The sequence below is a fragment of the Lepisosteus oculatus genome, chromosome 1 (assembly GCF_040954835.1).
Source record: "Lepisosteus oculatus isolate fLepOcu1 chromosome 1, fLepOcu1.hap2, whole genome shotgun sequence".
Classification (NCBI taxonomy): Eukaryota; Metazoa; Chordata; class Actinopteri; order Semionotiformes; family Lepisosteidae; genus Lepisosteus; species Lepisosteus oculatus.
The window spans coordinates 45,982,014-46,103,909 of NC_090696.1; the positions used below are offsets into that span (position 1 = coordinate 45,982,014).

Genomic DNA, 121,896 nt, shown 5'->3' on the forward strand with positions numbered 1-121,896 from the left:
ATGATTTCATAATAAAAAAACACCTGTTACTATGAGGTTCTTGGTCATGTAGTGAATTTTAAGTAAACACTTAACCTTCAAAAAGCTAAGAGGCTTTTAAAGCAAGGGAGAGATACAATTATTTAAAAGCATTGATCAGGAGAAGGGTGCAATAGTGAAGTCCATGAATATAATAGTGCCATAGTGCATTAGTATGCTCACAGATCAGCTGTCAGGGGGAGGAGAACAGAGTGATGAAGCCAATTCATAGATGCTGATTATTAGGAGGCCTTGAGTAGTAAAGGCCGATAGGAAATTTGGCCAGGAAAACACCCCTACTCTTTTCAAGAAACGCCCTGGGATTTTTATTGACCAAAGAGAGTCAGGCCCTTGGTTTTACATCTCATGCAAGGGACTGCACCTTCTTTATAGTATATTGTCCCCGTCATTTACTGGGGCATTAGGACCCAAACAGACTGCAGGGTGCACGCCTCCTACTGGCCCAACTAACACCACTTTCAGCAACAACCTTAGTTTTTCCCAGGAGGTCTCCCATCCACATACTGCCCAAGCTCACACCTGCTTAGCTTCAGGGGCTACCAGTTATAAGTTGCAGGATAATATTGCTACTGTCTTATATCCCTGGGCATTGTACTACCCAGACGCTGCTCTGACTATCCATTCCACCAAACTGAATAAACAGTTCTGAGCTCTGTTGTATAGTGGAAAACGGCCTTTTCATATCCTGCATCCCTGCAAAAAACTGTAAAAGATGTAGTGGTCGGACAAGCACAGATTTTTGGTCTAAATCCCAAATGTTGCATTTGGTACAGACCCAACACAGCACATCTCCAAGGCAACCCTACCCCTACAAAAGAACAAGATGGGGGAAGCATCATGCTCTTGGGATGTTTCTCCTTAGCAGGGAATGGCTTGTCAGGGCTGAAGGAGAAAGGGATAGAGCAAGGTTCTAGCAAATACAGATTTTGGCCTGCTAAAGACTTAAAACTGGGGTGAGACTGACCTTTCAGCAGATCCAAAGCACAAAACCAAAGCTACACTGGAATGGCTTAATAAGAAAGTGAATGTCTTTGTGTGGCCTAGTCAAAGTGCTGTCCTGAATCCAATGGAGAATTTGTGGACAGAATTGGAAAGATTTGAAAACCAACTTGAGAGAGCTTGAATAAATGTGTCACGAAGAAAGGGCAAAACTTGCACCAAGCTGGTATGCAAAGTTGTATACAGCAGTTACAATTTGCACTTGTAATTGCTGCCAAAGATGTTTCCACCAACTTTTGAGTTTGTGGCTCTGATTAGTTAAGTATCTACATATTGTAGCATGACTGACTGAGATCCGATACAGTGAATTACAAAGAAGAAGTTTTTAATGCCCTTTTAAATTTACAGACAAGGCTATTCCCAAACCAAACTTGTAAAGGAAAAAAAAAGAAGAAGGACCGACTTTCTAGCTGTCTCCCTGCCAAATGACTGCTTCAATATTATTTTTTTTCTTTAGTTTTTGCTGTCCTTTACTGCAACTCGTATTACCATCTTCAGTTTGAGCATTCAGGTTAACAAACTGAAGCATACATATTTTTCTAAAATTAATATCTTATTTTACAAAAATATGTATTTAAAAAAGGGAGGAACAATCTGAATACTTTAATTCACATATCAACTTTTTTAAAATAAGTTTTTTGATTGCTTAATAGTTATCATCTTTGTTGATTAAATCTACTCAACATCCGCAACCTCAAATTTCCCCAAACAATGGTCACAATTCTAAACTTCTACTTAAAGTGGTCAACAGTTGTACTGAAATGACCAAATGTGAGGTAGTTTAAAACCATTAATTAATCAACTCCCTCTCTTCAGCAGAATATTTCCACTAGGCTTCTACTGCTTGGTTTCACTAGTCTGCAAAAGTTTACTGTACATAAAATGTGCAATATGCGTGAATTCACCATAGACTAAATTTGCTTGGTCTCTTCACTTATGGTAACTTTTCCTTAGCATTAGCATTTATAGATTCCAGTACAAAGTTAACATTTATTTAAAAATTCTTATTAATCAGACAAAAGGTTCCTGAGGATCTGTCATTTTCAGGGTTTTATGCTGTACAGTGTGGCCACTACATCGTGTGACCCATCCATTTTTCTTTGAAAATAATTATATGATCATGCAAAATCCAATAAGGTAACCTTTGCTTACAACCCAATAACACCATTTTCACTCAGGAACAGGAACAGGTCTGAACAGGTCTTTACAAATATCTCATGTTTCATGAAATTTACTGCAGTTAGATTTTGATTGGTCCATGGTGATAAAGTGGTAAGATGGCACCCTGGGTTCAATTCCAGGGGTGGTATCTGTGTAGAGGTTTTTTGTTCTCCCTGTGTTCAGTGGATTTTCTCTGGGTGCTCCAGTCCCCTCGTACAGTCCAGAGACATGGTGGTAGGTTAACTGACTTCGGTAAAATTAGCCCTGGAGTGAGTGTGTGTGTTAGTGTCTGTACAGTATGTGACCTGCAATTGACTGGGGTCCCATCAGGGTGTATCCTGCCCTTGTATCCCCTCTTAGACTCTGGATTAATCAACAACTGGACAAAGCAGTTTAGGAAATGGATGGATGTTGGCCATCTTGGAATGATGAAAACACACACAATTAATACATTTGAATACACTCGTGTTTAATGAAAACCATATCTAACATTCTGTCCAGCTGTTATAGAAGACTTGCATTTTAAGGTAAAAAACATGTAATGCAAGATAATATCTACATACCTTGCACCACGACCCCAGAAAAGTAGTGTGTTTCGTCATAGTTAACAATTACATTCACTGTGAGGGCAATAATTGCAATTGGTCATCTTTGTGACATTGTGACTTGGTACAAGGCAACTTCTCATAATTGATAATAAATACCATAACCATCCATACAATGAGATTGTACCAGGTGATAGTCACTTCAAATAAGGTGAAAGGAAATACTGAGGTTAAAGCATTTTAAGGATATCTCACTTAAGAATTTCATAATAGATGACTACATTTGGGAAATAAAGGCTTGAAATGAAAGCAAAACATCATCACCAAACAGATGCAATGGAATATTTAGTAAAATAAAGACCAAATTGTCAATGTAATACAAACATTATTTGTTCACCTAATATAAAGATATTGCAATAATTACATTTATTATGTTAATGCACAGGTTTTTATAATGTATTCTAATATTCGATTAACTAAACCAAAGCAATTAAAAAAAATACAGGTTTATGTTTAATATAGGATAAAGATCCGTAAGATCTTTACACAACACAACAAATTCTTGCTGTTTTACTCTTTACAAAAAAGATATAACTGCTCTGGAGTCAATCCAAAGAAGTGCAACCAGATATATTCTTGGGCTTAAAGGAATGTCCTGCACTGACAGGCTTAAAGAACTAAATGTTTCTAGTCTTGAACAGAGACTAGACTCTAGGAGGGGAGCAGGACCTGATTCAAGTATTCACTGACAAAACCAAGCATATGGACTTTTTAAGAATCAACAGGAAAACACAATCCAGAAGTAAGAAGCTGAAACTGCGGAAGAGGTTTATTAGGAATTTTTTGCACAAAGGGCTGATAACCAACCATTTCTTAAAAAGAAATCCTTGGTAAAATCCTCAAATTAACTAGTTGCTAACAACCAAATGGATTAGATAAATCAGAAGTGGGAGGAAGTCATTTGGCCCTTCTAATGATCTTAGGCACACAATTAATCCTTCACAGAAGATACAACTTTATGAGATGTCCTTTTATATTGCGTGGAGAATTGTATTAGTAATCATCACAGCTATGTGAAATTCACAGGTGTACCATAAGAAAAATGACTGACTAGCAGTTCAGAAATTAATATGTTCATCAAGATACTGTAATGAAAGTCATCCACAGAACATTATTGGGCCAAATGACAACTCAGCAGAAATAATCTATCCATGTTCTAACTGCTTCTTCCAATTCAGGGTCGTGAGAGAGTCAGGCCCTGTCCCAGCAAGCTTCAGGGACAAGGCAGGGCAGCAGATCTACATTTTAATACCTTACACTGTGGAGCAGTGGCTCTGTAGCTAAGGATCTGCGCCTGTGGCTTGCTGGTTCAAATCCCACAGCCGGCAGAGGAATCCTACTCCTATGTGCCCCTCAGCAAGGCCATTAGCCCCAGCTGCTCCAGGGGTGCCGTATAAATGGCTGACCTTGCGCTCTGATCCCAAACTTCTCTCCTGTCTGTGTGTCTCATGGAGAGCAAAATGGGGTATGCGAAAAGACAAATTCCTAATGCAAGAAACTGTATATGGCTAAAGAAGTGATCTTATCTAACAAGAGCTTTTCCATATCCTATGCCACATTTAAAAAAATATTGTTACAGACTGAAAGTTTGAAAATATTATAAATGTGAAAATGTATCTGTCTTCAAAATTACTTTTAAGCATAGTGTTACAGGGAGACTCCAAAAGACCACCTTCACTCTTAAGCAGTTTAGAAATTCCAACTGCACACACAAATCACATGTACTGTATCACACCACTGGAAGCTCAAATTGACAGATTAAAAATGTAAATCCCTTTCTATCACATACATTAGCCGTACAATAGGTTATTCTTTAAACTTCAGAAGTAAAGTCAGATGTAGACTTGTTCTCCAGAAATAAAGATTAGAGCGGACTATAGGCCATCATCTCTGGAAGGGCTGATTAGTTCTAATTCTACATGAAATCCTTTGTGGTTTGTTGGCTTCATCCTGGCTGTAGAAATTTATGCATATGTGAACTGGTACCTTTAAGGAAGGAAACAGCAGAACTATGTAGACAACAATATCTAGCAAACACCTGCACCTCAAATATATTTTTGTCAGCAACGTGGTCTATTGTTGAAGGGTGTTTAAAAAGTGAAAATCGTGTTGTCTTCAGAGATGTACAGTATACAGTAGGTGTACTGGCATGAATTCCTAGCAGTGCTATCTCAATATGTTCTATCTAAATTGTGAACATAGATTGTGTGGTCTAAAGAGTTCTAATTCATTGTTAAATAGTGAAAATTGTTTGGAGGATTAGAAACATTCTCTGCTTACCAGACAGGGATGATGTGGCATTGACAAATTTCATACCCATGTGCAGGGCAGAAAGGTCTGAAAAATAAAACAGCAAATGAGTGAGTAACAGAAGTGATGTCAGAGTTATCAGCTGTCCCGAGAGAGGTGCTGTGCATGCACAGAGCCCATAGGCAACCAGGATCAAATCTGACAGGCTCAGGGAGAGCTGCACTTGTCACAGGTGCAAAATGAGGATATGTGAGATGTGTTATTCTGCAGATTCATTCATGTTTGTCTCAGTTATTTAGTTTAAGTAGCTTTACTTAGGTACTTTTATATAATTAATTCTGCTCAGACAGGGACAGGGACAAGCACAATTGAGTCACTAAGAACAAATGTGAGATACATACGTACTCTATATTTTCGACACTCCATGATGTCATATTTTCAGTGCTGCTAAAATTATAAATAGCAGTTACAAATATTGCTGTTTGTCTAGCATGACACTAGTTCATTTGGCAATATTCAAAATTTCTTTAACAAAGTTCAGGAGCTTTTTGAGAAAATTTAAAGTTTTTTTTTTCAGAAAACTGAAGATTATTCAAAAACACTTAAAGGTTAGAATATTTTACAAATGGCATTCTTTTTCCCCTTATTTAGCCCTGATGGTAAAAAACACTAAGACATGACCCTTGTCTTATTCTGGTGTTACCAGAAATGGGATAATTAGAGATATTAATTACTTTATCATTTAAAGCAGTATGGAAGACTCCTGTGGCATAATTTTGTATTCTCCACTTATTTATGCCCAGGTCAATGCTAATTCATTTAGACAGTACACACTTTGCATTCATAGGTACAACAGATCATTTTCATTACTCCACATTATACTATATCTATATTTCCACATTAGACAGAAGGTAAGACCCATTTTGCACTTACATAAAATAAGTCCTAGTTCTCTAGCGGAACTGTGAACAAATAATACAATTATTTATGCAGCAGAATCAGATCCCTTAATGTGACATTCTATTTGTGTTTTAGTAAGGATCCTATCTCCAGCTTGCATTTGCCCCCATTGTCCATCCATGAATAAAAATAAACCACATTTACAGTACTTTAGCAGCTAACTGGTTCCCCTTTTTTTCTAAGGAAATGAGAGGAACCCCGTTAGTCATAAAGACAAGAACTGTAAATCAACCTTGGGAAGGAACACAACCCATAAGCATCTTCTGTAAACTACAGCCTCTCTTCTTTCACTATGACTGTATGTACAGTATGACAGTTTATGAGTGGTTTATTTACACAGCGATGACTACAACAGAGCTGTTTGCAAAGGCTAACAGAAAGTGTAAGATTATGATACAAGAATGTTACCTATGAACTGCCAGAAATGTATAACATAACAGAAAAAAACATTAGTAGGACACGATAACAATGAAACATTCTCCATTTCGTTTTGTTTTCTTTTACCCAGCCAAGTGTTGCAGCAATTTAAAATTTTCTAATAAAAATTAAAGAAAGGCATGACCAAAGTTATTGTTGGGCAAGATAACAGCTTCCCCGTTAACAGTTTAATAATTCATTACAACTGCAGATTTTCCCTTTCTATGTTATTTAGACATCTGTTAAAACAAGTGGATGCTGTGATGTTATTTTAACAGCTTCAATTAAGAATGACTCAAGGAAATTATTTAAAGATGTAAAAATATAAAACGTTTTTAAATTTTCCGAAATTAAATGCAGCATTGTTGCTTTCTATGTTTCATGAAACAACTCGGTAGCACGAAAGGAAAACAAATCAGAAATCCAATTTTCTTGAGACATTACTTTTCTGTGGTTACATATTTAACTACAGAAAATCTAATACCCATACATTCAATCCATACTGTATACTCTCTCTCAAATACATAGCTGAAGGTTTCTGAAAACGCAGGATTTTCCCATATGCGAAGTGTTAATAGGAACTGCGATGGAACAAACTCAAATCCAAGTTTTATCCAGGTGTAAAATCAGGGTCTCAGAACGCTTACAGACTTCTACCTCTATTCGCATTTCTAAAGATATGCAGTCACCCCTGCTGTTCGTCTTGTTCTATATTACCAGTGAATTCTGCAACCATTATTAAGTCTCACCTAACTTAAAACTGGAAAACATCTGTTTCATTATGGGTTATTAACAAGCACACATATGGATTTAAATTAAATTATTACTTTCTTAAACAGATCAGTGAATCCATAAAAACTGAATGCAGTTATGATACCATCATCACAACTAATAATAATAATAGAAAGTTCTTTGGATATACGTTATCATTCTGATAACAGGCACCATTGTGCGAGTCTTGAACACTTTCGCACTTTGCTGTATTTTAGTTTGCCAGTCAGCACACAACCTACTGTATTATTTGCGTTTTTCATAATACAGTGAAAATCTCTTATTTTACTGTACCGTTTAGTACACAGTAGGGACATGTAGCGCTCCACGTTTTCTAAAACCCATGTGCAGAAGTGAATGGCACAGTTTGCAAGTTTGCAATACGCCATTGGGCAAAGGTTTTCGAGTAGTCTGTAAAAATTAACTTACTGGAAGGTTAAAGATGCTACTTCAATATATAAAACAGTCGGACAGTAAGGTGGCGTGGCGGATAGGGTTCTGGGTTCCGGGGCGTCTTCTGTGAGGAATTTACATGTTCACCCTGTAGCCGTGTGAGTTCTCGCCAGCCCACCCAGCTTCTTCACACAGTTTAGAGATGCTGTCTAGGATGACTGGCGTCTCTTACAGTAATTGTCCTGCAAATGTGTGTATCCTGCAATGCACCGGGCGATTCACCGCTAGTCTGTGTTGAACAAAACGCTCGTCGGGAATCGATGTATAATTAATTTTCATGAAATAGCGAATAATGCAACAAAAGCTGTTGTTTCCAGTACTAATGTGTTGTGTTTTTTTGTCTACTAATAATATTGCCCATTTGTTCTTATATTTGTTTTACGTATGAATGTATAGTCGCTCGAAAATAATACTTAATATTATTTTTTAAATGATTTAGTATCAGATATATGAAAACAAGAGACTAAGCTTCATGAAGGATTTTTAAAAATGACAATTTTTAAATAAGATAGTGCTATTATGAGTCCTAGCACAGATTAGAATTGCTCTAGGCAGGGCTAACATGGTATTTTGTCCTCTCACTTGCAACCTGTATGGCATCCACTCCCACGTTGCTTCCAAAAAGTAATTTAAGACAACCTTTAAACGTTAGAACAACTTCTAGTGATTCAAATATAACAATCTTAGATTTTTTTTACACTAAGAAACAATATTTCCTGCTTTTAGGAATACAAAGACTTATCCAGCTTTTAAGATTGTATTGGTTATTTCATTGCATAAAATAAGCAAAGATTATTAAGATTAAAGATTACAGATTTAATCTCAGCCTTAAGGATGCATCCAGGTTTGTTTAGGGAAATTAAAGGTTTTTGAAGAGCAAAAGAGGAGCTGAAAGCAAAGCAAAAACAATCAGCAAATATTCACAGATACTTAAAACAATGACCTAATATCATTATTTAATTTCCCAGCCAGACCATTAATTCTTCTGAATTAAGACAAATTGTTCTCAATTTATAGGCCTAATTTTAATTATCTGAAAATTAAATTTTCTCAGTCTCTTTATCTCAGGCTGTGACAGGAGATCAACTGGACTGCCAGATCTATTGAGGTTTCTCTCCATTTCACCCAGTACAGTTGAAAGATGTTCTGATTTTGGCACGTGTCTGGGACTTTTTAATAGCAGACACTGCTCACCTGAGACCCAAGTTGTTATCTATTCCTCCTCAAATAGATCAGTAAAGGATGTTGTATGCATACCACACCCCTCAGTCAACTGCCTATTAGCATGATAAAATGGAGGTGAAAGATGAGTCAAGCTGCACCGCCCAAGAACCTTGTTTTCTTTGACGTTAAAATACAGTCTGTTGACTCATGAACAAAAAAAAAACTCACATTTATAAAAACGTGTTATACTGTGCAGGATTATGATACACCCATACTCAAAATTATAGGGACACTTTTATCATCCTACTGAAATGTAACTCAAAATGGGAAAAACTATAAAATATTTTACAGAAAATTTAATTTGTCAAAAGAAGATCTTGCTAGCAATTAGGTCATGCAGTTTAATTCTGAGTACTGTGTTAATTTAGTACTTATCATTACACAGAGTACCTTTATGTTGGTAACACTGTTCTTTGTCACTTTCTTTATAAGTTAATTCCAATAAATTCAATCAATATTAAGGTCTGATGAAACGGCCCACTGAAATATAAAAAAAAAATGCACAAAGATCTTCCAGGATGCAGATGGATGAGATGCTTTGATGGATTATTTGCTTGCAATCAATGAAACTGCAGGGGCTGAACAGCCCCTCTCTTTTGTAACCTTTCTAATGATCTTAAAAATTTCAGATATTTATTCATGTCCCAATAACTCTTATCTTCTATATTTTGAGAATGGTTTGGTGTTTGGTCTTATCCCTTTTTCATAGTTTTTCCATCTTAGCAAAGTTTTTTTTTAGTACTATCACCTCTCCCAATCATATCTGCGTCTCAAAGCTCTGTCTTTTCTGATTGATTTGATTTGCACTATCATCCCATGCATTTCCTTAGTTTTAACTGAGTCACTGTTAATTGCAAAACCATAACCTGGTTCTACAGTTATTGACTGTGGCTTGCATTCCATTCATAAAATGTAAAATAAGGCTCCTTTCTCAAAAGTTAAAGTATTGCTGAAGTATGGACTTAAATTTTAATTGTTGCATATTTCAGGGTATATTAGATATAATGTAGGAAATAGTTCATTTTCATTATCGTACAAATTAGAAATTAGGGATATCCAATAATAACCCCTCTGAAAATTTGTGAACCAATATATGTAGAAGAGCGGTAAGCTCATTTCACTTAACCACTGTGAATTGATCAATATTTTTCACATGTAGTTTCTTCCAGTTAATTATTTGCCATTTTGTACCTACAATTTTTTTACCTGCATGAAATGCTCTGCACATCCGACTATATTTTATTTTAATCATTACAGGGTCATGGGGGAGCCAGAACCTAACCTGGCAAGTAACACTCAGAAGGTGGGATACACCCTAGATGGAACGCCAGTCAATCTTACTACTCTGCACATGTTTCCATTAAAGGGAAACTGCAGTCCCAATTTCTCCAACTGGTTATTAAATCTCAGTAACAAAATAAAATAATTGACATTATAGAAAAAAATACACATTTCAAATTCAGCAAAAAATCATTAACTTTGTGAAAATACTATGTCACATGAATTGCGACTTAATGCAGCCCTTACTGCTCTCGAGTCACTAATGTAATGTGATGCACAAGCAAATAAATACAGGTTGTGCAGCCGACATTTCACCGCAGAAGTGTTCCAATGTGATCTGTCAGGATTTGTCAGGAAAACTGTCTTCAAATCGAAAGCAGTATTTCTATTGGATAAAAAGGGATGTATTCACAAACCTGCTTGTTTACAAAATGATAAGTCCACACTGGTAGCTTTATTGCCTTGTTCTGAATCACAGAAAATAGTGCTGCATATACTTGAAACTTTTGTCTATTTTGTGATGTAAACTGGAGGTTTTATTAGTTACTGTGTACATTTTACTTTTATAGTGGTTTGAAATGAACACATCGATGCTGATTCTTTCTAACCCTGAAAATAGTGTTGCATTTCCCCTTTAAATGTCATCTATCAGGAATTTGTCCAGTCTGCAGTTTTGTCATAACCTTACTGTATTCCATTCACTGCTTCTACGATTTTTGATAAGTCTCATATTAATGTACCATCTAAGATAAGATCACTTATCTTATACAATTTCTTGCATTAGGAATTTTGTGTTTTCACATGCCCCAGCTTGCTCTCCATGAGATACACAGGCAGGGAGAGAGCAGTTTGGGGTCAGAGCACAGGGTTAGCCATTTATATGGCACCCCTGGAGCAGCTGGGGTTAAGGGCCTTGCTCAGGGGCCCAACAGAGTAAGATTTCTCTGCTGGCTGTGGGATTTGAACCTGCAACTCTCCAGCCACAAGTGCAGATCCTTAGCCACAAAGCCACTGCTCCACCCCATCTTGGTATAGTTTGTATATTTTACAAGATCTAATGTATGCCACACAAATTATGGATGCATTTTACACATTTGCTTAAACAAATTGACCAAAGGAGAATGGGAGTTGCGTGCATATTTGTTTGCTGTGCAATGGACTAGCATCTAGATAGGCTTTAGCTCCCCCGTGACCCTGTATTGGATAATGTGGTTAGAAAACCACATTAGATTGGATGGATGCAGAAGGGGAATGTTGACCAGAGCTCTGATGAGTCATGTCAATGCAACTGTGTTCAAGGCCGGTGTTGCTCAAGCTGTATTTGTACATGCAAGCTGTAAAAGATGATCCTATACCTCTGATCTGTCTTTAGATGATTGCTAAGGTGTTAGCCTTAAGAGTTCTGCTTTGCTGATATGAACGGTTTGAAGGAGAAGTGGACCAAGTGTACTGATGGAGGTATTTACTAAAAAGTCATTTTAGAAACATTGTAGATTTTATAGTTGAACATATTAATCAGTCTAAAAACTAAACAACCATTCATATCATGGGTCAAACGTGGAATTTTACAACAATCTTGTAAAGAAAGTATTCCTGTGCAAAAGAACACCTTATGTTGTAATGCTGATAAGATCCTGTGATAATTTAATTTATTTAGCCAGCAGGCATTTCACCCTGCAACTCACAACTGGTAACCAATGAAGTTAGGGAGGTGTGAGCATGGCCAGTACCTGGATGGGAGACCTAGGAAAGCTAAGGTTGCTGCTGAAAGAAGTGTTAGTGGGACCAGTAGGTAGTCTTCAGCCTGTGGACTGTGTGTCCTAATCCTACTGTAGTGACAAGGACAGTATACTGCCAAAAAGTGACTCTCTAAAGAGCTGCTAAGGAGTAGAAAATAATAATTTATCGCTATAAAGGGACATTTTTTCCTTCTTTTACTTTTTAATGTGTAGTTTACCTCAAATATAGAGTTCCCTTGAATTATTCTGTTTTGATATTCAGTAAGGTTTTTATACATTCTAAAGTCAGTTTTTTTAGATTTACAAAAAGGTTGAAATTATTAAGACTTTATTATAAAGCATTTAAAAGACACTATTAAATAACCAAACTCCAGGACACACTAGAAGGAAGGGATGATGATAATCGTGATAATCGTTAATAATACAGATGATGATAACGACATTAAATGTATTACTAATATGTGTATTAATATAGATAGTATAATTTCATGCGGTGTAACATTATGTGGGCCTGGGAAAATACAACATTTTCACGGCATTGTGTGACATTTCGTGGAAACCCATCCCGCTGACGGCTATAATTTATCGCCCTGTAAACACGTGGGAATACAATCACAGTACCATAAAACAAGCAAGCGGCTCAGACACAAGCGAGATCTCGCGATGGGATGGGTTCCCCTCCATTATTGTCTATTATGAGAGTTTTCCTAATCTCGCGACGTTTCTGAAGTTTCCCACGCCTGTTGTTGTGGCGTCTGCCCTTTTCTTTTCACTCTCTCTTCTTTCTCTCTCCTCCCTCCCTCTCTTCCTCACCCGCCCCCTTTCTCTCTCTCCCTCTGGCTCCTTCCTCTCCACTCCTCGGCTGTTGTCTCGGCGGCCCGTCAGGCGAGAGCGGGGATCTCGCGAGTGTTGGAGTTTGGGTGAGAGTTTGTGGAAGATGGCGCCTGTTGTGACAGGGTAAGTCTGAGATTCAGAGCTGATGGTGGTACAAGAGTTAAAGTGGAATTAACTAATTGGAGTTAAATTAGGTGTTTTTGCCGGAGCCCAGCCCGACGAGCAGCCCCTCTGCTCTCCAGCCTGTTTTTGTTTATAATGGGTCTTGGTCTTTCCCTCTTCTTTCAAAATGTATTGTGTGTATTCTCCCACTACTCCACACTCCTTTCTACTGACTGTTGCTGCACCGCCGTGTTGTGGGGCTTTGTACTGATCGAGCCCTGTGCTTCTAACTGGAGTTCAGGCTGCACTGAGGATCTTTTTCTTCTTTGGAAAACCCGGTAGCTCCACGAGTACAATCAATGGATCGAAAAGCAGAAAATATTTTCAGCGTTTTCCCCTCCCCATTGCTAGGCAGTCAGCGAGTTGTAACTTAAATCCACGATGCATTTTTCCCTGAATTCTGCTGCATTGTTTTGTGAAGCTTGCAATATCTGAGCCCATTTTCAACTCTCGTTTGTGTTTTTTTTAAACTTCGGCTGTTTTTTTGTTTGCGTGTTGCGGCCGTTCCTCACCGTCTTTGACAATAATCCCGCAAATCGTGTTTCGGGATCGCAGTTTTTGAACTGCGAGTGCTCGAGTGTTCATTTTAAGTGTTGTTTATGAGGGCAGCACCTTGCCTTGTTTCCAATCACATCTTTCCTGCTGCGCGATGCAGCTGAACCAACGCAAATGCGGAGTGCAACTCAGGACATACGAGGCAGAAGATGAGCACGAAAGAATGTGGTAGTTGCATTAAAACATTTCAATTTAATGTTTTAATGGAGCTATGGTTTGCTCAACGCTTTCTTTTAAATACGTTTCTTCACAATTTGCTTTGTTCCGGCGTCCCCGGTGGTGCCAGTTACAGCATATTGCTGATTGCATCTTTGTGGTTCACTTTATTGACAATGTTCTGAAGTTAGTGAACGTGGTTTATTGAACCATCAGTTACGGCGATCAACGATTTAGGATTTATGAAATGCAGACGGACCGATTTATTCTAATCCAGGGTACCATTTAATTTATAATGACTGAGTACTTTATATATTTTAAAGAAGCAGAACGTATACTTCTGCACATATGCAGAAACCAAACTAATCTCTGGTTTTAGAAGTCTGAGAGCGTTATTTCCGTTTTCTCAAAAATATGATCCATATAAATCTCCATGACACGAGCTCTCTTACTTTGCGCTTAAGACAAAAATGTTTGATATCAATATTTTAGTCTGGGAAACAAGTCATTACCTTGGGAGGGTGTGATCGTATTGCTGCTGGCTGTGTACAAGTGGGCAAGCTGTCTGGCCACCTGTCCAGACAGTATTTGGTGGTTTTAGAGAAAACTTGCCATAAGGGGCCCGATTCGCATCCTGACGGTTCTTCCCGAGATCAGTGTCAACAGTATTATCTTACCGATTCACATCTGTACTGTTAGAGCACTTCTACCGTAGTATTGTTGGCATAACAAGCTATTATTGATGCGCAAGCATTGTTTAGGCGGTAATACATATCATAGTGTACGTTTAATACGGTTTGATTTTTTATTTACATAGTCTGGTATCAAAGCCATATCGGTTTACTTTTCATTAGTGTATATTTTAGAATTGAGGTTTTCATTTTAAATCAATAACGTTTATATTTACAAAAGACTACCCAACTTTTGTAATAATATTATATGGATTGGCTGCAGTTGGAGTTGGGAATACGATTCAGTTTACAAATCCCTTTTAGATATGCCCATATTCTGAGGCCTTTACGGCTGCGTGGCATCTGGGCACAAGTGATGAGAACCAATGGCACTGTTGTCATGTTTGACTGGATATTGGGCAGGTGAAACAAAGGAGACATCACAGTTCTGAAAGTTGTGGTCTTTTGAGGATAAATGCAACCATTTCTCATGTCCAGGTTAGAATGTGTTTTTATGGTATCTGCATCAAGCAAGTTGTGCAAAGTGGTAGCAGATTGAGGAAATGTCTCACAGCATAACTTCATGCATTTGCTCAGTTTTAAAAATCATTTGATTTGGCTTATTTTTTTTAAGTTTGATATGTCCAATTCTTTTCTTTTTTTTCTGAATTCTTTTCTGAAAGTGTAGATTAAACAACTGGTTTTATGAAAGGTACGTTTTCACAGTGCTGTAGAATATATTGCAGCTCAGTGAGAATATGAGTAAAGTTTTTAAACTGATGTGTAACTACTTATGCAAACAACAGCTCAAGTAATAGCAGTATTTATTGTGTGTGATGCACCTACTGTAGTTTCATTGAGTCACTGGAGGGTAACAGGATGTTATTTGCTCGGACAAGACTGTCTTTGCTTAAAACCTTTGCAAAGATAGAGTTGATGTCATTTTCATTATTCATAGTAATTGAACAATACGAAGTATTAAACGTTTTACAGATTGAAGGGTTGCCTCAGCTTTAGTATTTTGATTAATCTAGTTAATGGTACAATGATAAAGAAGTAAAAGCACAAAACATTAAAAGTGTTGAAACATGAATAATAGGTTTATGTTTTTATCAAAACTGGTGAAAAGTGTTACCGGTGGAAATTTAGAAAAATCGTTTAGTTGCATTTTTCAAGTGTCTCCTTAAAAAATCCTAAACAGGAAACAGCTGTGACATACGTTTGTACTGTGTACAGTTGTTTCTGGAGGCTCGAAATTGGTGTGGCTTTAACATTGCTAGATTTTAATTTTCTCCCCCATTGTGGAATCACAGATTCTCTAAATGTTAAGTTTTCTTGTAAATTATTTCCCTCCTGCTATCCTAATAAGTTGTTTTGATTAAGAAAATAAAACGGGATCCAGATTGGATGAGATGTATGACATTTTCAAATTGTGACCACTGCCAGAAAGACAAAACGGTATTCATCTGGTAAAGTGTTAATGGGAAAAGTAGGGGGCATTTATTTTTAAAGGAACAAGTTAAAGGTTTATTCCATGCTGAAAAGAGATGTAAAGGAAACAACGTTTCGGCTGTGGAGCTTTCTTCGGGTGTAGAAGGCTCCACAGCCGAAATGTTCTTTCCTTTACTCCTCTTTTCAGCATGATATAAATGTTTACTTGTTTCTTTGCAGCCTACGCATGCTGACGCAGCTACCTGCTTGATTTATTTTGAAGGTGTGCTTAGCAGTTTTTGTTGTTTTTTATATTTTCTCTGTACAGTGTTTTCTGTGGCGTGTTCTTTTTATCGGCAGCAAGTAGCACAGTGTTTTTACCGGAGGAATCCTCCAGCTCATATAGAAACCGTCCCTTTTCTGATGCCTTAACAACTTAAATAAACAGTGATACACAATTCAGGTCACTTGTTGTTTCATTCTAACTTAAAAATAGTTTCTTTATTCATTGTATTGTGTATGCTGCAAGACATTACAAGGAGAACATCTTGTATTATTTTGCATTTTGTTAGTAGTTGCCTATTTTTGTAACCATGTTGGATGTGGAGGAAATATCCTTATGCTTATTTTTTAAAGATATATCTTAGTGAGGCCACCAGGATTATGATTTATGTCAATGTAATGCAAATTCTAAATTGATAAAAAGAGCCAAACAATAAGATTGTCATGAAGAATGCAAAGCTGTTTTGAGAAGAAATGTTGAGAATGTTTTGCATATATGTAATTTAATAATTAACAATGTATGTGTTGCATCTAAAATCATAGGTGCACAATGAATCAGACTTCTTTTCTCTGGCTTCTGTCATGTCCTTAAAAGGACCATTTAAAAAATTAAGACGACCACAAGGCTCTCAGTATCCCCCGAAGTCTTTCAATTCCATTATTATTCTGCACTCAGGAGTGAGAACCAGACTGAAACCCTGACTTTTCAGAACTTCTCTGTGATCAAAACGTTCTGCTACCTATGGAAAGTTTTCCTGTACAATTGTTGAAACCTCAGCAGTTGTATGAATATATAATTCAGTGCTTTTGCAATACAACCTACCCTTGCCTAAAGGTATTTTTTAAGTTGGTGATTCACAGACATAATATCAGAGTATCTCTGTATGCAGTATCTGTGTGTCTGAGCAAGCTCCATTCTTAAACTCTCTAACCTGTCACCGTCAGGGCAGGCCCCTGTTGTCTCCTTATTCAGATCTAAACTAAAGACAAATTTGTTACCATTGACTCTCCATTAACTGGTCATTTAATGGTAGTACATCTCCTGGCATGAAAGGGACGTTGAATGTTGCTGTGTTTTCAAAATCAGCAGCTTTTTGTAATTTGCTGAAACTCCTTAAATGCCATTGGGTTAGCACTGAGGATGGAGCATATGACATATATATCTATTTTGGTTTTTAGCATCTAATTTCTCTAAGTATGACTCATGTCCAAAAGGGAAGGAAATTGAATTGAATTGTTTTTGCCAGTTCAGGTAAATGTAAATGTTCTGTTTTCTTTAAATTAATTTAATTTAATTTTATTTTATTTTCTTGTAAACAGTTAGTTTCCCTCATCTGGATGATAAACTGATTAATCTTCATGTTTACTAAGTAACAGTTTAAGTGGCTTTCAATTAGTATTTAGTGTTTTATAAATATTGGCCTGAAGAGTGCTTTATATGTAATACTGGTCATCACATTTTCAAACTAATTGATTAAATAATTCCCTGGTAAAGCGATAATACACAGCTTATTTGTTAGTTTGACAGTCTAATAATTTAATTAATAATTAATGGTAATATACCTTATTTTTTGCTTTCTGAGTTTTATATGGAGGGGCTAGATTCCTAGGGTTGGTGAGAAGTACAGAAAAAACAAAGCCAAAGGTCACATTTGTAGGTATTATTTTCCCCATGTTATTGTTACTGCAAATTATCTTTTATCGAAGGACTTTTTGCATGTGCATTGGCGCTTTGACATGACTAGCAGCTTCTAGATATATAACTGGTTTCTGAGTACAGTGCAGAATAAACCACATTTCACTTACTAAGAATTTTAAGGTTAGTAGTATAGGGGCTGGGGTCGACGTAATGGGTAGCATGCTGCCTTGCAGCACTTGGGCCCCGGGTTCAGTTCCAAACCTGGGTTGCTGTCTGCATAGAGTTTTTATGTTTTCCCTGTGTTTGGATGGGTTTCCTCTGGGTGCTCCTGTTTCATTCCACAGTCCATAGACATACTGGTAGGTTAACTGGCAGATGCTAGTTTGAGAAAATTGGCCCTGGCATGTGGGTGCGTCTGTATCTGTGTGTACTCTGTGATGGACTGGCGTCCCATTCAGGATGTATTTTTCCTTTGTGCCTGTTGCAAATGCAGGTTGCTTGGGAGGCAACCATAATACCAAAAGCAGCATTGGAAGATCTTAAACACAAACAGGTTCCTTCAGAGTACATTGTTGAAAGCTACCATTTGATAGTGCCAGTGTGACTGTAGTATGCATGGTTGGGTTTCAAGGAAGAATACTTTTTTAAGTGTGAACAGCAAAAACAGGTGACTTGATATTCCCAGCTACATCAGAAACATTACATTTGCTTATAAACAGCTTAAAAAAGTTTAATTTGTATATAACTGAAGCTAAATTCAGTTCTAAACACCTGCCTGCGCAGGAGTGCTAAAAATATGTTTTATGTGCACTGCCAACTTATCTTGGTACAGTAAACCCGGTAGTCCTTTCTAAGAGCTGTTATTTTTAGTGCCGGAGAAGACAAACCAAAGAACTTTGCAGTCTGGATTAGATCTGTCATTTTCATCTATAATCAAATCAAGTCATCCTTCAGGTTGATCGCCTGTTGGATGTGTTGAAAACACAGCAGAGAAGAAAAAATGCTGAAGCTGTCTTCACCCAGCTCCAGCAGCAGTGATGAAGATGTACAACTGGAGCATAAGCCAAAAACACAAAAGAAGAAAGATGTATAAAAAGCTGAAGGGTGTATTAGTGACTGAGAGTGAATTGTTCCGAGTTCCTTTTAGGATATCAGTGTTTGAGTGAAGTATGAGGTCTGCCCAAGTTGTAATATATGAATCATTAAAAACAGTGGCTAAGTTTGTATTTATGTTTCTGTCTGTGTGCATTGTGTTTCCGTATGTACTGCACTTCTTAAATCTTCAAAATGTACAATGAAAATTTAAAAAGCCATTCACTGATTGACTGTCAGTGTTATTATAATCATTATTCTTAACATTTCTTTATACTTGTTAATACTGTTATAGACTCTAGAAAAAGTCTCTTGTCGTATGCAAGTTCTTATCTTTTTCCATCCAAAAGTGATAACGTCTGCTATTAGATTGTATCTTGTGATCCCACTTCTGAGAATAATTTATGTGCTCTCAGGTTAAGTGCATTTCTCTTTAGATAAATTTTTGCAAACCCTTGGCCCTTAGTGCTAACTTTGGCACTATTGATCATGCTTTCACAATATGGATTAGGGAGGGGTGTTTGGTTTTATGGGGAGTACTGACTGATAGAAAATAATCTGTGGGTTTGGTCCAACAATAGAGTGATCATTATGTCTGTCAGAAAAAGTTTGTAATGTCATTCAGGACACTTTGTCCTTTTTGTTCAGTTCTTCTGTTACCATTTGGTCAGTTTCTTCATTGGCACCAGCTTTCATTTTTGTGCTGATGACACCCACATTTGCACAAAACCTCTCATTAGACAAGCTCTTGATGCCTTGCCACACTGCTTTGATGATGTTAAAAATTGATGCAACAAAACCTTTGCATCTGAACTCTGACAAGACCAAAGATAGATTGATTGCCGGTCTGTATCAGCTCTGAAAATGTCAACTGTAGTTTGGCTATTGATGGTCCTGGAATCAGGCCATGAACTTATGTAAGGAATTTTGGAGTCAATTCTGACTTGAGCTGTGTGTATTCAAATACATCTCTCCCTTATGCAAGAAAAAAAGATATGTGGGTGCTTGCTGGTTAATGAAAACCTGTTCTTTCATTTCAAAGTTTAGCTGTTCAGATTTAACCAAAACTAAAATACAAGAGCATATTACCTGTTTTACACTGGACCGCTGTGGATTTCAGATTCTGATTTAAAATGCTTATGGTGATCTTTGAAGGCTTGAATGAAATCTCCTATATATCTACCCTTTATTTTTGCTGAGGTTGCTGTGCCCTTGTTTCAAGCTGGTGGGATGATGCCCAAGCCCATATCAGATCTTGGCCAGCACTGTTTAATTTGCTGCTTTAATTTGTGTGTTCCAGTGTCTTGTTTTGTTGTACACTGCCTTGAGAAAATGTTGCATGAAACGTACTTGATAAAATAGAAGTTTTTCCTGTAGTTGCAGAGAACTGGTCCCGTTTGAAATAACTTAAGCTGCTTTTGAACGGAAACGTTTGGCTTACTAATTAATAGGTATGTTTCAGCACATTTAGCACTTTTTTAAATAACGGTCATTTAGACTTGAAATTTGCTCTTCTGAATTTAATGGATACCAACAGAAAAATAAATGTATGCATGAGACTGTAGATTGTTATTGTAGTAAATGAAATCGAATCATTGGTTAATGTATTTTTTTTTGCAAATCAAATCAGATGAAATTGAAATTTTCACAGTGATTCCAAAATTGATGTATTAATATTGAATGACAATAATTTACCGACCTAGTATCAAAAGGGAACGTGCATGCTTTTTTTGTTGTCTAATAATCCATTCATCCATTTTCTAACCAATTAAGGTTTGTAGGGGAGTTGTAGTCTATCTCGGCAAGCATCGGGTGCAAGGCAGGGTACATCCTGGACTGGATGCAAGGCCATTGCAGGGCACACACAGACACACACATTCACACCAGGGCACCAGCAAACCAGGACCCCCATGATCAGAGGAGAACATACAAACTCCACACGGATAGCATCTCAGGTCTGAAATTGAACCCAGGACCCCAGTGCTGCAAGGTAGCAGTGTTAACCACTGTGGCATTGTGCTGCTTTTGTCCAGTAACTACTTCTTAAAATCGGAAGATGGACCAGAATCATTGAGCAAAGTCCTCCTGCATCGCTTCACAACCTGTGAGTGTTCTTCAGGACCAGCAGATGGACCTCGATAAAGCTGGTACAAACCAAAAGTCAAGTTGATAGCTGAAGTGCTTTCAAATCCTTTATGGTGTCAGCAGGGCAGAGTATGCTGTGTGTTGTAATCTTGGGGCATTGTGTGGTTTTGGGCAACATTTTATACACAACCACACAACATGCCAAAGTGTTTGCAGTGATCTTTAACCAGGTGATAAATTGAAAGTCTTTGTGACATTTAAAGGTATCTTAATGAAATTAATAATTAATTTCCTCAACAGGTGTGGTAGAGCAGCATGTCTGCAGTTTTTGTTGTGCCGTTTGTCTGTTGCTCATTTTTTTCACTTTCCAATTTACTCTTTTGAATTACTCATTTTCCTTTTCTTGTGACTCAAAACTACAAGATTATTTACATTCCTGAAAATCTTTAGCTAACAAGGTGAACAGTAAAATTAGGGAAACCTTCTTAACCTTTGTTTTTTTTTTCCCATTTAGTTTTACATGCGGTGAAATCATAAAATTGTGAACATTTAAGACCGTAATTAAATTACAGTTTGGCATCTTGTGCTGACTGCGTGTATGGCAGTTAAATATTTTTTTGATCGCTCAGACTGGTTTTGCATAAACAGTATTAAATGCACAGATCAAAAAGTTTGTTTTAAAATTTATTACATTTAGTGCTGTCATGCTCATTATTCCATAAGAGGAAGTTTGTATTATGTTTCATGCAGGTAGCATAAACCATGTGGTATGATGTTTGATTGAATTAAGTTACATTGCATCAGATACACTATTAACTGCATTTTAAAAACAGATTTTTTCCATTTCATTCTTCCAGTGTTATATTTAGTATGGTATCCATAAAAATACAAAGATCTGGTTCAGATTAACAACATATGCTCTTTTTTACCATTACCCCTAATGATTGTATTTCTAGGTATGCCATACTGTCTTGATTGATACCAGTCTTTATCTTAATTTATAATGTTATATAGTGTGTAAATGCTGATGCCAAACCAAATAGTTTCTAATAAATTGTATATTATTTGTTGTTTCATTTTTAATACTACAGAGAAATTAACAATAAATATTTAAGGAAAATATTTGTATCTTATAAAAATCCAAATATAAAATGTCTGTCTGTGATTCTAAAGTAATCCACAATTGAATAAATTATCCATGAAAGGAATGTTAGTGGTCATCTCCATTTCAGCTGTCACTTGTCAACATGTAATCACTTATGAGAATAGACTGTAATGTGATTTCCAGCTTTATTAAATAACCACAGTTTGACAAACCCGATGAACATCCTTTCAGGATTGGAGAGGTTTGATTTTAGCAGAGCCAAACAAACAGAAATAATATCATAACCAGAATAAAAATAAGTAGTAGAACTTGGGGTAACAAAAGTAGCATTTTTGCTATTATTGTAGCCTTAAGCCTTTAATGCAGATTCTTCAGTTCAGGGAGTTATTGTTTTTGGAGACAACCAGATAGCTTTAAATGCTATAAAACAATTAGCTAAAGACTACAGTATATCTTTCTTTTCATACATAACAGGCTTACTCTAAACATATTCATTAAAATACTTATTCATTAAAATACTGATTTCTGTTCCCTTCTATTTTGTATCAATATCTGTCTCTTTGTATCATCTCACCTCCACTGGTCTTGGCAGTGGTTACTTCTCATTTAGTAACACAACGGTTTTATTTTTACTTAGTTTAAGGTTGAATTGTCAAATTAATATTTTAGAGTGTATTTTGACTAATACAAGATATTAACAAATGTTTAACACAACAAAACAATGTAAAGAAAATGAATTTTCATAGCTTCAGCTGACTTTAACCTGAGGCACTATGGTACCTAGTTCTGCCACCATAGTTTTGTTATTCTGTAGTGTTGCACTGGACAGTCATACCAGGGGCAAAATGGAGCATTACTTTAGAATTGGAAAGAATATTACATTTAGCCATCGTGATAAATGTATCAGAATTCGTATCCAGGGGTGATGTTGATTATGTTTAGGCATATGTTCTATATTTTCTTCTACCAACATCTCTACTGATGCAATCGTATGAGGAAGAAATATTACCAACAGTCTTGTATTTTGTATCTGTTCCTCCCCCTAGATTTTGAACCCCTCCATTTACTCTGAGTGTGTGTTTCTGGAGTCTCTCCTGAATGCAAAAATGTAACTGAAGCCCTTAAAAAGTCATGTTGCAGCTCCCTCAGACAACCACAGAGATAGCAGCAGCTTGTCAGGATTCAATATCCCATGACACAATTTCAGTGCGAACCACAGCAGAGTTCATTACTGCCATGATGCAACAGTATCCCTATTCCCTGCATGGAGAGTTTCAGAATTTCCAGAATCTAAACAACCTAGTTTGCTTTGAACATTTTCCATTAATGTGTTTATTGTGCTCATTTTTGTGTGTGACCTTAGCTGTCGCACTGTCAAGTGTCTTATCAGCATCAAGTTTGGCCAAAACAGAAGTATGAGGAAGTGTGTCTGATGCTTTTCTTTTTTACTTTTTTTTGTCCTGTTGGTAAATCCCAGAATTAATTCTGTTCAAATTAGATGTTCTATGTTGTACAACATGTAAATGTTATATCACCAGTGAGATTCGAATGAAAAATGAAAGAAATGTTTAAAGACTCTTAAAGCTTTGTCTTCTGGTTTTACGTGGCTAGAAAATGGGGCCTATATTATTTAATTGTGAAGAAAGGATTCATTTGATCACCAGGATACATATTTTCTCAAATCTTATTATATATCTTTTCAGTGACAAAAACGGTGTACATTTTAGAGTGGTTAATTCTTAGCATTACATTTTCTTGTGTTGAAGTTCATTTGTTTAATGGAAAACAGGCATAGATGTGTCATTTTTCTTTATTTCTTCTTTTTGAATTCTAAAATCTGTTTGTCATCCTTTAAAATAGCCATGTTATAACTAATAATCATTTTTAATCTGCTATTTCAGGGAGATAAGTCAGTTTTTCTGTACTCTCCTGTTTGTGATGTCTTGTCAGTTTTGAGTAAAACTAAAAGGACTTTTGCTTAATAGTGCTTGTGCAGCCAAGAGCCCACTATGCCTCATAAACACAGCCATTGCCAGTTGAAATCCACATTCATATCAGCATCCACTTGCTGTGAGCAATTCCCGTAAAACTTTATCCCCCCTCATGGAATAACAAAAATCTGTTAAAAATGTATGTATTCATCAGATGCGTCAAACAAAAACAGATTAATTCTTTATGTGTTGAAGATGTTATTCATGCTCCGCTACACGTCTGGTTGGCTGATCTCCATGACCTCCTACAAATGCTGGTGGTTTGGTACAACAGCTTACTACAGTGTGCTTTCACTGTATTAAAATGTTGCTGTTGCTTTTAGTTCTAAGTACTTTTGTACTAAACAGGTTAGAATTTGATTAAAAGTCAGTTTTGATTCTATATATATTAATTACTTGTTCATCTTGGACAGTACCCCAAGTGGTCATAATAAAGCTCAAACCTTTTTAATCAAATGCCCAAAATACTATTCACATTTTAGTTTGATCCCTCATGTGACATTGTTGGACCTTAAGGTTAAGGATAAACATTTAATACTTCTTAACTGGACTTACTTGAAGTTCTATTATATTAAATGTAGCAGTGACTGTTTTAAGTGATATCATGTCATTGTCATTTCCTCTGATCTGTGTCGAGTTTTGTTTGCCTGAAATGAAAAGTAATGCACAGTGGTTTTGCAAGAGATAATATGCACTTTGAGGAAGAAGTTAGGTTTACATTAAGATCTGCAGTTTCATTTTAGTGGTAGTCTGTTCATATACCTCCTTTAACCGATGCGCCTTACATTTTTTGTATCACTTCACAGATTTATCTTATTTGACTTTTCATTGCTTAGACATGTCTTTTAAGGTAGTAATGATGCTGACATTTAAGATTGTGAATAACTTATGGATATCTTAACATAGTGACAAGCCTGGGCTTCATTATCATCTAGTAGATCAGGGATGTTTTCACTGTGAATTCAAGGTGATTGCCATTAAGCCATTAACCAAGGAAAGTTTTATTTTCTTGGCCACTAGCCTTTTTGACAAACACATACTTTAGCAGAAGACCATTGCTTAATATAATATTATTAAGATTATAAAGTAATCTTAAGCATTTTAATTAGAAAATATATATTTTGTATGAGTTCTCGGTTAAAGTAGAAATAGAAAACCTTACATTTAAAAAAAATAAAATATTATTTTAAAATGGAATCTTTTTCTTAACATATTTCAGAAACTAATAAGATTCTAATTCATTTCAACTGATTAAGTCTCTGAGAAAACTTTTGTTTTCTTCTTGATAATCTTTTATCATGTTACTGTTTAGACCAAAATTGAAAGTTGGAAGTTGCTGGCTTGGATCAGGAAATATGAAGTTGTGACATTTTGTGACTAATTCTTTTTAAGGTTGCTTTAAATCATCGTTTATAAAAGGGAAGTTTGTGGAATCTGGTTATGGAAAGTACAGAAGAGAATAAATTGTATGTGTTGTGTTAAAGTCTCATTGAGCAAATGTCCTGTGGGAGAAGCTTGATTATGTTTCTTTAGGCAGATATCATACTGCCATTCCAAATTCAACTGTAAGATCCACATAAAAAGGGTTACTTACAGCTTTCTTTCTGGACTATTTATTTGTTCCTTATTTTCTGACATTAAGTTATTAAACCATGTCAGTTTGGAACAGGTGTTTGAGAAAAATAATCTAATAATCTAATTTTGCCAATCTTACAACTTCCTTTTTAGACAAACATTTGTTTAAAACAATTTTGTTTGCTTGTGAGGATTAAGTCACTGAAAAGTGTTTTAATCATGAAATGTCTATCAATACCATTCAAGAAATATCCGTAATAAATAATTAAATGATTAGTACAGCCAAATACATTTTCATTGAAAAGAGTGATGTTTAAAATTGCAAATGAGTGATAAAGAATACAGAACTAGTCAGTCATCTCTAAGCTTTTTCTGTAAATCCCCTCCTGGAGTCAGAAGAAAGACTTGCTGAAGCCAGTCTCATTTTCAGTTGATTTATTCAAATTTTTTTAATTTTTATTTTACGTGGTACTAAAGGAGATAGTTAAAAGATAATGGTTTCTATGGGGATAAACGTTGAGAATAGATAATCACACTTAATATAGTTTTCAGTAGGATGACATTCTTTGTACAAGAGGCTACAATTTTAGCTTCCAAAACATGAAAATCATGGTTTGAATTGCAGTGGGTTGTGGAAATTGCAAATGTTCCAAGTTTTTCTCAAGATTTGCCACACAGTACTCTCAAGAAATGATTCTAAGAAAGAAATGCTTAAATAGTAGCAGTCTTGGCTTATCCTGGTGATGTAATAACAGTAATATGAGTGGTGGAGATGAAACATTAAAAACATTTTATATACCAAATAAACTGGTGATTACATTTGTTTTGACTAGGCTATTCCAAAAAATGAAAATAATTTATTTGCAGCTGTGTCAGGTTTTCGGAGTGTACTAAACAGTATGGAATTTTTACCATTTGCTCAAGCATGAGATGGACACTTCTTAATGAGCCATGACTTCTGCAGCTTTGATTCAGTGTTGTATCAAGATCAGATAGTTTATTGCAGCTACAGCTGAGGCAAATCTTGCAAGGTGTATCATCACTGTGTCGCATGCAATCATTCCAGCGAGTGGAAAAAGCGGTTAAGAAATGTTGATGCGTGCTACCAGTTGTTCCTCTTTTTGGAAATGTTTGGATATTTATGACTGAATGTGTAGCAGTCTATAAACTAGAAGAGAAAATCGTGTGAAATTACCAAGGACATTTGCAATATTTTCATATGTCCTCTACGGAGCAGAAAAAAGTGACAAGTTAACATTTGGAAACTGTAATAAAATATAAAGGAATATTTTATAAAAAAAAACTTAAGAAATATAAAGGATTGACGGCATGTTTGGCTCGAGGGATTGCTGAAAGTGCATTCTTACATTTATAACCATTTTTCTGGCATGTGAAAATAGAATTATTGCTACTTTTTCTATATACTTCTATATACTGGAGGCCCTGTGTAAGCAGCATTTGTGATAGGTGACAGAAATGTAAGGGAGGGAGGATCCAATGATCTTGCATTTTGTTATTTCTTTTTTATATGATGTATGATGTATAATGATGTATCTTACAGTTACTTGTAATTTCTTCTGCAGCTTTGTGGTTGGATAATATGTGGTTGTAATATATTTAGTAACATGAACATCAGATGGAATAAATCAAGCAAAAATTACTTATCATGATTATAATCCATAATATTTGTTAAAAGCTGCTTATTCTTCAAAAGTTAGACTGGGTGCCCCTATATATGTGGGATTTCCCCAATTACCAGGGTGTGGTGCCACAATCCAAACTGCATAGAAAAATTATGTTCAAGTTTTCATAATATGTGCCTTAGCAGCATGTAATATACTAATAACAATAGTGGATGCACAGCATTCCAAATAGAGAGAAAAGATGGAAGAGGAGGAGTAGTATCACAAATACTAATCGATACAGATAGATAACCTAGAGGAATCAAGGCTCTCCACATTTATCCAAGTTAAACTTATAAAAAGCATTTAAAGGGCATTGTGAAAGAGAATGCTACAGATCACTACATATATACATGAACAAGAGCTGCTCTGACTGCTGTACAGGCCGAACAAATAGATTTGGTGGGCCAGAGCAAGCCCACAGGCTGTTTATTGGACTACATATCCCAAGACAGCTGGCTATTAAGTTACCTGTGTCATATAGAGAACAGAGTAGCGTTTAGTATTTAAACAGTTGCAAATTAGTGAAATGCTAAACCATTTGGATATAGGCCATCTTGCCATTTCTTTGATGAAAATGCAAAAAAATTCTACATTAGTGTAACCTGAGGTTATTTAAGTGATGATTAATATTTTGGTCAACATATTTGATAAATTACATTAAGTTTCACAATAAATCCACGTTTCATTATAAAAAAAATGTTTTAGGACGTAATATTTAATGAATAATGCTGAATTGGGTAATGACTGTTAGGTTATGCTAAATATTTATATGGATTATTTTGATATTTCTCCAAGTTTTTATTTGTTTGAAAGCTTTACCTAGCCTGATGGCTGGATGATGTTTTCACAAATTCAGCACTTATTTCTTTAGCAGACACCATTATCCTGAAGCAATTTACAGTATCTGTAAAATTTATATTATGGTAAGTATACGTAATCCAAGTATCCAAGTACAGCAAGTACATCCATCCCATTTTTAGTGTCTGCCTCATCCTAAGAGGAATAATGAGAGCAAACTCCAGATCTGTTTATCTGAGAGCTGGTCACTATGATTAATTAGTCATAAAACTCTACGCACTGCTCAAATTGTGATAAAACTCAACTGTGAACTGTTTCAGCTTGATGGGATGAAAATACATCTATAAATTTAGTACAATTATATCTTACGTATAGGAGGCAAACTGCAAACATGATGTTTGTCAACCATTTGATTGTAGTGTTATTTCCTTATTCAACGTCGGCAACTCAAGAACACCAAGATTGAAGAGTAACATTCACAACCTAACCTCATTTGGGCTATGTCATAAATATTATTGAATAAAATAGTTTTGAGCAGTTTTCCACCTGCACTCCTCAAGAATTGAGGACAACATTTTTTTTACTACAGGTATGAAGTAATGCAGAAAAGGAGAATCACTTTCATTATGAATTCCAGTGTAGTATTGTTTATTGACTAAATATTGTTTAGTCATTCAACTTTTCTCTATTACATCAATCTCATCTTTAGAAAATATATGATAAACAGAATGTGAATAGGCATTTTGTAATGACCTGCCAGGTTGTTTTACATGCAGAGAGTGTGAAAATTTATCTTCCAATAACATTTTTTAAACATGAACAATGCTTCAGACCAGATCGTTACCAATGTTTTATCGGAAGCCTTGCTAAATTAAGTTATTTGGGATTTTGAAAACAGTGATTTAACACCATACATTATATAGCAGGTAGAACGTGCTGCCATACTGCTGTTTGTGAAACCTGTAAGTCTATATACAGGTTTCACATAACCTAAGGTTATCAGATGAATATCAAGAGATAGTCCAAAATGGTTTGGCTTCAGCACATAACCAAGATGCCAGCAGGGTTGTAACACAGGGTATATCCTGACCTTTGTTTTTTTGCAAACGCATTTTCCAATAAAGCTGTGAAACTGCCCTAACTGCTTTCCTCAACAGTTTTGCTCTGTGTTGTTCATATTTATCATATTTATTTTGTTCAGTTGAACTTTTTGTGCACACTTTGGAAATCTGATTAAACATGCAGAAAAGAATTTATTCTTAATGCTGTAGCAAAAAATGCAACAATGTTGAGTGACAGTAAAGTAAATGCGTAGTCTCTTATTTTTGCAATAAACTGACATTACGGTTGATTTAAAGTATTTACCTAATAACCAAAGACAGTAATGAAGATGCACTAAAACAGTGGATTAGGCACGAGAAAGTCTCGCCATATAATGCGGCAACTTATAAAGGGGATTTTTTTTTCCCACCAAAACAATGTAAATTTGTTGGGTTTGGAACCATAAGAGTAGAAACTTGAGTGTCTGTTTCACTTGTAACTAAATACAGTATAGAGGGTTCGATTGTTAAGTCCAGTTTGCATTCCTAAGTAATGCAACCCTGGAACACAATTATAGCGAAATGACTTGGGGAATTAATATCCTTTGGGAATAATGTAATTAGCTTCAGATAACATTGCCAACATACAGTTCAGACATGGGTATAGACAGTTAATGTACATATGTCCCATAAACAATAACAGATAGCATCACCAACTCCTTTTGAATTGTGGACATTATTATTACATTATTAGTGTTTTTAAGGATCATGAATTTGTTAGCCATTGATACATTCCTTGATGGTGCAAATTCTAATGTTGGTTGTAACGATTCATAATATGCACCAGCATTGTCTACAGGAATAAGAATTTGTAATGTTAGGTTTTGCTGTTCACAATATTTTTTAAAATGTAGTGAATAAAATAATTCGTAAACCATCTGCAGTGCTGGCATTTGGTGCTTTGAAAAATGAAGTGAGGGGAAGGGAATTTTTACATCAAGATTCTTGATTCATCAGCGACGCAAGTGCAAAATGTAGTGTAGCAGAGTGATTAGAACCGGGACTGCCTGTAATTGGCCTTTTGAAATGTAATCATTGGTAGAATACAAGTCTAGTAGGTGGGCAATAGAGGCAGACAATAGGGGATTCATATTTTTTTTTTAACATAGAAAATGCCAATTACACATCCCATGATATAAAATGTTCTCCAGCTGTGTTGAGAGCATAATTGTCACTGAGGTTTTACAGGTGAGGTTTCTAAATGATGTTATCTTTCCAGTCATACTCAAGAAAATTAGGCAAATAATTCATAGATCTCTAGGGTATTTCAAATCTCACTTAGAATGGGCACAGTATCTACAAATTGAAGAATTGCAAATGTAACCACAATTCATAAAAAGGGGACAGAACTGAACCAGAAAACTACAGAACAGTCATCCTTTATTGGTAAAGTTATGCTAATAATAAAGTTCCTAAATTAGAAGAATACTTGGACAGATGGCATTTTAATGGTCCTTTTTTACATACTAGAGTTCATCAAACAATAAAAAGGTAATTCAATACTGTTTTTTTGCTCAAATTCTACAAAAAGGTGGTTCCTGCAATTAAAATCCAGAGGAATCTGAGGTAATGCATGCATTTAGATTGAGAATTGATGAATAGGAAACAGTGCATCATCTTAATTAGACAACATCTGATTAGGCAGATGTAAACAGTGGTGTGCAACAGGGGTTTGTTTTAGGCCCATTGCCTGATCTTTGTATGTGGCTTCAGTTCTTATTTAGATAGTAATCCGGATAAATTTGTAGTTGACACAAATATAGGGGTAATGGCAAACAGTATCAAGTCAAGGGAAATAAAATGAGACTTATACACATTGCATGGATGATTTGAGAGGGAGGCAGCTACGTGTACATGCAAAGTATTGGTAACAGCTGGGTTAGAACATTCAATTATAAATTGGTTATACCTAATGCAAATCATGTGCAATTGTGTGCTTCAAATGAATGCTGACAGATTTTAGTTTCTCCACTTGATAAGAGATCAATACAAGGAAATAAAAGAAGAGTACTTAGTTATCTGAGTTGCAGCATACGTGTCATGGAATGATTACGAGTTCAGTATTCTCATGTGTTTAAATATAGATTTTGACAAAGTGGGCAGATAAAACACCTAGGAATATCTCTACAAACTGAATAATCCATTAACACTGTAGGATTTCAGTATGTACCAGTACTGATATATTGGAAAGCTGCAATAATTAGGCATTTTATAAGCCAAATTTACACCACCAGCTATTTGTGGTTTTTATTTTGACCGTTAGTGTTGAAATTATTAGTGTTGCTGTTTTATTTGATCCTCTCACTGTATGACACAAGACAAGAAGTAGACACAAGTATTTATTTCCTTACAAGTACTAGCATGTGGGATACACCTTCAGAATTCTGTCTCAAAAATCAGTTTGAAAATATTGCAAATATCATTATCAGGGAACATCAGTAGCAGTGAACCAACACAAATAAAATCATAGTTGTGTAGCTGCGTCAGCATGTGTAGGCTGCAAAGGAACAAGTAATAGGTTTATTACATGCTGAAAAAATGAAGAAAGAAAACACTGCCTTGTCTTTCTCACACCTGAAGAAGACTCCACGGCCGAAACGTTGTGTTTTCTTTCTTCTTTTTTTCAGCATGGAATAAACCTATTATAGGTATATGTAGGGAATTGTGTTTTTTGAAAGACATGCTTGCACTCAAACTACTTTGAGTGGGTTCTGTGAGTTGCTGTTAATTTATTAATACTGCTTATGAATAATATGCTCATTGGTGATTAATTATATTTGTGAAAAAACAGGACATTACATAGTACTTGTTTCACTTTACTAAACAAAAATTAAACTTTGAAATGCCATCCATAATAGTTTGGATTTGTTTTGAATATTTAGCATAATAAGTGAGCTCTTGTATACAGTACAGGCTTCAGAAAATGACACTTTATGTTTATTCTTTTAAGTAAACTAAGTAAACAATTTTTGTTGTTGCTAATGCAAAATAGATCTCTGTGTACAAAGCCATGTAAATGTCATTTTAATTTTTAAAACTATTTTAAATATTACCAATAGTGGTACTGGCCAGTATAAATAGACCAACCAGCATATTGGATTCACTTCAGAAGAACTTTAATGGAATGCTTGTAGGAGCACAGCAAGTGCTCATGTTTCCTGACCTCTTAAGTGACAGAAAAAATAAAAGTGAGAAATTGCTTTCTTATGAGGAAATACTCCATATTTTGTGATAAAGCAAATAGGCTAAGAGTGCGCTGACTAACAAGAATTATTGTTACTCATTTTTTCCTGTTTTGGTCACAAGCTCCCAAGTGCATTTAAGCTTGGCCTCAGCGGGCCCCACAACACTAGTGGCATCACATTCACCGGCCTTGTACACTTTTCTCTTCTGAATCAAGTTTTAAATCTCAGTTAGTAGCTCTGGGACATCACTGAGTGTCAGGTTTGTTTTTTGAATAAGCATATATCCAACCTATCTTAATTTTAAATTACGTTTTATATTTAGGTGCAGTATATGTGTGTGTCCTTTGTTTAAGTGTATAGTGCCTTGAGAAGCATCAGTGCATACAGTAATAAACTCAGGAGATATTGCAACTGTAAAAGACAATATTAATATAGGTATCATTTGCAAATTCTGTGCAGCCTTTAAGAAAACGTCAATGCTTCTTTCCTCACGTAATATTCCCTTTTTAAATTCTTCACAGTTATCACCTAAAACATACACATCTTTTTTTATAAAAATAAATTGGAGTTTTGACTTGTTTGTGCACTTTCCAATTTATAATTACTTATTCTTCAACAGTATGGCTCACCAATATGATGCACGCCCCAGTATTAGCAGGATACAGTTAGAGCACATGTCTGTAATGTGCAAGGCTTTTGGCACTTGGTTATTTTATCCACTTTTATTTACAGGAAATGATGTGCCGATGAGAGTGCTCACTCATGCACCCTGCAAGTCTAAGTGGTCATTTGTGCAGCAAGCCAGCTCAAACTCACCCAGGTGTGGGGCTGTTCTGCCAGTTGTACACTGCGTCTGGTGAATCCTGCTAGTCTGAGTTTGAATGGGTGATAGCTGACCTGTACAGTTCAGTTTGCTCTGCACAAGCTTAAGGTGTATTTAATCAGAATTTGAAATTCAGTAAAATTCATATTGTAGGACTGACTAATGTAGGAACTAAGGAGTTAGGATTGGGTGGCGAACAGGGTGGCAGAGAAGATGATCATTTTCAGTAAAGTTAGCAAAGGATATCTTCATCCTGAATCTAGCTTAATATGTTAGTGTTAGAAGGGATGTATTTCGGTTTTAAGGATTGAATTGTGATGCAGTTGGTCTTGCTTTGATCTTTCCAACACTTGGTCTCTGCCACAAAGGAAACTGCAGCAGATTGAAAGAGATACCTGTGAAGTTGGATACTTTTCGCCCTTGTTATAATAGGACAGAGTAGCAAGAAAATGGACTCTGCAGAATTTATGAGTAGTAGAATTGGGTGCATGCAAGAGTGCAAGCTGATGGAGAATGGGTTAATGTCATATAGAATTTAAAGAGGAATTGTCAAGTTGAAAGGAAATTTCACTTGTCCCACTTAAGTAGAAAAAATGGTACAAAACTTCAAACTGATTTTTGTTTCTACAAATATACATCATGTTTCTTCTTAGAACCGTTTGTGATAAAAGCAGGAAAAAATAAGTAACTGATTCTTGTAATTCAGTGTACCCTTAGCATATATGCTTTATTGTAAACTGTGCTTGAATAATACAGAAACATTAAACATTTTCAAGTAAATGAAAAGAGGTAGTTTGTATTACGTTACAGTTTCTCAATAAATAGTCATGGGTCAGCATGATAAAGGAGCTTCACTCTACCCCTCAAATTAAATAATAATAATAATAATAATAAAAAAAAAAACTTAAATCATACTTTGACAGCATACATGCCTAATTGCAAATGAGAATGTTAAAATGGAGACCTAAAACTAAAATGAAATAAATGTCCTTTTTAAATGCATTCCACATTTTATACTTTTTAGGCATGGTTTGAATTTTTATTATGTTTTAATGGCTGTTACCTTTCTAATATGTAAGGTACAAGTGCAGGAATTTACTTATTTTGATCAAGCTCAAAATAACATTTTTTTTAGTCTTAATTAAGACTCAATCTTTGCACCTGCCCTGTGATGCTGCAGGCAAAATGCGGACAAAAGGTTCTTCAAGATCCTTTCCTTTAGTCATTACAGCTGGTTGAGCAATTCCTCGTCTCTTTGACAAGTGGGCATAGTGGTTCTGTAACCGTTACCAACCACAGGCTGTCATCTGTTATGATATTGGATGTTTCCAGCAAAGGTTATAGAATATGTGGTGCTTGTGTTTTCTATTGTGCCTGTTTTCATAACTGAAAATACCTATTAATTGGTTAATATAATGTATAATACCTGTGGAAGAACCAGTCTAATGTGGTTCCTTTTAATGTATTTAAGGACAGAATCATATTTTTTCTGTGATATTTGCAAAAGGTAAATAATCCAAAATTCACAAGTATTGAACAAAGTTAGAAAATCACTGAAAGTGTTGACTTTAATCATGCAAAAGAGGATATTTGACATCTTCAACCCTTCTAGAACATCTGAGAAAACATCTTTCATTAGTGCAGAAATATAGTGTAGGAGTCAAGGTAATGCTCTCTGCACTAAACAAGACTGACGAAACCTGTTTCTTTTATCTGCTGAAATAAAATGTTAGCACTTTCATGATACTGGTTAGCAAGATGAGCAGCTCAAATCCTTTGTGTATATAATGACAATTGTACTACATGTAACCCTTTTAAGAATATATTTAGTATTTCTTATATTGATACTTGGTGATATGCAGTATGTCAGAGTTAAAAGAACTGCTTGAATTTATTTTGGAAATGAAAGGAGAGTATTGTTCTTGAGTAGATGAGTAGTGATTCTTTGCTAAGACTGGGTGTTATTTTTTATTGTAAAAATGGCAACAGACGTTAACTAGTTGTCATAATAAATGGTCTTCTTTAGTAATATTTTCTGGTTATTATAACCTACAAGTGACAGCATCAAAGTGCAAAGAGTAGAACATTTCTTTGATTAACAGGGAGAAACTTCCAGCCACTCATTAGCCCAACCAAAGCAAGTAATCCTATAATTTTCGACTAACATGCTGTGCACAGCACCATTTTCTGGAAGTCCCCAACCAATCTTTTGCCCCTTGGCAATGTGAAAGGGAGCTTTTCTTACCCTTAATAAGGGTGCAAAGAAAATTATTCACCTTCTTGATATGCAAGAAGCAGGTAACTTTGCTTTCAAGTATTTTATTTATTTTCCTTCTAGATTTGCTTTTCAAACAATTATGAACTTGATAGCCCTTTGTTCACTGGCTGAAAAAAAATGTAATTGCCATTTTTCATCAGAGAAATCCACAATAGGTTGATTAAAGTTATGGAAAAAGTTATGAAAAAGAAATAAACAGATGTGAGTGAGTCAGTTGAAGAATTATGTCAGAAAAATATATATGCATAATCAAGGTTCTTTCCTTAAGCCTTCTTAAGTCTTTGTGATTTTGTACTTCACTAAAGATGTGTGTAATTTGAGCTACTGTATCTAGACTACTTTTTGACACTTTCTTTTCCTTATTTCCTCTTTTTCTTATTTCAAATTCTGCTTTAAGAATTAAGCGTCTCATGTTGACATGACTGTTTTACACATGCTGATGGTCTCCAATGGCCTGTGTCTCAGCGATGCCCTTTTCTACCCAGATATTTCAAACGTGTTTTTATTACTGTTGATGTTTGCTATTATGCTGGTCTTTCCTATATGTTTTTTTCACTGCTTTCCTGCTTTTTCCCCCATCTCATACAACTCACAACTTTCTTGATTCTTAAATCCTATTATGTGTTCAGCGGTAAATTAAATACTGACAGGTCCTAAACAACTGGCTGTAGAGTTTTTACATGCTACCCTTGCAGCTGTTTAGTATATAATATATTTATTTATACTTTGTTTCCAACCTTCCAAAATTTTAGTAGAAAAATGATTGTAATATTACATCAATATTTAGTTTTGTGTGTTTGTGGTTTGTGACTAACAAAAATGTTTTTCTGCTAAAGCTGATGTCCAACGGGATCATACTTTTTTTGTGTAATTTTGTGTGTAATTTTCTAGGCTTGTGTCCAACAGTAAATTGTTTCTCCAAAAGCTACATGTGGAACAGCAGTGGCTCTGCTTAGTGTTGGAAGTGGTCAGAAAGTACAATTTCTTTGGCTTTTCCTCTTTCATTAAAGAACAGAATGTCAAAAAGCCTGGCACCAAGAGCCTACAAAAGCCATGTGTGGCTGCTTGTCCCGAAACAACCCATCCTGTCAATGTGCCATACTAGGCAGTTGTTGTATTGTTTGGAAAGGAACCTTCTGAGAGGGATCTTATTTCTGGCACTTTTGGAATTCTTCTTATTAAACATTATACCTTCTTTTGAAATCATCTTTTAGATCTAAGAAGGTGAAATACCCCAAACAGCTCATTCTAATAGCAGTGATACTGCTACTTAATCCATTTGGTGTTTTCTTAGGAAAGTGTTTAGAAGTTGTGAAACGTCAAGATTTTTTAGCTTTGAACGGAATGATTTTTTTTAATACAGGAAAAGTATGACCCTTCTGTAAAATCCCATTGAATCATTTTAAACAAGATGGTTTAAATATCTTCCTTGATTCTCAGTCTTAATTTGACAACTGTGGTCAATGAAGTGTGGCTTATTTATGGGAATATCACCAGATTGGTAGAATATAATGTATTATGAAATGACAAAATTAGTGTAGATTAGCTTTGGTAGATAAGTTATTTTAGACTGACCAGCCATTTCCATTACATCAGTGGTGTTTCTCTTGGCTAGTTGTAAAAATGTTTCATTCACTGTGAACAAAAGGCATTTTGGTTTGTTGTGATTTCGCTAGATAATAAGGAAACTAAACAGGTTATGCTACCATTGAATGAATTATGTAACGCAAAAAGATCTTGATGTTGTATTAAAACTAATGTACTATAGAGCTACATTAAACTTTTTTCTGAGGTTTAATGTTAATAGTATGATATTTACACTTATGCACTTTTAAGATGCCCAATCTTTCCCCTACTGCAACATAAGAGTCTATCTGTTAAACGTCACTTTTGTTTTAGAGGTGGACAACTTGAAGAATCTCCATCTCAGGTTGAGAAAAAAAGAAAATTCTCTTTTAATATAATAAGAATAGAATTGTAGTCCAAAACATGTTGGCAAAACAAAAATTATTCACCACAATGAAATTGAGATATTTAAAGTTGAATGTTGGGGGTTGTGCATCAGGAAGTTCCATACTGATGCATGGATTTTACACTTTTTGCAATTTTTGGAAAAAAAAAATGGAATTGGAAATGGATTTACTTCAAGATTGAGGTTGTAGTGTTTTTAAAACAAAGACTGTGTTTGGGTGTCTGATTTGTCATGGAAAAACCACTTGTCTTTGAAAAACACTGACGCACTGATAGTTTTTATGATAGGGTTCTGTGGTATTGACAAAAGTTATTTGTGGTACTGAACCTGCTCTCATAGATAAACCATACTGTAAAGGCCCATGTATTGACTATCTTGTTTGGAAATGTGCAAACATTTTTGGATTGTATTCAAGAGCAAGCTCAATTGTAGCTTGGGGTTTATCTTAATATTTTCAAAGATCCTAAACATTTCAGTCAAGATGTTAAAGTAAAAAATGCTAAAAATGCTACATAAAAAAAAGATATTCTATATGGTGAAACCTGTCAGGATAGTGACTTAGAATAACGTAAAACCTTCAATGTTGTTAAATTAAATCTGCAAAATATATTTTTTTAAAAAATAGAAATTGTTCTCTTCATACAGGACTTTGTTTTTGTTTGTTGCATTGTAGATGTCCAATGCCAGCAACCACAGTTTGCATTCTCTTCCGCTACCCTTTTTTTCTGTGTTGTTAGAGTTATCAGGAAGTCTTTATGCTGGGTGTTTTTTTGCACATAAAGAACAAGTCCTCACCCCAGAGATCACAAGCTAACTCCTTACTAATGTTGTTTTTCCACTTCATGTGATCCGCCCATGTTTATATTTTACTACTGAAATTGACCGCAGTGCTTCTGCTACTATTCTATAACTATTGTATTTGTTACCAAGTAATTTTCTGCATTGAAACTGAATAATAATTTCTTGCTTATACAAGACAAAGGTCTGAAGACCATCTAGTGTCAAGTAATTTTTCTGTGTTTTGGGGACAAAAATGTCAGAATTTAACTGTACACTGTACTGTACACATGGACTCTAAAATCCTAAACATATTATAAAGGAGGTGGCAGTTATAGTGTACAGTATATCAGGGAAAGTTCAGTTGCACTTAAGCAAATACAGTTTTGATTCATATTGGCAATCCTACCATTCCTATGGAATCATACTGCATTGTTTTGGAAAAAGGAAGCACTATCAAGACTATTGTAAGTGAAGACCCAAGTTACACCTATCAGAAAAGTCATTGTAAATGGCAGGCATTTATAAATGTTTAAATATATACAAGGTGGATTTCATTGCAGTGAGTTTGGGCTTCATAATGTGGGTTTCTTGATTAAGGGTTAGAACCATATTTTATATCTTGTAAATGTGTTTGACTTGTCATTCCTGTTTATGTTTAAGAATTAGAGTGGAATCATGACAAAACAAATGTCACATTTTGCAGTGTTTGAAGCACAAATTTGAAGTTTTCTACTCCTGTTAGTAGAAAGAAATTCTGTGCCAGTGGCATGAATAATGAGAAATACAGAACAAGAGTTTTAACATACCAAAAAGCAACTGAACATCCGTGCATGCTCATTAATAACATAGCTTAATGCATCTTTTATAATGAGAGTTATATAGTGGCGTTTCTTTTTGTTTTGGAAATTAAGAGCTATGGCTAATGATAAAGATTTGTTTCCACTGTTACAGATACATTTTATATGTTCAGATGAATCTAAGAAGAAACACTCAAAATCATTTTTTCCCCAAAAAACATTATTGTTTTGCTGGGATTTCTAGGTAGAGAGCAGTAATCATTTTTAGTTTCTGTTAAGTTGAAGTTTTTTTTTTTATCTTGATAAGCTTAGTGTATTGTGATATTTCAAGTATAGTGTGTTTTTCAAACATAAAGAAGATAACAGCATGGAGAAATTTCCAAATGCCATTTCTTAAGCGAAAGTTTGTTTTATAACAATTATTTTCACATGAAAATGTATCAACGTTTATGCTTCCCGAGATTCTTTTTTATGTTTCAGAATGTTTTGAAATACACAGTACAAAGACTTCTTGGTCTTAATATCACGTTTGGCAGACCTCTTTCCTCATCATGTACTGTCTTTAGCCATGTGGTTCACTTGTCATAGCTTAGCTTCAGCACTGGTTGGGCTTTATTGATCACTTGCTGTAGTTCTTGTCCTGTCAGGGCAGCATTTTGTGTTTGGATTAGTTATCTACATTAATGCTTGTTTGGCAGTACTGCAGTTTTCCATTCTTATAGTATGTCTAAAACTCTATATATTCTATATCTATATAGTCTGCTTCTTCAGACATTTGCTGACAAGTGTCTTGTTAGCATCTATGCGACCAACTTCTCTTATTCTTCAATTTTAAAGATCTTTTCATTTTAGTGGTAAGTTGTGCACATCTTGATGTTTCAAATATTAATTCTGTTTTCATGGTTTGCAGAGAACACTCTACATCGAACCTGAGTCCTTTCAACTTTGTCCAAAGCCCTTTCATCATGTTGATGATTGGATTCTAATTCACTATATACACTGAGCAGTCTGTTAAATTGCCAGTGATGCATGAGCTTTTATTGTTTGATTTTGTAGTTTGGTTGGGTTATAGGAGAGTGGATTATCGCTAACTCAAGATCAACCCTCCTCCTTTACCCAGGCTTGGAACTGGCACCTGAAGGTGATGAATGCCAAAAGAACACAACAGATAAAAGAGGAAAAAAAAGTTTGCATAGAAGAATGAAGAGACTACAGAGGTTTGTAGCTAGAGCTCTGACTAAGAATAAATCTTCACATATTAGACAACAGTGCTGTGCCTTTACTGTCACACTTAAAAGACCATAAACTGCCAAGTTTCCAAGCCAAATTCCATTTCTTGGGCGCATCTTCTTCCTTTTAAGGACTGAATTGGTGTGCAGACATTTTTAAGATAATTTTTTATTATTTTGGTTCATAATGTAATCATAATTATTATTATTTATACATACAGTGAAAATGTTTTCAGATCCTTAAACAATTCTTATGGTTATATAATGCTATATACACAACCTACTTTACATTTGACAAACAAACAAAAAGAGAACAGATAATACGAAATAAAATAAAAAAAAGTCATGCTTCATATGTACAGTATTGAACAATTTCACGTGGCAACCCTAAATTGAGGTCTGCAAAATTAGATGCATAGTTGAGTGGCCTCAGTTTGTCTGCAATAATATATGTTTTTATTCTTTCAAATTTCAAGCAAAGAATTAGGCACGAAGACTATGGTGCTTTCATAGCAGACCAGTAAAAGTCAAAAGCACAGATTGGGAAAAGGTACAAAAGTATTTTTGAATGTCCCTGTGAATTCAATCTACTCAGTTATCAATATAAGGAAGTTGCACTGTGCTATCCTGATAGTGCTTGGATCAGGTTGTCCCTCTAAATTTGAGCTGCCAGGCAAGAAGGAAGCTGATGAGAGATGCTACTCTGAAGCCAATGAAAACTTTGAAAGAGCCGCAGAGTTCAATGGCTGGAATGGGAGAAAATGTGTATCAGTCAACAGTTTCCAGCAAAGCTGACCAATAATGAAAAGAGGCAAACCCATCTTAAATCCCACATATAGCTAGCAAAAAAGCATTTTGATGATGAAAATATGTGGCAAAAAGTTTTGTGGTCATATGAGACGAAATTGGAACTTTTTTTTATAACTGTAAAGCGTTATATCTGGTACAAAACCAATACAGCTCCCACCCAGTCAAAACTATCCCTACAGTTTAGCATTGTGGTGGCGGCATCATGCTATAGCAATGGTTTTCCTCAGCTGGAACTGGAAAACGTGTCAGGACTGGAGGAAAACTGGAGCAACGTTAGGCGAGTACTACAGGAAAACTTGTTTCAGTCTGCTAAAAACTTGAAGCTAAGGCGAAAATTAGCATTTCTGCAGGCCTATAATGCAAAGCACAAGGTCAGAGATACACCTTAAGAATAAGAAAGTGATTGTCTTTGTGTGTCCTGGTCAAAGTCCTGACTTGAATCCTGTTGAGATCTATGGAAAGAGTTAAAAACTGTTGTCCGATAGTAGTCTCCAAACTGAGGCATTTTGAGTAACACTGCCAAGAAGAATTGGAAAAGTTTTCACCAAGTCGGTGTGCAAAATTAAAAATAAGACTTACCAAAAGATGCTTGCAGTTGTAATTGCTGCCAATGCTGCTTCCACCTTCAGTTCACTGGTCTGCTTACTAATACAATTAACATAAGTTAATATATTCCATCACCTTCTTATCAAGTATTGTTTGTCACAATTGTTACAATTATGTATAATTTTGTACAATTTAAAAGAAACCTATTATATATTTTTTTAATTCATCAGTTATATCAATAAGCTATTATTATGAAAAGCTGCAAGATTAAATTTGGTTCTTCTTGCTTCTGCAATCAATGCTATTATGGCAAAGTGTACACAGCTCTATAGAAACTTTAACAAACAGAAAAAACAATCATGCTATTGTGTAACTTGCGCGACCTGTAATGTTGTAACCAAAAACAGTTGGAGGAATCGATTTACTAGCATACAAAGTATGCACCAAATCATTTTCATTTATATTACTATGCTTTGACATACATGTTTAGGTGTATGTACTTGACTGTGCTGGAGTTTATCAGCTGGAAGCTTGCATACATTATGGTTTATAAAAGGTAACAGGTTGCCACTTAACTAAGAACTACCTACCTCCTCAGCATTACATTAATGCAAGAGTGGGATTGTAGGTTGTGAGGTACTGAGCTACAAATTGGTCCCATCAATATGACAGTACACTACGGTCTCGACATATAGTAATATTACATTCGCAAATTTGCTTATCCACCATTTCGTCTTTGGGGTCTTGGATGGAAGAAGAGCAGAGTGGAATAAAACCAAGCGATAGACTATTATATGCAACTTTCAGATGAACCATGCAAGAGACTAGGTTTGTGAGATGAATCTGCCTAGTGAGCAAGTCTCCCCTTGCCACCTGCCCAAGTACCAACTACTCAGCCGCTACTTCTCAGTGTGATTTCGTTTTTGCATTGTAACGAACGGTCCCAGTTTTTTGTCAGTTGCATATGGAATGAAAGGCTAGAGACGACTTTACAGGCTCAACATAGTTTTATTGGTTGACTTGTGTTTTCATTTTTAGATTGATTATAGTTTTTGCACATTCTACATTTACAAATATGGTGTTTTGTGATATGGCATTTGGCATAAAGCCCAGCTGGGAAAATTGCCCAGGCTTGTCAAGCTCAGTGAAAGTTTCAGTAACTACACAACACGTGTATGTGGTGTTTGCTATTACATTAATTTTGCATAATTACATAAGATCCAGCAAACATACAATATATCTATATGTTTTTTATTTCCTTTATCTAAGTGATAGATTTACAATATACCATTTTTTTGTGATATTTAGTTGTATTATCATGTACATTTGTAGTGTTGTTTTTGACCAGTTCCTGAATCATATATGCAGTATTCCTCAAATGCCATAAATTGGTGCAGAGTGGACAATTTTTTCCTTGGTTTCTCAGGGTTCATATTTTGGTTATGTGAAGTCCACCAGAGACGTTTTAATGCCTTTTTTCTTTTTCGAGTTTGTTGTTGTGGCAGGCAGTACCACTTTCCTGAAACATACAGGTGTGAGACACAAAATCAGTATTATGATGAAAGAATGGTAGGAGTTGTGTGCTCAGTTATATGATGTAACTGGCATTATTAAGCCTGAACAACTATCACAAAAATACTTTTTTAACCAACACAAATGCCAGCCAACACCACGAGACAGATGCTACATTGGACTGTCCTCTGCAGACATCACCTGTTTTTATCCACACATCTGCTGCTGCTGCAGTGCTAAAATCATGATTCATCAGAGCAAACTACTGTCCCGTCAAATACTAGAGAATAGTGACACATTTCTGTAGCTGTGGAAATTCCCCACCTTAAACTTGCTGTAGTGAATAAATTATTTCTTCTAACTGCTTTCCATAGGTTTTATCCGATGAACTGTATCTTTGCCTACCTGCTGTTACTGCAGCATCTAAAAGCTTTTCACACTTGCCTTATTTATGCCCTTCTGATATATGTGAAAATGTTTGATGTGTGTTTGGTGATGTTTGGCAGTTGTCATACTGTTAAAATTGAACTGGGTGACCATTATTTACATATCATTTTGACAAGCTAATATCTGCTCTAGTCACTCTAGTGTAGTCAAATTCAAACCAGTCTCCAGGAAATAGGAAAGTAGCTACACATGTGAGTAGTATTCTAATTACATCTTGTGTTTTAACAACATAGTATGTTTAGTGTGCAGATGTATAAAAGGTATTCAGATATGTGCTCAAGTAAAAGTACTGTTACTCCGACAAACATGTATTTAAGGAAAACACCCCTTTTCAAAAACTACTTGAAAGCTTAAGTGTGAATGTGTCTTAACATTAAATTAATCTCAGAATTAAAAGTAGGCATTGTTGAATTCTGCCTAAGAAAACATGCATTTCATGCCAGTTAAATTTATCAGCAGCACTACTTTTTTAAATGAAACCACATTTATGCATGTAAATCTTAAAGCAGAAATTGAAATTGTAGAACTTATGCTACACATGTGAAAGGGCTTGCCAGGGTATTGATTCTGACCTGTTTGCTTATAGACTCAAGAGTGTGGATTGACTCCCTTTTTTCCTTTTGCTAATTATTCACAGTAAAGTCAACACTGTGATCTTTTTCAGCTGGCGGGGGTGTTTTCTCTGCAGAGAAAATCATATTAAATGTATAGCAGTTTAAATGATCATATTTCAGTTTTTAGAATTAGTCATATCTGTATATGTATGTTCACATTAATTAATTCCATAACCTGTTTATTAATGAAAGGAAATTAAAAAACTGATGCAGATTTTTTACCTTTATGGTAAGTGAATATACAATACGTTGACAGTGTACTTGGTAAGCAAAGAAGGCATTTGCGGTGCAGAGGCAGATCAAAGTAGATCTTTAAGGTAAGACCATAGGTGATCCGTGTTCTTCTCTGCCATTTTCAATATGAGCTACAAACAGCACATTTATCTTCCCTTCTGGCAGTATTCTTGTGTTGACGGGCGACACGTGGTTAGCATTTCTGCCTCTCAGTTCCAGACCTGGGGTGCTTTCCCTGTGTTCAAATGGGTTTCCTCCTGGGTACTCCAGTTTCCTCCCATAGTCAAAAGACACAATGTCTTACTTGTTGCCCATGTATATTTGTGAAAGTGACATTTGATGTACTGTTGTCCTGTTCAGGGTTTAGTTCTCCACAGAGCCCGGTGCCTGCTTATTCAATGGATGAATTTTGATTATTATTCTTATTTGATTTATATTAAGCACAGATCAATATGGTGAAGATTTTTCTGCAGTGTTCTCAGCCAGTGGCTGTTATGAAACTTAAAACTTAACTTTTCACTTTATGTGATGCCTGAAGGGGCATAGACCCTTACTTAACTTTTGGAAAAAACATCTGTAGGGCTGGGGGTGTGGTGTGTTAATAGAAACTGATGGGTTGGTTTGGGGGTAAGACAAACATTTAGCATTACTGCATGAAATTGTAGCTTTGGAACTTAGAGCTTTAATTTGCATTAAAAAATATTTTGTCTCTCTGCCTGGGAATAGACTAATAGAATTTCAGGCAGTTCTTTGACTCGCATAAAAAAACTATGGTCACTTGTAAGGCTGGATAAATCTTCTATTCCTGTGAGATGTTCGGCACACATACATGTGGAATGCAGTCATTCTTCAGCTATCTGCTTCTGTAGGTTTCATCTCATGTCACCATCTGGTGGTTTGGGAATATTTTTTAGGACTAAAAAGGGTTTAATACAAAGAATACTGTGCTGTAGTTACAGATATTAATGGCATATGTTATTAAGCGAGAAAACCTTCCTTTGCTGTTTTAAACTCAGGGGGACCGTAATTGCATTTTCAATACTCAATGGTCTACTAACATTTTTGAGGTGAAGGTCAACACTAAAAGTAATTTATTGGCTGTCATGGGACAAAGAAATTAGGTTATCCCTCGGCATATCATAAATAGTGGCCAGACTCTCAACATACATTTAAAAAAAAAAGCGTAGAAAAATATTTTTGTCAACTACTGGCCAAGGAATATCTGTCAGGTCACACACTTGACCATACCATTTTTTTGAGGAAACACGTGTATTTCACAGTTTTCACAGTATTTTCTTCATCATCCTCAGTCCAAGTTTACCAGTAACAATTATTAAGAGAATTAATCCAGATCTTAAATATATGCCTTTTTGTTATCTGGAGTAATTTAGATATAAATACCTCTTGAATATGTTGCTGATGTTTTACATGTTTTAGAAGTTTGTTTATTCAAGGTAAATTCATTGTTTCTATACTTTAAAAAATATTCTGTATTGACAGTCTAATACTTCTGCAAGTAGCGAAGATATGAGAAACACCTCAACTTGAAAAAAGGTCTCTTGCAACCACAAGACCTCCCATATATTTAATTTGCACAGTGAGATTTTGTCCATGCATGCCCTTGCTAGCCTCTTTATCCAGATAAAGACATCGTGGGGGATGGCACAAGGCAGGGTGGACCCTGGACGGGACACTAGTCCATCTCTCAGGGCACACACACAATTAGGACATCACTGCAAGGAGGGTGAATACTTTTCAAGGCACCATTACCTTGAATAGGCCCTCAAGGAATTGCCAAGGTCAGCCCAATGGACGTCTACAAAGTCAACAGTGAAACAAAAACCAGAGGACAATTGGAAACCATGGGAAGCGCATTTCAAACTAAGAACAGGTATAACAGTTTTACACAAAGGCTTGTACACATTTTTAAACAGAGCGTTCTGCAAGTCTTTCCGGGGAAAGAACCCAGACAGTTGAACCTGATACAATGGCTTCTTTCATGAAGCAGCTGAATAAGAATTTTTGCTTCAGTTGCTACTAATTAAGTGAGCCATTTGTTGCATCATATTATATGCTTAATTCTGTGCATAAGCGTTATAACATCCAAGTCATAATATGATTCTAGAACAAGATGACATATCTGACAGGCCTCTTTGGAACAGGGCTGATCCCATTTACATCAAACCAGTGATTGGCTGTAGTAACATCAATGATGAGAGATCATGTGTAAAGCTGTTATTTCTCAGTATAATACCCTTTACACAGTCTTATGAATGTTTAAAGTAACCCGGTATTTTTATTTTAATAAAAATCCTTCATTCATAAATATGGGTTTCTAACATTTACATTTTAAGATTTTAATTATTTTAGGATTCATTATAGCTTTTGAATTGCTAGTAATTAGGCAAATGAGTAGAATAAAGCAGATTACTAAAATATTATAAATATTTAACGTGTTTATAAAACATTAATGGGGACATTTTTCTTCATTTGTTCTCTGCAGTTGCTTTCGATTTTAATTGTGTAATGTTTAAAGTGTGTTAATTTAAAGTGATTGCCTTTACTTGGTCAGATATGAACTATTTTTTTTGTCCATCCTTTCAGAGAAAAGATGTTAAGCTTCGTGTAATCTAAGGCTAGGACTATGAGTACACAACTTCCTGTTTGAGTCACTGATGTTTCTTCAGTTTGCTATGGATACATTTCTTGCCACAAATCAAACATTCAAACATGTAACACTGCAGAAAAAAGGGGGAAGCCCAAATGCTTCTAAAATAGAATTAAGAAGCTTAATAAACAATCTTTATTCCTGTTTATTCAGTTATTAGTCGTTTGTATTTTATAGGCTTATTAGTGTTACATAGAAAGTAGCAGTGAATGTGTATTTGTAATGTATTTGAAAATGTATCTTACTCTGCCCTTGTTTCAACTAGAGCAGTCACAAAGATAAAATTGTATTGTAAAACTTTGTAAAATAAGTAGGTCTTGGGTTTTATAAAATTGTGTGAAAAGTATAGGTACAGGCTCTAGGAAGTATGTCTTATGTCTGTTATTTGTGTTTTAATACAGCATGAATAGTACACTTATTATTAGCAATAGGTTCCAATCTGACACTGTTTTGATAGGCTGTGTATAACTTGGATCCATTTTGTTGAATGTCCTGTATGCTTTCGAAACGTTCAATCTGTCAAGCAGAAAAATTTTCGGTATTTACCTTATTTCGAAAGCCTGTCATTTGTTGTTTTGATCTAGCTATAAGGCTCATTGAAACACTGATGCGTTCTTTCCCCGTCCCTGTGTCGGTTGTAATTTAACTACTTTATCTTCAAGCTAATTTTTACATTTTTTGTATATTTGTATATCTGTTTATTACGAATGTTCAATTATTACCAGACTCACCGGTTCCACTCCAATCCAATAATTTATTTATTTGATTCAAATAAGACAACACATGTTTGTTCCAAAGCGCAAACTGTTGGCGCCATCGCTTCATTTCACACCATGAGGCCGTAATGCAAGCAGCAGTGCTTGATGGCTCAGTGAAGGACATGGGCAGTTCACAGACATCATCAGCAGCTCAAGGACAGATGACTTCACCATTCACCCAGTCTGTGCTTAGCGGTACTACTTACCTAGGGATGCCAAAGCTTGGATTTCAACTAGCAGCCTCCAGGCTTTAGGCTCATGTTTGCTCTCAGACCAGAGGAGACCTCCAGCATTTCTTTTTACCAAAGTAATGAAATGTCATGATCTGATTTTGCTTTTGTAATTTATAACAGTTATTTTAAGAAAATAAGGAAAATTTAAAATTTTCACTTCTAGTGTCTGATGTGCTCTGCTGATAAATTTAATATAATGCTTACAGCCTGTTATGTTACATATTTTCGCAGACATTTTTGCTGTTCGCAGTGATGTATTACACTGAAGTTGCAAATGCCTGCTAAACAAAGTCTTGGATTACTCATTTATTGTGGAATAATAGAAATGCTTTTATTCCTGTACATTGAAAAAAATAATTAATAAAATCATAAAAAATGCTGTGCTTGAAACACTAGCCATTTTAGGTTCGCTTGTTCAAAACAGATCTTTTGAACTGCAATACTGAGGTGTACTGTGAACAAAACTTGCCTACAACTATGCAGTCCTTCTGCATTTTAAGTCAATTTAGGTTTTCTTAATTATATTAATTATTATATTTGGGTGTGTAATGTTCAGTCCCTGCCTCTTTATTACAGATGAACTCACTTTGTCACATGACAGCCCCTGTATGTATTTTGTATGAGTTATAAGTCTGTTGAAATACAGTTCTCCAAATCCTATCTCAATAACTCCAAATTACAGTTGTCTTGCTGCTTTGGTATTGCATTTGCAACATATTGTTTTCTGAGGTAGGAGGGTTCCAGAATTGTCATCTTGTCTGGATTTGCAGATTTCTATAATGCCTGCAAATGTATGAAGTGCTTTAAAACAGGCTCCATCAAATTTTCCGTTCCTAGTAATTGTATAAAATTATATTTTATCTACTCTCATCTTTTTCAGAAAGCCCTGCATTATAAATTTATATTTTTCACTGAGCTTTATCTCTGGTATGAGGTATTGAAGCAGAACGTTTGATGGCATTTCCTCATTAAAGTGGTTTATCTGCAGTTTCTAAGAACTGAGAAAGAGTTAGCGGTTAGCTGTTTATTTTTGTAAAAGGGTCTCGCTCAGCTGTAGGATTACTGTCTGAAGTCAAGGGGGAAATTGAAATGTTGAACTTAGTTTTCTATGTTTAGTTTCTCGAATAGTAGACTTCAGATTTGCAAAGTTCCGTTCACTACATTACCAGCTGTTTAATACCAAGAAAAGGCATGATCTATAAAATGTGACTTTTATCTGTGACTGTTGCTATAGAAATGTTACGTAAGACAGCAATTGAATATTTAATCACAGAGTTAGTCATTGGCCAATGATTTCTGGACTTTCTATTAATTCAGGGGTGGGGAACCTTTTTTCTGCCAAGGGCCATTTGGATATTTATAACATCATTCGTGGGCCATACAATATTATCAATTTAAAATTAGCCTGCTATATTTGGTCAAACATTTAATTAACTCACCCCTAATGTGATGGCTAGAACTGCCTCTCTTTGGTGAGGCGTGTGATGTTAGCTTGTATTGATGATGTTGCTACTTGCAACTGCTTTTCCAGGTTTGCGTCAGTCAGTCTGGAGCGCAGTCGATCAAACAGCCACTTGCTATCATTGAGCTCCCTGACAGGTTTTCCCTTCATCTCCATGAACTGCTTGACTTCATCCCGCAGTTCGTAAAACACAGTGTGTTAACGCTTTCAGAACGTATACACTCCCAGCCTGCCTAGGACTGACTGTCCTCTGAGTCAGTGCAATACAGGCAGACGGGCCGCGGGCAGCTGACGAGAACAATGCGTGTCTGTCCCGTCATGTTATCACGATATCACATTAAAAATTGTCGTATTAGTAGATATCGATAATTATCCCGATAAATGTCAAATCATTATTTCTTTCAAGTTTAAAGGCAGATTTTTTCTCCTGAGTGAAAGTTGAAGAAACCAGACAGTTAATTGGTAAATTAAACAACTCTTTATTTTAAGAACATAACAGTTGCCAAACAGCAGAAAAATTAAACAAATCTGTTAGCTGCCTGGTCTGCAACACACACGTGCACTCGCGCAGTATTTTGTGCGCATGCGCAAACATGCAAACAGAAACATATATATCGAACTTTTGTTAAAATTGTATAGAGGAAAATTATATGGCGATAATGATCGTTATCGAATTATCGCCCATCTCTACGCCTGCGGTTGTCTTGGCAGGGCCAGACCAAATGATTTTGCGGGCCTTATATGGCCCGTGGGCTGGACGTTCCCCCCCTGTATTAATTGGCTGCAATTAGAGGCACAGCCATTGTATAAATGAACACTGAAGTTTTTTTCTTATCAATATTTTTCCATACATCCATTATAACATTATTCCTGTTATAGGTCACAAAAAACCAGAACATATCCAAACTCATGAGGTGCAGAGCACAACCACACACTTGACAGGACAACAGTCCATTTCAGACTGGCAGATGTAAGCACACAGGGACAATGTTGAGATGCCAATTAACATGGCCGGCACATCAGGAAACCAGAACACCCAATGAAAGGACACAACACAGGAGGTGTCCCAGTCTAGAATCTAACCCAGGACCTATCCCAAAACTGTGAAATTGTCTATTATTATTACTAACATTCCTGTTCTGGAAACTTTTCTTGTAATCTGTTCCTTAGTGTGTCACTAACTTTGTGTTCAAAGGGTTTTGTTGAGCCACTTACAGCAAAAGAAGTTTTGGTTTTCATTAATATTCTTGGCTAGAAAGGCCTAATGGCTTCCCCTCATGTTGAATTATTCTGTTCATAATTTATAATTTTAATGTTCCTAGATTAGTTTTAGTCACTATTAAATTAACCTAAATTACATGGTTTGTCATAGTCCCTTTTGAATGGTCATAAAATTTTCAAATGCTAAATAGGCGCTATTCTGTATTTTCAAATGGCCGTGCAGTCACATGGCCACTTCACAAATAACAATGATCTGATTTGACTTCAGATGCTGTCTACTTGCTTGCCTTTTCATTTTCTACAGCTCAGTTTTGGATGTTTGAAAGGCTACCTATCCTGTCAAGATAATTTCAGACTTGCTGATATACCCCTATCTGCATAATTACATTGACTGTAAACTTTGTTCTCAATATGATGTTTCCTATGCATTGGCTGTGATTAGGATATTTCCTCCTTGCATGGTATGTGTACAAAATAGTAATAGCTTTTTGAGCATGATGGGCAATTCTTTAGGTTTTCTTTAAGTATGGTTAGAGTTTTCTTTTTCCTACTTGATACCTCCTGGGTATGAAATGAAAAAAATAAACATGACACCTGTGGTTAGAAAAATGGGCTTGTTGGCACACTGACAACAAGTCTGTGAATTCATAAAAGGCACACAGGTTCACTGATTATTATCAGCTTATGTTCAGTTAAAGATAGGAAACATGATGGTAGAATTTATCAAGTTAGACCTTTTAAGTTTCATTTAGGATTCATCTGACCACAAATAGTAAGGAGCAGCAGTGCCACCAGCTGAGTGTCCATGATTGACCCAGATCCAATAAATTGTGAATACTGTGGATCGCTTCCACATAGCATCAACTTTGGATTTGAACAGAGTCAATGCCATTACTTAAAATCTGTGGGCTGAGTGATGCAGTGCAGTCTCATAGATACTGGTAAAGAAATGACCCTGACTAACAAAATTAGTGAAGATTTGCTGAGCTCTCTGTTGTGGAGCAAAATTGATAGCAGGTTTAGGGACAGGCCTTTTTGTTTTTGATGATGAGCTGACTACATTGCGCCATATCAACTCTAGGTGGCTAGGGAGGTTAGGGACCATCAAGTCAAGACGTATGGGGAAACAAAGTATATAGGGGAATTTTTATCCACAAGTGTAAATATGGAGGGTTCAGGAATATCTAAGAGTGTAAACTTTGCCCTCATGATTTAACTTGGGAGGCTTTCCTATATGAAATAATGGAATAGAGCACGATTAGGGACAAGATACGTTCCTAAATAATGCAATTTTTTGCAAAATTACTTAGAAAGGATAATTTATATCCATAAGGAATAATGTAATTAGGTTGAGATACATTATGGTATCGAATGGTATATACATTGCATGTCTATATATATACACGTTGTATTCTCGCCAAAACCAACAGTCATTAATTGGTTCAGGGTAGATTTTTTCCACATGCTGTTCATGCATATAAAGTTAGTAATCACACCTTGATCCATTGGTTGGATCAAAATTTTTTAATGTTAGGTTTTTTTTTGTCACTATTTTTTTTCATTTATGGAACACAATAGTCAGTGATTTACCAAAGGTTTCTGGCTTTGAAAAATGGCGTAGGTGCGGGGAGTTTTTATATCCAATTCCTCAGTTTATCAGCGATATAAGTGAGAAATAACATGTATGTTCCCCCACTGTAATGGGGACTACCTGTACATTTTGAAACCTGTGCTCTATCTCTTATTTGAACTAAACCCGGCTGTTAGCCTAATCCTTTATTCTCTTAGCACAATAATACTCATTCCACACAGCAAGGGGCACTCCAAACTGCTTCAGTGTGGAATCACTTTTATTGATGTCTCCAGATCAGTAAACCATCTTGGGTAAACGTGTAGGCCCTATATCAGCCAACACTAAACACTGCAAATTTGGCAGTTCATTTGCTGAATAAATACAGGAAAATCCCTATGTTCTGTGTCTCAGCCAGCTGGTTAGATTCAAGCAAAGTGGTAGTGGTCACTTGGGGTACCTTGTTTGAATATACCATATTTCATACCACTTGTGGTATATTTCCAGATATTTTTTTCAGAAACCTGATTACAACCAGTGAAATAATGTCACAGTCAAAAGTGTCAATGCAAACCGGTTCATGGATGATTAATGATTTTAATCCATAACATGAACTTTGGTATCCATATGTTGATGACGGAGAGTTCTGTACGCAGATAGGTTATGTGTCTTCTGAGAACAACAAAATAGGATTGAATACAGCCCATTTTGCTGTAGTATACAAGGTCCTTATATGTTTAGCTTGAAGAAAAGTGAGGTTTGTGTTAGCTCTCTTAAGTCTTGAAGAAGCTCTGTGGTTATGCATTCCATTTGTGGGTTAACCACTTGTGGATTTTCAGGAATAGGTTTCCCTTATGGATGAAGGCTTGCTTGATTAGGCTTTCACAATGCTCTTTTAAATTAGCTGCTTCCACAAAATTTGCAGGTTTGCAGATTTGAAGGTATCTTCAATAAAAATAAAACAGGTTTTAAGTTTATTTTTAAGCACCTGGTGTCCTGCGTTACCCCACTTTTAATCCTGAGGTCATGAATTAATTTTGCGGTATTATTCTGTCATCTTAGCCACGGGATACTGTGGGTGTTGGAGGGGGAGGAAGGAAGTGAAAGGGGATAATACTGAGAAAAACAGATAAAAATATTATTCAACAGAACTTCCTTTTCCTCTATGCACCCCTAGTACTAACACTAAAAGGGAAACAACAAAATTGCACTTTCTCTAATTTTCAAGTTATTGTTTTTTACTTTCTTTTGTGTAACACTTGCCCTTATGTGGAGATTATTTTTTGATGGACATGTTGAGAGCACAAATGCACAACTTCTCATTTTTTTTATTTGCTAGAGCATAACAGTGCCCTAGCTTTCAAGTCTCTGTTTCATCTGCAGATTTAACATCTTTCTCGGGTTTTAGGGCCATAGTACTGGAGCCTGTAGTAATGTATACAGATGTAAATTCCTATTGGCATTTTGAAGTAAAAAATAACAAGTATTGTCTTGACCTATTGGTGAGCAGTCAAAGCACTGCTAGCATAAATAGAACGGATACAACTGAGTAGCAGCATACAGTTATACTAATACTGCTAAATGAGACTAATATTTTGAAACTGTTTTGAAAGTTGCTAATATTTAGAAAGATCTGCATAGAGATATGTTTGGTGTCTAGCAAGAGGTTTTGGTAAACGCATATGGTTGTGGTACTACACTAAAAGGAAGGGTTATGTTTCCCTGTCAGTGGTCTGAATATCTTTCTGAATGAATTTGTGAGCTTTTGATAGAAACTTGAGTAACTTGTGATGTGCTAGCTAAAAACATATATTTGTTTTAAAGTTGTTATCCGGTTATTACTATAAATTGTTTTAAGCACTTTTTTTACAGAATAGTAATCATATTTCTGTATTGAAACAGATTTAGCTTGTGATATAACACATGAGCTGGGGAGAAATGTTTATTTGTATTGTGGACAAGGAAAAAAAATGCAGCAAATTTCAGTACAATAACATTTGAATTAATGCTTCCCTTAGTGTTTTTATTTCAGTTGAAATACCTCGGAAATGAATAAACAAGCTTTTTTGCAATTTTAGTTTTCTGACTGATAATAGCTTTATGAGTGTGGCTATTTTGACAAATTAGGTGTAGTATCCAAAAGCTAATTTAATCAGTAGTGACCATCAATCCTTTACTACACCCGATCAGAAAAACAAAGAGTTTATTATTCACAGAGAAACTGTATTCACACTTCCAGAGGTTACACAGTTACAACAAAGGTGTATGTTCTGACCAGTGGCACATTAATATATTTTAAACTTTTGGGGGGTGATGCTCAAATCCGGACTACCTTAAAGCAATTTTTTTTTGCACAGTGCCCAATGTCATCTTTATAGGAATGCAAATTTTTAACATGCACAGTTCAGGAGCTGCAAAAACAAAAACACAAATCACTGTGAAGATTAGGCTATTTAGCATCTGCATTTTAAGCCCAGAGATAAGGTGAGCCTGGAGAACATACCACTGGAACAGTGCAAAAGTGAAATTAAACTTGAAGTGACGTGGGAGGGAGAGAAAAGTCTTTGACACACCCAAAAACAAATGTTTGTTTGCTGAGGGTCCTCACAGCAGAGGAAAGTCAGCATGAAATTAGTGTGTGTAGATGACTCTTCCAACATAAGTGTAGCTTCCAAAGAAGCTAGATTAAGATGTTTTCCTTACTAGATGAAGTTCCTATCACATCAGGAAATAAATGCAGAACTTTACCTTTAAAACAATGCATCACTTAAATAATGTTCTTTCCCCTGGCTAGCCCTATTTCTAGAAGCTGAAGATTGGATGGTGGTTTGAAAAAAGCCAGTGTCTGATTGTCCCAATGGTCAGTGGTCAAAGATCTGGTAACCCTGAGCTGGTAACCCTCTGCTAATTGTCCCACACTTCTACTAAGTTATGTTCTGACAGCAGCTTGAGAAATATGTTTGTCTTGATTCATATAAACATAGGTATTTCAGAAAGGACACCTATAACGTTTATTTAAATATTCTGTGTGCCTTGTTTACAAACTTTTGATCCACAATCCTGTTTCACTTTTTCTAATCCTTAATAGAATTTTAACTGCCAGTGCAAGCCACTAGATGTCAGCAGTGGTAGAACCTCTTTGTGACATTTGATATCTCCAAGCCACAGAAAGCCTACCATAGTACAAACTTTAGCCTATGAAGTAGTAGGGAAATTTTATCTTCTCTACCTTGGATATCTTTTTTATTTCCACGAGTAGCTTAGATACATCTCCTGTCCTGTTTTAAATTGTGTTAAGTTTGACTTGGAATTGTGTAAGCTTAACTTTCAAATTGAATAGTCTATATTACAGTCTATAGAAAACTACATTCAGTACCATGCACTTTGTTTTTAAGTGCTTTCACAGGCTTTAAAATGTCATTTGTTGTTACAGATAATGCAGTAGACTTCTGTACATGATATTGGTGTAAGTTAATTGTGTAATTAAATTTAAAAAAATCATAGTTGATTTTATTTCAGTATGACTGGTACTGAAACTGATCAACTCTTCCTATGGCTGAATAATGGCACCCTTTGTGAATTCACTGCTGTTTTACAACTTGTGAAATTGATTTTAAAAGGAAATTAAGCGATTTTGCTAAAAACTGGATCTACTTATTAGTAAGGCAAAAGATATATAGCTGGAACACCCTTGTTTTATAAGTGAGAAAAAAAGTGTTTGCTTCAGGAAATTCAAGCAGAAGCAAAAATGAACAGGTTGTGCTAAGTGACAGAAACATGCATGCTACCCACATGCTTTAGTAGAGTCAAGATTAATAGTTTTTGAAAAATTGGAACACTGAGCCAAAAAAGATGGTCTTCACTGTGATTCATAGTGAGTTGTAAGTAATTTCAAGTTTGTAATGTGAGGTGTTTCAGTAGTTCATAATTGTTTTCTTTTTGTTTGTTTTATAGTAATATTTTTAACATGTACTGCTTTCATGTATTTTTTCTGTTTAATTTCTTTGTGTCACTAAAGGGATATTTGTTGGTCACATCAGAATTATTTTATTATAAGTCACAGTAGAAGCCGGTTCATTTATTAAAAATGTTTGTGTATATAGAGAGTAACCCTGTGTATTGTAAGTGCAGAGTATGAAAGATTTTATTCAAATCAGTTATGAGGACACAGTTTTTTTTTTTCATTTTAATGGTCCATTCTTGCTATAAGTAATTGAGTAACAAGTAACAGATTATTGTAAACTGGGAGCCTTTAATCATTTTTGGCATATATTAGAATCATTGGGATTAATGCAGTCAAACCTGTTAGATGGAAGTACCTTGTCCTGTTCTGAGCTACTGATTAGTCTTATTGTAATATATTATGTCAAAAACTAGATTGTCCTATTTAGTCAGATATTTGACAGTTAATGATACAGTACTTGAAATTAATCTACTTATGTAAAAATACATTTGTATACAACTATATACAAATATATATTATGTAGGTAGAATCAGATGTATAACATTAAAATGGCACATTCCATTCGATGTTTCTTTGCAGAATACACTTATGTGGTATATTGGTCTATTTGTCCCCCACACAATCACACTGTAGCAGTTAGTGAACTCTGGTGTCCTTTGAAGGAAAATGTCAAGGATGGAGAAAAAGTCACTGTCAGATTATGTGGCTTCATAATTACTTTTTGTTGAAATATCAGTGTTTGCCCATTACAAAAGCAGAACCAACAACTTTTGTTTAGTTTTTTTTATTTTTAACTCATTTTAACCTTTGATATTTTAAGTTTGTTTTCCAATTACTTGGAAAAACTGTCAAATTTGGAGCTGAATACTTGAATACTTTTCAGTATCAGTAATACCTGAGTGTATGTTGTGCCCCATGCAAACTGATCTAAATCTGAATACATCTGATTGAGAACATGTCTATATATTTTGAGTTTCTTTATGAAGTGATTAAATATAGTCATTTTATGTACTAGAAATGTAGCACCATAATTCTATTTATCTGAAAACATGCACCAAACCAAATTTCTTATTAAGGTTTTTTCCCATTCTTTTGTTTTTTAGTAAAAACAGCTGATTAAAATGTTTGTCTGGGTTTCTCACAGATGGAATAGTAGCAGGTCAATTACAGTCTTATCTTACATCTAATGAGCTGTTTGAACATTTTCAGTTGGAATTTAGGTAGAGACACAGCACTAAAACCAAAGCTGTCAGCAGATCATTACTTCCCCAAGGGTTGACTTTGGGTAATTTAATAATTTTCTCGTTCTGGATTGAAGTACACGTTTTGATACTGTCGAGTACAGCATCCTTCTGGATGGTAATTCAAGGACAAATGGGACTTGTCTTTATTTGTTTGGTTCATGTTTGGATACCAGAACCAAGTTAATCAAACTTGGCTGTCTAAAACTTCGTCACACTCAGGTGTTCCCCAGGTTTCAGTGCTTGGTTCATGTTTTATTATTGAGACAACATGTTGCGTCTTGCTCAGATTACCTGCATTTTTGTTTGTGTCCAGAATTCTACATCTTGTATGGTAAAAAATATAAGGTGTATTATGCATCATCCCAACGTCCATCCACTGTAGCAATGGCTCCCTGTAACTTCCCTGAAATGTCCCTTCTGTTCACATGCCTGGAGCTAGACCATTTAGTGCCATATAGTCTTAAGGACTTGTTGGATGAGTAAAGTTAAATTCTTAGTCTCCTGGCTCTATAGAGTGAGTAGAAGTTACACTTCTTGTGCAGCACAATATCTGTGGGTGCAACGCAGTGTTTAGTATAGACTTACTTTCATTTCTGTTCATCAAAGACTCTATGACTTCAAAAATTTAAAACAAATTTAAGGGCCCATCTTTTCATTATAGCTTTTAATGAATAATTTATTCTTTTTACTGGTTAATTATAATTATATAAAGATATCCTTCGTGTTCCAATCATATAAATATAAATGTATAAATGTCTGACTACTACATACAATTGACATATTCTGGACCCTTTTCAGTTAAAGAAAGTGAATGTGTATGTAACAGAAAAGAAATATACTCCAAAGTCAGCATCGTCCTCCTGTGACAGAACAACACAGTGTATTTTATATTTTTTACAATACAGTAGAAATATTTGAAGTGAAAATTGACTATGCCACTTCACCACCACAGCACAGTATGCAGTGAGTTACCCTTGCAAAGAGATTATATAAATCTGTTACATCTAATATGAAGATGGTTATTATAAACTGGTATGAAAAAGGTGAACGTGTTATGTTGAGAAGTGCTCATAAAATCATTACCTTGGCAAATCAGTATCAGCTGTGTAAGATGAAAACGGGTATTGCACTGTATAAACTGCTCCTTTTTTCTTAACTTTACAGGAAGTTTGGGGAGCGACCTCAGCCACAACGCCTAACAAGGTAATGGAATTTCTAATCATTCATGTGTAATAGTTTGTCTGACTTGTGATTCAGGGTCACTAGACATAGAGTAGTTGTAGTTTACCATGATAAATAGCTGCCGCTTTTAAGTAATATCTGAAATACCTGAGGATTTTCAGCATCCCAGGACTCATTAAGTTATTTTTGTAAATTATTGCTCATTTAAAAGCTCTTTCTTTTAAAAGGGCTCTGGGTAATTTTAAAATAACCCAATAAGAAATTCACATTAAGTGATATGCATCTAGGTCACATTACTTCATATTAGAAAATTATAATTCATTCAAAATATAAACATTTTGCATAGCAATAGTAATAAATTATTTAAAAAATAGATGGAAAAAAGTCTGAACAAATTGTTTGTCACTGAGTTTTGCTAATGTAAATGGGAAACAAATGTCTGCAAAGTCCTATTTTCAGGTCTGGACAGTATTTAGTTTGTGAGATTATTTCTTCTACAACTGTTGGAACTCCTAAGGTCATGGTTAATCCTTTAAGCAAATTATGCTTATGGTTTTAATTACATGATGTTTTCGCAGGCAGATTTCAAAAACCTCTCAAGCTATCCTACTGTGACTTACATAATGCATATTTGTATATACATGCATAATGCATGCTTTTAGATTTTTTTCTTTCATGTTCTAAGTATTACATTGTAGGATTAAGTTTCTACACGTTTTTTTCTAAAAAGGACAAATAATTTATTTGACACCAATGCAGAATAATTGTGTTCAACCAAAATAAACAAGTATCCAGAAGGAGAAGTAGAAAAAGTAAAGCACTTCTTTATTCCTTTCCACTGACATTGCTCAAACATACCAAGCATTAATGGATATTTCTGTTTGCAACATAAGACATCAGAAAGCGTTTGCATAGACATTGTTATTAGTCTCTGTTCAATGACTCATTTTAAATGATGTTATTCAAAAGTTGTGTTGCCATTTTAATATTTTAATCCTTCCTATCTCAAATACTTGAGATTTCTGTCTGTATAATAAAAATGAAAGCTTTTATATACTATTTTACACAAAGTCTGAGAAAAAAACACGATGGTTAACTTCTTGGAAATCTTCTCTAGTGTTTATGCATACTAATGTATGTGTTGACTGTTGTGCTATCCCAAGGATGCATCAGCAACCGTATCGCCCTGCAACTCACAACTGGCAACCCACTGAACCTAAGCAGGTGTGAGCCTGGTCAGTACCTGGATAGGAGACCTCCTGGGAAAAACTAAGGTTACTGCTGGAAGAGGTGTTAGTGGGACCAGCAGGGGGCGCTCACCCTATGGTCCATGTGGGTCCTAATGCCCCAGTATAATGACGGGGACATTATACTGTATACAGGTGCCGTCCTTCGGATGAGACGTAAAATCAAGATCCTGACTCTCTGTGGTCATTAAAAATCTCAGAGCGTTTCTTGAAAAGATTAGGGGTGATTTGATTTGAGAGGATTTGAGATCAAACCCTATCAACCTGTATAATTTTAGAAGAGAAAATATTTCTTCAAACTGTCTCCTAGCTCATATAGTTCTGTTTTTGATATAAGTGACTGGGAAAGGACTTATGCAGTACCTTGCAAAAGTATTCAGACCTTTTCACAGTTTTCAAATTGTTGCTTTAAAGGTTGCATTCATAACACTTTAAAATAGCTGTTGATATTTGTTGTACATACAACCTACTCCACATTTTTAAATAGAATGAATAGATCATGTGTAAGAAAAGTGGCAAACCACAAATGCATTCAGACTTTTAGCTGTAGAAAACTTAAATTAATTTCAGTGCACAGCATTACCTTAATGAGCCACACAATTAGTTGAGTGGCCTCTGTGTGCAGTATAGAGGTTTCTAGGTTTATAGATGAATTCATTAAGGGTATAGAATTTGTTTTACAAGTTTCGAATTAAAAAAAAAACATTAACTTTGTGAAAGTACTATAAGTCGCCATGATGTCGCAAAACTCTGGTCTCACCAGGGATGAGAGATAGAGTTCCCATGAATTGCGACTAGATGTGACCCTTCCTGCTCACTAGTAACTGTGATGATTAATGTATGAGATATACGAGTGAATAAATAAGGTTGTACAGCAGACATTTCACCGTAGAAATGTTCCAGCGTGATCTGCATGCAGTGTTCACAAGTAGTATTTGTTGGTATTTGTATTTGTTGGCAAAATGAAGTCGAGAGTAAGATAAGATCACTTTATTAGCCCTATACAATTTCTTGCATTAGGAATTTGTCTTTTCAAAGTAATAAGGCTGCAACACATCACTGGAAGTTAGTTGCCTTATTCAAACGCAGAATACAGTGCTGCGCATACCTGGAAATTTGGACATTTTGCAACTTACAATGAACTTTTATTGTGGTTTGAAGTGCACTCATCAATGCTGATTCTTTCTAACCCCAAAATATAAATTTAACATTGCAGTTCCCCTTTAATCTGTGGTATGAATACCTCTGGAGGGCTCTGTATATGAATATGACCTAACGTGATCCTTGAAGATGTCCAAAATATGAAGGTGGTCTATTGTAGAGCGTGGGAGTGTAGTAGAAAACTAGTAAAAACACTAGCAGTATCTTTTCAAATTTTACAACTCTGTTTTCTGTGGTATATGTACATGCAGTTTAGAAATGAACATCTTATTTACTTTTAGATGAAAATTGTATTTTGGAATCTCTGCCCATTTTCTGTTTATTAACTTGACACTTTAACAGTGTGCTGAGATAACTTCAGACCAATTTCAATATGAAATCAAGTACTTTTCATGCACTTCCATACTCTGTAACATTCTAAAATACATGCATAACACCCTGCTAGCTGCTTTGTCAGTCTTACAGAGATAGCACTTTAGTATGAATAGTTATGAATTGGTTACAAACCTGTAAGTGAAGAGTAAGTCTTCGATTTCTGCCTGGTTATTTATAAAGTTTGCTTTATAAAAGGTGATGATAATGCATCGCTACTCGGATGCTACCTTAATCTGTAGTTAAAATCTCTTCCTGAGTTTTGTGGCACAGGATCATTCAGTTTTGTCATTGGCAGGTGTTGTCATATCAAGCAAAAGCTCCAAAATATAAGGTTTTGATCATTTTGCATGTTATTCAGCACCACTGATCTTCTGGACAACATTCCAAAATCTCAGACTACAAAGGGGCAGCTATGAAATTTCTAGCATAGCTGGATTCTCCTGTTGTGCCTATGAATACATAATTCATTTAATTGTGGTCCGCAGAACTATAGTTTGGGTAGGTTGTACGTCTCACTAAGTTGTATGACACAGAGTATGTACTTTTTTGCAAAAGACTTGATAAGATTTACAAAAATCTTGATATATTACATCTGTTGCTTTACCACAAAACTAAGCAAATTTTATTTCTAAACCTGCATTCAGAAGAATGCTAATTGTATATATGCCATTTTACTGGAAATACTGGATTTACAGAATGAAGGTGATTGGGTTGGGGGTACTGTGGCTCTGGATGCTCGCTCACTCACTTTCCTGTTCGGTAATCAGTCTTTTTCCCATGCCTCCCCAAAAAATAAACTTTTAATTTTACATTTGCATCATTGCCTACAATAAAGAAATCGCTTTAACTTTGCAAAGGTATGATTTGGATGCAGGTGAAGAAGCAAGCAAACTCATCAGAATACTGCATCAAATTCACCTCTTTGTATGGCTAAAGCGTTCCCTTGCAGGAATTATTTTATTTTAACATTTTGTGATTTACTTGTTCCTCTGTTTTTTGACCCAAGTCTCTCATTTTCAACTGAATCACTGTTCTCCGATTCTTGTATGAAATCTATTATTGTGCTTGCGCAACCATATGCAGCAGGCTATGTATTTGTTAGCAAAGGAAACGCACAAACCTGAGGAATATGTGAAAGGGAGTCCACTTTTGCCTCCACCATGATGGTTAATAGGACGTTGGCACCCTTTATTTCCAGAGTGGGTTGGCTACTAAATTGCTGTGTGCAGCATAGAGCAATAAGGCATTCTGGAGATAATAGAGAAAAATATTAATGGAAATTCATTAATCACCATAAACCTATGCATCCATCTGTTAGTTTACATTCTGGAGTGGATGAGAAGTTGTTGTTCTTCCATCTGATACATACATCATTTCAAAAATATTTCAAATGTTTTTATTCATTTTTAAAAGCACGAACTACTGAAGGATGCATTTATCTTCTAGAATGATTAGAATTCTAGAATACCTAGACAGATTTTTCTCCACTAAGTTATATTATGAAGAAAACATTTAGTAAATGCTTATTATTAAATTAGGCACCAGCAATGTCACCCTGCAAATCACACCTGACAACCCACTGTAGCTAAGCAGGTGTTAGCCTGGCCAGTACCTAGATGGGAGGACAAAGGTTGCTGCTGGAAGAGGTGTTAATAGGGCCAGAAAGGGGGCGCTCACGAGTCTGTATGGGTTATAATGCCCCAGTATAGTGATGGGTCTTCTTGATAAGACATAATACTGAGGTCCTGACTCTCTCTGGTCATTAACAATCCCAGGGCATTTCTCAAAAAGAGTAGGGTTGTTACCCCGGTGTCCTGGCCAAATTTCCTATTGCCCTTTATTAATCATGACCTCTTTATAATCCCAATGTATGAACTGGCTTCATTACTCTGTTCTCCTCTCCACTGATAGCTGATGTGTGGTGAGAATACTGGTACACTTTGACTGCTCTAGGGGGCTGCACATTGGTGGTTGCGCAAAGGAGTCAAAATTACCTGTAAAGTGCTATGAGTGGAGTGTCCCGAGAAGCACTATATATAAGCACTATAAGTGTAAGGAGTTAATAAAAGCTAGTACCATAGTTGCTAGGAGTTGTTTTTTTTTAATTGTAGTGTGACTTTTGATTTCCTGATTTGATTTTTTTTGTACATACATATGTTAAGACCTGTTATATTAGTAAGTGGTTAAATGCTCAAATGAAACATCTAAATGTTAAAAATAACTAGTTCTTTGAAATTTCCTTGATTTAGGTCTTATATCTGACACAAATCCTACAAAACACACAAGACAGCAACTTGATCAGCAAATCCGATAATACTTCATTTTTTTCAGATTTCAGTCATCAGATATTTCAGCCACCTACTGTGGCTGCCTACATTGTTTATGATTAAATACTTTTGTGTAGATTCCTGAACTAGTGGTATCTAATGACTATGTGTGGGTTATAGTCTTTTATGCAATTTTATATTATTTTTAAAGTAATGATTACTTCTACTGTTTGTATGTTTGTTAAATTTCTGTGAACCTAGAACATATCACTTGGCTACAAAACAAATTTCTGAGAAATCAGACAATGTATTATCGTAGCTTATCGTATAATATTTTCAATGACTGGTTAGAAATGGCAAGTGCAGACTGTCAAGGCCGGAAGGGTGCTTTTGGGGTTAGTGAATGCTCACAGTTTGTTGAATTTGGCCAAAAACATTAGCATTCTGCATGAGGATCTCCTTCTAATTTCCTCTGAAAGGTATGAAGGAAGGCAGTGGCAGATCATAAAATATGCACAGTGGTTTTGTGCCACAAATTGCAGGTTATAAAGAACAGGTAAGTTTCACATGCAGATGAATAGCTTGACAGTGAACAAAAGGGAAAACACAACTGTTGGCAATTCGTAGCAAGCATTCAAAGGCCACTGTACAAATTTTGTGTCTTCAGAAAGAATGCATGTAACAGCCCTAGTCAATCAACATTTCAACTGGCATTTCAGACTTACTGTAAGTGTCCATCAAATAGTCAGGCAATAACTCTTCAGCATGGGCTTCAATGGAAGAGTTTCAACAAGGAACATTGCATAAATGAAGCAGCAGACACAGGTGCTGATCATATACTTGTTTTCTCAGATAAAAGTAGCCTTAGATTAATTTGCAAAAAAACATTGTGTGTGGATTCTTAAGTATATATGTACTGCGATTGAAAATGGTAGTATTTCTGACCTTATGTTGATTGCCCGTACCATTCCTGTGGTTTGTGATCTTGACCAAATACATAAGAATTCTATGGAAAGCTCATCTGCTCCTTTACACTAGTGGGCCAGCTGTCATTGGAAGACATTATTTGTATGTAACTCAGAGCATTGTCTCCCATGCCTGGGCCAATCATCTGATGTTAACCTTCTTTAGCACATGAGGTCCATTCCTAATCATACAGAACATCTAGACTGACTCTTATCTTAGGGTTGCCTTTATCCAAACTGAGATGAATAGGCTACAATATCAAAGGCTGCTATTTATTTACTCCTTACTTCTGACCTGTCATTGTATTTGTAGGTAGACCAAGGATATTGTAAACAAAGACTTTTTTAAAAAGCCAGTGTTTTCTAATGTGATTTAAGTGTTTTTCATGATACTGATACTGTTTACCATAAATGTCCAATTATACTTGCCCACAACCATGTGCATTTTCACACATCTGTTTCTCTTTGCCTTTTTATTTTGTTTTGTGTTTTGCCATGCAACTGCGAAGGTGTTTGAAATGAATGGCTAGTCTTTTGTGATTTTTTTCAGTCGCCTCATGTTAGATTTAAGCTGTTGAAACGAAAGCCTTTTCAGCTGCTGGTAATTATGTAAAATGAGTAGCGTGACCCCGCTCATGCACAGGAGCTGTGGGGGGTCCTGCAATACCAAGGCCTTATTGCTGAAGACGCTTAAACAGATATATTTGGCAGATGCGTCTGATTTGTCTCCATCTGCATGAGTTTATTTTGAATAATTATCTTTCCACTCCTTCGTGTGTTCAGTTTTATGAGGTTCAATGTTTCATGATCAGACTGTCCTTAGTATGGTTACCTTTTCATGCACAAATCAAAAGATTTTTGGCAAAAAACAGCAACAACACAGGGTTAAACCATTCTAATGTAAAGATTTGTGCATTTCAGTATTTGTTTTCTAATTAGTTTTACTCACGTGGAATAATGTTTTCATCCCTGCTATCTGAATGGTTTGTTCATTTAAGTTTCATTATTGTTTTTTTTTTCCATGTCAGCCTGCCATCCAGGTGGCAGTCAAGTCCACAAATAATCAACTGAAGGATTCAGTTAAATTGAAGTCTGGTGGTGCAGAAAATTTGAATTTAATTGTCAATATGGTGATTTGTGTTGGGTAGGCTTATGCAGCGTCTTTACCAGGCAGTGGGTTTTTCACTGGTACCCTTTTTAAGGGTTCCAATCTCTCCTAATACAAGAGGTGCTGTTCTTATTCCACATAATCCCGATTTCAAATTCTTTGTATATACTTTTTTTCTTCTTGGAGAATTAGATTAGCATCATCTGCAAGAGCGAAGTTGATGTTACAATCAGTTTTGAATTGGAATGGCCACATGATGTACAGTCGTGTTTATGACTTTATGACTTTTATGACTTATACCTGGGGTATGTTCATCTCTTAAATACTTGGAACCCCAATCAACCAGTATAAATAGTTGGCTGCTTTAAGTATTTTATTTTCTGGCTGACACATGTATCCAACGTAACTTGCATTTGTATCTAGTGATTCACTTGGCATTTTACTTCAAAAATCATGCTCAAGTATCATGCTTAAGGGTAAAATAGCAGTGTCCCCACCCAGATTTTTAAGTCAAAATTTTGTAGTTATGATTAAAGCCGCTGTTCTATACTGCTTCCTGTGCCACATAGATAATGATGAAAGTTTTTATATATTTTTAAAATCTAATATCAAGATATGTTTATTGTGGTTGGATTTGTCTGTGCATTTAAACTTTTGGGGGATTTCATTTTCTGTCAGACAAATGCATTACAAGGTATTCTTTGTATCTAGGTTTGGGGCATCATTTATTTGTACTGAATCTTGAAGGTGATTTCCCAAAGGGAAAAAATTATCAGGATATGTTTGAATCATCCTCACATTTGAGTTCCTCTTCTTTTTCTTTAAAATTGCCTCTGTGTCACTTTTTGGTTACACCACTGGACATTTATCTTATTTCTCTTAATCCCACTTGTTATTTACCTGTGCAAAGGTTTAAATGATACAGTACACTGTACTGTGTTTTGGGTTGTTTTGAAGTCTGAACCATACCGCCTTTTCTTCTTGCACTGCTTTTAGGTGATGCAGAATCTGGTACAATTGGCCTCTGTGCACACCATTCTTGTATTTGTAGGGCAAAAGTACTGCACTCCACTGCTAATTGTATTGTCTGTATCGTAATCTCTGCTTGATTATACTAAAAATCAGTTACTAAAATAAGCAGGGATGTCAGTGTTCAAATATGAAATGGAATAAAACATGACATGTCTCACGTGCATTCTCATTTTAAAAAGGTTGTGATTATTTTAAAAGCACTTTGTAGTATCATTTTGTGGCTGGGAGTCAGGCTTTCCTTGAACTACTAGTTTGTCATTCAAAAGGTATTTCATGTTATTACAGTATCTGTCTTTTTCAGTGCTTCTGAACCACAGATTTGTTACTGTATAATGCTATGAAATTGTGGAACGTGATTCAAATTCTGTGTTCTGAAGGGGTCTGTAATCCTGGTTATAGAGAGCCCCAGTTGGCAAAATACATAGGTGACCACTAACCTAACATCAGTTTCTAAAGATGTGGAACAATTTAATCAGTAAAATGAATTTTGAAATTGTGATTTTGAGATCATTTGGAACTAAATTCAGAACACACTGCAGCTTTTAAGGACCAGAGTTCCTTATGCTGAATATACTACTTATTTGTTCAATAACTTCAAAGTGTTCCTAATCTTTAACAAAAAAGGTGATTCTGGGAGACCTTTAGCTTACAGGTCTAAAGCATACAGCAAAGATATAACGATGAGAGTTGGTCAGTAATAGGGTGTAAGGAACAATGTTTTATCAAGACCTTGAATATTTCAGTGCATCAGATATTAGATAGTACATTCTGTTTAACAATCATAAGGTTTATCCTGTGTATTAATGTTGAAAACTGTGACCAGTGCAGTCTTACCGCATTAGAAAACATGAACCAGTAAAACAAGATCTTATGAATAAGTGAAACAGACATGTAAATCGGAGTATTACTTTTGCCCTTATGTGCAATGAGAACGTGTTAGAGACAAAAGCCTAATTTTGTATTCTGAGGATAGAATTAGATTTTTTTCCATATATTTGCTACACATTCTGCTATACCTAGAAAGAATAGATGTACATATAGAGTAGAGACAGTTCTTCTTTTATATTTATGTATGTAATCCTGTGTTTCATTTGTTTTAGAGAAGCAATGCGGAATTACCTAAAGGAACGAGGTGATCAAACAGTACTAATTCTACATGCAAAAGTTGCACAAAAATCCTATGGAAATGAAAAAAGGTAAGTCAGGCAATTTCTCACTTTATCTTCTTATTTTCTTTTCCCTGTTTCCAAAAGATCGAAACATTTTTCCAGCGCTGCAAATATGTGCTATAATCCTTTGTTTTTATAGTCATTTTTATTATTCACTTAGCTAATTCTCACCAACTCATGCTAGTTGTCTAAGGTTTCCAGCATATTAAAGACCCCAAAATGTTATTTATTTATATTTTAATGCATTATTACAATAATATATTTTTTAATTTAGATTTTGCAAGTTAACTTTTAGACATCTGTTCATTACACATGGTTATTAAAAATAATTCAATATCATAATATGTAAATTGTCCTTAAGCTTTGGAAACCTCAGAATTAATGTTATATATGCTTCTCTCTGTTAAGTCATGAAGCATGTTAGGCAAAACTGAATTAACTTTTTAGGAGCAGGTTTTATTATTAAATAGTCCGTAGTGGATACGGGGATCCGATTTTTGTATCAGAAGCTGTGTGCAAAAAAACTGTTGGTGCATCTCAAACTTCAACTTGTTTTAGCCTGACAGAATTCCCAGTCTGATTTTTTTTTTACAACAACCACTTTTGATTCACTTTTTATTGTTGCTGTCTTCAGTAACAGTTGTTACATTATGTTCTGAAATACTAGCTTTTAAATATATGTTTTTCATTCTCTTTTAAATTTACATGAAAATGTGGATGCTTATAATGGTCAGAAAAATTTAAATCTTCCTGTATTTTATTCTACATTACAAGGAGACATAATAACAGCATTCCATGTAAATAACCAGATTACTAAAATCTTATAATGTATATAAAATACATGTTTGAAGTTTTTACAAGTAAAAGTAGAAATGTTGTCTTGTAATCAATTTGTTGTTTCTTCAGTTCACTCACAAAACCTCTTAGAAATGAATTTCTTTTTACACTGTTAGGTTGTTTCCAGGTAATATTTAAACAAGACCAATTGTGCTGCAGTAATGAAAGTAATGCTTTTTTTATTTTGATTGTAATTAAAGTTTTTATTCAGGTAATTTCCAGCAGTTTTCATCTATGGATTTTAAGACAATTTCTGTGTTATATGAACATTTTAAGCAATTACTTTGAGACAACTGCTCCATCTTCAATTAAATGATTACTCTAAAGTCATTGGATTCTAAAAAGGGAATTGTCTATTTTGTACATAATATGTGTTTTCATGTTAAATTAAAATCATCTTAAACGGCTACTGGTGCTATCTGTGGAGCATATGTTCAGTAGCCCTTCATCACAAGCAGTGAAACTGTCGATAAACAGGATCTGTGGAATAGCATGTCAATTTCTCATGCTTAATGAAATAGGAACAATACCTGGATTTGTTTTTTTTAAATCTTGAGACATCAATTTCTTAAGGGCCCATTGAGCAGCTTTTTTTTCTTCTTTTTTTATGTTACTGTGTGCAATTTGTAATTGTAACAAGATACAAGATAGAATCATTTTATTTTGTGGTTTACAACTTATATCTAAGATAACAGTGGACTGAAATATTTAAATAAATGGTACACTTGGAATTTTCTGAATATACTAAGAGTGATTTTCATATGCATGCAGTCAGTATATTTCCCTTTAGTTTACTAGAGCTTGAACCCGTTTTGATTAAAGTACCCAGCATGTAGTTTTAAAATCCCTTACCCAAGCTTATTGCTTAATGGCCTTAAACTGCTTCTCCTTTTTTTTTCCTGTCTGTTGTCTATTTTTAGAATATGAAAGTAGACAGCTAGTCAGAGATGTAGTGTTATGAGCTGCTACTGTTTCCTCATAAGTATAAAAGTTTCAGTACTTTTACCAGTAAATAACTAATCAAGGTTTGTGGAGTCTGTGTTAAAGAGATGCCAATTTGAGTTTTGTAACTTGAGGGCAAAGTTGAAAGAAGTACTTATATTTGTACAGCTGGGCATGTGTGGGGAAAGTGTACACAATGAAATGTCAATCTTTACAAACGATAGTAATTCTGTTAGGAGCAAGCTAATTGCTATCATAGTGGGAAATAGTAAGGAATATAATAAATGATAGAAAATTAGTTTTACAAGAAAAACTGTTTTGTAAATCTGAAGATACAAGGTCAAGATGGCAAACATGTAACACATTCCTAAAAAAATAGTGTCTAAATAAGAAAATCCAGAAAGTTAGGAGAGGTATTGTGTCGGAACATATCTAATGAGCATCAAGATTGCATTTACGAAGACTTACAGTTTAACAAGTCAAAAACACATGCTGTACAACCTACCAGTTTTGAGTCCAATCAAAGGTTGCTTGTGGCAGAGGTCTGTGAAAAATTTGCCTTAACTCCAACCATTTATCCCAAACTTAAAGCCAGAAGAATGAGAAACCAACAAAAACATTTCTCAGTGCAGTGTTTTTGCAGTTTCTTTTGTATGTAATTAGCCTTTTTGACAAATTTCATGTACAGCTGTCATTTTAAGCTTTATTGCATTGCACGTTCCTTTTTTTTCTGTGGCTTTTTGCAGGATGAATTTTTGTTTTCAGATATTTAAATATCTTATTGTTACTTTGGAAATCGATTTCCTAAATGTGTCTAGTCTGCCACCTGCTGGTGTGATTTAAAATAGCCATAGGAATCGTTTGAGAGGAGAACTATTTCATACTATGAGCAGCCGAGGAACAAATAGAGGATAATTTCACTATGTGAAGAACTACTGCTTATCAATAACCATATGTATGTTGCAGATTTTTAAAACGGTATGCGCTTAAGTAGAAAAGCACACCAGAAGAAACATTTCTGATCAACACTTGTATTTTTAATTGTATTTTTTATGCTGATAAATGGCTGCATTTGGGTGAAGTTTTTTGTTCCTGCTTGTGCTATGTTAAAAGATTTGTTTTTATAGGTTTTTCTGTCCTCCACCGTGTGTTTACTTAATGGGAAGTGGGTGGAAGAAAAAGAAAGAACAAATGGAACGAGATGGCTGCTCTGAACAGGAATCCCAGCCATGTGCGTTTATTGGGATTGGAAACAGTGACCAAGAAATGCAGCAGTTAAATTTGGAAGGAAAGGTAGGAACAGAGCCATCCATGTTAATATGCTTTAATGAACCACACATGCACAGGATGACCAGGTGAACACATTCTACCATCTTGATCACCACGTGGTGTGTTTTTTCTTTTCCGTATAGTCCTCTTCGATTTTAGTGCAGTGGGAAACCTTTCCATCAAGCTTTGTAAGCAAACAAAATTGAGTTGTTTGTGTTGCCCTTCTAGACAGGCCTTTGAATGCCTTTGGAAACCTTGTACTGTGAGAAAGTGTCTAGTATTTCATGGGAATTAGGGATCCTCTATCCAAGGGTGTGAGGAATTTCTGGTATAAAGGTTCTTCTGTTACCTTGATTATTGTTTGGTTCCTAGGGCCCAGTAGTGAATCAGATCAGATCACTTTATTGGCCATATACAATTTCTTGTATTAGGATTTTTTCTTTTGGCTCCAACTTGCTCTCCATGAGACACATAGACAGGGAGAGAAGCTTGGGGTCAGAGTGCCAGGTGAGCCATAATAAGGTACCCCTGGAGTAATTGGGGTTAAGGGCCTTTCTCAGGGGCTCAACAGAGTAGGATTCCTCTGTTGGCCGCGGGATATGAACCAGCAGTCTTCCAGCAACAGGTGCAGATCCTTAGCCACAGAGCCACTACATCACCGATCATCACCATATATGAAAGTTAGGTGGATCCTCGTTTGAATATTTTTGGATCTGATCCTTTGTTTTCTTCTGCTGGTGCAAGTCTTACAGGACATCTTGCAGAAACCCATAATGCTTCTGGATGATCATTAAAAACTGTAAAATGGAGGTCTTGTGCTCATATTGCATTCAACAGTATTTGAGTTTCACGTCTTGTACGAGGACCCAGCAAGGTGTCTGGTCCTTGAATTCACAAGATTGTGCTTGAACAAAGCTGAAAGCTTTACTGCTATTGACAGAGTACTTTCTGTTTTTTAGTTAATTTCTGTAACTTTACCACCTTATACCAAGATGACTAATAACTTTTAAGTTTTGTTCAGATATAACCATATTCTACGAGCAGGGATTTACCCTCATACATGTTTACACATGATGATGTCACTACAACTGTAAAAGGAACTGGGTCACCTAACAGTTTTGTTGACAATATGCACATAGTATTGACTTAAATTTACTTGTCTTATTTTAGGAAAATAAAAAAATGATAAAATGATAAAAAGATAAAAACTTGAATTAAAAACGATATAAATCATTGAAATACAAAAAATGCATTATCATACATATGTGTATCAATTGGTAAACCACAGGACTGAAATGTAATTTAAACTGCCTTGGTTTATTTATCAGTATCACCTGTGTTAGGGACTGGTAAGACACTAATAATGTCTTGTTTCATAATTAGCATTTTAGTATTTTTAATTGGGAAACAGAAAACAAAGGTTAAAGGTAGGTTGTGTAACAAAAATGTGGAACACTTTTCTACTGTAATTGAAAAATAATTATAAGTATGTATAACAAAGTTCAAATTAAATCACAATAATACTATATTTACTGCTACTACCACTTCTTGATGCCTGGCACCTTTTAGTTCTGCAGAAAGTGACTGGGCTTTGGCAGACTTAAGTACCGAGTTCAGGAGTGCGTTGAAAGCTTGAGGTGCGCAATGCCTTAACTTATTTATGCTTATTACAGAAAGAGCTGTTCATAGACCTACAAACAGAATTTTTTAAACAAAAGGCTTAAGCCTGGGATGATTTGATCCTATGTATGTTTAAAGTGTTCCAACATCACCACTGGTAAAACTTAGCCTTCAAAACAGAATCACCTATCCGTTGCATACAAATCAAACATGTCGACTTTTCCTTCACTGAGGCAAGGAAGTAGACATTTTACTAATTTTGAACCACATGTCAATCTCTATTTTTTCTAATTTTTGCAAGATGCTTACTACTTTGCTAGTATCTTGTCAAGATCATAAAAAATTTGTTTTCTTGAGAATAATGGTAGCTGAGTGGTTCAGTCCCTGACATTGCTGCAACCTTTGGAAAAGGAATTTAGAGAAGTGTGTGGACAGACCTCACTTTATTTTCCTCCTGTTTTGGTGCAAAGATGCACCCTTGTCAAAGCCGTTTTTTTGGCATCATCAATGGGTGATTGCACAGAGGTAGATACCCACAAGGAGTTCTGTATGCCAGACCTTGTATTATGATAGCAAGGGCATCTTCTTTGTGGGATCTAATTTGACTGCCACACGGGCCTGATCCCACCTTTGGGCCATACGTTTGACACTCTTGCCTTATGTTAATCAACTCAGATGTCTGCCTGTCTATCCAGTTTACACCAAAATGTTCTTAATTCATTTTGTCTATTAACAAAATTTTAACATTGCTAGGATTGAAATCTTTGAGTGCGACAAATGGTCTTTGTAGTCTGCCACACATCAAAACCATGGCTGATATTAATCTCGGGGGCTTCCAGTAGAATACTGTTTACTTATAGAAAAACAGCCCCAGTGGAGATTTACCTTCAGAAACAAATTTTACTTGTGTAAAGGCTCAGTTAGATACATGTGACTTCTCTTCAACACTTTTGGTAGATGGGAAAAAAGAAAACAATTTTTTCTGTGTTGAGTTGTGAACGTAACAATTTGTCATGAGTCAGAGTGCTGTCATTAATTGGAATGCCTAGTTCTATGAACTTATTGAGTTCCCCCAGCACGTTTACAGTAAGGCCTTGATGAGTGTCGCTCTGTATTTATTGTATTAATGTTTTGTGTAATGAATAGGGACATTAAAATACATCCTTGCATTTATTATCCAGTTAAAACTTGTTGCATAAAACAAAGTAGAAATAGCTTTAGGTGCAAAATATTTTTAAAATAACCTTAAACTACAGAGAAGATGAAAGTACAGTAGTCCATCTTAAGACTTTGTGAACTACAGTATAACAGCAACTGTAACAGCTGATATTAATGGCAACCAAAGGTCCTGAGGAGGTCTACATGATAGGTCACTGATTAGGAACCAGGTTTACATCTGTGTACAGCAAGAGGGCCTACTGCCACCTGCATGCATATCCACCTCGTTTAGTATTATCCTGAATCATCAAGAAGTGGAAGGGCTAATTCTGCCTCCTTTTTCTATCTTTGTGTACAATGCGTTGCAGAATTGCACTGAAAACAAGTTTTTGAAATTTGTAATGATATGTGTATTGTTTTGAAATGCTTCATGTTAATGGCTGACAGTAAATGTTTTAAAGTGCATTGTTGTAATTGCTTTTCTACTTTTCCACAGAATTATTGCACAGCCAAAACTTTGTACATATCTGACTCTGACAAGAGAAAGCACTTCATGTTGTCTGTGAAAATGTTTTACGGTAATAGTGATGACATCGGCGTATTCCTCAGTAAAAGGATTAAAGTCATCTCCAAACCTTCCAAAAAGAAACAGTCCTTGAAAAATGCTGACTGTAAGTCGTGATACACTTGATTAACAAAATTAATAAGGCTTCTGAAGACTACAATTAGATTTTTTCGAATGTACTTAGATTAATACAATATCTTCTGTTTAAAATTATATGCTTTATAATTTTTTCAGGAAGTTGAACATTTTATGGCTATATTGTAAACAAAGTGTTTAAGAATTGTGGTACATATCTATTTATAATGTGTGCAAGATTAAGGATCATAGTCATAGATTCCACTACCCTGGATTTCCTGCTAGAGGGTGCTACAATGTAAATATATGTGTTGTGTTTTTTCCATAAACACTAGCTGTAAGGCAGGCAGAACATTCTAGTTATTAAGGAAAAAGAAAAATGTTGCATTTTTAAAGGCAGTGTTAGAAAAACTTTTTTCAGAAATTATTGCCCATGATTACACTTTAATGAACATCATTATTTTTTTATAGACGAAAATAGACTTTCTTTTTTTAATGTGTTATCTGTATCTTTTTTTAAATGTTACAAAGGGCTACTGTCTCAATGCATTTTTATATAAGAAGCACTCTGTGTTTACAGATGCAAATAAAGAATTTAATTAGGGGTCATTCACATAAACATTAAGGTTTTTCTTCTTCAGTATGTATTGCATCAGGCACAAAGGTGGCACTCTTCAATCGACTTCGCTCTCAGACAGTGAGCACCAGGTATTTGCACGTTGAAGGAGGGAATTTCCATGCAAGTTCACAGCAGTGGGGAGCCTTCTACATACACCTGTGTGAGTGTTTTTAATTTTGATACAATGGAAAAACAGCACATTTTTTACTTTTTCTCTCTGTGACTGAAAAAATTATATGTTCATTTCTGTATCACTGTTTTTTAAATACAATAAGAATTTGTTTTCTTACTGAAAATTTATATAAACAAAGACTGCAAATTATATGGTTCAGTTTGTCTGATATGACTGGATTAGGATCCTTAAGATTGGATTCTATAAAAATGGAGCAAGCAAGCAAAATTTGATTTGGTTCTGTAGAGCCCTTATGTTTTCTTTTATTTAGACATTTCTGACTTGCCATTTGTAGGGACATACACTTCCTGCACTGATGGTAAACGTATTTGATAAGTCTTGAGTATTTTTTCACAGACCGTGATGCTTTTCTATGAAGATTTTTTTTCTTCCACTATTTTAAATTTTGTCTTTTAAACCCAAACGGTATTTTATATATTCACTACAATGTGAGTGACTTTATTTATTTGAGATTTTATTGAGTGCCTTTTTTGCTCCCATCTTTTCTGAAGTGGATGATGAGGAGTCAGAAGGTGAAGAATTCACAGTACGAGATGGCTATATTCATTATGGTCAGACCGTCAAGCTTGTGTGCTCAGTAACTGGCATGGCACTTCCCAGACTGGTATAGTATACTTTTTCCAATATTCATATTTTAGATTTTCAGTACGTTTGATTTATGCATCTTCTTTTTAAAAAAGGCGTCACAATTTATAAAAAAAATATGTGCCATCTATATTTCTGTCGTTTTGTTTGCCTGTATTGTTGTTTTAGCTTATAAATATCTTGATATTATGAAGTGACTTGGGAATAAAATTCTAATGATTATTTCAGATGTAGCAACACTTAAGGTGCATTTTTTCTCAGAAAGCTAAGAGTTATGAGATTGTAAACAGATTTTCATCTGATCAGCATATTTGCTTTTAATTCAGATTTTAGCCATGGATACAGAATTTATATTCTATATCATTTTTACAATATATTTAGCATTCACAAAACATGTTTATCTGGCTTGTGCATTCAAGGCAAAACTCTGTTTTTGAAGTCTACTATACTGTAAAGGTAGCAGATGGTGTATCTCTTTTAATAGTATAACGATGCATTTTTTCCATTAGCGAAATGATAGCAGTATGCAGCTTTTTCTTACCTAAAATTTAAATCTATGTTTGTCTGAAAAATGAATTGAAACATTTTATCTTTAAAATATCAAAATAAATGGAAGCGATCAATCACCTGTGTTTTACAGATAATCAAAAAATAAATCTGTTGTCAGGTTTTCCAGACATTGCCTGATTTAATTGACCCCAAATGCTGATGTAAGATGACATTTAATCTTTTAATGTATCAGTAATTAAATACTTTCCTGTGTGCCTTTGCAGATAATTCGGAAAGTGGATAAACAAACAGCATTGCTAGATGCGGATGACCCAGTATCACAGCTCCATAAGTGCGCTTTTTATTTGAAGGATACAGAAAGAATGTATCTGTGCCTTTCTCAGGAGAGGATAATCCAATTTCAAGTAAGGGTTCAAGTTGAGAGAATTCATTAATGTCTTTTGGAATCAAAAAGATGTTGAGGATTATTTTGAGAAAAACACTAAAAATGTTATTTACAGCCCTATACATTTTATTTCCTGTTTTTCAATTTGAAAAGTTCAGAGATTAAAATATCTGTATCTTTTTGGAGGCCATTTTTGTAACAGCAGTAATCATAATAAAGCTTAAATGCAATTTGTTCTCCTAAGGGAATAGTTTACCTTCTTGGGTCAACAAGAGGTCCTGCAGTAGTGTACGCATCATAACAAACAGGTGAACTTCCTTAACTAACATATGTAAAAGATTGGAGGAAGAGATCTTAAGGAAAGTGATTTTAACATCTGACAATGCCAGTCAATTTTCTTCTAAAAATCATTTGCTGTGAGTTATATATATATCAAAATATATCCTCCTTGTAGCCAATGTTATCTGGTTTCCATAGTGAAAATCTGTTGGTGAATGAGAAAATTTAATCTGAAGAATTAATTGCACACTGCATGAAATAAACCCTGTATCTGCAATAGAAAATCAACTGATTGCATTAGTGTTTCTTATTCTAGGCCACTCCATGCCCAAAAGAACCAAACAAAGAAATGATCAATGATGGAGCTTCATGGACAATCATCAGCACAGACAAGGCAGAATATACCTTCTACGAGGGGATGGGCCCTGTCCATGCACCAGTTACTCCAGTGCCTGTGGTAGAAAGCTTACAGGTAAAAAATGCTAAAAATATTTTAATAGCATTTAATTAACAGTATTATTAAATTAAAAATGTATTTTTGTAAAAAGTTCAACATCCTCTTCTGATCGGAAAAACTAAAAACATTTTCATCTTAAGTGCTATGAAAATTAGTATATAAAATACATGTGAAGCCAGATACATGAGCTGTTCCTCCATGAGATGCGCACAGGTGGTGTTTTTGAGCCTGCGTATAAAAGGGCAGTGTGGTTATCCTATTCTTGTTTCTCAAAATAACACCACATTAGACTGAGAAATGGTGATAGGGAACTTACTCAAGGCTACAGCAATTCTCCCCTAATCTGAAAATTCAAGAAATATTTTAATATTTGGTGCTTGTTTGTGTGGCTCCTTGACTGTATACTGCACCTTACATTTTCTTTTCACATCACTGCACGGTGCACTTTAGTAATACATATTAAACTTTTAAAGGAATTATTTAATGTTAATTATCTTGTGCTCAGTTGAAAATGTGGTTTAGATTCTTTATAAAGTTATTTTAATTTATTTTTATTTTTATGTTATGCAGCTAAATGGTGGTGGGGATGTGGCAATGCTGGAACTTACTGGACAGAATTTCACCCCAAATCTTCGCGTTTGGTTTGGAGATGTAGAAGCTGAAACTATGTACAGGTAAAAAGATGAACTACTAGCTTAAAACATTTTTTTTTCAAATGAAAAATATCCCTTTTGATTTGATCTTTATTTTCACACATTATTATCCATAGTGTATTGTAGGCTTGTGAATTCTGCCTGGATTCCTTTTTTTGTGTGTTGTTCTAAGATTTTTACAGAAAAGGAAAAAGAAAATGGCTTTTGTTTTCCAAAACTGCTTCCTTGGACTCTAGTTCTCTTAGTTTACATTGTATGTTAAGTATATCCACACTGAATTCTGAGACGCAAGTCAAATCGTCAAATGTCACTGCTCACCAGAAACAATTCAAAACACTAAATAAACATATAGCCCTGCATGCATTTTTATTTAAAGTGGAGCTGCAACACTATTTTTATATTTTGAGGTAAGAAAGAATCAGCATTGATGAGTGCAATTCAAACCACAATGAAAGTAAAATGTGCACAGTGATGTAAAACCACCAATTCACATTGCATAATAGACCACATCTCTAGGCATGCGCAGCACCATATTGCTGTCATTGTCTGCTGTTCAGAACAGGGAAACAAAACTTCTGGTGATGTGAACCGGCCCACTGTTACACTGTAAAGAAGCAGGCCTTTGAATACATCTCTTTTAAAATATTGCTCTTTGTTGTAAAACTATACTAAACACACATCTTAACTTAGGTATTAAACATAATTATGATAAAAAATTATCACTTAAATCGTGAAGATGGGAAAAAAAATCATCAGTGACTATTGAGCAGGAAGGGCCAATTTAATCACCATTCTCGCAAATTCTTGCTCTTGTCGGCAGTTTGCAACAGGGTGGTGACCATACAGTACTTTCACAAAGTTCACAAATTTGTGCTTAATTTGGAATTTGTAACATTTTCCAATAGCATCAATTAATGTATTGTGTTACGGAGATGTATTAACCTGTCTGAGAAATTGGAGCTGCAGTTCCCCTTTACTAACTTTTGTTACTCCAGTTGTCGGGGGGAAAAAAAGGCAGTTCTGTTAAAATATTAAGAATATTTCTTAATATTTATGTCACCTGGTTCTTCATTGCACTGCAATAACTTTTTTGTGTCTAGTGTGGATCCACCTTTAGGCGCTTACTTTATTGGACTCTTTGTTTAATTACATGATTGTAAATGTGTCCAACAGTGTTTTTAAAACTGTTGAAAAGCTGAAAGTTACATATAACATCTGTTGGATATAGTTTCAGTAATGAAGCTTTATAAGATTAGCAGCTGGATTTGGGGGGAAAAACAGCTGTATATTATAGTTTGGCAATTGGCTTGAGTGAAATGAGTAAATGGTTCTCATCCTTTCTAAGCTGGTATACTTGTAGCTGTGAAGCTGAATTGATTAATAATAGGCAATTCCAAGTTAGGGTAATTCAACATTAAAATAAATAACTTTCTGAATTTAGATATTTTAAATATTTAGATTATATATAATATTTCGATTATAGAAAAATAATATCTATGAAAAGGGTGTGATTATTTTCAATTAAGAAACTGATCATTTGGAACTGGAAACAAAAGGCAGTAGCATCCTCATGACAAGGTTTCTGAAAACCTGATTTGACGCTTTTGTAATAATGGTAATGACTCTGCAGCAGTCCTTATGACTGCATAATTGTACTTGATTTACATTGTGTCCTTGCTTGTAGCTTAGGGCATTTACAGTTCACTCTTCAATTATCTAGTTATAATGACAATTGCAGAAGTATATTGCTCCCAAAAGGAAAGCTTTAGACGTACATGAGAGAGTAATATTATTTTCTACCCAGCACAACAAAATTTTTTTATTTATATATAGCATCTTTAATAGTAATCAAGACATTTTACATTAAGCCAGTAAAGACAGGTATACACAAATTAATATAGTAAATTAAACCAGAATTAAAAGCACAGTATAAAAGTATGTTTTAAGACAGGATTTGAAAGTGTTAGTATGGGCTGGCAGATTGTCCCACAGCATTAGAGTTGCAGAACAGAAAGCACAAATTGTTTGGAAACTGAAAGAAGGTTCAAAGAGTACAAACAATGTTTAGGTGTGTTTGGAGTAAACAGTTAACAATTCACTGATTCAGTCAGGATCCAAATCACTCAAGCTCAAGCAAGGTGAGCAGCAATGTTTTGAATTTTAATGGTTGATTAATATTAAGTTTTGTGTAAACGTAAATTTTGTAGTCATAGGAACAGAAATGGAAACTGATGTCTTACTTATGAAGGATCTGACCCAATAGTAACATCCAACCATCCAGTTTCTTACGGCTTCACCCAATTCAGGGTCGCAGAAGATACGGAGCCTATCTTGGCAAACAATGGGCGTAAGGTGGGGTACATCCTGGGAAGAATGCCAGTCTTTTACTGGGGCACACACAGACACAGACACGCACACACCCACTCCAGGGACAATTTTCCTAGAATCCAGTTATCCTATCAGTTGTCTTTAGACTGTGAGAGGAAACGAGAGAACCTGCAGGAAACCCACGCAAACACAGGACAAAAACTCCAATCAGACAGCACTCCAGGTTTGGAATTGAATCCATGGCCCCAGCACTGTGAGGCAGGAATGCTAACCACTGAACCACTGTGCCTCTCCAATGGTAATATATAAATACTAAAAAGAGTAGGACCAAGAACAAAGCCCCGCTGGGGGTCAGTTGCAATTGACTTTATTGAAGAGAATTATTGTCCAATTTGGATCCATCATTTTCTGTTAGTGAAGATTTAAACCATAACAAAGCAATTTCTCAATAATTCCAGTTACCCTCTCTAATCTGTTAAGTAAAATTGCTTGAGCAACAGTATTAAGTCAGCACTGAGATCCAGCAGCGTAATTATTGATGGAAAAACATAGTTAGAGTCCTCCCAGTCCAGACGTCATGGATTTGAGCCTACTCCATGTCACTAGCAAACAGCAAGAAGTACAGTTGTCTAAGAATCGCTGAGTGCATGATTGGATTAGCCAGTCAGGCTCAGTCAGCTATCAGCAAACAGCAACACCTGCGCTTCTTGGGCACTTGCAGATGTTCATACAGAAGTTGTGCTACCTATGACAAGTTAAATATTAGTGGTTTTGTGAAGGTGGGCTGGTCACAGGAGTCTGCCTACATTTCCTTGTTATCTCCTGTGTGCAGTCACAGAGCCTGTAGCTCTGATCCAACACATGAAAAACACAAAATATGAATATAACAAAACATAAAAATTAAAATAGTAATTTAAAAAGTTTAAAAATATATTTAAAAGAGTTGGCAGTCATTAGCAGAGTATAAGTAACTTGGTACAAGAACCATTACCTAAAATTAAATATTGGCCACTTATAACTTAATATTGTAATATTATAAATTCAAGATCATTTAAGAAAAACTAAAGAGCTAAAGTGTGTTGCAAAAATGTCTGGGTCACCCTGTGGAAAACTAGCTGAGGATGTTAAGCATTTATGACTACAAGTTGTACTAATTTTTCATATTACAGAAAGCGCCTTGCAACAGTATTTAGACCCTTGCACACTTTTCATATTTTGCTGCTTTAAGGCATGCACTCATGACAGTTTGAAGTAGCAATTAATATTTGTTATATATACAATCTACTCTACACACTCAAAGCACAAAACAGAAAGAAGTAGATTAAATGAAAGAAAAACTGAAAAGTCAAGATTGCATATTTATTCAAACCCTTTTCAGTGGGAAGCACCGATCAGGAGAGGGGTACAAAAATATTCAGTGAATATTCTTGTGAGTAGGAGTATTAAAGGAGAAATGGATCAAGGTAGGGTGTGGAACTGATGTGGAACAGAGGGGCAGACAGAAAACAAAGTAGAACAGGAAAAAAAGGTAGCACCCCACAACACTTGACAACATACAGTGATATTTCTAGGATTCACCCCTCTTCTTATACTCATTACAAAATCATTCAAAGGACAGGGTTGCACTGGAGTGGCTTGAGAATAAGATAGTGTATGACTCTGAAATGTAAAAAGTCCTGACTTGAAACTTGTTTAGAATTTGTGGAAAGACTTTTAAATTGTTATTCATATACAATCTCCAGGCAGCTTCAGAGTGTTTGAGCAAGTCTTCCAAGATAAATGAGGAAATAATTGCATCAATATGATGTGTAAAGTTGATTGACCTAAAAAGACCTACCTAAAAAGACCTGCAGCTGTAATTGCCGACAAAAGGGCTTCCACTAAATATTGAGTTCATGGGTCTGAAAACCTAATGCAATCAACATATTTCACATTTTTTTCACTTTAGTTTTTGCTAGCATTTGCTGCAAACGTCTTAACCTGAATGCTTAAAGTTTTAAATAAACTATTAAAAGAATGTGTATGCATCATTTTATAATGTAATTTACGTGGGACTAACAATAGGAAATTGTTTGCAAGGCACTGTATATTATTATAAAGTATTTCACTTTTTTGGAAATGGCTTTGTACTTACTTTTTTTATGGTTATTTTGTCATTTGAAAACCTACACATCAGTCAATTTCCAGTCAGTTTTTTCTGCATTACTTCAAAATGGGCAATAACCCCATTTTACCGTGTTGACAGTAAGAGGGAGTGCCTTGTTAAACTGCAGTGAGATTGCTAATCCTGAATTTCGTCTCCTCTCAGGTGTGCAGAGAGCATGCTTTGTGTTGTGCCGGATATTTCTGCATTCCGCGAGGGATGGCGGTGGGTTCGTCAGCCGGTCCAGGTTCCTGTCACTTTGGTCCGTAACGATGGGATTATTTATTCCACCAGCCTTACTTTCACATACACACCAGAGCCAGGGCCCAGACCACACTGCAACGCTGCTGGGGCCATCCTTCGGGCAAACTCGAGCCTGATGGCATCCAGCGATACCAACACAAACAGCGAGGGAAGTTACACAAGTGTCACCACAAATTCTACCAATGTCACATCATCAGCAGCAACGGTAGTATCTTAACCTTCAAACTGACACAAAAGACTTAAAACTGACTTTTCAAGTGCTGCATAAGGAAAGAAGAAAAAGAAAAACTAATCTTCGGCACCCCTTTGTGGTTTCCTAGGGACACTCCTGTTTGATCTTATGTGTGGTGTATTGAAAGCCAAGATCAAAAACAGGTTCGGTTACGAAACCGCAACAATGATACATCAGCCATGTAAAAAACTTTATTAAAGAAAAGTCTATTTTTCGCTTTTTGTTTTTTTTTTGTTTGTTTTTTTTAAGGGGCAAGATGTATTACTGTGGGTGGGACCTGAAGGTTAAGCAAAGTAGAAGAAAGCATATAAAACATGATAACATAGTTTTTATGGACCAAGGATATTGTATAAGCTTTAGTAAAGGTACATTTTCACCATACCTTTTTTGTATTAAACATATAGTACACTTTTGTTACCAAATAGTTTCTATTTTTCCTCTGAGCTTTGGCTCTGAAGTATGTGCAGGTTCCAGTCCTGACCTTGCTTGTATATTATAGCTACCTTACTCTTCCAGTTAAACCTGTATTTTGGTCTTTGGCTGGAACTTTATTTTTATTTTTTGTTTTTTAAACTGAAGTCTTGTGACTTTTTACAAAACTGAAGGTGTGTTAATTTCAGTATCACAGAACCTCAAGAGGGCCTGTTTTATTTTCAGATATGAAGTCTTTAAAATGAAAGCTTTAAGCAATGCCTCTGCCTTGCCTGCAATACACCATGTACACTTTTTAATTTTAAAAAAGAAAAAAATACATGAGCAGAAGCTGCTCCTTCTAGTTCTTCCATTTTTTTATTTTCTAGCCTTCTTATGTAAGTCCTGAAATCTGTCCAAAGTATTCACATTATCACTTTCTGAAACCATGTACGATCAGTGGTGATATATAGTTGAAACTCTACATCATTCACCTAATTAACAAAAGACAATGGCAGATGATTGCTTTTTAAAATGGTGTTGGTGCATTACTTCTGTCCATCATAGTATGTAAATGTAAAGAATACAGTCAGATGTATCTAAATTATATTTAAAGAAGCCTAACCTTTACTGAAGGGCAGCTGTTTTGTTCTTCAGTGGTTTAGAACTCATGACAGTGTATATATGTTTTGTTTTGTTTTGTTTTTTTGCTCTTTAGTGTATCCCTGCTGCACCATTTTTGTCTTCCTGGTATCATTCTTATTTATATCTTAACCCCATTTTCTTGAATCCAGAAAAATTCTGAATAATGTGCTCAATGTCATGAGGTTTCAGAGACTGATACTTAAATTTGTTGTGGCCTTACTACAAATTTTGTGTAAAGTGTGTTTCTAAGTGTTTTTTAATCGCCTACAGCCATTTGCTCTTTTCTATTTTGCCTTTCATTTTTAGCAGCTGACTTTTTATTTTTTACTTTTTTTAAACATTTGTGTTAAAGTTCTGATATGTGTATCTTCTAAAGGCTGTCTGGATACAAAATTCTTCATACTGCTTCATATTTTTTTATGTTTCATGGAATGTCAGCCTAACATGCACTGTACAGTTTATTATCGTTTAGGTCCTTTGATGGAAAACAAATTGGTTACATTTTTATTACATTAAATGACTTCAGGCTTATTCTAGCTGCAGCTTTATAACTCTTAACTATTTATCTTGTACCTGTTTAGCCATCCTTATTTTTTAACTGGAATTGCTGGTCTGTGATTTGGCGCCATCTTTCATTAACTGAAATTGCCCAAACTATTTTTTTAATGCAGCTGTTATGATTTGAAGGCACTTACTTTTTCCATTTATAGATGGAAAATGAATTTGAAAGCAGCTTCCCTAGCAAGTTCAAAACACCGAGCCATTGCCTGTCAAGTTGCAAGTAAAGCAAGTACACGTTTACCAGTACCCAGGAGAAAACCTGGCTCGTCACCTCTATTCATTCACTATAGAGTCATAAGTTCAAAACAAGTGATCTAGTCTTAATATATAAAGTTTTGAAATGTTTGTTTCTCCCTGTACAATGCCTCTTTCTGTTAGTATCTAAAAACCCTCAGTGTTTTTTTAGATGTAGGATTCATCTAACTTAAAATATAAGTCTGACAACAGTTTTTCAAAACATTGTTTTTCTTTAAGACTAGTGAAGGTTATATACAACTATGTACAAAACTGTGTTGTAGATCAGTATAGAATAAGATGATGGCAGAAGTAAAGGACTGACTGAACACTGCCCTTGTAGTGGTTTCCTAGTAAAAGATTTGTTGCCTGTCAAGTCCTATAACTGGTAAAATCATTAATTTACAAACTGGATCTATAACGGGAATATATCAACCTGAAAATAAATATTGTAATATTTTTTTTTTAATCGTATGAAAACATACAATGCATACCCCTGATATAGAAACCTGGAACTTAATGAGCTTTAATCATCATTGAAGTATATACCACACTTCCATCAAGCTGTCAATTCTGCTTTCATTTTTTGTTTGATTTCTGTACTTCAATCATTTTCACAACAGGAATGTTTTTTCTTGCAAAATGTTCAGCATTATAAAGCTAAGTGATTTGGCTTTGTGGGTGTCCATTATTCACTTGCAACTGAACCTACTTTATAATTGGTGCCCATTAATGTGTTTCCTGCATGATGCTGTCTTGCAAACTGTGGATTTGTCTTCAATGCGACTCAAATCACTGAACTGAAAGGATGACAGAAACAGCTTTCGAACATATGTTACTGGCAGTAAAAGTTGCCCAAGTAAAATAAAGGCATAAGACAACCTTCTTCAGATTTTTAATTTTGAGAAAGTCCGCTTACTCAAAATTAAATCTGGGTCTGTATGCAAGTTTCCTTCGGCTAAGCAAATGACCAAACCCAAAACCTTGTACACCTTGTACCTACTGTACTTGTATAACAGTAGTAGAAATAAAACATGAAAGATGAAATCCAAACATAAGTTTTAAAAACGTATGCATTTATGTTTATATAAAAAATGCAAACAAAAAGATTAGTATTGTGTACATATTTTAGTGCTCCCATGCTACAAAATTGTGCTTCAGTAAATAGAAATACAAAAGTATCTGAAAACCAATTTTTTCAAATAATTTAAACCACTAATTGAAGAAATCCATTGAAACCTCTGAAGAGTATACAGCCTTTCTGAAAGTTCATCATGGACTTAAGTGTTTGAAATTAAGCTCTAGAATTGTTTTATTAAATGAGGTGACGTATGGGTTGCCCCAATGAAAATTGGTATGTAATCCCACTGATTGGTAACACTTTTCAAAATAATTATAATGGGGAATGACTGATTCAGTCCCCTCCATGCACTCAGACAGGTTGAGTGAATATCTGCCTGAAGCAGGCCTCAAGCAGAATATTTAAGACAGTGTATGAAACACTTCAGCCAGTAGTAGATCATGTACAACCAAATTTCTCAGTACTGTATTGTGATTTCAGTTTGTTGCGTCACAAAAGTGTTTGTGTAAATACAGCGCATACTGATAGTTTCAAATATTTTGTTTTCAAGTGTTTTTATTTGCTATGGCCATCCTTTATTCTCCCAGTTAGTTACAAACCCATTGGCCTAACTGTAGCAAAACAAAATTTCAGATGTACACATATTAAAATATGAAGGTTATTTTTATAAATGACTTTTTTTCCTGAAAATTCTCTCATGTTTTGGGTTATAAATACTTTTGACTTAATTTTTTGTGTCAATAAACGCAGGGTTATGTTCAAATGTTTAGCTAAAGGTAGCTACATTCACAAATATTTATTTAGCTCTATAGGGCAAAATAATTAATGGAAGTAAAAACCACCATTGTTTTTTTATATAAGGCATATTTTAGTGATTGATGAAGAGCAATATAATTGGCAAGAGAATATAGGTCAAGCTTTATTTCTGGTAGCAATTTCACATTATTGGCGTATCTAATTGTATCAATATTTATCTAAACACAAATGATCATCATTCGTGTCCATTTGCTAAGGTATGTTTAGTGCAGTTTTTCAGTGTTCCCAGTGATTTGTGTGGTCAGTTCAGGTTCATCCAGCCCATGTTCATGATGTCTTTGCAAGTTCCGCCTTTTTGGACTTCTGGAATGTCTTCCTTAATTATCAGAAACGGTTTTGTACCCAAACGATGCAATCTCAACAATTCTCGTAAAACCTAGATATATTAGCAAAATGGCAATACTGTGGGTGGTTTGAATTAGAACTGAACTATGTGAATTGTGAGAATAACTCTAGTACTGTTATTTGAATGACTGCATATGTCTTTTGTCCTCCATTGCATTTTGGATAATACACCTTTATGAATAATAAAGCGTGTTATGGTTTTGTTCTTTCATAGAAAAAACATATATTTGAGGGACATTTCCATATTCTCAACTTTTGCAGCATTTTATATACCCAGTATACAATGTAATATTGTGTTTTTTTAAATTATTGTTGATAGTGCTTACCCTTTGTCTATTTTGTCCAACAAACAAGTGCATTATGCCCCTAATGCCTGATGGCCTTTGAATGATTAACAAAGGCCTTTTGCTACTGTGGATTGATTAAGGAATGGATTAAGAATGTTTGCTATGAGTCTGCATAACAATGTAGTTTCTAGCATCTCTACGTAGAATTGCATGAATATCAGAGTGAAACTGATACCGTTCTTACTGCAAACAGCAGTAACTTTAACCCTTTCTTATTCTGTTTCTCTAGCTTTCTACATAATTAAATCAAAAGACACAATCGTTTGTTTATTTTCAGGCTTTTTAAAGTAATAACCATTTTAATTGCCTTCCTATTATATCTTTAAATCTGAGATGTATAGCTGTAAGCCATGATATTTGGGACATCTAATTTCCATTGAAGCTAAGTTTTTTTTTTTACCCTCAAACACTATGAAACTGTAATGAATTCTTCAAACTGGAAGTGAAATGAACCTAAACGCTGTCAATTTTGATAGGATATATATGTAAACACAAATGATCGTCATTTTAAATTAATTTGACTGTATATATTAAGAGTACTATATAGTTAAAGATGACCTGGGTTTTAACTAGTAAAAGCATACATATTGTTTTTCCAAGAGTAGTTAAGAGTAAAAAACTAAGGTCAAAAGTAGTAACCTTAGTACTTGATGATTTGTGTCCACTCGGTTTATGCAAAAGCAGCCAGAGCATATCATTTGAATTGGAGGATGGGAATACTGAACAATGTTACACATCAAGTCGATAAAGTAAATATTCATGGTGACAAAGCTGACAGAACAAAGACTTTTCAAGTGTTTTTTTTTCTTATTTTTCATTTCTTTTCATTGACCTTTTTCTAATGTACTTTAGTTGTTTTTCCAAAAGCAGCTGTTTTCAGATGAGCTCTGAACAAATATGTGTACTCTAATATGCCAAATTTTGACTTTGATTTTCATGCACTGCTATATGGGATTGAGAGGCAGCTTTAAAAAGAAATGTTTTCTTATTAAGCCCTTTGAGAACTGAATTTGGTTCAGCCTTACAACATTGTCTGCATAATGCACTGCACTCTTGAGTAGTACTCTCACCACTGTGTTATATGTAGGTATTATCAGAAAGTGTTCTCAGTGCTCAAAGGGTTACGTTGTAGCACATGTGCAGATGTAACATTTTAGCAATAACGTGAAACAAGGGGACAGTTTTGATAAGTTTTTTGTACATATTGCACCTGCTCAGTTCCATATTTCATTAAACAGAAACCTACAATATTGGCAAAAATCAAGAAATAAAAACTGAAATGTAAACCACTTTGTTGTTTTGTGTCTTGTTTTAACAAATTGAAAATGGGTAACTCAAAAGAGTCTTCACTGATGGAGTAGGGGTTGAAAGAAAACAGACTATTGTGGTATTTCATTTGGATTGTTATTCCTAAAAGCTGTTATCTACCTCAGTTTACAGAGCAAATTAATAATTTGCTAATAAAAATAGTGATTAAAATAAAAAACAATTTTGCAAGGATGCTACTATACATTGTATGTGTTTTGTGCTGTCTCTGATACTACAAGATCAGTTATAGGGAGATAGATTAACAGTGTATGCAGTATATAAATACATGCTAAAATTAATAAAACAGATGCTTGTCAAGGTTTGCTGTTGCTGCTGAACCTAGCAATGGTAAGTGACTTCTGCTTACTAAGAGATAACTCACTGTTTGGTGATGTACGTAAAAGAAAGGGATGTGCAGAAGTTGCATTAAGGTCCTGCTTTGCAATTAAGTTATTTGAAATGCAGTTTTGATCTGGATGTAATGGGCATGATACTACCATGTAAGTTTAACTTGTTTTTCCTTTAGCTTAGGTAAATATTGACCTGGAGGTTCTCTGAATTGTGTTGTACCATGCAGGATATATTTCAGAACCTAAAGGGATTCATATCTTCTGGAAAAAACCTGCATCTGACAGTTGCCAGGTGACTGCCTTCAAATTGGGGTAATAGCCATTTGGGTCTGTTTGAGATCTGCCAAGATACAGGCATTTGTTTCTTTGCTTGAATTTTTATGGTACCTATTACTGGTATAAAACTGGCGGTTCAAAATTCTTAGTTTAGTAGTTTTGTGTATTTTAAACAATTACTCTAATAAAAGGGCAGGATTCTATATTCTAAGCAAATTTCTGACTGGAATTGAACCCAGGACCCAAAAGCCTGATTTGTCATATTCTCTTAACTTAAAAACAGTTTTGTAGATTTGTTTTGACAAAAATGTCTTTGTATGCTTTCTATGGTTCCTTTTTTATTATTGCCATTACCTGCTTCCAGTGTACATTGTATCTTATTGTTTTGCTGTGACTTTTTATCTTCATTCACTTATTTTAGCATCGGGAGCCCTGTGGTGAATTAATAATTCAGTATTAATAATCTGCTTTTAATTCCAAACTGTCTCAAAGTACTTCACGTGTAGGAGGGTAACTACTTTGTCCACCACTGAAGTACAACACCACCTGGATGCACAGCTGCCATTATGCTCTAGCAGCCATACTACAGAGTAGTGCAAGGGGAGAAGTTAGAAATGAAGGGACTGTGCTAGACTGTGCAAGGCCAAGTGGAATTTAGGTCAAGTGGGATTGATCACTCTTGCGAACACTTCCAGTTGATTTTTAAAGACCACATAATCAGGACCTCCATTTAATATTCCATTTGAAAGATGACTTCTGCTATAGCATAGCATCATGTTACCATACTGGGTTACTGGTTTGGAAATTTGGTCCAGAAGGAACAGTGTTACTTGTTGGTTCACCACTTGCAGAAGGAACTCTTTGGAGGTCTTCCATCCCAATCTTGCTTTGATATTGAAAGCTCATGTGACCAGACTACTGGGTGTTGTATAGCTTGTGCCTTGAAAGTTGAATAGAGAATATTACAAAGGCAGCAAATACCATGAAATGGTGATTTCCTCAAATGCACTTATTATGAGATGGGCAAGAACACAGGTTGAGATTTTTTCCATGTATTTATTTTTTACATACCGTACATAAGTAAATAGGATTTACTGAAGTGTACACATTTTAGAGAGATTTTTAAGTCTAATGAAGCATGAAGCAATGTGATGAAAAATTATTAAGACATAGATCGGTAAGAATGCAGTTAAGTCACATCTTATAATGTTATGGATACATTCTTGCAACAAATCATTCAAGCTTCTGAAAATGAAGTGAAATGGCATGTTACTCTACATAACATTCCACTGGTCTATGAAACCTTTGAGTTTATTTTGCTATATACATATCTAAGCATGGGATAACAAAATTTCTAATGTTAAGTAGCAGTGCCATGTGTTTCAGTGTTAATTGCTAGCATGAATGATTTACCTAAGATGAGGGGGAGCACTTAATTTAGGCAAAGCCATATTGACCTGGGTTATTATCATGCTGTTATGTTTAGTCTAATTTGCCATCCTGGGAGTATTGCAATTTACCAAGTTTAATAGGCCCCGTCCTGCATATGTGGTTATTAGATGATCCAGCAAGAATTTAATACAGCCATTCTATAAGGATCCCAGACATTCAACTTTAATAATATGGCTGGTCTCCTTTTTTCTAGAAAAGCAAAGCATTTATCCAAGATTGTTCCATACCCTCTTGCATTAGGAGATGAGTCACTTACTAACTGTTGTTAACATTGTCACAGTCCATCAATCCATCCATTTCTTTAGCTATCCAGTACAGGGTTGTGAATGAGGCAGAGCTTATCCTAACAAGTAATGGGCAAAAGGCATGATGATACACCCTAGAAGGCACCCCAGTCCATTGCAGGGCATGCACAGGTAAAAACACACAAACTCATTCCAGGGCCAATTAACCTACCAGCATGTCTTTGGACTGTGGGAGGAAACTGGAGAAAACCCATGTGAACATTGGGAGAACATACAAACTCCACACAGATAGCATCCCAGGAATGGAACCCAAGCCCCAGACTGTAAGGCTGCAACTAAATGCCAAATCAGAGGAATATTTAATCCTGAAAGAATCGAGGATGGTTATACTAAATTCCAATTTTCATTAAGTGTACTTAAACTAAGCAACCAGGTCTTATCTTGTGCGCATTATTTTTATTTTACACAACTCCCCTGTCTTGAGGGATAAGGGACAAGGCCTGCTGATTTCAAAATGTTTCAGGGTCGGTCACCGAAGGTGCTCTGCATCCTGGCAATTCCCTCTAGGAAGCATTCACAAGCTAGTCACTACCCTGAGTAAAGCAGTACCCCCCCAGTGACTGAACTTGGGAGTGGGAACGTATTGGTGTGAGGTTTATGCTAAAACTATAACAATAATAATACTTTATTTTATATAGCGCCTTTAAAGGTGGCTTCTCAAAGTGCTTTACAGAATGTCAACAACAATAAGTAAAAAAAATACACAAGATAAAACAATAACAATATACAGAGGAGACTGAGGATGGTGGTACTAAGAAAAGCAGAGGTGTGAAGAATGGAACAGTTAAGTAAAGGCTTTTCTGAAGAAAAAGGTTTTGAGTCTGGATTTGAATGAGTTTAGAGAAGGTGACTCTCCGATATCCTTGGGCAGAGAGTTCCAGAGCTTGGGTGCAAAACAGGAGAAGGCCCTGTCACCCATACAATGTAGACGGGCTTGGGGGACAGTAAGGAGACCAGAATTTGAAGAGCAAAGGTTGCGAGGTGGGGAGTACGACGATAATAGTTCAGACAGGTTTTGAGGTGCCAAGCCATGCAGAGCCTTATAGGTGAGCATGAGGATTTTAAAGTCAACACGGAATTTGACAGGAAGCCAGTGCAAGGGCTCCAGGATAGGAGTAATGTGGTCACTTGCACTAGACCTGGTCAGGATTCAGGCTGCTGAACTTTGGACATACTGCAGTTTGTTCAAAGTAGATTTAGATACCCCAGCAAGTAGAACATTACAGTAGTCAATTCGAGAAGAACACAAATGTGTTGATCAGCTTTTCAGCAACAGTTAGTGATCGAATAGGGCGAAGGTGAGCGATATTTCAGAGGTGGAAAAAAAAGATGTTATGACAATATACTGCATATGTGGGTAGAATGTTAATCAAGAATCGTATATCACTCCAAGAACTCAGGGTGACTTTATAGTCTCACAGGTCGGAAATATGGTGTGTCACATTAGAAAACTTCACTTCTCTTTTACTGTCTAAAGTTGTAACATGAGAGTACCCATGACACACATTTTCCATGGACAATTAGTGAGCATAAAAAACAGAAAGGAATGCATTTCAAACCTGTATTGCTAGTCATGTAAAATCAAAGTGTTTGGCTATAAACTTACTGCAGCCTAATTTTAACCATTTATGAAGGCAACCTTAAACTATATGTGGGAAGTCACAATTTTCTTATCCAACACTTCATCTAGTGTATTTTCTTCTAAATATTGCACTACATTTATATAAGACATGTTGATACACCCTAGAAAGCGTTAACTGTTTGAGGGTAAAAAACAAATCAATGCAGTGTATACAATATGTGTATGTATACATAGTATATTTAGTTTAATTAAAATTAATATTAATGTAGTGTCAGGGTTTAAAAATGGGGGTAATTGCCACTACAAACAATGAAATAATCTTTTCAGTTACATTGTAAGCTGTAGTAAGAGGTACTATTAAACAGTTAAATGTTTATTTGCATGCCTACAGTAAGTACTCCTTTAAAAATATAATTCTTTTTAAGGATTACTAGTTGTATTCTGAAGCTAAAACCTATTATATAAAGAAGACATGCATAAAATTGTAATCCTGTCTGGGTTTTTAAGCTTTTATGCCTCAGATACAAAAATGCATTCATTTCACTAGCTCTGAAAATTGTACAGTGGTTAAGAAATCACTCACAAAAGTGCTCTGTATAGTGCTGACTTAGTTTTTTACTTATCATCCTCCAAACCATTTTTTTTTCATACTGTCTTACTTTAAATCTGTTTCTTTACATCTCAGTTCACAGCAACAACTCCCACCGGCAACTGGGAGAATGAGGATGGACACATAGGCTTCTTTACCTGCCACCTCTCTGGGGTCATTCATGACATTAAAAACTCCACGGTGCCTAGCAGGAATGTAAATGGTGATTGAAAGAGTGGAGCTTCTTCGTTGACGTCACTGAAAGCCTGCAGGAGCCCAGGAAGTTGCTGCTCAGCCAGCAGAGAGCTTTGGTTGACTACATCTAATAAACTCCAGTAGTGTGCTGACAATTGTGCACCGATGCTTGGAAATTCTCTTCCATTCGGAATGTACTTTTATTCAAAAGGCCTGTTAACTATGACTTTGTATCGTATGTCTTGCCATACACAGTTCTAAGTGAGGGTTAACACAAGATATTTAGATGTTAAGCATTCCCTGAGAATCTAGGTTTCTGCTCAAAACCACTAAGGACTTCCATACTTATTTTTAGACATGCATAAGAAAGGTACACTTTCTGTTTAACCAAAAGGCTTATTGATTCAGCTGTGGATTTGAAAACAGTATTATCTTAGTTGGTAAAAAAAATGTATTAAGGTTTAAGTTGGATTCAAGATATATAATTCAAAAGCATATAATGTACTCATAAAAATACTAAAAGGAAAATAAAGACACTAAGAATTGTGACTTATGACTTGATTTTCTAAGGCTTTTAATTCACATTAGTATTAGTGTAGTATTAGTGTTGGTTGTTAGGGCTTTGCTCAAGAAATGGCTAGAGAATATCATCTGATAAATTAGCTACTACAAACCAAATAAACTTGATGGACCAAAAAGCCTGGTCATGTTTCTTATATGGTTATAAGAAACATTTCTTATATGGTTCTTATATGGTTTTGTAAGTCGTGGGAACATTATATCCCCAGGAGGTGTACTAACTCTGCTTAAAATCTCACCCTGTATCAGGGGCTTAAAAAATGAAGTGCATTTTAATAGGAGTATCTTATCTAAGAAAACAGATGTATTTTTTAGTATCATGCATTTAATGATTCAAGCAGATAAATATTGCTTATGTTTTCAATTCAATTAAGTCCTTCAACCAACATGTTCATCAAAGCTAAAAATGAATTCATACATATGGGAAATGTATAAAATATATTTAGATTTTACAAAAGTCTGTTACTTAAATCCTACATTTTTTTCTCACTTAACAATGACTGCAAAATAAACAGAAAAATATATTTCAATCTGTTGCAAAAGGCTGGAGAAACAGTACATATTAAAATGACATTCTGCAAGCTATATCATTAAAGAGCTCTGACTGACATGTTAACATTGAGAAAGTCCTTTGAAGGTAACACAGGTGCATAAAGTCTCACCAAGATAACACTTTGTAACTAAATGCACAAACATATATTCAAGAATACTTCCATGGGCCAAGGACAAAAATATTACACATTTATAGAAACTTTGTAAGATACCAGGGAAATGCCAGACATAAATGAAGAGACGATAACACTTCTAGACAAGTAAACAGACTGGTGTTAACACACAACAGACATTGCTCTGTCTGGATCATCACATAAATAATTTTGCAGCGGAGTGATGTTTTAAGTGTAGGTGGATGGATACAATTTGGAATTTGGCAGGCCAAAGGCAGATTGGACAGTAAGTGTTTTCATTAAAGGATAAAGCAGTCTACGATTTTATTTCCATTTCTTGCTGGTTCTAGACTGATTAAAACAGAGAGCAGAGTGTTCCAAAAGCAGAGAGTTTAAAAAGTACTAAAAGTGTTTTCACATCAGTGCTGTCTGGGCAAAGTCAAACTTGACAGCAATCATAGGTGCCTGAAGAAGAATAGTGAAGCTGCCACAAACCTCTAGGACCTGCCAAAGCCCGTTTTTTACAGATTACTGAAAAGTACAATCAAGTAGAATGGACATTAAAGTCAGCCTCATTGCAAGAAACCTAAGAAGCACAACCGTATAACAGCACTAAGACATAAGCTCTCAAATTTAAACCACATCTTGTTTAAAGTAAACATTTTATGGCCAAGAAAGCTTTTTCACTATTAATATATACTTTTAAATGGCTATAATGTTTAGAGGATATACTGTATATAATCAGTTTATTCTTTGCTTTTAGAAATTGAATAAATCTTTAGATCTTTTTTTAAATACTGTAATTGAAGGAATAGCATTCAAAAGCTTAGAGAGCACTTAGTATGACTTGGGGATTTTTTCTTCCATGGTGTTCTAAAAATATAAAACCTGGAAAAACACAACCTATAGCAAGTAGCAAAAAGTGCTACAAACATCCATCCACACATCTAATCCCCTCATCCAATTCCTGGTCACAGGGGAGCTAAAGTCTATTCCAGCAAGCAACAGGCTCAAGGGAGGATACACATACACACTCACATCAGCGCCAATTTTCCCAGACGACAGGAATTTGTAGGGATATATCTCAGGATTGAGGCTTCTTGCCTGTACAGTGATTAAAAATAAGCTAATTTAGAGCATCCAGGTGTTATAAAACATTGTCCAGTACAGATACAATTAATGAAACATAGAAATATAATCCAAAATGTGCATTAAGCTATCAACATCTTTTTGCACTACAGTCTTAGAAATGAAAGAGCAGGGCTTTGTGCCACTTTCTTTTACTAACGGAGTCACTAGCCCCTGATCTGCAACAAGGATCCTCTCTGTTCAACCCAGCAACTGAGCATCTGTGCACAGTAAAAAGACAACAATACTATTGAATAGAAAAATGTCAATAAACATGACTTTCATAATAACAGGTTTAAGATGGATAACTTGTAGTTTCACTGCCTGAATTCAGTTAACTTTTAACACAACACAATTGAAGTATTTTGAAAACAGTTGTGAAGTGTGATTAAATATTTTTTCTTATTCCTTTCTATCATGGTAAAGTTACCATTGTGGTTGGTATAGTGTCACAATACTAATTTTCCAAGGAGTTTCTGAATCAGTGCCAACATACATTTACTGGAATACATAATCATTGGGAAACGTGTCTTTCTTCCCTCATTTTTAGTTCACATTTGAGGCACACTATTCACCAATAATATCCTGCGCTGATGTTTAATTATGTTTTGTGAAAAAGAAAAGTTTCTGTTCCTTGCTTTTACAATACCATGTTGTCTCATCTTAATCACACCATTTGTTACTTCAAAAATAATGTGCCCAGCAATATTTTGAAGTCAGCTACAGACACATTGTAGCGGATCTACTGTAAATCAAATCTGTCTTGATAAAGATGTTGATAAAAATATTATCCTGGACAAATATTATTCTGTATTAAGAATGGTTGTGATTAATTTTGTACATTATCTGACAATAATGATCCTACTTAAAAACAAGATTGCACCTAAAAACATCCATGAAATGAAAAATATTGCAATACCTAGGGTGACACTATGACTCCATGTTAATTAGGTCACTTTGAGAAAGGATGGAATTTTAAAATTGTCCTTAAATTTGAAAACATACTAAAAAATCTGTCCCTAATGATGTATTCAAATCAGTAACTTTGTTCAGCTGTTCACAGGATTTGATCATTGGTAGGAATACTGCACATGGCCATGAATCGCAACAGCAAAGGCATTTTCATCTTAGCAAAGGCAAAATGCTGCATGTGCAGGCTAAAGTCTTCATCCTAGTTCAAAAAGTTCATCTTAGCAAAAACACTCTAGAACCATAGCATAAGAAGCTTCCTCTTCCTCACATACTGCCAAATGGAGGGAGATTCCAACACAGATGGGGAAAACTAATGAACAACAGGTATCTGCAAGTGATGTTTAAAAGATAAACTGTAAGATGAACATCTACAAAAAGTAAAGGAACAAGTAATAGGTTTATTCCATGCTGAAAAAAAGGAGATAAAACACGTTTTTTTCAGCATGGAATAAACCTATTACTTGTTCCTTTGCAGCCTACCCATGCTGACGCAGCTACCCACCTGAACATCTACAAAAAGTAGATTACATATTTTGAAACTGAAGAGTGAAGATGTGTTATATGCAGGTTGCCCACTTGCAAAAATTTAATGAGACATTGAATATTTTGGGAAATAGGGATTGTTGTTAAGAATTTCTAGAACTTTATTTTGTCTAAGATGTTAACTGTCTTATGCATTCAACATTTTAATGCATTCTATTCCTGTTTCTGGATGTTATGAATGATGCTGACATTTCTTTAAATTTATATACTCACTTGGTAAAATTTGCTGAGCCTGTACAGTGCCTTTCAGAGGTATTCATACTCTTCCCTAAGATGTCCCATATTGTGAAATTACAATGTTTTATATATATATACACATTTTTTAAATTACTATTTTATTAAAACCTGAATGCTCATACTGAAGCATTCTAGAGGTTTAATAGGTTACAGATAAATTGCAAATGTCAGCAGAAACCAAAGAAAAAATGAAAAATGTTGTGTACTGTATGAATTCAGACCTGTGAACTCAATATTTGGTGGAAGCACCTTTGGCAGCAATTACAGCTACCTGTCTTTTTGGCTCACTCTCTACCTGCTTTGCATGCTGGCTTGGTGAAAGTTTTGTCCATTCTTCTTGACAGATTTCCTCAAGCTCTCTCAAGGCTTAGGGATTGCTTTTATACAGGAGCTTTCAATATTTTTCCACAGAAATAAAATCAATTGAATTCAAGTCTAGTCTTTCTCTGGGCCATCCAAGGACATTACCTTGCTTATGTTGTGGTGTGTTGTCTTTTCTTTCTATTCTACTTTCTTTTCTTTCAATCCCTCTAGGGTCTGTTCCACACCCTACATATTGACCCTGACTGTATGGTAATTGATGAGCAATCAATTCGATCACATTGCTGCCACAGTGCTGATTGTATCAGGTTTGGTAGAGGACCTTAAGAAGGGGGTCATCTACAGAGCAGGGGGATATTCCTGTATAGTTTATACAAATCTGAACACATTTCTTTTCAGTTTTTTCCTGAAAACAAGTCTCTTTAGCTTAATGAATTTCAGTAGTGGTGGAATCCAAGAAGAAGATAACGTATTGTTGGCTGGTTTGAGCTTTATTGTGTTAATCCTGTTGTTAAGGTTAACATCCACTGCTCTGCAAAGTGCTTGAGTTTAATGTAAATCTGTCATCCCTTCATATTTGAGCTGTTTGCCTTAATCTTGTTATTCTACAGCTCTGTTTATTAGAATATGTTTATTCTAATATTTTGTTAAATTGGAGTCTACATTATAACTGTTATCTGTTAATGTTATCTAATTCCCATCATACTGAAATGCATGTTGGTACTGTAAAATAGCATAACCTTGCTTTAAAGCTTCTTTGCAGAATTCTCTGTAAGCACTTTTACTGTTGAAAATAATTGACACCATATTTACATGGAAACCAAGAGGTGAAGGTTCGGGGGGGAGAAGCTGGGGGTCGATCCTTTGCTTCTTCTATCATTCAATTTTCTCTTTACTTTTTAAACCCTAACCACACAATGAATCACACAATTGTAGAATCCTGTGTTTTCTCAACCCCCCGGACTTCAGAATTGAGAGTTCATGGTCCCCTATAACAATAAGTGCTGTACCTGGAATAAAACATCCTTTTTTACTATTTAAGGCTGTAACCTGACCACCGCAATTGTCTTACTGAAAATTGAGTTTTCTCCACAGTTTTAAATCTGTGACAGACAACAAAAAAGTTTTCCTCTAATATTTGTCTGGACATTTTTCCTTCAGTCCTAATGAGCTTGCCATGCTGTCCAAGCTAAGGAGAAGCATCCACAAAGCATGGTGCTGCTCCCTCCTTGCTTCAAAGGATGGATGGTGTTTCACTCAGCTATACTGGTCAGCTTTGTGTAGTGACCAGGATATTTTTGACAGATGCACATTTCCTTCCATCTCATTTAACTTTAAAGCTCTTTCAATGTTGTTTTCGTCTCATAGTGGATCCCTCTCCCTACCTGGCTGCTACTGTAGGTTTGGAGAGACAGTCTCTGGGTGGTACAATGCAACTTCCCTTTCTTTGTGATATGCAAGCTTTAGTCTTCATAATTGAGTCTTTGCTTGAAATTCACTGACAAAGTAAACTCACAGAGACAGATGTTTTTATTCTAAAATTATGAGAATTGCTATTATTCCACACAGAGGCCCCTCTACTAAATGACCTGTTAATGTAATTTTGTCCACCTAATCAAAGTTAGCTGTGCCACCACAAAATGTTAGAATATTTATGGAATCATTTAAATTTTTCTTTCATATTATCTATTTACTTCTTGTTTTTGTTTTTTGTTCTGAATGTATGGAGTAGGTTGTGTAAATGACAAATTTAAATTGCTATTTTATTTTTAAATACTTTTGCAAGGCACTGTTTAATGTACCTGCTAAAGGTTTCAGAACATATCAGAGCAAGTTTATTTTCATGCAGAACCCTGGATAAAATGGAACACTGTTTCAAATCAAATCACTCATAAGTCCTCAAATAGAGACAGGCTTTGGCAACCTTTCTTTAGTGCATGCTATACTATTTTATCTAAAGCTTTGCGATGGAAATGGATCTTTAAACCATCATATAATAACCTGCATTATTCCAGTCTTAACGGTAAACATTTGCCATTGGATTTTCTGTGTGCAAAATGTCCTATCTTTGTTGTCCTGGTGTCAAGACTTGAGCAACAGAGCTTGTTTGCTAGTGAGAGCTAGAAGAATACTTTTCAACAAAAAGTAAAGCGCAAGGCTGTATATATACATGTGTATATGTAAAAAAGAAAAGCACATTAAAACGTTTCCAAAGCGAATGAGCTTGTACCATATATTACAATGATTTGAGTACTTAAGGGGATTCTTCTCCAAGTCTATGCCTGGGCTGACATGGTGATGCTGGTGTACGTAAACCTTGAAAGACTGCCACCCGTGGAAGCTCCATTCTCTTCCACATCCTGTGTGAGAACTTGGCTTTTTTCGCAACAGGCAAAGGTGGCCAGGAAACCCAGACGAAAACGCTTGTTCATGAAACAATAAATGATGGGGTTGACGCAGGCAGATGTGTAGGACAGCAGGTGAATAAATGATATGGGGGCCCCAGATAGAAGTCTGTCGGCAGAGAAACTGTCGAATGCCCGCCAGGCATTAACAGTGAATACAGGAGTCCAGCACAGGAAGAACAGAATCACAATGACAATCAGCATGCGTATTACCCTTTTCTTAGCCACTAGATTGGCTGTAGAGCTGTTGCTTCTCACCCTGCTGATCTTAGTCTTGTTATGGGTGCTAGGCAGTGGCTGCATCTCCATCTTTTTCTTCTTGGATTTCTGAATGTAGCAGCCGTCTCCATCATTGTGTTTAATGCTGCTTGTACTTGTTTTTCTGTCTGGAAGCAATATGGTGGCATATATAAACAACTCCTTTGTGAAATCTAGTCCTTTTTGTAATGTTCAGTTTATGTTTTTTTTTAAATATAACATTTGTTTACTTGTTTGTTGAAGATTTTTTGTTTTACTTTCAGGGAGGATACCACACCATGGAAAACAAACAATACACTAACTTACTGTATTTTTTTTTGCTGAAATTAGTTTTTCTATTGAGGTCTTTACTACAGTATAAAAACAGATGTATAGTTATAGTTATAACCTAAGTGATATCACAGGAAATATTATAACATAGAAAACAATAACAACTGCAGTTTTATTTTTGAAAACTATGGTTACTATTAGTTCACAAATACTGTAGCTCAATCTTCACCTACAGATTATATTATTTATTGTATTAGTATCGAGAGTGACGAACAGAGATAATTTACTTTTGCTTCCTATTAATTTATTAATAATTACTATTTTATAAAAATAGAAGAGATTTGATATTTTTGGACAACTACAAGCAATAACATTATACTTTTTTCTCACTTTGTAACATCTTTTCTTCCCTGCCTCTGCACAAACTGATTTGTTTTCAACACATTTTTCACACTTTTTTTCTCTGTTCTTTTACAGAAACTATAGTTTATATGCAGTGCTATTTCCAGGATTCTGGTTGCAGTACATCCCCAGAAAAGGATATATAAGCTATTCATCACATCTTGAATGCAACAGATGCTCTTGTTAAATCTCTCAAAGTAAATAACTTTTGCTAACTAGCCTATAGCCTAAGTTTGCATATCAATCCATTTGTGCTCAGTTCATGTAATTCACCTCAAGACACATGTTTCTGAATGTTGTAATAATATACTTTCCTCAGTTTTATAGAACAAATACTGACATAATTTTACAGAGCAGAGTTCACATTGAATTATGGATAACTGGTTCAAATAAAAATATACACATAAAAAGATTATCACATTTTTATACACAAATATTTCTATGAATGCTCATATGGGGTAGTTTTGGATTTGTTTATACTATAGCATTTCTTTAAATCTTCCCTTTTTTCAATCTTTTCTAATGTACTTTTTATATCAACCTCATATATTTGTCTTGTACAAATGAAGTGTTAAATTTAAGCAATTTAAGATGCAATATCTACATATCACATAAAATACAAACCAAATATAAATGTATCAACAAAGAATAAAATGCAATAAGAATAAGAATAAAATTTCATGAGTGAACAAAACAAAGTCAGACATTAAGCAATCAACACTAAGCTACATTACACAGAATCACATTTATTTCTCATAAGATCTCAAATTTCGCTCTAGAATGGAGTATTAAATGCTCTGTATTGTAGACACTGACCCTATTCATTCCGTTTATTGTAATTATAAAGCATCTTGTATGGTTAAAACAAATCAATTAAAATGTTGTATCATGCTAAAATTAATGGGTTTTGCCTTTCCTCAAAATAAGAACAGTGCTGTCTTACCTCGATTAGATTTTCTGTGGCTTATCTCAAACTTGATTCCCCTATAGAGTTCAAGGGAAATTAGTCCATACGCTGTCATCATAACAACTCCAGGCACAAGAAAAAGAAGCAGTAACAGGAAAACGTACCTGTTTGGTTTAGGAAAAAGATATAGAACATTTATCATTTTGTTTTAAGCAAAGGTGACATGTTTAGAAATGTCAAATAGTAAAAAGACATAAGATGTCAGGATGCAACCTTCTTCAAAAGAAAAGTAACACTTTACTATAAAAAGAAATATCACTTAGCACTTTAACTGATCTTGTTTAATTTTTAAATTCAGATTTTCATTTCCCTGTTTTAATCCTAGTATGAAACAGACAGTTGTTATTCAAGCCACATGGTTCTTGAGACACCAAAAAATATGACAGAAAGAAGCTATCGAGTAGGCCTGCCTGCTACAACTACAGTATAAAATAAAAGAGAGCAACTACTCAGTTGTTCTCTTCTGGATGGCAGAGATATCATGCTTCTGTGGCACCATGGCTCACTGTGAGATGAAAAAACTCTGATTCAATCCCCTGGTACACTTATAGGGAATCCTTGCTGCCGTGAAATTGCCACAGTTTGGATTCAAGCCAGCAATCCTCATGTTGTAGACAACTTCCTGCACTCTCTTTGGAGAGTTTTACCCCATTAGGCACTCAGGAGATTCTGGCTCTTTGGTTTTAATCAATAAAGGTATACTTCTGCTTTCAAGATCTTTCTTCAGCTGCCAGAATATATCTGAATGTTTTATTATGTTTTGAGGTCCTAATGAAACATGATTCAGCTTCCATTTCACACTAGCAGTCTAAGCCAAGAAGCAGGGCTTTTGAACTTCACATGGCTTGTGTCTGATTGAAATAAGTCTGATCTTTGTCATGTAAAATTATAATGTAGGATTTGTTACCCCAAGTTTATTTAATACATCTCTGAGCAATACATTTCCCTGCTCTTGTCCAATTTTAGAAACATCTTTTGGACTACTTTAATATACAGTCCCACTTTAAACAATGCTTGTTCAACACATGGAGACAGAGCTGCAGCAAGAAACAGTATGAAGGTGTGTTTATTAAAACATACATCACCAATTTCCTGAAACAGTCTTCAAGGCAGTGTTGTTTGTATTTACATTAAATTAACGGTAATCCTCCACATTTCGCTATTCAGCAGAAATTACTTTTTAACTTTTAAAACTATTAAAACTATTTTAACTATTTCTGTCCCTGTGTTACTCTGACATACTTTATAATTAAATATTTACTTTTTCTCAAAAAATGTTTTAGGGATATTAACATACAGAAGAGATAAAAAACATAAAAACTGTAAAACAGGCAAACGTAATGTGGATTTTTATACTTCTAATTCAGCACAATTGTGGTTTTTCTACTTCTAGTTCTGCACAATCATGTGCGAGATACACAATATTTCTATGATTAACTTTAAAAAGTCTGACTATCGAGAACTTATACAGTATGTGAGTTGTCCTTCGTGACTTTATAAGCTGGCTTTGGAAACACAGAATTAGAAAAAAAAAATTGATTTAACTAAACTAAATTTTATTCAGAGATTTTATAGTTTATTGAAAACTCTTGAACTGAAACTAAGAATTGTGTGCCAAGTGATTAGACTGAAAAAGTTAATCAACTTAACCAGCCCTTAATCCTATCTGTTAAAGTTTTGGTGGAACCTATCTTCACTCATGTGTAAATACTGTAGCTACCTGTTTTGTGGCCTTACAAAAGAGAATAAATAGTGAAATAGGTGTGTAAAAACATATATTTATCTTACCATGACTGTTGGATAATATCACTGGGCCAGATAAGGCGGCACATGTTACCAGTGCTATTGTTGGCTCTTGAGAAGGGCACCAAGGTACTGGAGATTGGGTATGGTAGCATTAGAATAAAGGACACAATCCATGTAGCTGTGATGACTTTGAAGGCATGTGACTTTGTTTGCCAGACTCTGGACTGCAGAGGTTTACAGATTGCACTGTAGCGCTCCAAGGATATTGCAACTAGGTTGAAAGTAGATACACTTACAGAGATACCTGGAGAACAAAAACGTATCAATTCATATAATCACAAAAGAAGGTCAACGGATACATTTTAATTATTATTATTTTAATTTATTAAAGCAATTTAGTAATTTACTGCTGTTCTACAACACTAATCAGTTCCAGTACTGTTAAATTATTCAAAGCAGCAACTGTCTAATATAAACATGCTACAGAATAATAACAGAAACAAACTGTAAACATGCCAGCATGCTTACAATGCATCGTAAAATGTTGCTAGTTATATTGCAATGTTTTCTAGCACTCAAGAGTACGCAGTAGAAGAAATAACCATAGTAAAAAATAGAAAATAATTACTGAAATGATCATACTAGTTTTGCTAAAGAAAGTGCCCTGCATATATACTTTACAAATGTTTCTAGTAAACTTTTTTATTGTTTTTGTTACAATTAGTCACATCAGCATTGTTTCCTTTTTTTTTCAAATATTGTAATATCACATTTAAACAGAAATGAATAATGCAAATTGATTTTATTCCAACAAGTGCTACACCTTGTAGTTTTACAAACTCAACTATCACAATTATTTTGTATATAACTTTTTCAAGTAGTTAATACATTGTCTGTTTGAAAATGACAACTTCATAAAAACACACAATACAAAAAAAGTTTAGTGGTTAGTAAACAACCAAATTTTCAAATTACAGAAATGTTCTCATTACTAACAAAAGGTTTGCAAATTGTTTTGCATGGCTGTGTAAACAATAGGGATTTTATCAGGCTATTATTAAACAGAGATAAAAATGTTCAGACTGAAAGGTGGATGTTTTTTTTTTGGCCTTCAACTTTCATTACGCATGAAGAATCTTTTTGGGATTGGTTAAAAATGCTCATGACAGTTTTTAAAAATCCAATAACAAATAATACAAAATACATGAAACTTCCAACACCTCTCACAGGATGTGTAAATCTCGGTTTATGCTTCAGATATGAATTAGCAACACAGGTCTACAGCATCCTCCTCAAACCAGAGGTTTCATCGCTATTTAATTAACCAGCTGATGAATTCATTATCTTTTCTTTTTTTCTGTTCCTACATGGAACCTCCTCTGTACGTTTATAACACACTGTCAAAGCACCATCACAAATTCATTTCAAGCCATGATGGAAACATGAAGACATAAGATAAGTTAATACCATAATTACCTCATGACACTGCATCTGATTTTACGTTTGCTTATAGACAGAAGATATTACAGATATTTTTACTTACTGTTTGTGCTATTTCAGACTAAAAGGTAGTATAACAAAATAAATAAGAATAGATGAGTATATACATAAATAATGGGATGGGGTTATCTCTTATAACAGAAATTAGAGATTTACACAGTTACATAAATAAAGCACAACTTTGTCTTAGTCAGATCAAAACTCATATTATAATGAAACTCAAAGATCATCCAAAATCCAGTGTTAATTGGAGAAAGCAGACAAGCAAAAGGAAAAAATGTATACCATCAAATTATGTTTCAGTTTAGATGTAAGGAGGTTTTTTTGGCTATTTTTTAGCATAACTTAAACTTATTTTCTCCACCACAGTGGTATCCAATTCCACGTTTCCTGCTATAAGAAGTGAAATCAAACAGAATTTGTAGTGTACTATAATAAAGACCTAATGCCATTGACACCAGCTTTCCATGCCATAGATTTTCCTGATCATAACAGATTTCTGTACTGTATTTTTTACAATAAAAATGGGCAAAAAGTGGAGTTTATCTGCACAGGACCTGACAGTAATACTTCCAGTGCAAGAATATCTGGAAAGCAGTCATTGCAAATTAAATTATTTATTTATTTTCTAACAAGGTATGTGTTTAATTGCATAAGAACAAGTTGAGGAGTTGAGGATGTTCTAAAACAGTCAGCTTGGTTTCCATTTCAGTAATAAAATTTATGCAGTTTTGGAGAAAATACACCTGAATTATCTTTGATTGTGAGGGGTCATCAACTAAGCCATGGCTAGAATTAAGAATCCTCCAATTTAATGCTTGAGACTGCATCCAACTTATACAGTAGTTTTGTAATTACGTGGTACTAAAATGCCAGAGGCAGGCATTTTAATGATCCATATAAATCTGCATAAATTGGTTAACTGATTGGATAATGATATGGATAGTGCCACAGCAACAGAGAAAAGACCTTTGGAGGCAAAGCATATTTCAAAAGTGTGATTTATTTCTAGCTGAAAAAATGTAATTTCTTTCATTAATAGGTTAAACATGTCTACCAAAGCACATTCACTTTACACATAGGATTTCTCATCTTGCTAGAATGGTGTCAGAGATTAGGCTTTCATCTCCTTTGACTTCAGTGTAGAAAACATATGACATTCATGACAGCATCTATCAATTGATCAAGAATAAGTTTCAGAAATAAAGATAAATAAGTCTTAGATCGTTGGCGCATGATCTGAAAGAAAAGCAATTTTATCTAGAATATTAATTTTAAAGTATCCCATTCTCCACAATTCATCACACCTTAATTAGAATGTAGCACCCTTGAGAATGCGGGCTTGCCCTCCAATGTTGGTACAGAAGCTAGCCATGTCTGAAACAGCTCCCAGTGCTGTAAGAACATGATATGGATGTTTATCTGTTCCACCTGCTCCTTATTGCTTTATCCCTAGTCCTATGTTCAGCCATTGGATTTCTTCCCTTGAGCCTGTTGTTTATTTTTAGCTGCACTTCATGGTTCTCTTAGTCTCTAGTTTGCTTCCCAGCTTTGCTTTGTTGTGCATAGACCCTCGTTTATACTGACAACCTTACTCCCAGATTCCCCTTTGACTAGTTTACTCCACATATCTACTTGGCTTTAGACCCTGCTTGCTATTTCGACTATGGCCATCTCCCAATATCCACACTTGCTTTATCGTGGTCTTCATATGCACATTCCTGCGATGATCTGCAAAGGCTTCCCATTTCTGATTTCTTTTTTTACAGGAGTGCTCACAATCACCCCCAATGAACCCTTTATTCGCCACTCTCTCTGCTTTAGACCAGACTTTAGTAAAGGGAATTAGGCCAGATTCTTTGCGGAATTGTGACATTTAATGTTCTAACCTATCAAAGCAGAGTGACGATGCCATGGAGAAAAATTAAAGTGGAAGTAAAATTTTATTTTCTGTACAAATCTCATAATAATTTATGTAAAAACAAACAGTTTCATTAGGCAACTTTAGATTCATATGGATTCTAGGTATGAGCTGTTGACATAAAGCTTTTATTTTGTTAACTGACTTCCCCATTTCAACTGTTGAATATTTGTTTATCTATGGTGGTTTAGTACAAGCTTGGAAGAAACAGAGACAGGAACGTCCAAGTTTACAATTTAATTTTTGTACAGGGACAGACAAGATGAAATGTATTTAATAGTGCAAAGATTAATAAACCGAGAGCAGTATTGCCAGTTAAGATTAGTTCAGTTTGTCAATTTTGAGTAAACCTGCTCAGCATAAATGAGCACGTTATGTTCTTCGTATTGTCACTGCCTTTGTGCAGGGACAGATGAGATAACATTCATCAACAATTTGACCTTGAGCCGTAACCAACTATGATGTCATGTGAGGGAGTCCCAAAACCCTTTTTATAACAGTGCAACCTTGAATGTTTGCACACCTTAAGTCCACACCTGTTCTATGTCACAAAAACGTGGTCATGGAGGAAAGCTTTAAGGGCTTAGAGCGATTTTTGGGACACAGCCTATGCTTCCTGGATTTGCTCTTTGTCACGGACAGAGTTCCACCCTGCCTCTCAGTTTGGTACTTTTAGTTTCACCTTTGCCAGTCTGCTTGTTGACTTCTCAGAGCCCAGCAAGTGGATTGACCCTTCTGTTTTGCGACTACTTAACTCTTGAGGTCAGTGCAGCATTATTACAAATTAAAGCACACTTTCAATTGGTCTCTGCAGAAGAGGAAGCTGCCATATACCTATTCAGGAGTTGGGTTAAGTTCTGATTATGACAAAATCATCCAATGAATATAAATTGATAGAATACTTAATACTTTGGTGTTTGGCATTAACTTGAGAAAATAACAACCCTGGCTGACGGTCAGGTCTGTCACTTGCAGTAGTTGTAGAGTATTCAATCCCTTGGATTTTTTCACATTTTATTCTGTTACAATATGGAATCCTAATGTATTTAACTGTGGTTTTTTAACATTGATCAACACAAAACACTCATTATAACATTATAATGAGATGATCAATTGATAATAATACTTGTTTCATAGTGACTCACCTGGCTGAGGAAATAACTGCAGTGCCCAAAAATAAAGCTGTCACAAACCCCAGAAGAGTCACTTCTGAGAGCACTGATGCACATTTCATCCAACTCAAAGCTATTTGAGCAAGCCAGTTCATTTGTAAAATTTCAAAATAGCAGAGAAAGAGCAGAGAATATGCACTATGAGATGCAGTGGATGAGAATCATGTACGCATCCAAGGCTGCTACAGTGACCGTTTTCTCCCCCCTTTACCCACCTCTCCTTTGGAAAGGTGGGAAGACAGTATAGCTACCACACCTTTCATTTGAGATTTCAATTCTGCGGTGGGCAGTGGAAGAAACTGTGTTGACTCAGAAAGAGTAGCCTGGGATGAACTGTGCTGATGCAGAAGTAGGATACGAACCATATGAATCGGTATGAGTCATTAGTGAATTTTGCTGGAACTGAATAGATGAAGATGATGTACAACCTGAATCCCCCAGAAGAAGAAAGAAGATCATCTATATTTGCAGTAGAAAGCTTGAGGAGGGGAAAGAGTTGAGAGTCAACACTACACCAATAGGATGCAAATGGAGAGGTGGGTAAAGGGGTAAGAAAACAGTCACTGTAGAAGCCTTGGATGCAACTGGTGCACAACTAATAAATGGTGAATAGGAGCCCTGATCAAGTGCAGACTGACACCACATGCTTGCACCCTCAGGGCGAAGTGGACATCCTTGACTGTGGGGATCCCATAGGGACAGCAGATTGGAGAATTGGGGAAAATGGAGAGGTGAAACAGGAAGGACTGGATGGGAGTTTTGGACACCCAATAAAAGTAAGGTATTAGCAACACCAAGTGCAAAACACATCTGTCTCTGACAAGAGTGAAACACTGAGTGCTAGAAGAGATGTACTGATGACAGTCAGCAAGTATATATACACAGGAGAGATCAACTATCTATTGTATCTATTTCAGGGGACTTGAAATCCTTTAAGCTCTATTTACTTGGTGAAAAAGTACATAAAGAGTATTCTCTTCAGCATATCTGACATTTTGGATGGTACAACATAATTTTTTTATAAGAAGACTGGATTAAATAATTTTGAAGGGATGTAAACCTTATTAACCTATTAATTCCTCATTGACTCACTTGCTTATACTGTATAATTTGTTTGCTGTATAATACTGTAAATTGATCTTATATTCAAATCCTTCAGGACTGACCTAGCCACAGAGGCCCTTGAATGCTCTTTATTAGCATTTAATTAAATCTGTTGTTTCCTCATGACAGCTTGTCTGTATGATTTCATTTTCCATTATTTTCTTTGTCTCACCATTTAAACCAGTTTTACCATAGAGCACTAAACATACTATATTTCAAGTTTGAGTTGTTAATGTTTATTTGCACAGTATTAAGTACAAATTAATGTTACAAATAGGGGTACAACCTTTAGTCAGATCTCTCTATATAAATCTGAATGCTACAAAGTGAAATATATCTCCTTATTCTAAAAATACATCCACCAACCAGGAGAGGCGAGTAGGGACTGTATACAAAAAATCAGAGTTTCCTAAAAAACACAATGGCAAGCTCAGGTTTACTGAACTAGAATCTGGACTTTACAGTATGAATGATCTGCACAAGGACCTTTTGTCTGTCACACTTTCTTCTCTCTACTTGTGTCTTTTTGTCTCTTTCCATGTCCTCCTCTCTTTTCTGCCTGTTTTCTGTATTATATCCTGTTCCACAACTATTGATGACCCTTAATCATTTATGCAAAACCTAATTAACCAGGTAAACCAGACAATTCCTTTGATCAATGTGCCTTACATCCAGCACAACTCAGTAAAACCCCTTAGTTCCTTTCTTGTTGTGAAGCTCCTGAGAACTTTAAATGTTGACACTAGCCAGGCATTAACCATTGTTTCTAGATTCTTAAGACCAAGAAATATCAACAGTCACTTCCAATAACCGTAAGAGCATTTAAATATTTAGCGAAAGATTTGAATGTTCATTTAAAAAATGTCAAGAGGCTATAAAGTTACATGTTGTTCTAATGATTACTATTTAGTTGTTGTACTTCAATGATTTGAAAACAAAAGGTCTGGCCAAAATTTAGACACAAAATATGTTAAGTGACTTGCGAGTGGAACAGTCACGCCATAAACATAATATGTAATACAAAATTAGTAGCATGTTACTTTTCAAATGTATATGTATGTATATATTTCATTTTTAAGGCATGAGTAACTGATGGGTTAACCTGTTTCTAAAGATATGGGACATTTCTATTTTATTGATGATTCAAGAAAATAATATTTTGAGGGCTGAGATACTCAGAATTGTGTCTATAAATCTCTAAATGGGTTAACTGGTAACAATGAAACTATTGTATGTTCTCAGGTGATGGTGATCTACAAGCTCTTGTTGATTGCAGCTCTCCAGGACTAGGGTTGGAATCATCCTATGAACTGTCCCTTGCACTGGATAGCCACAGTCTAGTAGGTTATACAAACCAAGTTCCTAAACCCTTGGAATCTGTTAAAACCATATTTTTAAACTAGTGATTGTTCAATTAAGAAATATAATTTGACAAAAATTCCCAATACCCCAAAGGTCTCAAGAAGAGTGATTGATTTAACTGAACCAATAAACTTACTAGACTGATTCAAATTCACACGTGTTCCAAGTCTTTATAAACTGATGATTTAAGGGGGAGCTATAAAATAGATCAAATTTATCTACAACCAAAGTTTGATCAGTCCTGATCCTGAACATAAAATAGCACAGAAAGATAAAATGTGGTGGGAGAGATTCTGATATATTTTTAAAAATAAAATATTGTCTGCATATAGAAAAATCCAGAGCTGAGTGTCTTTTATGTTAATAGAGGTAATGTCTGGGGACTGGCCTAGGTATTGTGGTAGACGAACGAGAGATAGCACAAATAGTAGAGGTGTGAGGGAACAAGTAATAGGTTTATTCCATGCTGAAAAGAGAAGAAAGAAAACAATGAATGTTTCGGCTGTGGAGCCTTCTTTGGGTGTAGAGGTGTGAGTACTATTTGTCACTCATTTTATGTATATGGCAAGATCTAGAGTACACCTTACAGTATACTTACTACAACATTAAATGTCTACAAATTACAGTCTTGTTCTTGTAAATATGATCATGATAATTATATTATGAGTCAAACAATCTCTAGACTGCATTTATTTTAGAATATTTAGTCTTACTTAATCTATGATACTGTAGAAATTGAGGATCAAAATATTAAGCTTCTATTGCAATCACTTTTGCTAGGTCTTCTTATCCAATGCTTAAGTCCAACCCATTTTTCTAGGTTTCCTATTTTAATTACTTTTCAGAATTTTGGGGGCATTTGTTTTTTCACTTGGAGGTTGTATGTTATAATATGCTTTTCTATAAGCACTGTAATAAACAAATTTGGTTTGTTATTTTATAAAAATGTTAAAGTGTTGGCATTTTACCGGGTGTGACTGTTTAAATTAAATTCTCACTATAAAAACAAGAGTTTTTAAAGAGTCTGAGATTTAATCACAAGCTAATTATGAAAGTTCAATAAAACCACTGAGTCCACTGAATCCACTGAGTCAGGGAATATAAACTAGGTCAAATGAATTTAAATTTCCATGACCAGTTTGGTGTTTGAGAAGTAATTAGGCGATTAAGACAAGGATTTTTTAAACAAAAACTAACCCACAAACTAATATTTACAGACTACTATGCATAGTTGGAGTGCATTCCAAAGTCCAAAACACTGCACCCAGTCTTCACACTCAATCACTCACAACCACGAACCCTAATAAACCAATAAAGTAGACACAAACATTTACATGGGAAAATAAGACTGTATTCATAAAATAAATACTGTACGTATCCACATTCAGGTCAGGTTACATTCTAAACTGATGCTGAAAGGAGACTACCATCATTGCCTATTCAAAAACGAAACAAAGTGCAGACAAGAGTGACACACTTTGTTTGGCAGAACTTAAAGGGGGAAATAATTTCAATAAATATGAAAAATAAGGATCCTTTCCATGATTTTAAATCCCTTTAGTGCCAAACTCCTGACAAGTTGTGTTGCAGTGGAACACAATCACATTTCCCTACCCACTGAATCTTACCACACCCACACCCACAATGTGTTCCTTGAGGCAAATCCCCTCCCTTTAGTCTTACACCAGCTTGGGTCTTTTGGCTACCTCCAGTCTTCTTGGGGGCACAGACATAGTCAATATGAAAGAGTTGCCTCTGTCCTCCTGGATTAATTGCTTCACTACACTATCTACATGAAGACTCGAGTAAACAGATTCTCAGATCTCTCCCAAGTATTACTTCTTCTAGTTCAACACCAACAAAATACCTTATTTAACAGTACCTTGCCTTTATCCGCATTAGATTCATTTGCCAGAAGTTTGCCTATATGTGAATTGTGCCTAAGTCTTTTTGTATTGCTTGCACTGCCCATGCTAAATTGTACTAGTTTAATGAATGCACATTTTAGATCAGTGATGTAAATTATGAACTGAAGAGGTCCTAAAAGCGTTCCTGGTGGCATGCCACTGACAATCTCATTCCAGAATGAAATAATTCCTTATCAGTATCCTTTGTTTTAGGCATGACCCCAAAACAACTAAAGCATGGTCTTTTCTCAGTAAGTCTGCAATGAGAAATATCAATCATCACAATTTTTTTTTATCAAGGGTGCCTATACATAGAAAGCAAGTTAAGGAACTGCTAACCATCTTTAGTAGCAGTTAACCAATGCCATTCTTTCACCAACATAATGTTTTGGGGTCCATGGACACTTCTATGATCATGTGATTCATCTGTTGTTGTAGCAGGCAACACTTTTTAAGACACGTTTTGGATCTTCAGTCCAGTCCTGCATGTACAGTACACTACGTAGATTGTTCACTGTACCAGTAAAAAAGGAGGTTTAAGACTAATGTAACTAATGTAATTGTGCACTGGGCACAGGACTTAATGTTGTGTATCCTCTTCATTTCAGAGTTGTCAGAGGCCACACACAGTCTAAAAGTGAATTGTCCTTGCCATAACAAATATGATGTTTTTGGCTTGGCCTCAAGCATACACTCTACCTGCCAGTACACACTGAAGGGCTTATGGGCACTGAAGCTGCTTAGGCTGGCTTTCAGTTGTCTATTTTCATCCCTGCTCATACAGTTTCTGCAGTAGCCACTTGCTACATCTCATGTTCAGGTACACTACATTTTTTAATGGTACATGGTTATGCTTTAAATGAAAGGCACTGCATTGCCAGTGATTACTGAATGCTATACAAGATTAGTCTGAATACAGTAGGAGACCTTTTAACATTTCTTCACTCCTTAGTTCAGTAGTTCTAAACTTTTGAAACGTGATGGCTCCCTTTTAGTTAACACAAGACCACAGCCCACCTTTTGTGTATGGGCTAACAATTTTATTTAAATATTTTTTAAATTATTTAATTTCAATTGCTATTTATGAACTTAATCCTACATTAACAAACTATATTTTTTATTTAAAAAAACAGTGAAATATAGATTGAAGGTGGTATGATCCAAATTCATCTTTGAACTTCAGTTTATTTTAAGAGTTCGCCTGAAACACTTTCTATCAATGTGAACTCTGATGCTGCATATTTGACAAGTTTTGAAATTCTTGGCTCTGTGGAAGAAGGATCACAACGCAATCACTTTCAACAAATTGAAGTCTGTTGCGGCGCTTATTTTTGATCATCAAAAGTTAAGTGAAGTGAGTCATAATGATTTTTTAATGGTAGTGTTTCTCCCCTGAGTCATCATAAATTATGATGTGACATTTATAGAAAGAAAATGTACTGTACCTTGGCTTGTTCATAAGATTGCCACTAGAGTGGATATTATTGGTTGTTATTGTGAGATTCAATTCCTGCATAAACTGTGCTTCTGTGTAGTTAACAGCAAGGATTAAGATTCTTAATTTGTTTGCTCAAATTAATAAAAACGATCACCAAAGTAAATGCAGTCCTCGTGAAAGCTTTATTTAATTAAACTTTTTTATTATTAAATTACTGTGATGGGATCAGACATTATCTATGGGATTTTGAAAGCTAAAACTTTTTCAAATAATTTCTTGGTTAGTAGTAAATATGGTGACTAAAACACCAATATTGGGGGAAGCTCGATTAAAAGGCAAATATTACATTTCTATTTATAAATTGCTGTAATAAATGTTGCCTTATAGTGGGAAAATCAAGTACATATTCTGAATTAGCGGCATATAAAAATCTCTCTACCCTCACATCGTACCCTTAAATGCCCCACCATTTGAGAACCCCTGCCTTAGACAGTGGCCCAGCCTATCTGTATCCTGCACTATAACAGAGGGACCAAGTCCATTTACTGTGAAGTCAGGTACAGGCCAAGAGGAGTAAAATGGTACTGGTGGTTTCTGGAGAGGTTGAGCAAGATTCCCTTTTACCTCTAAGTAGCTTTTAACCAGATCCAGCCCGATGAAAATACACTTGTAGATTCCTAGTCCCTCATTATTTTCTTTAAGCAAAGCTCTAACAGCAACCACAAAGTTTTGTTGCAGTAAAACATAGGTGAGAGATCTGGATGTACTGTCTGAGACATATTTAAACAGGAATACATCCTGCATAAGGCTTTCTTGTAAGGCTTTCTTGTAATAGTCCAATAACTAGATTTGCCAGATTTTCTCTTTCTTTTGGGGAGCTCTTTAATAATTACTGACACTACACATTGGCAGACCAGCCGAACAGGATAAGAGAAAACAAGAAAAAGCAAGCCCTAAAGAAATACAGGCTCAATGACCATAACCTGGCCACAGAAACCAGGTTACAGTATGTAGTCAGAACTTGCTACCCAGAATGGACAGGCTGTGCTCCAATTGCCAGTAGGAACAAGCAGATACAGTGGTGCACTTTCTACTACATTTTAAGAAATACTCTGGGATTAAAAATACTTACTTCACTAAAAAGACAAATAAAAATCCAGAATTCCCACATATGTGAGAATCTGAGCAGCTATCAGTTATCCTGGAAAAAGGGAAAGTAAACTCAATAAAGCTGATATTGCAGTGTGTGATCTCCTATTAAAGCCCAAAGAACAGAGAGTGGGCCTCTCAAATACTAATATTATGTCATTATCCTAAATGTTTGTAAATGCTTTGGTACTTTTTATTGCTTTTGTAACACTGTAGTTCATCAGTCATGGCAATAAATGTCTTTGAATTTATACATATTTTCCAAAAAAACTCTGTACAATAATACATGTGTAATATACATAAAAGACAAACTAAGAAAAGAAAAAGCCTAGTAATGCAACATTGTAAAACCCAAATTAAAACTACATTACACATTCAAATGTGGGAGTGTGTTTAATCATTCTTTTATGACCTGTTTCCTAAGCAGTAATACAGTATACTATTTGTATCTTAGTGGATAAAATTGGACACAAAATTACTTACTATTATCTTACTTTTACTATTATTTACTTATAATTATCTTACTAGTATATTGTTTAGTTTTAACATTTGCCTTTTTAGTGTTTCTCACAGTCTAAAAAGATTTATCAAAATAAATATCTTTTTAGTACTGTAAGTATCCTCTTTAAGGTCGCGTCTTTCCATTTTTTATCTGAAGTTTATGTATTTGCTACTCTGTTCTTGTCTACATTAAACATAATTTGCCAGATTTTTACTTATTCTTGAATTCTAATATTTCTTTTCTGCTTCTAGAGTCCTTGCTAATCTTCCCATTTTATAAACATATACAAACCTGACTAGTTTGCCAACTATACTGGATTATTGATATAAAATTGTTCTATTAGAGATCCCTTTGCACAGCATGAATTACACTATCCTAATCAGAGCATTCATCCTATTCAGCATTAACAAAACACATCTCTGAATGTCTACCACCTGCACTTTGAAACAATACATTTTTTAATGAATATCTTTATCAAAATCCTTCAAAGTGTAATATATTTTATGCTCTGTGTATATATTTCCAATAACTAGAGTTTAGCTCTTATTACCATCTCTATAACCTTCCATGCAATAGACATAAGTATAAATATCAAATACCTTGATTTCAGACTATGATTACTTGGTTCAGTTTTATCATCCTTTTTATTAAAGGTATTATTAGCGATTTTCCAGTCCATGGATACTTTCCTTAAGTAAAGTAGGTAGAATACCACTCTATGTTAATGCTATTTAGTATAGAACTGTGTCCTTCCACAGCCTGAGGCATGTTGTTAATTTCATCTTTGTTAAATTTATGAGCAAAACATTTTTTTCTGTATCAGTCAATTACCTTTCATTGTCTAGATGATTCCCATTATCATTCCTAATGCAATTTACTTATTGTATAAAGACTTTAAATTATTAATTTTGGCCTAGATTGCAATATTCACCATGAAGTTCACAAATTTCTATCTCTAATTTCAGAGCACCTGTTAACATTCTTGAAGCAAAACTAACTCCCTTTCAGCCTGTTGTTTCTTTCAGAGAAGTGGTCCTCCATCACCACGGATAAATACTGTACAATATACATTTTGACAAGCTCCTTCTGTTGCAGCAGGAGCATATTTATAAAGAAGACCCACTGCAGTGATTTCTACCTTGCATACTTCACAAATTGTCTCACATTTCCTTCCTGCAAATGGAGTTAAACTGAAACACAGAAGGGATGCTCTGAATCCAACAGTCACTCAATAATCTTCAGTAATGTTTTTTTTTTACTGTAAGTAATGCTTTAAAGGTAACAGGAAAGGTAACATGTATTTGCAAAGATTTCTAAATTTACCTTGAGCAATTAAATAATTGCCTTGAATAAAAACAATAACTAAATGTTTGAACATGTGAGGATGATTAGGATTCTTATTCTTATTCTTATTATCGTGAATGATATTGATATTGATGTTGTTCCATCAAAATATTAATAATTATTTATTTGTATCATAGTCCATATATTTGAATTGTACTCTTGAAAGAGATGTTTCTTGGTGGAATAAAAAGAAAATCATTCTTCAATCAAAGTAAATCAAATCCATGGATGATTATTTCACTCATTCATTGCCTGAGATGTAAAATAAATGTTGATTTTATCTGCTGGTTTAGCATAAAATTATTTAGCATAAAATTATTCTGCCAGATTTAATTATAACATAGCAGACATGTTTAGATCATACAGCATAACACTAATTTATAGTTAAAAATATTAAAAAAAGAACCAATATAGCCAAATCTGCCATTCACTACCACACGTTTGTCAATCGTGATGCACAATCCCACAGAGTAGAGGTGTGTGTGTCTTCAAGTTTTCATTGCATCTCAGCTATTGATATATCTTAAATGAAATAATTATTGTATTATTTGCGACAGCTTGAATTGTAATGGTGTCTTAATGGACTGTGTGAGTATTTGTGTTTGTGTACATGTGTGCTCATCAGATACCTTTATTTAGAAGCTTAGACCTGCCTCATTGTACCCTATCATCAAAACCTCGTAAATGGCTGCTTAAAATGTTGTTATTAGATTTACCATCAGAAGAAACTTTTATTTATTGATTACTAAAACCCATGAAAGCAAAGTAGGAAGTATTATTTTATATTATAATTGCTTTCTGTTTTTTCTGTTTATTTTACTTCTTTTCATTTATGGCTGTATCTTAAAATTAATAAAACGAAAATATTTTTTAAGTGGTACAATCTGGGTAGCATTTTTATTTACATATACAGTAGATTGGAATAGTTTCTAATTTCATATACAGTTCTGCATTCAGCTCTGATGTATTCCCTGGCATTTATTTGAATTGTTTTGTTATGGCATTTAAGTGAAGCATAATTAATTCTCTAGCGAGGGAAAACATCATGCTAAGGGTGGGCAATCCTACATATACATAATTCATTCTATTTACAAGAAATAATTAATTGGTCCAGAGGTAATTGGTAATAAGAAAGTCAGCAGATATATAAGTAAATTTTGTATAAAATTATTTTTACAGTGGCTATCAAAAGCATTCACTCCCCTTATACTGTGTCACATTTAATTGTGTAACAATATGGAATCATAGTGTATTTAATTATTATGTTAGCAATTTTTAGCAACTTAGGTAATTGAAAAAGGGGCGAATACTTATGCAATCAGTTATTTTCTGTTTTAGATTTATAATTTAGGAGAATTTGTAGAATTTTGTTTTCACTTTGACATTATGGAGTGTTTAGTGTCCAATTCAAGAAAACCCAACCAATTCTATCACAATAAATCAATCAATGCATTATGTTCAAACATACAATACATTTTAAAACATATGAACACTTAAGGTAGCACTGTGGTGCAGATGTTATCATTGTTACTTCACAGTACTGGGACCCCAGGTTCAATCCCTGAATTGGATGATGTGGTTAGAAAATGGGATGATTGATGAATGACATAAACAGGGCATTCTAATTACATGCTTGATGGATTGATGAACTAATTCTAGTTATTATAACAATGAGTATCAAGAGAAAGCCTCAGTCTGCCATGAAAAAAAAGTTTTTGAGAACTTATTGACTTCGAAAGCAACCCCTTAGTAGGGTGCAGATGGCCAATCAGGTGCATAATTTATATTTATAAGAACCATTACATGATTTCCCCACAGCAGTGGTTACAATCCTAAAACAGTGAAGCACTAAGCCTTCCAACTCTAAGCAGAAACATATTACCATTATATACCGTATTACCAAGCTCTCCTACCTTTTAAACAACCAAAATATTTCCAAAATATTTTTTATTTGACTAAACACGTCTAAAATGTCTTATATACTTCATGGAATACTTCCACATTAGCTTAGTTTATGCAGTGTTATGCACTGTTGCAAAACTTAAGTCATCTCTTACAAGCAACTGAATTCTATAACTGTGTATTAAGGCATCATACCAGTATCCTTTTTAGGGGCCAACCTTCTTCTTCTGCCACTACTACCTCACCTGTTAAGATATGTATATTTGATGCAGTTTGGAAACCATCGCTTAAATGGAAAATAATTACTCTTTGAAATTTAACACTTAAGTACTTTCTGTTCGTTTTACAGTAAATGAAACTAATGATAAGAGTCAAGATTACACAGACAGGCATTTTCTGTACATGACATACACAAACACACACACTCATTTATCAAGAACTGACAGGTCTGTTTGTTACATAGAGTACTTACCCATAAAATATGCAGCCACTTTACAGACACCACTGCCAAATATAAAGTCTTTCATCAGATTTGGGATTAGGGTGAACGGCATGCAGAACAGACAGAGCATCAGGTCGCTGACAGCCAGGGACAGCAGAAATATATTTGTCACAGTTCTCATTCGTTTATTTCTCACTAGCACTGCAATGATCAGGGCATTTCCTAGGACGCTGAGCAAGAATATTAAACTGTACAAGAATATCCGTACAGTCTGATTTATATCTGCAAACAAAATTAAATAAATGTTAACACTTTCTTTATCCCACAAGAGTCATTTATTGTCAGGAAAAGCTCTAACAATTTTAGTACCCATAAAGATATATGCAAATACATTTGTACTGCTTTTGATATAACAAAACGTACAAATAATGTGTGACTAAATAACACCATAATTTATTTTGAATACAATATAATCTCTAGAAATACGTAAAATACAAAACTCAGATGAACAATTATTAGTAACATAAAAAGTGTTAAGTCTATTAAGTCTTTTCATAATCTTTTACTATTACAAACACACTATATTATTGTGCCATTTATAACATTACTTTGAGTTATAGTTAAGTATGTTTAAGCATTTTAAGCATATTAGTTAGAAATGCGTTACAGCGCACAAGTACAAAGCAGTAATTAATTGGACATATTACGCTACGACGTGGTTTTAAACAATTTTAACCCAAACGTTAAATTACGTTCGACTTCTATCAGAACTCCGCCAGACAGACGCAGTGGAAACGCTTGCCTATAAGCGTACAATGAAGTTTAAACCACAGAAGCATTCCTGCATATTTTTCTTATAAATATATCCTACTATAAAACATTATTAGTGCTAATGCATTTCTTACAATTGAATTTAATATATGTGATGAGTAGAAAATCAAATGTTATTGTAACATAGTACTACCTGTCTGTACGATTTATGTTACCTTACCTTTAGGCTGAGATGGCTCTTCGGATCCTTTATTACACTCCGTTTCATTCTTGAATCCAAGTCCACACAGTAGTGTGTACATATCAGTGTAATTTAAAAGCATATCGTGCAGTGTGAATGTTTCCATTGTGCGCTCTTGACAAACGCGAACAAACAGCGTGAAAAACAGAATTTCTAAATCTTATCCATTTAAGTAACTTGCAGGTAAGAAAGAAATGGGTTACAGCTACACACCTAAAATTAGCCTTTTTTATATTTTAAAAAATACTGTATTTCCCATATAAATGATTCCAGACAGCGAGTAATAACGCAATATTTATGAAAAGAAAATTACATTATTTTGACGATCAATGTTAGACTTAATGTTTTCAGTAACATAACACTACCTGCGCCCGCAACTGCTGCGCTCCCAAAGTTAACAAGATTTTAATGTCTCACTGTTACAGCCTCTGACAGGAGTCAAAGACGAGCACGGCATGTAACCCCGCCTTTCTTGAGAGTACAGGACTCTAGGATGATTTAAACAAACCTTTTCGGGTCATTTTGGACATTTTGTTTAATTTGTTGTTCATCCATAAATTCAATGATAATAACAATAATAATATTTTTTAGAAAACATATTTTTAAATTTAAAAAAAAATCTATGTAGCATAGATGTTTATTAAAATTCCTGAAAACGATCTAAACAATATGAACACGAAATTATTATTTTTATTGTCGATGTTAATATTGCTTTTTTAAGTTCTGCTGTTACGTCTTGACATTTAGGGTTTTTAAATTGCTTTCAAATACTAATAAAAAAGTAAAAAAGATACATTTACTATATTTAATACAGACATTTACGACTTTTTCAGAGGCATAATGGATTTCTTTCTTTCAGAATGGTTATAAATGTTATCATACAGTACTTTCAGCTTCATTTTAGAAATATACTCCCAATACAAATGGACGCTAGGCTGCATCCTTTCTAGTAAGACTAAACTTTTTTTAGAATTTTTCCAACCATCCTTTTTATGAACCAGTTCTTCTAGTTCAGGGTCGCAGGAGAGCCAAAGCCTGTCCCAGTGAGCAAAAGGTGCAAGGCAGGAAACACCTTGGACAGGACACTAGACACTAAAATAAACGCGACATCGACTTCGAGAACC

The 121,896-nt window shown here is 35.1% G+C and overlaps 2 protein-coding genes across 4 annotated transcripts; one reads left to right on the top strand and one right to left on the bottom strand.

The window, feature by feature from the left end:
• The first annotated feature begins 12,633 nt into the window (after nt 1-12,633).
• Nucleotides 12,634-93,787, top strand: rbpjb (recombination signal binding protein for immunoglobulin kappa J region b). 3 transcript variants are annotated; one of them, XM_015344963.2, is made up of 12 exons: nt 12,635-12,856; nt 40,016-40,112; nt 58,572-58,610; nt 67,845-67,940; nt 70,820-70,985; nt 74,236-74,410; nt 75,021-75,158; nt 75,683-75,795; nt 76,550-76,690; nt 77,267-77,422; nt 77,978-78,081; nt 82,697-88,756. In XM_015344963.2, the coding sequence occupies exons 2-12, from the start codon at nt 40,096-40,098 to the stop codon at nt 83,010-83,012; spliced, it is 1,461 nt and encodes a 486-aa protein (XP_015200449.1). In that variant the 5' UTR covers nt 12,635-12,856; nt 40,016-40,095; the 3' UTR covers nt 83,013-88,756. The 3 variants fall into 3 exon arrangements, with proteins under 3 accessions (XP_069046574.1, XP_015200449.1, XP_006629715.2); XM_069190473.1 differs by lacking the exons at nt 40,016-40,112; nt 82,697-88,756 and adding an exon at nt 93,426-93,787 and having other exon boundaries at nt 12,634-12,856; XM_006629652.3 differs by lacking the exon at nt 40,016-40,112 and having other exon boundaries at nt 12,636-12,856.
• A 6,060-nt stretch (nt 93,788-99,847) lies between these two features.
• Nucleotides 99,848-120,878, bottom strand: cckar (cholecystokinin A receptor). Its single transcript, XM_006629651.3, has 5 exons — nt 120,752-120,878; nt 119,791-120,042; nt 104,060-104,321; nt 102,248-102,375; nt 99,848-100,760 (listed from the first exon to the last, which is right to left on the bottom strand). Exons 1-5 carry the CDS (start codon nt 120,876-120,878, stop codon nt 100,246-100,248), a joined length of 1,284 nt encoding a protein of 427 aa, XP_006629714.1. The 3' UTR covers nt 99,848-100,245.
• Between the last annotated feature and the right edge of the window lie 1,018 nt (nt 120,879-121,896).

Excerpts from the sequence above, each read along its gene's own strand:
- rbpjb (XM_006629652.3), top strand. The coding sequence starts at position 12,837 with ATGGCGCCTGTTGTGACAGG. Across the intron at positions 12,857-58,571 it reads ATGGCGCCTGTTGTGACAGG|GAAGTTTGGGGAGCGACCTC; the intron begins GTAAGTCTGAGA and ends TTAACTTTACAG. Across the intron at positions 58,611-67,844 it reads CAGCCACAACGCCTAACAAG|AGAAGCAATGCGGAATTACC; the intron begins GTAATGGAATTT and ends CATTTGTTTTAG.
- cckar (XM_006629651.3), bottom strand. The coding sequence starts at position 120,878 with ATGGAAACATTCACACTGCACGATATGCTTTTAAATTACACTGATATG. Across the intron at positions 102,376-104,059 it reads GATATTATCCAACAGTCATG|GTACGTTTTCCTGTTACTGC; the intron begins GTAAGATAAATA and ends TAAACCAAACAG. Across the intron at positions 100,761-102,247 it reads CCACAGAAAATCTAATCGAG|ACAGAAAAACAAGTACAAGC; the intron begins GTAAGACAGCAC and ends TATTGCTTCCAG.